At 42.2% G+C, this 144,179-nt stretch overlaps 2 protein-coding genes across 3 annotated transcripts; both read left to right on the top strand.

Moving 5' to 3' along the window:
* The first annotated feature begins 40,549 nt into the window (after positions 1–40,549).
* On the top strand, positions 40,550–55,348 carry LOC110504517 (solute carrier family 25 member 48). Of its 2 annotated transcripts, XM_036970237.2 has the most exons (7): positions 40,550–40,750; positions 44,873–44,916; positions 45,690–45,761; positions 46,477–46,729; positions 48,067–48,357; positions 53,732–53,865; positions 54,621–55,348. In XM_036970237.2, exons 1-7 carry the CDS (start codon positions 40,705–40,707, stop codon positions 54,723–54,725), a joined length of 945 nt encoding a protein of 314 aa, XP_036826132.2. In that variant the 5' UTR covers positions 40,550–40,704; the 3' UTR covers positions 54,726–55,348. The 2 variants fall into 2 exon arrangements, with proteins under 2 accessions (XP_036826132.2, XP_090076168.1); XM_090220042.1 differs by lacking the exon at positions 44,873–44,916 and having other exon boundaries at positions 40,585–40,750.
* A 19,764-nt stretch (positions 55,349–75,112) lies between these two features.
* Positions 75,113–134,369, top strand: LOC110504516 (complexin-2). Its single transcript, XM_021583273.3, has 4 exons — positions 75,113–75,317; positions 115,559–115,709; positions 125,632–125,819; positions 127,845–134,369. Exons 2-4 carry the CDS (start codon positions 115,679–115,681, stop codon positions 128,040–128,042), a joined length of 417 nt encoding a protein of 138 aa, XP_021438948.1. The 5' UTR covers positions 75,113–75,317; positions 115,559–115,678; the 3' UTR covers positions 128,043–134,369.
* Positions 134,370–144,179: the final 9,810 nt, after the last annotated feature.

The following is a 144,179-nucleotide window of genomic DNA, read 5'->3' as shown; positions in this document are numbered from 1 at the left end:
TAATAACATTATTAGGAGGGGAGGGTGGGGGTATATACTATGTAACAGCATTATTAGGAGGGTATATACTATGTAATAACATTATTAGGAGGGTGGGGGGTATATACTATCTAACAACATTATTAGGAGGGGAGGGTCGAGGGTATATACTATGTAACAGCATTATTAGGAGGGTATATACTATGTAATAACATTATTAGGAGGGTGGGGGGTATATACTATGTAACAGCATTATTAGGAGGGTATATACTATATAATAACATTATTAGGAGGGTGGGGGTATATACTATATAATAACATTATTAGGAGGGTATATACTATGTAATAACATTATTTGGAGGGTGGGGGTATATACTATGTAATAACATTATTAGGAGGGTGGGGGGTATATACTATATAATAACATTATTAGGAGGGTATATACTATAAAATAACATTATTAGGAGGGTATATACTATGTAATAACATTATTAGGAGGGTGGGGGTGGGGGTATATACTATATAATAACATTATTAGGAGGGTATATACTATGTAATAACATTATTAGGAGGGTATATACTATGTAATAACATTATTAGGAGAATGGGGTTATTTACTATATAATAACATTATTAGGAGGGTATATACTATGTAATAACATTATTAGGAGGGTATATACTATGTAATAACATTATTAGGAGGGTGGGGGTATATACTATATAATAATATTATTAGGAGGGTATATACTATGTAATAACATTATTAGGAGGGTATATACTATATAATAACATTATTAGGAGGGTATATACTATGTAATAACATTATTAGGAGGGTATATACTATATAATAACATTATTAGGAGGGTATATACTATGTAATAACATTATTGGGAGGGTATATACTATGTAATAACATTATTAGGAGGGTGGGGGGTATATACTATATAATAACATTATTAGGAGGGTATATACTATATAATAACATTATTAGGAGGGTATATACTATGTAATAACATTATTAGGAGGGTATATACTATGTAATAACATTATTGGGAGGGTATATACTATGTAATAACATTATTAGGAGGGTATATACTATGTAATAACATTATTAGGAGGGTGGGGGGTATATACTATGTAATAACATTATTAGGAGGGTATATACTATGTAATAACATTATTAGGAGGGTATAAACTATGTAATAACATTATTAGGAGGGTGGGGGTATATACTATGTAACAACATTATTAGGAGGGTATATACTTTTTAATAACATTATTAGGAGGGTATATACTATATCAAATGTATTTATATAGCCCTTCATACATCAGCTGATATCTCAAAATACTGTACAGAAACCCAGCCTAAAACCCCAAACAGCAAGCAATGCAGGTGTAGAAGCACGGTGGCTAGGAAAAACTCCCTAGAAAGGCCAAAACCTAGGAAGAAACCTAGAGAGGAACCAGGCTATGTGGGGTGGCCAGTCCTCTTCTGGCTGTGCCGGGTGGAGATTATAACAGAACATGGTCAAGATGTTCAAATGTTCATAAATGACCAGCATGGTCGAATAATAATAAGGCAGAACAGTTGAAACTGGAGCAGCAGCACAGTCAGGTGGACTGGGGACAGCAAGGAGTCATCATGTCAGGTATTCCTGGGGCATGGTCCTAGGGCTCAGGTCCTCCGAGAGAGAGAAAGAAAGAGAGAATAAGAGAGAGCATATGTGGGATGGCCAGTCCTCTTCTGGCTGTGCCGGGTGGAGATTATAACAGAACATGGCCAAGATGTTCAAATGTTCATAAATGACCAGCATGGTCGAATAATAATAAGGCAGAACAGTTGAAACTGGAGCAGCAGCACGGCCAGGTGGACTGGGGACAGCAAGGAGTCATCATGTCAGGTAGTCCTGGGGCATGGTCCTAGGGCTCAGGTCCTCCGAGAGAGAGAAAGAGAGAAGGAGAGAATTAGAGAACGCACACTTAGATTCACACAGGACACCGAATAGGACAGGAGAAGTACTCCAGATATAACAAACTGACCCTAGCCCCCCGACACATAAACTACTGCAGCATAAATACTGGAGGCTGAGACAGGGGGGGTCAGGAGACACTGTGGCCCCATCCGAGGACACCCCCGGACAGGGCCAAACAGGAAGGATATAACCCCACCCACTTTGCCAAAGCACAGTAATAATACTATATAACACTATTAGGAGGGTATATACTATGTAATAACATTATTAGGAGGGTGGGGGTATATACTATATAATAACATTATTAGGAGGGTATATACTATGTAATAACATTATTAGGAGGGTATATACTATGTAATAACACTTAGGAGGGTGGTGTTTTTTACTATATAATAACATTATTAGGAGGGTATATACTATGTAATAACATTATTAGGAGGGTATATACTATATAAATACATTATTAGGAGGGTATATACTATGTAATAACATTATTAGGAGGGTATATACTATGTAATAACATTATTAGGAGGGTATATACTATATAAATACATTATTAGGAGGGTATATACTATGTCATAACATTATTAGGAGGGTATATACTATGTAATAACATTATTAGGAGAGTATATACTATATAAATACATTATTGGGAGGGTATATACTATGTAATAACACTATTAGGAGGGTATATACTATGTAATAACATTATTAGGAGGGTATATACTATGTAATAACATTATTAGGAGGGTGGGGGTATATACTATATAATAACATTATTAGGAGGGTATATACTATATAATAACATTATTAGGAGGGTATATACTATGTAATAACATTATTAGGAGGGTATATACTATGTAATAACATTATTAGGAGGGTATATACTATGTAATAACACTTAGGGGGGTGGGGTTATTTACTATATAATAACATTATTAGGAGGGTATATACTATATAATAACATTATTAGGAGGGTATATACTATGTAATTAACATTATTAGGAAGGTGGGGGGATATACTATGTAATAACATTATTAGGAGGGTATATACTATGTAATTAACATTATTAGGATGGTGGGGGGTATATACTATATAATAACATTATTAGGAGGGTGGAGAGTATATACTATGTAATAACATTATTAGGAGGGTATATACTATGTAATTAACATTATTAGGAAGGTGGGGGTATATAATATGTAATAAGATTATTAGGAGGGTATATACTATGTAACAGCATTATTAGGAGGGTATATACTATGTAATAACATTATTAGGAGGGTATATACTATGTAATAACATTATTAGGAGGGTATATACTATGTAATTAACATTATTAGGAAGGTGGGGGTATATACTATGTAATAAGATTATTAGGAGGGTATATACTATGTAATAACATTATTAGGAGGGTGGGGGTATATACTATGTAATAACATTATTAGGAGGGTATAAACTATGTAATAAGATTATTAGGAGGGTGGAGGTATATACTATGTAACAACATTATTAGGAGGGTATATACTATATAATAACATTATTAGGAGGGTAAATACTATGTAATAACATTATTAGGAGGGTTGGGGGTATATACTATATTAACATTAATAGGAAGGTGGGGGGTATATACTATATTAACATTATTAGGAGGGTGGGGGGTATATATTATGTAATAACATTATTAGGAGGGTGGAGGTATATACTATGTAATAACATTATTAGGAGGGTGGGGGATATATACTATGTAATAACATTATTAGGAGGGTGGAGGTATATACTATGTAATAACATTATTAGGAGGGTGGGGGATATATACTATGTAATAACATTATTAGGAGGGTGGGGGTATATACTATGTAACAATATTATTAGGAGGGTATATACTATATAATAACATTATTAGGAGGGTATATACTATGTAATAACATTATTAGGAGGGTGGGGGTATATACTATGTAACAACATTATTAGGAGGGTATATACTATGTAATAACATTATTAGGAGGGTGGGGGGTATATACTATATAATAACATTATTAGGAGGGTGGGGGTGGGGGTATATACTATGTAATAACATTATTAGGAGGGTGGGGGTGTATACTATATAATAACATTATTAGGAGGGTATATACTATGTAATAACATTATTAGGAGGGTGGGGGTATATACTATGTAACAACATTATTAGGAGGGTATATACTATGTAATAACATTATTAGGAGGGTGGGGGGTATATACTATATAATAACATTATTAGGAGGGTGGGGGTGGGGGTATAAACTATGTAATAACATTATTAGGAGGGTGGGGGTGTATACTATATAATAACATTATTAGGAGGGTGGGGTGGGGGTATATACTATGTAATAACATTATTAGGAGGGTATATACTATGTAATAACATTATTAGGAGGGTGGGGGTGTATACTATATAATAACATTATTAGGAGGGTATATACTATGTAATAACATTATTAGGAGGGTATATACTATGTAATAACACTTAGGAGGGTGGTGTTTTTTACTATATAATAACATTATTAGGAGGGTATATACTATGTAATAACATTATTAGGAGGGTGGGGGGTATATACTATATAATAACATTATTAGTAGGGTGGGGGTGGGGGTATAAACTATGTAATAACATTATTAGGTGGGTGGGGGTGTATACTATATAATAACATTATTAGGAGGGTGGGGGTGGGGGTATATACTATGTAATAACATTATTAGGAGGGTATATACTATGTAATAACATTATTAGGAGGGTGGGGGTGTATACTATATAATAACATTATTAGGAGGGTGGGGGTGGGGGTATATACTATGTAATAACATTATTAGGAGGGTGGGGGGTATATACTATGTAATAACATTATTAGGAGGGTATAAACTATGTAATAACATTATTAGGAGGGTGGGGGTGGGGGTATATACTATGTAATAACATTATTAGGAGGGTGGGGGGTATATACTATGTAATAACATTATTAGGAGGGTATATACTATGTAATAACATTATTAGGAGGGGAGGGTCGAGGGTATATACTATATAATAACATTATTAGGAGGGTGGAGGGTATATACTATGTAATAACATTATTAGGAGGGTATAAACTATGTAATAAGATTATTAGGAGGGTGGAGGTATATACTATGTAACAACATTATTAGGAGGGTATATACTATATAATAACATTATTAGGAGGGTAAATACTATGTAATAACATTATTAGGAGGGTTGGGGGTATATACTATATTAACATTAATAGGAAGGTGGGGGGTATATACTATATTAACATTATTAGGAGGGTGGGGGGTATATACTATGTAATAACATTATTAGGAGGGTGGAGGTATATACTATGTAATAACATTATTAGGAGGATGGGGGATATATACTATGTAATAACATTATTAGGAGGGTGGAGGTATATACTATGTAATAACATTATTAGGAGGGTGGGGGATATATACTATGTAATAACATTATTAGGAGGGTGGGGGTATATACTATGTAACAATATTATTAGGAGGGTATATACTATATAATAACATTATTAGGAGGGTATATACTATGTAATAACATTATTAGGAGGGTGGGGGTATATACTATGTAATAACATTATTAGGAGGGTATATACTATGTAATAACATTATTAGGAGGGTGGGGGTGTATACTATATAATAACATTATTAGGAGGGTGGGGGTGGGGGTATATACTATGTAATAACATTATTAGGAGGGTGGGGGGTATATACTATGTAATAACATTATTAGGAGGGTATAAACTATGTAATAACATTATTAGGAGGGTGGGGGTATATACTATGTAATAACATTATTAGGAGGGTGGGGGGTATATACTATGTAATAACATTATTAGGAGGGTATATACTATGTAATAACATTATTAGGAGGGGAGGGTCGAGGGTATATACTATATAATAACATTATTAGGAGGGTGGAGGGTATATACTATGTAATAACATTATTAGGAGGGTATAAACTATGTAATAACATTATTAGGAGGGTGGGGGGTATATACTATGTAATAACATTATTAGGAGGGTATATACTATGTAATAACATTATTAGGAGGGGAGGGTCGAGGGTATATACTATATAATAACATTATTAGGAGGGTGGAGGGTATATACTATGTAATAACATTATTAGGAGGGTATAAACTATGTAATAAGATTATTAGGAGGGTGGAGGTATATACTATGTAACAACATTATTAGGAGGGTATATACTATATAATAACATTATTAGGAGGGTAAATACTATGTAATAACATTATTAGGAGGGTTGGGGGTATATACTATATTAACATTAATAGGAAGGTGGGGGGTATATACTATATTAACATTATTAGGAGGGTGGGGGGTATATACTATGTAATAACATTATTAGGAGGGTGGAGGTATATACTATGTAATAACATTATTAGGAGGATGGGGGATATATACTATGTAATAACATTATTAGGAGGGTGGAGGTATATACTATGTAATAACATTATTAGGAGGGTGGGGGATATATACTATGTAATAACATTATTAGGAGGGTGGGAGTATATACTATGTAACAATATTATTAGGAGGGTATATACTATATAATAACATTATTAGGAGGGTATATACTATGTAATAACATTATTAGGAGGGTGGGGGTATATACTATGTAATAACATTATTAGGAGGGTATATACTATGTAATAACATTATTAGGAGGGTGGGGGTGTATACTATATAATAACATTATTAGGAGGGTGGGGGTGGGGGTATATACTATGTAATAACATTATTAGGAGGGTGGGGGGTATATACTATGTAATAACATTATTAGGAGGGTATAAACTATGTAATAACATTATTAGGAGGGTGGGGGTATATACTATGTAATAACATTATTAGGAGGGTGGGGGGTATATACTATGTAATAACATTATTAGGAGGGTATATACTATGTAATAACATTATTAGGAGGGGAGGGTCGAGGGTATATACTATATAATAACATTATTAGGAGGGTGGAGGGTATATACTATGTAATAACATTATTAGGAGGGTGGGGGTGTATACTATATAATAACATTATTAGGAGGGTGGGGGTGGGGGTATATACTATGTAATAACATTATTAGGAGGGTGGGGGGTATATACTATGTAATAACATTATTAGGAGGGTATAAACTATGTAATAACATTATTAGGAGGGTGGGGGTATATACTATGTAATAACATTATTAGGAGGGTGGGGGGTATATACTATGTAATAACATTATTAGGAGGGTATAAACTATGTAATAACATTATTAGGAGGGTGGGGGTATATACTATGTAATAACATTATTAGGAGGGTATATACTATGTAATAACATTATTAGGAGGGTATAAACTATGTAACAACATTATTAGGAGGGTGGGGGTATATACTATGTAATAACATTATTAGGAGGGTGGGGGTGTATACTATATAATAACATTATTAGGAGGGTATATACTATGTAATAACATTATTAGGAGGGTGGGGGTATATACTATGTAACAACATTATTAGGAGGGTATATACTATGTAATAACATTATTAGGAGGGTGGGGGGTATATACTATATAATAACATTATTAGGAGGGTGGGGGTGGGGGTATAAACTATGTAATAACATTATTAGGAGGGTGGGGGTGTATACTATATAATAACATTATTAGGAGGGTGGGGGTGGGGGTATATACTATGTAATAACATTATTAGGAGGGTATATACTATGTAATAACATTATTAGGAGGGTGGGGGTGTATACTATATAATAACATTATTAGGAGGGTGGGGGTGGGGGTATATACTATGTAATAACATTATTAGGAGGGTGGGGGGTATATACTATGTAATAACATTATTAGGAGGGTATAAACTATGTAATAACATTATTAGGAGGGTGGAGGTATATACTATGTAATAACATTATTAGGAGGGTGGGGGGTATATACTATGTAATAACATTATTAGGAGGGTATATACTATGTAATAACATTATTAGGAGGGGAGGGTCGAGGGTATATACTATATAATAACATTATTAGGAGGGTGGAGGGTATATACTATGTAATAACATTATTAGGAGGGTATAAACTATGTAATAACATTATTAGGAGGGTGGGGGTATATACTATGTAACAATATTATTAGGAGGGTATATACTATATAATAACATTATTAGGAGGGTATATACTATGTAATAACATTATTAGGAGGGTGGGGGTATATACTATGTAACAACATTATTAGGAGGGTATATACTATGTAATAACATTATTAGGAGGGTGGGGGGTATATACTATATAATAACATTATTAGGAGGGTGGGGGTGGGGGTATATACTATGTAATAACATTATTAGGAGGGTGGGGGTGTATACTATATAATAACATTATTAGGAGGGTATATACTATGTAATAACATTATTAGGAGGGTGGGGGTATATACTATGTAACAACATTATTAGGAGGGTATATACTATGTAATAACATTATTAGGAGGGTGGGGGGTATATACTATATAATAACATTATTAGGAGGGTGGGGGTGGGGGTATAAACTATGTAATAACATTATTAGGAGGGTGGGGGTGTATACTATATAATAACATTATTAGGAGGGTGGGGTGGGGGTATATACTATGTAATAACATTATTAGGAGGGTATATACTATGTAATAACATTATTAGGAGGGTGGGGGTGTATACTATATAATAACATTATTAGGAGGGTGGGGGTGGGGGTATATACTATGTAATAACATTATTAGGAGGGTGGGGGGTATATACTATGTAATAACATTATTAGGAGGGTATAAACTATGTAATAACATTATTAGGAGGGTGGGGGTATATACTATGTAATAACATTATTAGGAGGGTGGGGGGTATATACTATGTAATAACATTATTAGGAGGGTATATACTATGTAATAACATTATTAGGAGGGGAGGGTCGAGGGTATATACTATATAATAACATTATTAGGAGGGTGGAGGGTATATACTATGTAATAACATTATTAGGAGGGTATAAACTATGTAATAACATTATTAGGAGGGTGGGGGGTATATACTATGTAATAACATTATTAGGAGGGTATAAACTATGTAATAACATTATTAGGAGGGTGGGGGTATATACTATGTAACAACATTATTAGGAGGGTATATACTATGTAATAACATTATTAGGAGGGTATAAACTATGTAATAACATTATTAGGAGGGTGGGGGTATATACTATGTAATAACATTATTAGGAGGGTGGGGGTGTATACTATATAATAACATTATTAGGAGGGTATATACTATGTAATAACATTATTAGGAGGGTGGGGGTATATACTATGTAACAACATTATTAGGAGGGTGGGGGTGGGGGTATATACTATGTAATAACATTATTAGGAGGGTATATACTATGTAATAACATTATTAGGAGGGTGGGGGGTATATACTATATAATAACATTATTAGGAGGGTGGGGGTGGGGGTATAAACTATGTAATAACATTATTAGGTGGGTGGGGGTGTATACTATATAATAACATTATTAGGAGGGTGGGGGTGGGGGTATATACTATGTAATAACATTATTAGGAGGGTATATACTATGTAATAACATTATTAGGAGGGTGGGGGTGTATACTATATAATAACATTATTAGGAGGGTGGGGGTGGGGGTATATACTATGTAATAACATTATTAGGAGGGTGGGGGGTATATACTATGTAATAACATTATTAGGAGGGTATAAACTATGTAATAACATTATTAGGAGGGTGGGGGTGGGGGTATATACTATGTAATAACATTATTAGGAGGGTGGGGGGTATATACTATGTAATAACATTATTAGGAGGGTATATACTATGTAATAACATTATTAGGAGGGGAGGGTCGAGGGTATATACTATATAATAACATTATTAGGAGGGTGGAGGGTATATACTATGTAATAACATTATTAGGAGGGTATAAACTATGTAATAAGATTATTAGGAGGGTGGAGGTATATACTATGTAACAACATTATTAGGAGGGTATATACTATATAATAACATTATTAGGAGGGTAAATACTATGTAATAACATTATTAGGAGGGTTGGGGGTATATACTATATTAACATTAATAGGAAGGTGGGGGGTATATACTATATTAACATTATTAGGAGGGTGGGGGGTATATACTATGTAATAACATTATTAGGAGGGTGGAGGTATATACTATGTAATAACATTATTAGGAGGATGGGGGATATATACTATGTAATAACATTATTAGGAGGGTGGAGGTATATACTATGTAATAACATTATTAGGAGGGTGGGGGATATATACTATGTAATAACATTATTAGGAGGGTGGGGGTATATACTATGTAACAATATTATTAGGAGGGTATATACTATATAATAACATTATTAGGAGGGTATATACTATGTAATAACATTATTAGGAGGGTGTGGGTATATACTATGTAATAACATTATTAGGAGGGTATATACTATGTAATAACATTATTAGGAGGGTGGGGGTGTATACTATATAATAACATTATTAGGAGGGTGGGGGTGGGGGTATATACTATGTAATAACATTATTAGGAGGGTGGGGGGTATATACTATGTAATAACATTATTAGGAGGGTATAAACTATGTAATAACATTATTAGGAGGGTGGGGGTATATACTATGTAATAACATTATTAGGAGGGTGGGGGGTATATACTATGTAATAACATTATTAGGAGGGTATATACTATGTAATAACATTATTAGGAGGGGAGGGTCGAGGGTATATACTATATAATAACATTATTAGGAGGGTGGAGGGTATATACTATGTAATAACATTATTAGGAGGGTATAAACTATGTAATAACATTATTAGGAGGGTGGGGGGTATATACTATGTAATAACATTATTAGGAGGGTATAAACTATGTAATAACATTATTAGGAGGGTGGGGGTATATACTATGTAATAACATTATTAGGAGGGTATATACTATGTAATAACATTATTAGGAGGGTATAAACTATGTAACAACATTATTAGGAGGGTGGGGGTATATACTATGTAATAACATTATTAGGAGGGTGGGGGTGTATACTATATAATAACATTATTAGGAGGGTATATACTATGTAATAACATTATTAGGAGGGTGGGGGTATATACTATGTAACAACATTATTAGGAGGGTATATACTATGTAATAACATTATTAGGAGGGTGGGGGGTATATACTATATAATAACATTATTAGGAGGGTGGGGGTGGGGGTATAAACTATGTAATAACATTATTAGGAGGGTGGGGGTGTATACTATATAATAACATTATTAGGAGGGTGGGGGTGGGGGTATATACTATGTAATAACATTATTAGGAGGGTATATACTATGTAATAACATTATTAGGAGGGTGGGGGTGTATACTATATAATAACATTATTAGGAGGGTGGGGGTGGGGGTATATACTATGTAATAACATTATTAGGAGGGTGGGGGGTATATACTATGTAATAACATTATTAGGAGGGTATAAACTATGTAATAACATTATTAGGAGGGTGGAGGTATATACTATGTAATAACATTATTAGGAGGGTGGGGGGTATATACTATGTAATAACATTATTAGGAGGGTATATACTATGTAATAACATTATTAGGAGGGGAGGGTCGAGGGTATATACTATATAATAACATTATTAGGAGGGTGGAGGGTATATACTATGTAATAACATTATTAGGAGGGTATAAACTATGTAATAACATTATTAGGAGGGTGGGGGTATATACTATGTAATAACATTATTAGGAGGGTATAAACTATGTAATAACATTATTAGGAGGGTGGGGGGTATATACTATGTAATAACATTATTAGGAGGGTATAAACTATGTAATAACATTATTAGGAGGGTGGGGGTATATATTATGTAATAACATTATTAGGAGGGTATATACTATGTAATAACATTATTAGGAGGGTATAAACTATGTAATAACATTATTAGGAGGGTGGGGGTATATACTATGTAATAACATTATTAGGAGGGTGGAGGGTATATACTATGTAATAACATTATTAGGAGGGTATATACTATGTAATAACATTATTAGGAAGGTATAAACTATGTAATAACATTATTAGGAGGGTGGGGGTATATACTATGTAATAACATTATTAGGAGGGTATAAACTATGTAATAACATTATTAGGAGGGTGGGGGTATATACTATGTAATAACATTATTAGGAGGGTGGAGGGTATATACTATGTAACAGCATTATTAGGAGGGTATATACTATGTAATAACATTATTAGGAGGGTATATACTATGTAATAACATTATTAGGAGGGTATAAACTATGTAATAACATTATTAGGAGGGTGGGGGTATATACTATGTAATAACATTATTAGGAGGGTATATACTATGTAATAACATTATTAGGAGGGTATAAACTATGTAATAACATTATTAGGAGGGTGGGGGTATATACTATGTAATAACATTATTAGGAGGGTGGAGGGTATATACTATGTAATAACATTATTAGGAGGGTATATACTATGTAATAACATTATTAGGAGGGTATAAACTATGTAATAACATTATTAGGAGGGTGGAGGGTATATACTATGTAATAACATTATTAGGAGGGTATATACTATGTAATAACATTATTAGGAGGGTATAAACTATGTAATAACAATATTAGGAGGGTGGGGGTATATACTATGTAATAACATTATTGGGAGGGTATATACTATGTAATAACATTATTAGGAGGGTGGGGGTATATACTATGTAACAACATTATTAGGAGGGTGGGGGGTATATACTATGTAATAACATTATTAGGAGGGTATAAACTATGTAATAACATTATTAGGAGGGTGGGGGTATATACTATGTAATAACATTATTTGGAGGGTATATACTATGTAATAACATTATTAGGAGTGGGTTGAGAATGATAATACAGTAAATGAAAAAAATACCTGTTTTTCTAAGTAAAAAGTGTTGTTTCTTTCCATTGTGGTTTGAGAGACTGTGGGATACACACTATTCAATATCATTACCAAGTTTGAGTGAGACGATGTGAAGAAAAAGCCTATTCTGTTTGTTTGTTGGAGAAATAAGAATTGATATTTAACGGTGTGGATGGACGGTCGGTCTGATTAAGGAGAGAAGCTTATTATCTCACAGGCAAAACAGCCCCGTGACATTATTTGTAAGATATGTCACTACCATCACATCACAACGCTCCCTGACCTTCGTGACAAAGTCCTAACAGACTCTTGACAGACTCCTGACAGACTCCTAACAGACTCCTGACAGACTCCTAACAGACTCCTAACAGACTCCTGACAGACTCCTAACAGACTGTGTGGCTTTTGATAGATTTTATCACATCAATCTTTTACAATCCAGGATGTTAACACATGTTATCACATCAATCTCTTACAATCCAGGATGTTAACACGTTATCACATCAATCTCATACAATACAGCATGGTGAAATGAATGAGCCCTGTGACCTTTACTCCATTACAAAAGCCCTCTCACCAAACCCATCACTGTACTGGCAGTGTGTTTACGTACAAGCCGATTCTGACAGTCAAAACCTATTTCACAGTTTATATACATGGTCAAATATTTGTTGCTGACCGCCACTTGACTTATCAATCACCCGGGTTGTTACATTTCTACTCAGACCACCTGATGGCTAAATCACAAAACAGCAGAACAGACCAGGGGGTTTGATGGCTAATCTGTGAAACAACAGAACAGACCAGGGGGTTTGATGGCTAATCTGTGAAACAACAGAACAGACCAGGGGGTTTGATGGCTAATCTGTGAAACAACAGAACAGACCAGGGGGTTTGATGGCTAATCTGTGAAACAACAGAACAGACCAGGGGGTTTGATGGCTAATCTGTGAAACAACAGAACAGACCAGGGGGTTTGATGGCTAATCTGTGAAACAACAGAACAGACCAGGGGGTTTGATGGCTAATCTGTGAAACAACAGAACAGACCAGGGGGTTTGATGGCTAATCTGTGAAACAACAGAACAGACCAGGGGGTTTGATGGCTAATCTGTGAAACAACAGAACAGACCAGGGGGTTTGATGGCTAATCTGTGAAACAACAGAACAGACCAGGGGGTTTGATGGCTAATCTGTGAAACAACAGAACAGACCAGGGGGTTTGATGGCTAATCTGTGAAACAACAGAACAGACCAGGGGGTTTGATGGCTAATCTGTGAAACAACAGAACAGACCAGGGGGTTTGATGGCTAATCTGTGAAACAACAGAACAGACCAGGGGGTTTGATGGCTAATCTGTGAAACAACAGAACAGACCAGGGGGTTTGATGGCTAATCTGTGAAACAACAGCACAGACCAGGGGGTTTGATGGCTAATCTGTGAAACAACAGCACAGACCAGGGGGTTTGATGGCTAATCTGTGAAACAACAACACAGACCAGGGGGTTTGATGGCTAATCTGTGAAACAACAGCACAGACCAGGGGGTTTGATGGCTAATCTGTGAAACAACAGAACAGACCAGGGGGTTTGATGGCTAATCTGTGAAACAACAGAACAGACCAGGGGGTTTGATGGCTAATCTGTGAAACAACAGAACAGACCAGGGGGTTTGATGGCTAATCTGTGAAACAACAGCACAGACCAGGGGGTTTGATGGCTAATCTGTGAAACAACAGAACAGACCAGGGGGTTTGATGGCTAATCTGTGAAACAACAGAACAGACCAGGGGGTTTGATGGCTAATCTGTGAAACAACAGAACAGACCAGGGGGTTTGATGGCTAATCTGTGAAACAACAGAACAGACCAGGGGGTTTGATGGCTAATCTGTGAAACAACAGAACAGACCAGGGGGTTTGATGGCTAATCTGTGAAACAACAGAACAGACCAGGGGGTTTGATGGCTAATCTGTGAAACAACAGAACAGACCAGGGGGTTTGATGGCTAATCTGTGAAACAACAGCACAGACCAGGGGGTTTGATGGCTAATCTGTGAAACAACAGCACAGACCAGGGGGTTTGATGGCTAATCTGTGAAACAACAGCACAGACCAGGGGGTTTGATGGCTAATCTGTGAAACAACAGCACAGACCAGGGGGTTTGATGGCTAATCTGTGAAACAACAGCACAGACCAGGGGGTTTGATGGCTAATCTGTGAAACAACAGAACAGACCAGGGGGTTTGATGGCTAATCTGTGAAACAACAGCACAGACCAGGGGGTTTGATGGCTAAACTATAAAACAACAGAACAGACCAGGGGGTTTGATGGCTAAACAGAACAGCAATAACACCCATTCCAAGATACTGTATCTGGATTCTTCTCCTGTCCTCCTGTACTCCTGTCCTGATGTCCTCCTGTCCTCCTGTTCTCCTGTCCTCCTGTCCTCCTGTCCTGATGTCCTCCTGTTCTCCTGTCCTCCTGTCCTCCTGTCCATGATGTCCTCCTGTCCTCCAGTCCGCCAGTCCTCCTGTCCTCTTGTCCTCCTGTCCTCCAGTCCTCCTGTCCTCCTGTTCTCCTGTCCTCCTGTCCTCCTGTCCATGATGTCCTCCAGTCCTCCAGTCCGCCAGTCCTCCTGTCCTCCTGTCCTCCTGTCCTGATGTCCTCCTGTCCTCCAGTCCTCCTGTCCACCAGTTCTCCTGTCCTCCTGTCCTCCTGTCCTCCAGTTCTCCTGTCCTCCTGTCCTCCTGTCCTGATGTCCTCCTGTTCTCCTGTCCTTCTGTCCTCCTGTCCATGATGTCCTCCTGTCCTCCAGTCCGCCAGTCCTCCTGTCCTCCTGTCCTCCAGTCCGCCAGTCCTCCTGTCCTCTTGTCCTCCTGTCCTCCAGTCCTCCTGTCCACCAGTTCTCCTGTCCTCCTGTCCTCCTGTCCTCCTGTCCTCCAGTTCTCCTGTCCTCCTGTCCTCCAGTCCTCCTGCCCTCCATTCTCCTGTTCTCCTGTTCTCCTGTCCTCATGTCCTCCAGTCCTCCTGTCCTCCAGTCCTCCTGTCCTCCTGTCCTCCAGTCCTCCTGTCCTCCTGCCCTCCAGTTCTCCTGTCCTCCTGTCCACCAGTTCTCCTGTCCTCCTGTTCTCCTGTCCTCCTGTCCTCCTGTCCTCCTGTCCTCCTGCCCTCCAGTTCGCCTGTCCTCCTGTTCTCCTTTCCCCCTGTCCTCCAGTTCTCCTGTCCTCCTGTCCTCCAGTTCTCCTGTCCTCCTGTCCTCCAGTTCTCCTGTCCTCCTGTCCTCCAGTTCTCCTGTCCTCCAGTTCTCCTGTCCTCCAGTCCTCATGTCCTCATGTTCTCCTGTCCTCCTGTCCTACAGTTCTCCTGTCCTACATTTCTCCTGTCCTCCTGTCCTCCAGTTCTCCTGTCCTCCAGTTCTCCTGTCCTCCTGTCCTCCAGTTCTCCTGTCCTCCAGTTCGCCTGTCCTCCAGTTCTCCTGTCCTCCAGTTCTCCTGTCCTCCAGTTCTCCTGTCCTCCTGTCCTCCAGTTCTCCTGTCCTCCAGTTCTCCTGTCCTCCAGTTCTCCTGTCCTCCTGTCCTACAGTTCTCCTGTCCTCCAGTTCTCCTGTCCTCCAGTTCTCCTGTCCTCCTGTCCTCCAGTTCTCCTGTCCTCCAGTTCTCCTGTCCTCCAGTTCTCCTGTCCTCCAGTTCTCCTGTCCTCCTGTCCTCCAGTTCTCCTGTCCTCCAGTTCTCCTGTCCTCCAGTTCTCCTGTCCTCCTGTCCACCAGTTCTCCTGTCCTCCAGTTCTCCTGTCCTCCAATTCTCCTGTCCTCCAGTTCTCCTGTCCTCCAGTTCTCCTGTCCACCAGTTCTCCTGTCCTCACCATCTGTTCCTGGTAAACCAAGTGGATGTGCCCTTCTGAAATGGAACCCTAATCCTTATAAACTCAGTATATACCCTATGGGCCCCTGGTCGAAAGGACTGCACTATATAGGGAATAGAGTGCCATTTGGGATGCAAGCTGCCGCGAACACGGGCTGCTTTCATTCCTCAAATCTGTGTATAATACCTGCTTTACAGCGGTACAGAGAGGAGAGTGAACCTGTTCTGTTTGAAGGTTATAAAAGAGGTTCAGAAATTCAGCTGATGGAGAGAAATATATACTTTTTTACTTTGCCATCTCCGAGATAACTAATTGGGTTTTAATATTTGCATCATAAATGTCCTTATGAAAGTGATTGAGGACACCATAATAGGATATATGAATATATAGACAAAATGAAGTCGTTAGGAAATGAGACCTTGGGGGACAGGGTAGTGGTAGGAGTGGTACTTGGTATTCAGAGGGATTGTAATGGCATTCCTCCTCCTCTTCTGAGGAGGATCGGAGGACCAATGTGCAGCGTGGTAAGTGTCCATAACGTTTATTTAAAGACATAAACTGAACACTACAAAACAATAAACGTGAAACGAACGAAACCCGAAACAGTACCGTGTGGCAACAAACACTCACACGGAAACAAACACCCACAACTCAAAAGTGAAACCCAGGCTACCTAAGTATGATTCTCAATCAGAGACAACTAAAGACACCTGCCTCTGATTGAGAACCATACTAGGCCGAACTCAAAACCCCAGAATAGAAAAACACACATAGACTGCCCACCCCAACTCACGCCCTGGCCATACTAAATAAAGACAAAGCAAAGGAAATAAAGGTCAGAACGTGACAGGGATACCCGTAGCTAATGCTGACCTTTAAAATCAGAAACACTGAAAACCTTTAATCATGCACTACTCTGTTATTTGTTCAGCACAAAGACATTGATAGATTTCTCTTTGAAGAATGTGTCACGGATTCCCCCGGTACTGCTGCTCATTCAGTGCACCAGTCCCGGAGGTCTACGTCACCGGGCCTCTAGGCGTCACTGAACTGTCTCATTACGCACACCTGGTTCCAATTCCCCCTGGTTAGTAATTCTATATATGTGCTGTCTGTTTCCCATTGTCTTGTGGGTTATTGTTTACATGTCTGTTGGTCTGTGAGTACCTTTCCTTTGTTATTACGGGTCTCGTCCCGTGTAGTGTTGTGTCCTTGTTATTACGGGTCTCGTCCCGTGTAGTGTTGCTCACTTGTTATTACGGGTCTCGTCCCGTTTATTGTTGTGTACTTGTTATTACGGGTCTCGTCCCGTGTATTGTTGTGTACTTGTTATTACGGGTCTCGTCCCGTTTATTGTTGTGTACTTGTTATTACGGGTCTCGTCCCGTGTATTGTTGTGTACTTGTTATTACGGGTCTCGTCCCGTCTATTGTTGTGTACTTGTTATTACGGGTCTCGCCCCGTGTATTGTTGTGTACTTGTTATTACGGGTCTCGTCCCGTGTATTGTATGTGGGTCTCGTATTTAACCTCGCTCTTTTGTTTGGGTTACATCCCTGTGTTTTTGTGTTTGTTTTGGGCTCCGTTCCCGTGTAGTGTATTAGAGGTTTAACCTGTTGTTTGGGTTACATCCCTGTGTTTTTGTACACGTGTTTGTTCTGGGCTCCGTTCCCGTGTAGTGTATTAGAGGTTTAACCTGTTGTTTGGGTTACATCCCTGTGTTTTTGTACACGTGTTTGTTCTGGGCTTCATCCCCGTGTAGTGTATTAGAGGTTTAACCTGTTGTTTGGGTTACATCCCTGTGTTTTTGTACACGTGTTTGTTCTGGGCTTCGTCCCCGTGCCTTTTCATGACATGTTGTATATTTTGGGTGGAGTATTAAACCCCCCCCCCCCCCTATTACGAATTCCTGCGCCTGTCTCCAATCATTTATACAACGTGACAGTATGAGTTGAAATCTAATAGTATCGGACAAAACAATATGTACTGTGGAGGTAAACAAACAATAACAAAGGTTAACATTTTGTATGCACCGTTGCACTATGACGTATTTAATCAAGGTCAGTTATTGTCACGGTCAGTTCTTGTTATTGTCATGGTCAGTTGTGGGTTTTTTTCCCCCCCAGAAATGTCTACTAAGTGCATCCAATGTAAAATGGCTAGCTAGAGTTGGGGCATGAAGAGGGATGGAAGCAACCCTGTTAAATCAAGGTTGGCTTTGCTTACATCCTGACGTAATAAACATTTCAGTGTCCCCGCGTGCACACAGGACACATTTGTATAATGAAGGTTTTTAATATGTTTTCTCGCCTCGAGTCTTTTCCTAATAAACATTGGTGATGTAATAGTCCAACATTGTTTTGAGGCTCAAGCAAATTGTCTCTGAACAGGTCAAGACTAGGGTGCATCCCAAATAGCTCCCTATTACCTATATAGTGCATTACTTTTAACCAGGGCTATATTGGGATCTGATCAAAAGTAATGCACTACATATGTAAACTATGTACGTAATAGGGTGAGGTTTGGGACGCAACCTAGGTAATGGATAGGACATGGAGGATGCTGTGGCTGTATGCCAGGCTGGGGATTCACTCCTGTGTACAGCAACGACAGGACATTATCAAGTCTAGGAGGGGAGGGACTGTAACTTTGTTCATGAGACGGGGAACAACAAGGTGTTTTTATTATGGCTGATTTACAGAGAACAGTGATATGGCCCAAAATATTCAGAACAGACTGTAATTAACCAGTATTGACAGAGTACTAATTATCTGATGGAGCCAGACAGACCAAACACTTAGCAGACTTTACAGTAGCAATTAGGGTTAAGTGCCTGTGCTCAAGGACACATCAACAGACTTTTCACAAATAGTCAGCTCGAGGATTTGAACAAGCAATCTTTCAATTACTGGCCCAACGCTCTTAACCGCTAGGTTACCCTGCCACCCCCTGAAGATATCCACCCCATTAAACTATGGGCCAACTGTCTTAGCGGGACTGTGCCACCAATCTGCCAGAGGCTTTGCTAGCCTGAGATCCAGACCATGAGGTTCAACAGCAGCTTCGATACCCAACGGTAATGGCATTTAACAGGGTTGGGGTCTATTTCAATTCCAGTACATTCAGGGAGTACACTGAAATTGCAAATTCCAACTCTCTTCAATGCTTTTCAATGAGGAAAATGTTTGGAATTGAAAGGTTTGAAATGGAATTGAAAGGTTTGAAATGGAATTGAAAGGTTTACTTTCTGAATTAAAATGGAATTGATCCCAACCCTGATATATATAGAGCGTCTGGTAATGGTCAGGTAGAGGCTTTGAGGCTCATTTAAAAAATGTCACACTGCATGAGAACATGGACAGCTGCAGGGGGAGACATAACACCATAGATATTAGCAAAATTCTCAAGCACATAAATTAGCAGGCAAAGTATTTGATCTCTTTTGACAGACCCTAGTACTAGGGAGGGGAACACTATTTTGCAGTCCAGAGATTATCAAACAGAATGACCCATATTCCAGGTAGCAGATTCTCAGATTCTCATATGAGAAGATGAGGCAGCTGCAACAACAAGCTTAACGTTCGTCTGTTTCAGTATTCAAACTAGCTAGCACACTCTGTACTGTGAAACAACACCCTGGGCATGCGTTCTAACTCGTATGGACATTGGAACACTTCACATCTAATGGAACTCGAGAATGGCACCATTGGAACACTTCACATCGAATGGAACTCGAGAATGGCACCATTGGAACACTTCACATCGAATGGAACTCGAGAATGGCACCATTGGAACACTTCACATCTAATGGAACTCGAGAATGGCACCATTGGAACACTTCACATCTAATGGAACTCGAGAATGGAACCATTGGAACACTTCACATCTAATGGAACTCGAGAATGAAACCATTGGAACACTTCACATCGAATGGAACTCGAGAATGGAACCATTGGAACACTTCACATCGAATGGAACTCGAGAATGGCACCATTGGAACCCTTCACATCTAATGGAACTCGAGAATGGCAACATTGGAACACTTCACATCTAATGGAACTCGAGAATGGCACCATTGGAACACTTCACATCTAATGGAACTTGAGAATGGAACCATTGGAACACTTCACATCTAATGGAACTCGAGAATGGCACCATTGGAACACTTCACATCGAATGGAACTCGAGAATGGCACCATTGGAACACTTCACATCTAATGGAACTCGAGAATGGCACCATTGGAACACTTCACATCGAATGGAACTCGAGAATGGCACCATTGGAACACTTCACATCTAATGGAACTCGAGAATGGCACCATTGGAACACTTCACATCTAATGGAACTCGAGAATGGCACCATTGGAACACTTCACATCGAATGGAACTCGAGAATGGCACCATTGGAACACTTCACATCTAATGGAACTCGAGAATGGAACCATTGGAACACTTCACATCGAATGGAACTCGAGAATGGCACCATTGGAACACTTCACATCTAATGGAACTCGAGAATGGCACCATTGGAACCCCATGTGAACAGCGCAGGCAAACTGTTGTTGGTGGCTGTTTGGATAAGATTCCATGTGGGAAATAAATGCATCCTTAATTTGAAACTGTTTGTATTAAATGATTAATAATCATGTAGGCAAATGAGAGAAATCACTGATGTTTCATCACATTGATTCAGCACAGCAAGCACATCTAGAATGTCCTGCTGCTGTCGTAAGTGTGACTACAGTGGATAAATGAGTAAAATACATGTCATGGGACTACAGTATGTTACTAACAGTCAAGTCAAGTACATCAAAAGATAAACATGGTGGTGGAGTCATCCTCATCCTGCAGAAATATTTAAGATGATTGAGAAGTTCTGACAGCTCAGACACAACCAATGACTGTTCTCTTTCAGGATTCTCAGCAACCACTTGGCAACACTGCGAAGACCTAACCAGTAATGAATTAGCCCTAAAGACTGCCAGACTGGAGAATCACCTCAGAGGAAACAGAGAACAGTCTAGAAGCCCTAAAGACTGACAGACTGGAGAATCACCTCAGAGGAGACAAAGAACAGTCTAGAAGCCCTAAAGACTGCCAGACTGGAGAATCTTCTCAGAGGAAACAGAGAACAGTCTAGAAGCCCTAAAGACTGCCAGACTGGAGAATCACCTCACAGAGGAAACAGAGAACAGTCTAGAAGCCCTAAAGACTACCAGACTGGAGAATCACCTCAGAGGAAACAGAGAACAGTCTAGAAGCCCCAAAGACTGACAGACTGGAGAATCACATCAGAGGAAATAGAGAAAATCTGTTTCGTTCTCCGAAGTTCAATACATCATCTGCTAATGTAAGTATTAATTGTGGTCTATGCCATACTGCTCTGTTCTCCTATTTGGCATTTGATATTTTGATATTTGGTATTTGAACACCGTGGCCTTGTCTATGAAGGCCGGTCTCTGTCTGGAGAGAATAAGGTTTGATTTGAGATGCAGACAGCCTCCCTGGCTGTGGTCTCTGTCTGGAGAGAGCAACTGAGAGTTAAACACACACACACTCCTGCTGCCTGGAGAGAGCAGATGAAATCGCAGGGAGGTAGAACACATGGAAGACAGCTAGTAAAACAACGCACCCCACAGGAGTTGAGATTGTTGATTTATTTCTCCCGGGCGGTTTCTAGGGGTGAGAGAAGAGGAGGGAGAAGAGGAAGAGCCAGGCGGCTTGTTGTCAGGGGAATGTGGAATCTTACCACCACGTAGCAACAGAGAAAAAACTGTTTTATTCAGGGGCCTCATTCTAGAAACTAGTTTATAATATAGAGAAACATTTTAATAAAGACATATGGAATCTTATTAAAACAGAGAAGAATAAATAAACAGTTTCATTCCTTAAGTCCAGAAACTATCCACCGTATGGAATCACAAGAATTCCACACATGCCTCTTTCAATTCATGACTTCTGTCGGGGAAGGAAGCTCTTGAAAAACGTCCTTCTTCCTTCCACTTTCTTGTTTCACATCTTTCAGAAGAAGCCTTAAGTTTTCGAACCTCCGGCCAGGACAGGGCCAGTCAGAGCCAGCTTGGCCGGGCCTCCCTTCTCCTCTCCCCACGCCATGCCACACTCACAACTAGACAAGCAGCCCATTCTGTTTCAGAACTGTCACTCCGCATTACGCTGCCTCACCCTCAACTTGCAGCTGTAGGGTCAAATACAACCTTGCTTTACATAAGCACCTAATTCTTGTTTAGACCTTAGCCAAGCACATCTCCCTCGCCGTGCTCGTAGTGACTCATACGTCTTCTGAAGGCAACGAGTGTGACTCAGTGACAGCATTAACCTTTCACTGAAGAAGAGAAAGGGGAGGAGGGTTTGGCCCTCTGTGACTGTCCTGGTCTTTTTGGTCTGTACAGTACACTGAAGCTCATACCTGGTGTCTGTGGTCTGAACAGTACACTGAAGCTCATACCTGGTGTCTGTGGTCTGAACAGTACAGTGAAGCTCATACCTGGTGTCTGTGGTCTGAACAGTACAGTGAAGCTCATATCTGGTGTCTGTGATCTGTACAGTACGGTGAAGCTCATACCTGGTGTCTGTGGTCTGAACAGTACAGTGAAGCTCATACCTGGTGTCTGTGGTCTGTACAGTACAGTGAAGCTCATACCTGGTGTCTGTGGTCTGTACAGTACGGTGAAGCTCATACCTGGTGTCTGTGGCCTGAACAGTGCAGTGAAGCTCATACCTGGTGTCTGTGGTCTGAACAGTACAGTGAAGCTTACACCTGGTGTCTGTGGTCTGTACAGTACAGTGGAGCTCATACCTGGTGTCTGTGGTCTGTACAGTACAGTGAAGCTCCTTTCCTGGTGTCTGTGGTCTGAACAGTACACTGGAGCTCATACCTGGTGTCTGTGGTCTGTACAGTACAGTGAAGTTCATACATGGTGTCTGTGGTCTGAACAGTACAGTGAAGCTCATACCTGGTGTCTGTGGTCTGAACAGTACAGTGAAGCTCATACCTGGTGTCTGTGGTCTGTACAGTACAGTGGAGCTCATACCTGGTGTCTGTGGTCTGCACAGTACAGTGAAGCTCATACCTGGTGTCTGTGGTCTGAACAGTACAGTGAAGTTCATACCTGGTGTCTGTGGTCTGTACAGTACAGTGAAGCTTATACCTGGTGTCTGTGGTCTGAACAGTACAGTGAAGCTCATACCTGGTGTCTGTGGTCTGTACAGTACAGTGAAGTTCATACATGGTGTCTGTGGTCTGAACAGTACAGTGAAGCTCATACCTGGTGTCTGTGGTCTGAACAGTACAGTGAAGCTCATACCTGGTGTCTGTGGTCTGTACAGTACAGTGGAGCTCATACCTGGTGTCTGTGGTCTGTACAGTACAGTGAAGCTCATACCTGGTGTCTGTGGTCTGAACAGTACAGTGAAGTTCATACCTGGTGTCTGTGGTCTGTACAGTACAGTGAAGCATATACCTGGTGTCTGTGGTCTGAACAGTACAGTGAAGCTCATACCTGGTGTCTGTGGTCTGTAGAGTACAGTGAAGTTCATACCCTGTGTCTGTGGTCTGTACAGTACAGTGAAGCTCATACCTGGTGTCTGTGGTCTGTACAGTACAGTGAAGCTCATACCTGGTGCCTGTGGTCTGTACAGTACGGGGAAGCTCATACCTGGTGTCTGTGGTCTGTACAGTACGGGGAAGCTCATACCTGGTGTCTGTGGTCTGTACAGTACGGGGAAGCTCATACCTGGTGTGTGTGGTCTGTACAGTACAGTGAAGCTCATACCTGGTGTCTGTGGTCTGTACAGTACGGGGAAGCTCATACCTGGTGTCTGTGGTCTGTACAGTACGGGGAAGCTCATACCTGGTGTCTGTGGTCTGTACAGTACGGGGAAGCTCATACCTGGTGTCTGTGGTCTGTACAGTACAGTGAAGCTCATACCTGGTGTCTGTGGTCTGTACAGTACAGGGAAGCTCATACCTGGTGTCTGTGGTCTGTACAGTACAGTGAAGCTCATACCTGGTGTCTGTGGTCTGTACAATACAGTGAAGCTCATACCTGGTGTCTGTGGTCTGTACAGTACAGTGAAGCTCATACCTGGTGTCTGTGGTCTGTACAGTACAGTGGAGCTCCATACCTGGTGTCTGTGATCTGTACAGTACGGTGAAGCTCATACCTGGTGTCTGTGGTCTGTACAGTACGGTGAAGCTCATACCTGGTGTCTGTGGTCTGAACAGTACAGTGAAGCTCATACCTGGTGTCTGTGGTCTGTACAGTACAGTGAAGCTCATACCTGGTGTCTGTGGTCTGTACAGTACAGTGAAGCTCATACCTGGTGTCTGTGGTCTGTACAGTACAGTGAAGTTCATACCTGGTGTCTGTGGTCTGAACAGTACAGTGAAGTTCATACCTGGTGTCTGTGGTCTGTACAGTACAGTGAATTTCATACCTGGTGTCTGTGGTCTGTACAGTACAGTGAAGTTCATACCAGGTGTCTGTGGTCTGTACAGTACAGTGAAGCTCATACCTGGTGTCTGTGGTCTGTACAGTACGGTGAAGCTCATACCTGGTGTCTGTGGTCTGTACAGTACAGTGATGCTCATACCTGGTGTCTGTGGTCTGTACAGTACAGTGAAGCTCATACCTGGTGTCTGTGGTCTGAACAGTACAGTGAAGCTCTTACCTGGTATCTGTTGTCTGTACAGTACAGTGAAGCTCATACCTGGTGTCTCTGGTCTGTACAGTACAGTGAAGCTCATACCTGGTGTCTGTGGTCTGTACAGTGCAGTGAAGCTCATACCTGGTGTCTGTGGTCTGTACAGTACAGTACAGTGAAGCTCATACCTGGTGTCTGTGGTCTGTACAGTACAGTGGAGTTCATACCTGGTGTCTGTGGTCTGTACAGTACAGTACAGTGAAGCTCATACCTGGTGTCTGTGGTCTGAACAGTACAGTGAAGCTCATACCTGGTGTCTGTGGTCTGTACAGTACAGTGAAGTTCATACCTGGTGTCTGTGGTCTGTACAGTACAGTGAAGTTCATACCAGGTGTCTGTGGTCTCTACAGTACAGTGAAGCTCATACCTGGTGTCTGTGGTCTGTACAGTACGGTGAAGCTCATACCTGGTGTCTGTGGTCTGTACAGTACAGTGATGCTCATACCTGGTGTCTGTGGTCTGTACAGTACAGTGAATCTCATACCTGGTGTCTGTGGTCTGAACAGTACAGTGAAGCTCTTACCTGGTATCTGTTGTCTGTACAGTACAGTGAAGCTCATACCTGGTGTCTCTGGGCTGTACAGTACAGTGAAGCTCATACCTGGTGTCTGTGGTCTGTACAGTACAGTGAAGCTCATACCTGGTGTCTGTGGTCTGTACAGTACAGTACAGTGAAGCTCATACCTGGTGTCTGTGGTCTGTACAGTACAGTGGAGTTCATACCTGGTGTCTGTGGTCTGTACAGTACAGTACAGTGAAGCTCATACCTGGTGTCTGTGGTCTGAACAGTACAGTGAAGCTCATACCTGGTGTCTGTGGTCTGTACAGTACAGTACAGTGAAGCTCATACCTGGTGTCTGTGGTCTGTACTGTACACTGGAGCTCATACCTGGTGTCTGTGGTCTGTACAGTACAGTACAGTGAAGCTCATACCTGGTGTCTGTGGTCTGTACAGTACAGTACAGTGAAGCTCATACCTGGTGTCTGTTGTCTGTACAGTACAGTACAGTGAAGCTCATACCTGGTGTCTGTGGTCTGTACAATACACTGGAGCTCATACCTGGTGTCTGTGGTCTGTACAGTACAGTACAGTGAAGCTCATACCTGGTGTCTGTGGTCTGTACAGTACAGTACAGTACAGTGACGCTCATACCTGGTGTCTGTGGTCTGTACAGTACAGTACAGTGAAGCTCATACCTGGTGTCTGTGGTCTGAACAGTACAGTGAAGCTCATACCTGGTGTCTGTGGTCTGTACAGTACAGTACAGTGAAGCTCATACCTGGTGTCTGTGGTCTGTACAGTACACTGGAGCTCATACCTGGTGTCTGTGGTCTGTACAGTACAGTACAGTGAAGCTCATACCTGGTGTCTGTGGTCTGTACAGTACAGTACAGTGAAGCTCATACCTGGTGTCTGTGGTCTGTACAGTACAGTACAGTGAAGCTCATACCTGGTGTCTGTGGTCTGTACAATACACTGGAGCTCATACCTGGTGTCTGTGGTCTGTACAGTACAGTACAGTGAAGCTCATACCTGGTGTCTGTGGTCTGTACAGTACAGTACAGTGACGCTCATACCTGGTGTCTGTGGTCTGTACAGTACAGTACAGTGAAGCTCATACCTGGTGTCTGTGGTCTGTACAGTACAGTGAAGCTCATACCTGGTGTCTGTGGTCTGTACAGTACACTGGAGCTCATACCTATTGAAACCTTTTTCATGTTCAGTGGTTTTGAACATTGTTTTTGAGGAGAAAAAGTACAATCTATTTCTACAGTAAACAGTATCAATGTCTCCACAATCACTGTAGAGGTTGACTTGTCACAGCCTGAACTTTAGTCCTTTACCATACATGTGCAGTACGACCAATCATTGTGACCGTGTTTGATCGTCTTTTACCATTTTTTAAAATATATATATTTTTCACCTTTTATTTAACCAGGTAGGCTAGTTGAGAACAAGTTCTCATTTACAACTGCGACCTGGACCACCATAACAATGTAGGCAGATATTTTCATTATGGTATAGTAGTAGTTGTCTGTTCCATCCCATAATATAATAGGCACAGTGGAGTAATTATCCAGCTACCTTAGGCTACTTCCTATATGTGGTGGCGTATCGCAGTTTTCTCCCGGTTTTATACACTACACTACAAAAGTATGTGGACACCGCTTCAAATTTGTGGATTCAGCTATTTCAATCAGACCCGTTGCTGACAGGTGTATAACATCGAGCACGCAGTCATGCAATCTCCACAGACAAACATTGGCAGCAGAATGGCCATACTAAAGAGCTGCAGTGACTTTCAACGTGGCACAGTCATAGGATACTACCTTTTTCAACAAGTCAGTTCGTCAAATGTCTGCCTTTCTAGAGCTGCCCCGGTCAACTGTAAGTGCTGTTATTGTGAAGTGGAAACATCTAGGAGCAATAACAGCTCAAGCTCACGGAACAGGATAGTTCTGTGAGGTTGCAACACTCACTACCGAGTTCCAAACTGCCTCTGGAAGCAACATCAGTGCAAGAACTGTTTGTCGGGAGCTTCATAAAATGGGTTTCCATTGGTGAGCAGCCGCACACAAGCCTAAGATCACCATGCGCAATGCCAAGCATCGGCTGGAGTGGTGTAAAGCTCGCCGGCAATGGACTCTGGAGCAGTGGAAACGCGTTCTCTGGAGTGATGAATCACGCTTCACCATCTGGTAGTCTGACAGACGAATCTGGGTTTGGCGAATGCTCAGGAGAACGCTACCTGCCCCAATACATAGTGCCAACTGTAAAGCTTGGAGGAGGAATAATGGTCTGGGGCTGTTTTTCATGGTTCGGGCTAGGACCCTTAGTTACAGTGAAGAGAAATCTTACCGCTACATTATACGACGACATTCTAGATGATTCTGTGCTTCCAGCTTTGTGGCAACAGTTTGGGGAAGGCCCTTTCCTGTTTCAGTTTTACAATGCCCCAATGCACAAAGCAAGGTCCATACAGAACTGGTTTGTAGAGATCGGTGTGGAACCCTGACCTGTGCATCAGAACCCTGACCTGACCCTGACCACCTTTGGGATGAATTGGAACGCCGACTGCGAGCCAGGCCTAATCGCCCAACATCAGTGCCTGACCTCACTAATGCCTCACTAATGCTCTTGTGGCTGAATGGAAGCAAGTCCCTGCAGCAATGTTCCAACATCTAGTGGAAAGCCTTCAGAAGAGTGGAGGGTGTTATAGCAGCAATGTTCCAACATCTAGTGGAAAGCCTTCCCAGAAGAGTGGAGGCTGTTATAGCAGCAATGTTCCAACATCTAGTGGAAAGCCTTCCCAGAAGAGTGGAGGCTGTTATAGCAGCAATGTTCCAACATCTAGTGGAAAGCCTTCCCAGAAGAGTGGAGGTTGTTATAGCAGCAATGTTCCAACATCTAGTGGAAAGCCTTCCCAGAACAGTGGAGGCTGTTATAGCAGCAATGTTCCAACATCTAGTGGAAAGCCTTCCCAGAAGAGTTGAGGCTGTTATAGCAGCAATGTTCCAACATCTAGTGGAAAGCCTTCCCAGAAGAGTGGAGGCTGTTATAGCAGCAAAGGGGGGACCAACTCCCTATTAATGTCCATTTTGGAATTAGATTTTCGACGAGCATGTGTCCAGTTTACAATTGGCTCATTCATCCCCCTCCTCTCCCCTGTAACTATTCCCCAGGTCGTTGCTGCAAATGAGAACGTTTTCTCAGTCAACTTACCTGGTAAAATAACGAATAAATAAAATTAAAATAAATAAATAAAAAAACATATTTTTAGTGTAGTGTAGCAATTTTACACATTTTTCCTTGAGTCTGAGAGAACATTTAGCTGTTTTTGAGATACTTTCCTGCTATTCTACACATTTTGTCATGAGGCTGAGGATTTTTTTTAAAGAAACATTTTTTTTTAAGCTTTTTTAAACTGGACCATCTGATATAAAAAATAAAAGGGGACAGTTTGATGCAAAACCTTTTAAATAAAGGTTCAAATCCAGGTCATGTGACATGATGAACCAAAACACAGGGCCCTAGGCTAGTTTATTACCATGTGAGCTCCACAACCTCCTCATAGGTAGTATGATACTGTGGGGGGTATTCCCTGGCTCATGGTGTGTTAATATGCTATCTGGATGACCTGACCTGCAGGGGGATTCCAACCTGTGACATTGAGAAGTCTTTTAACGGAGAACAAAGATTAAATTAATGGCGAAAGGTCCTCTATATCCAGACATTGACCTCTCCTGCCCCCTAGTGGATGGAAGCGAAACCTAAAAGATTTCACGAAGACTTTGCATAGGACAGAGTGAGTTATGAGTCAAGACCTGAGAGAACTTGCAAAAAAATACAACAGGAAAACATATAGTATTTCGTGATGTTCTGCCTATATGTCTACCACTTTGTATAGCCGTTAGCGATGCTAATGATCCTGGAGCGCCAAGTCTAGGTCCAAAATACTTAACAGCTTCTACCCCCAAGCCATAAGAATGCTGAACATCTAATCAAATGGCTACGCGGACGATTTGCTCTTTTTTTACGCTGCTGCTACTCGCTGTTTATTATCTATGCATAATCACTTTACCCCTACCTACATGTACAAATTACTGTATTCGGCACATGTGATAAATTTGATTTGATAGCCTAACCATCTTGGGGTCGATGAATTCAAAGGTAACTACAAAGTTGCAGAATCATGACTATTTACATCAAATCCAGTGGCCATTTATTTTTGAAAACTCCATCACAAGTGCACTACAGAAACACCAAGCCAAACACAACTGTCTGGCTGATGCCAATTGAATTAAGGGTAACTACTTTTTTTTTTTAAATCTACATTTCGCAGACTTCCCCAGACGTGGTTTTTGTTGATGACTTATAACACACACACACACACACACACACACACAAAAACTGGAGTAAATCACAGGCCTGAGCATGCTTTCTTCCTTTCTTTTTTTTTTTGCAGTGGTATCGTTTTAGTATCAAGCATCGTTTTTTTTAAAAATTCCCGCCCTGTAGAGGAATTTGCAGAAAATAACACATGCCACTTAGAAATCTGCAATATATACATTTTGCACTTTTGTTTGCTGTTACACTAAATCTATCCAAATCATTGTGGGAACACTAGGGCATGTCCATTTAAAAGATGGCATTATTAGCCATATTAGCCATCAGTCATTATTAGCCTGGTTCTGTATGGAATGCAGGCTCATTATGGAACACAGGCCTGATCATTATCAATAACAAAAAAAAAAGAAATTGGTGCGACCAAATCATGTGCTGAACAAAGTGGAAAACTTTAGTGTAGAACACTGCCTAACCCCTGTTGATGAGATGGGGAAAGGACCAGCCCTTTCCTGTGCAGTATGGACAGGTCACTAAGGACGGGTCACTAAGGACAGGCCAGTAAGGACAGGTCACTAAGGACAGGTCACTAAGGACAGGCCAGTAAGGACAGGTCACTAAGGACAGGTCAGTAAGGACAGGTCACTAAGGACAGGTCACTAAGGACAGGTCACTAAGGACAGGTCACTAAGGACAGGCCACTAAGGACAGGTCACTAAGGACAGGTCACTAAGGACAGGTCACTAAGGACAGGTCACTAAGGACAGGCCACTAAGGACAGGTCACTAAGGACAGGCCACTAAGGACAGGTCACTAAGGACAGGTCACTAAGGACAGGTCACTAAGGACAGGCCAGTAAGGACAGGTCAGTAAAGGACAGGTCAGTTAGCTCTATCTACAGTATAACACCTAGAACAGGAACACAAGTTAGTGCATGGGGTATGCTGTGGATTCAAATGACACCCTATTCCCTATGGGGTGGCAGGTCGCTTAGTGGTTAGCGTGTTGAGCCAGTAACCAAAAGGTTGCCAGATCGAATCCCTGAGTTGACAAGTTAAAAATCTGTTCTGCCCCTGAACAAGGCAGTTAACCCACTGTTCCTATGATTTTGTTCTTAACTGACTTGCCTTGTTAAATAAAGGTTACATTTAAAATGTATAAATGTGGGATGCATCCACACTGTGGATCTGTTCTTCAATGTGAATGTGCACGATAAACATCTTTGACCAGGGAATTACCCCCCCCCCCCCTTCTTACATTATGATAATGTATAAAGAAATAGCATATTGTAGCCTATTGGCTAAAGTGATTTTCTTTCTAACAATGAAATATTATTTCTTCCCCATAGCATAGGCTATTTGACCTCTGGTCTAATCTATCTAGGAATTCTATTGGAATCACATGGTCCGTGACATAAATCCATAGCTAGCGGGTAAAGGCTGGTCGTAATTTAAGCTGTGACATTGAGAAATCTTTAACCAAGAGCAAAGGGCTGAGTTAATGGCAAGAGGTCCGGCTATATACAAAACATTGATCTCTCCTGCCCCCTAGTGGAAGGAAGTGAACCATAAAAGATTCCCCCGAGACTTTCCATAGAACAGAATGAGTTGTGAATTCCAAAAATTTGAAAAAAATAAAACAGGAAAAGATATAGTCTTTCATAATGTTTATGACATGTATGCTGCTGTCTGAATAAATGAGAGAACTAGTGATGAGAGAGCAACGTTTTGTTTGTCTTTGATTCTTTTATGAGAGATTTGCTTACAGATGTAGGATCTTAATATGAGCCATTTTACTACAGTATGAAAATCATCCTGCAGCAACAGGAAATGCAAATTACTATGTGGGTTATAATTTATGAATCTTTTTTTATAGGGATTGATACATTTTTAATTTGAACAAATCTAGTCTGTGGAAATTGCAAACTTTAGAAGAACCTTTTTAACCTTGAATACACAACAAGTTTGCATTTCCTGTTTGTCCAGGAAAATTCTCAGCAACAAAAGCGTGATCAAATTAAGGTCCTACGTTTGATCCTATGTTTATTTAATGTAAAAAAAAAAAAACACTGCTTTCAACGGTCCTTTGTCTACAATGGCCTTATTTCGTCCAGAAAAGGCAGTCAGACCAACCCTGTTCATAGAAAAGTCCAAATGTTTCAAGGCTGATTACATTTCACTGAGCCTATCTGGTATACGTGGCAATGAAACATTTATTATGTGTCCTTAAACTGCCTTTTAGTCCGTCAGCTAGTTTAGGCTACAGAAGGGGTCCCGTGTACTTACATTAAACTGCCTTTTATTGACAGTCAGCTAGTTTAGGCTACAGAAGGGGTCACGTGTACTTACATTAAACTGCCTTTTAGTCCGTCAGCTAGTTTAGGCTACAGAATGAGTATTATGGATTTAAAACCACATTCATTTATTCAATCATTGTAAGATGTATTGGTAAAATAACCATACACTATCCCTAAGAAAAGCTAGTGATAGATTTACGATTCACTATTTTTAAGTATTTAGATAGACCGGTATTAGAAACATGCCCAAAATACACATGATGCCTGGGCACAACTTGTGCGTTAGCTATGTTATCTTATACCCACAATGTGCTTTTAGCTGAGGTCTGTAAACATCTGTAAAAAGTGACCTCAGCCAACTGAGCACAAACTGGTTAAATCAACATTGTTGCCACATAATTTGTCAATGTATTGTGAAAGTCATCAACTGTTGTTTTGAGGGTCAAATTTAAACCACAGGTTTGTCATCCTGGTAAACAATTTTCTACATAGACAAACCTTATGTAAAATATATTGAATTTATACCTTTAAAACAACATCAGATCTTCAACGTTATATCGACTATCAGTCTGGGCAGCACCTCCTCCGGTCTCCCATCCAGGGTTTTAACCAAGCCCAGCTTTGATATTTTTCTCTGACTATTAGCCAATGTGCTATAATGAAAATGACTGAGAAATCTCCACTTATTGGATTCACTGTTGCTGTCAAAGTCATTCTAAAGTAGTAGGTTCAACAGAGCAAATGAACAGATGTGACCATATTTTATCACTATATCATCAATGATAATATGTAGGTATTTATATAGCATTAGGGAAGCTAGTGTTTCAGTTCAACCCAGGATTCAGTTAAAAAAACAGACAATACATACAGTATTCGAACATATATAATATATATAGTACATATACAGTATATATAGTATACCTATGGTATCAAGCTTCGGTTCATTTCAAATGGAATCTACAAGTTGTATTTAATATGTTAATGTTAGATTCATGTCATTATCTCAACCAAAAATAAAAGTTAAAGAACATGATCAAATTATGTCAAAATGTATTTAAAGTGCATTTTATGTTTTGATTTGATTCAGTCCTATTCTTTAACTTACATTTTTTGGTTGAGATGGAGATGTGAATTCGACACGTCAATTATTAATTTGTAGACAAACAGGAATTAAAGCCAGACTCAGTCGGTGGTACAGATGGAATTATACAAGCAGAAGATAGATCTCCTTTAAATGTGGAAATTTGGTTGCCTTGACAACCAAAACACAATTCAATATCAGTTCTGCAACCGGGTAAATGGCCTCTCAACCCTCTATAGGTTATATACCGTACTGAGTCTGGCTTTAATTCCAGTTTGTTAACAAATGATATGTTGGATTCACGTCTCCTCATTCAAACAGAAGTTAAAGAACAGGATTAAAGCCCGTGTCTAAGACGGAACTACCCAAGCAGTAGACCTACAAGCAGATTAACCAAGCACAATTCAACATTACTTTTCTAAGACAGCATATAGCCTAAAGTTAAGGTTATCCTACAAACTAACGTAACAGTTTTCATGTCAGGTTAAAATGAGTGACACATCCATGGACACATGTTGAAGTTACTGGAGCAACCAATGTTCTCTAATGTAATCATAGAAAGCATTCATGTTGAGTTCAGGGTCTCGGGACTGTTGCTATAAGTGTTGCACTAATAACTTTCACAGAATGTCATTCTTTACATTTGAGTCATTTAGCTGACATTTTTACCCAGAGCAACTTGGGTTAAGTGCCTTGCTCAACATCAACACATATTGTTTTACCTTATCGGCTCGTGATTCAAACCAGCGACCTTTAGGTTTCTGGTCTAACGATCTTCACTGTTAGGCTACCTGCTCTCTCAAATGGCATTGATTTACCTATTCGGCTCGTGATTCAAACCAGCGACCTTTAGGTTTCTGGTCTAACGATCTTCACTGTTAGGCTACCTGCTCCCTCAAATGGCATTGATCACTTATTTATAACCTTGTCAACGTCTTGACTGTATTTCCTATTCATTTTGCAACTCATTTCATGTTTGTTTTCATGGGAAACAAGGACATTTCTAAGTGAGCCCAAACTTTTGAACAGTGGTGTATATATTAATAATACTAATAATAACAAAGAACACAAGAAATAAGACAGGAAGCTATACACAAGGTCAGATTAACATTAGATGAATATTAACATTACACTACGTTCTTGAGAGTTAAAAGGAAAATGAATACCTGCGGCTAAACCTGTTGACAGGTACAGTGCCTTCAGAAAGTATTCACACCCTGTGACTTTTTCCACATTTTGTTGTGTTACAGTCTGATTTTAAAATGGATTACATTGAGATGTTGTGTCACTGGCCTACACACAACACCCCATAATGTCAAAGCGAAATTATGTTTTTAGAAATGTTTCCAAATTAATAAAAAAATGAAAATCTGAAATGTCTTGAGTCAATAAGTATTCAACCCCATTGCTATGGCAAGCCTAAATAAATTCAGGAGTAAAAGTGTGCTTAACAAGTGATATAAGTTGTATGGACTCACTCTGTGTGCAGTAATAGTGATTAACATGATTTTTGACTACCTCACCTCTGTACCCCAAAGGCAAGGTAAGGTCCCTCAGTAGAGCAGTGAATTTCAAACACAGATTCAACCACAAAGACCAGTGAGGTTTTCAATGCCTCACAAAGAAGGGCACCTATTGGTAGATGGGTAAAAAAAAATTAAAAAAAGAATCAGACATTGAATATCCCTTTGAGCATGGTGAAATAAATCATTACAAATGTGGATGGGGTATTATGCCCAGTCACTACAAAGATACAGGCATCCTTCCTAACTTAGTTGCCGGAGAGGAAGGAAACCGCTCAGGAATTTCACCATGAAGCCAATGGTGATTTTAAAACAGTTACATCGTCTAATAGCTGTGATAGGAGAGACTTGAGGATGGGTCAACAACATTTTAATTACTCCACAATACTACCCTAAATGACAGAGGGAAAAAAGGAAGCCTGTACAAAATAAAAAAATATTTAAAAACATACCTCCTGTTTGCAATAAGGCACTAAAATAATACGGCAAAACAACGGGCCAATGCAATTCACTTTTGTCCTGAATACAAAGTTTTATGTTTGGGGCAAATCCAACAACACATCACAGGGTACCACTCTTCTTATTTTCAAGCATAGTGGTGGCTGCATCATGTTATGGGTATGCTTTCCACCAGACACTGGGAGATCAATAGCCTAAAACACATGACCAAATACACTCACCAGCAAGTGTATTAGGTACACCACCCCGTTCACCAAAATCTGATCTCTCCTACAGACAGTGAGTCATGTGGCAGTGGCCTGTTATATAAAGCAGGGGGAAAAGGCTGCTTTACTGAGGCATTCAGTTACTGTTCAATTGAACGTTAGAAGGTGCAAAACGAGTGACCTAAGCTACTTAGAACGTGACATGATCATCGGTGCCAGGTGTGCCAGATCCAGTATCCCAGAAAAGGCTGTCCCCCTGGGTGCCAGGTGTGCCAGATCCAGTATCCCAGAAAAGGCTGTCCCCCTGGGTGCCAGGTGTGCCAGATCCAGTATCCCAGAAAAGGCTGTCCTCCTGGGCTTTTCAAGCACGACAGTGTCTAGGGTTTATCGAGAATGGTGCGACAAACAAAAAACATTCAGTCAGAAGCAGTCCTGTGGGCAAGAATAGCTTGTTGATGAGAGATTTCAAATGATAATGGAAAGAAACCTGCAAGCTAATAGGCGGGCCAAAAACAGACAAATAACAATAGTGGATGCAGGACGGCATCTCTGAAAGCACAACTTGTCCATACTTGTCACGGTTGGGCTATTGCAGCAAACAACAAAACCTGATTTCACGCCTATCAGCTATAAACAAGAAAGGGGGGACACCTAGTCAGTTGTACAACTGAATGCATTCAAATCGGAAAGGTTTGGGGGGCTTCCATAATCGACATCCACATCTCCGGCACCTGGGGAACAATGGGTTAACTGCCTTGCTCAGGGCAGGATGACAGATTTTTTACCTTGTCAGCTCGGGATTTTCTCCAGCACCTTTTCGGTTACCGGCCCAACGCTCTAACCACTAGGTTACCTGCTGCCCCAAGAAGAAGCAGCTCCAGTGGGCACGTAGTCACCATCACTGGACAATTGAGGAGTGGAAAAACATTGCCTGGAACATGACAGCGAGTTCAGTTGACTTTAACGGCCTGTGCAGTCCCAAGACTGCAACCCATCATATCATCTTTGATGAAACAGGCTGTTCACAGCATAAATGTACCGACATCTGCAGAAGCTACGCGATGCCATTGCGTCAGCATAGAACAACATCCTTGTGGAACGTTTCTGACACGAATGCCCCAAATAATTCAGGCTGTTCTGGAGGCAAAGGGGGGTCCGACCTGGTACTAGACGGGCATAACTAATAAACTGACTGGTGAATGTATACACTGAAGTTGCTTTCCAAGATGACATTGAATGTTCCTGAGTTGCCAGGTTACAGTACTGTCTTAAATCTGCTTAGAAATCTATTGCAAGACTTGAAAATGGCTGCCTAGCAATGATCATCAACCAACTTGACAGAGCTTAAAAACTTCTTAGGGATGAGATGGGCTGAAATCCTGTTAACGGGATCGATTTGACAACAGCCAGTGAAAGTGCAGGGCGCCAAATTCAAACAACAGAAATCTCATAATTTAAATTCCTCAAACATACAAGTATTATACACCATTTTAAAGATACACTTGTTGTTAATCCCACCATAGTGTCCGAATTCAAAAAGGCGTTACGACGAAAGAATACCATGCGATTATGTTAGGTCAGCACCTAGTCACAGAAAAACACAGCCATTTTTCCAGCCAAAGAGAGGAGTCACAAAAGGCAGAAATAGAGATAAAATGAATCACTAACCTTTGATGATCTTCATCAGATGACACTCATAGGACTTCATGTTACACAATACATCTATGTTTTGTTCGATAAAGTTCATATTTATATCAAAAAATCTCTGTTTACATTTGCGCGTTATGTTCAGTAATGTTTTGCTTCCAAAACATCCGGTGATTTTGCAGAGAGCCACATCAATTTACAGAAATACTCATAATAAACATTGATAAAAGATACATTGTTATATATGGAATTATAGATAAACTTCTCCTTAATGCAACCGCTGTGTCAGATTTCAAAAAAGCTTTACGGAAAAAGCAAACCAAGCAATAATCTGAGTACAGCGCTCAGGCACCATAACAAGTCATACAGATACCTGCCACGTTGTGGAGTCAACAGAAGTCAGAAATAGCATTATAAATATTCACTTACCTTTGCACTACCAGGAATCCCAGTTCCACAATAAATGTTTGTTTTGTTCGATAAAGTCCATAATTTATGTTCCAATACCTCCTTTTTGTTTGCGCTTTTAGTTCACAAATCCAAATTCATGAGGCGCAGGCACTTACTGCAGACGAAAAGTCAAAAGGTTCCGTTACAGTTCGTAGAAACATGTCAGACGATGTATAGAATCAATCTTTAGGATGTTTTTAACATAAATCTTCAATAATATTCCAACCGGGTAATCCCTTTGTCTTTAGAAATGCAATGGCTCTCACGGGCTCTCACCGGCACGCGCATGACCAGCTCATGGCCTTCTGCCAGACCCCTGACTCAAACAGCTCTCATTCGCTCCCCCTTCACAGTAGAAGCCTGAAACAAGGTTCTAAAGACTGTTGACATCTAGTGGAAGAATTAGGAAGTGCAATCGGACCAAATGTACACTGTATCTTGGATAGGCAAAGAGTTGAAAAACTACAAACCTCAGATTTCCAACTTCCTGGTTGGATTTTTTCTTAGGTTTTTGCCTGCCATATGAGTTCTGTTATATACACAGACATCATTCAAACAGATCAGAGTGTTTTCTATCAAAATCCACTAATAATAATGCATATCTTAGCTTCTGGGCCTGAGTAGCTGGCAGTTTACTCTGGGCACCTTATTCATCCAAGCTACTCAATACTGCCCCCCAGCCATAAGACATTTTTAAAGACTTTTATAAAGAATAATGTGCAGGTATTGTACAACTCAGATGTGCAAAGACTTGATTTAGGGGTGTTAATATTTATGTAAATGTGATATTTTTGCATTTTATTTTCAATAAATTCGCAAAAATGTCTAAAACATGTTTTCACTTTGTCGTTATGGGGTATTGAGTGTAGATAGGTGAAAATAATATAGATTTAATAAATGTTTAATTCAGGTTGCAACACACATTTTTGGGAACAAGTCAAGGGGTATGAATACTTTCACTAAATGCACATGCTAATAAAAGTGTCGGTTTTTATCCTCTACAGGATCGGCGGGTACCCCGCTGGACGGTTGAACTAACGTAGGCTAATGCGATTAGCATGAGGTTGTAAGTAACATGAACATTTCCCAGGACAAAGACATATCTGATATTGGCAGAAAGCTTAAATTCTTTATAATATAACTGCACTGTCTAATTTACAGTAGCTATTACAGTGAAAGAATACCATGCTATTGTTTGAGGAGAGTGCACAGTTATGAACTTGAAAAGTTAGTCATAAACTAATTAGGCACATTTGGGCAGTCTCGATACAAAATTTTGAACAGAAATACAATGGTTCATTGGATCAGTCTAAACCTTTGCACATACATTGCTGCCATCTGGTGGCCAAAATCTAAATTGTGTCTGGTCTGGAATAATACATTATGGCCTTTCTCTTGCGTTTCAAAGATGATGGTAAAAAAAATACAAATACATTTTTTTAAAAGCATCGTTTTTTTCTTTGTATTATCTTTTACCAGATCTATTGTGTTATATTCTCCTGCATTCATTTCACATTTCCACAAACTTCTAAGTGTTTCCTTTTAAATGGTATCAAGAATATGCATATCCTTGTATCAGGTCCTGAGCTACAGGCAGTTCGATTTGGGTATGTTATTTTAGACGAAAATTGAAAAAAGGGGCAGATCCTTAATAGTGATTGGGGTTTTCTGAATGAGTCTTGCGGTCCAGTGGTGCAAGCAAACAGAAAGTATCTCTGTCCCACTTCTGGCACCATATTTTACTTGTAATTTTCCATTCTGCAGTGCAATGGTTTCTTATCTTTGAGTGCTATATGTGTGTTTTTCTAGGCAATATGTCTGGGTGTGTCTTCAACCCTGTTCTGTTATCTCCTCTTTCACAATATATATGGTTAGTTTGCTATATAGCCTATTAATTAGGAAAATAACTTATTAACAACTAAAAATAAGAAAAAAAGCTATGTTTCACAACGTTAATGTAGTTTATTTGTGTTGCCCAAATAATTTCATAAATGTTTTGTGATATGATAAAGCCTAGACCACATTTCTATTATGCATTTGTACTAAAATGCTGTCTTTATGCATCAGTCTCCTCCCATGTGGCTAATTATGTAAGTGACCAATGAAGATTATATTTTGTTTACATCCACATTCCTCTTGGTTTACAGTATTTATGACGTTATTTTATTCCCAACTGCACAAACAATTTTGGACGGTTTGAAGGTCATCAGGGCAAGTTTGTTTAGCATAGCCCGGTGTCCCGTTTTAGGAGATTCCATTCGTTCCACACGTCAAAACTCTACCTACCGGTGCACCGGACCATGCAAAACGAGCATGCCCATTGTTTTGAGACCGCAAACGCTGTACCGTAATCCTAGATGCTGATTGGTTTAGAGACGTCCAATCCCTCCCAACGTTTTTATGTTTACTGACCCTCCTACACCTATCTAGAGGTTTACATAGATGCTTGGAAAGTACATTTGTTTTACTTTGTTTCTACCCGGCGTGTCTGTATCGACTTTCAATTCCAGACCATTAAGATTTCTGCTCACAAGTGACTGACTGGTGACAGTGACAAAAGAAGAGGTATATTAAGAGCATCCAGAAATGAATTGTTTTCATTTAGATGACTTCCTTGCAGGGTGGATTGGAGGTGAGTGTCCGTTATTTTTTAACTAGTCAATTAGCTGTAGAATTAGAGATGAGTTTGGGATAGAGCATGTTTTGGACAATTGTATGTCGATTTGGTTTGTTTATCATCATGTGTGTTTGACAAATAAACGTTTGTTTTTCATTTGAATACATTTGCTATGTTTGTTTAACCCTAACCCTAGGCCTATGTTTCATCTATGTTCTATTATAAGTTTTTTTTTTAAATGAATCATTGGAACAAAGTTTAAACAATGGGAAGCATACACAGAGTTTCCAAATCTAATTGCCCACATAGCGCTTGACATGTTATCATTTTGATCAAACACTTAACGGGAGTTAATGATTAAATAAACAGTTCCAACACGTTTGACTATTTAGTTTGAGAAAAAGTCTTCCTTTTCTATATTCTACTTCTGCAAGGCGCGCTATCTGAACGATCAGTAAAGGGGTACAGTAGTTCCACATTACATAATGCTATCTGTGGAATGCTGTAACTTGTTCTCACTCTTCATCGCCTGTTATTCGCCTATAGGCAGACTACTGTAGTTATGAACATTATCGGCCAACGTTTGTTTGTTTGTTTTTGAAAATGTTGAGTTAGAATGATCCCGAAGCAGATGTAGAGCTGTGGTTGTGTTTTAACATGCTGTTGACACTGTCTGGCGGGACATGATTCTCCCAGTTCTCTCCGTACTTCGCTGAAATCTGTGGTACTATAGTTGTATTGTCTGAGGAGGGTTGGATGTTCTAGGCAGTGTGTCACTAAAACAACATTATGTTGTTATTATCTCTCCCTCTATTTCACTCGCTTTAAATTCAATTTGCCTTATTGGCATGACGTAACAATGGACATCTTGCCAAAGCGTACTTTGGCGATTAAGTGATACATTTGCGATATTAACATAATAATAATAATCAATACGATCAACGGGACAATCAGTAACAACAATATTCAAGGTTTAAAATAACCATACAATGGACAATAACAATGGCATAAAGAACATGTGCAGGTTGGTTGATCTGTCAGACACTGTCCCTCGTTTTATGGCAGGCAGCAATGTAGTGCGCTGCCAACCCACATCTCTCTGCGTCCTCCCCCAAAAGGACGGGTAGCCTATTGTCATCAGAGAGGTCTTTGAAACCTTGAATAAGGGTTTTTACATTTGGGGTAATTACACTCATTGTTATATATTTTTGAAATTTTGTTAGGAAATGCAGTTCTGTCACAGGATCAGCTGTGGTGCATGGCTGTGCTCGCTGAGCCTGTACTTTGTCAAGGTTTTTCTAAGGTTTTGTTCAGTAACCTTGGTCAAATAGTTTGCCACGGTGTACTGTCGATTTAGGGCGATATAGCGCTGCATTTTTATTTGTGCTTGTGTTTCCCAATAGGTAATACAGTTGTGTTTTGACTGTTGTATTTTATTCTGATTGATTCGATGTTCTGGTCCTGAGACTTCAGTGTGTTAGTAGAACAGATTTGTAAACTCAGCCCCAGGACCAGCTGGATGAGGGGACTCTTTTCTCAGTTCTTGGCATTGCAGGGTTTGGTAATGTTATAAGAGGGTGTCACTGTATTTGAGATGTTTCCAAAACGTAATTGCTCTGCATTTTGAGTTTTTCTTATTATCAAATAAAATTGTATCGGTCAAATACACATGGTTAGCAGATGTTATTGGTCAAATACACATGGTAAGCAGATGTTATTGGTCAAATACACATGGTAAGCAGATGTTATTGGTCAAATACACATGGTTAGCAGATGTTATTGGTCAAATACACATGGTAAGCAGATGTTATTGGTCAAATACACATGGTAAGCAGATGTTATTGGTCAAATACACATGGTAAGCAGATGTTATTGCGAGTGTAGCGAAATGCTTGTGCTTCTAGTTCTGACAGTGCAGCAATATCTAACATGTAATCTAACAATTCCACAACAAATACCTAATACACACAAATCTAAGTAAAGGAATGGAATAAAATAAATACATATAAATATATGTATGAGCAACAACCATTAGTGGATATTGGCCTAATTCTGCACTGTATGTATTGTTTGTAGTTGTCCTCTGGACACGTAGGAGAATCTTATAGAACTCTGCATGCAGTGTTTCAATCGGGTGTTTGTCCCATTGGGTGAAATCTTGTTTTGCAAGTGGACCCCACACCTCACTGCCATGAAGTGCAATTGGTTCAATGACACATTTAAATTCGATTTAGGCAATTTTATAATAAGTATTTTGATTTTAATTCGCTTTTTAATTGCGTAGAATGCCCTGCATGCTTTCTTTCAATTCAATTTCAATTTAAGGGCTTTATTGGCATGGGAAACATATGTTAACATTGCCAAAGCAAGTGAAGTAGATAATAAACCATATAAATTAACAGTAAACATTACACTCACAAAAAGTTCCAAAAGTATAAAGACATTTCAAATGTCATATTATATATATATATACAATGTTGTAATGATATGCAAATTGTTAAAGTACAAAAGACATATCCTGTCTGCTATTGAGAGTCAGGTCTGCCTTTCTCAATAGCAAGGCTATGCTCACTGAGTCTGTACATAGTCTAAGCTTTCCTTAAGTTTGGGTCAGTTACAGTGGTCAAGTATTCTGCCACTGTGTACTCTCTGTTTAGGGCCAAACAGCAATCTAATTTGCTCATTTTTTTTTTTTTTTGTTAATTCTTTCAAATGTGTCAAGTAATTATCTTTTTCTTTTCTCATGATTCGGTTGGGTCTAATTGTGTTGCTGTCCTTTGGTGTTTGTGAACAGAGCTCCAGGAACAGCTTGCTTAGGGGACTTTTCCAGGTTAATCTTTCTGTAGGTGATGGCTTTGTTATGGAACGTTTGGGAATTGCTTCCTTTTAGGTGGTAGTAGAATTTAACCGTTTTTTTCTGGATTTGGATCATTATCGGCCTAATTCTGCTCTGCATGCGTTATTTGGTGTTTTTGCCAATTTTAACCACTCACTTGTTGTTTTGTGTACATGGATTTTATAATGTTGTATGTTTTCCCCCCCAACACCACTTTTCATCAATTTGTATAGCAGACCCTCATGCCAAATTGAGTCGAAGGCTTTTTTGAAATCAACAAAGAATGACAAGACTTTGCCTTTGTCTTGGTTTGTTGGTTTGTTAATTAGGGTGTGCAGGGTGAATACGTGGTCTGTCATACAGTAATTTGGTAAAAAGCCAAATTGACATTTGCTTAGTACGTTGTTTTCACTGAGGAAATATACAAGTCTGCTGTTAATGATAATGCAGAGGATTTTCCCAAGGTTGCTGTTGACGCATATCCCACATGAGTTATTCGGGTCAAATTTGTCTCCACTTTTGTGGATTGGGGTGATCAGTTCTTGGTTCCAAATATTGGAGAAGATGCCAGAGATAAGGATGATGCTAAAGAGTTTAAGTATAGTCATTTGGAATTTGTGGTCTGTATATTTTATCATTTCATTGAGGATACCATCAACACCACAGGCTTTTTTGGGTTGGAGGGTTTGTATTTTGTCCTGTAGTTCATTCAATGTAATTAAAGAATCCAGTGGGTTCTGGACATCTTTAATAGTTGATTCTAAGATGTGTATTTGATCATGTAAATGTTTTTGCTGTTTGTTCTTTGTTAAAGGGACAAAAATATTGGAGAAATGGTTTATCCATACATCTCCATTTTGGATAGATAACTCTTCGTGTTGTTGTTCGTTTAGTGTTTTCCAATTTTCCCAGATGTGGTTAGTCTATGGATTCTTCAATTACATTGAGCTGATTTCTGACGTGCTGTTCCATCTTTTTCCATAATATATTTCTGTATTGTTTTAGTGATTCACCATAGTGAAGGCATTTTCTGGGTTGGATAGGTTTCTCAATTTCTTTCTTGGGTTTTTGCGTTCTTCATCAAACCATTTGTCAATGTTAATTTTCTTCGGTTCTGTGTGTGTTTCTCTCTTTCACTCTCTCTCTCTTTCACCCTCACTCTCCCCCCCCCCCCCCCACCCGCTCTCTTTCACTCTCTCTCCCCCCTGCTTTCTTTCACTGTCTCTCCCCCCCTCCCTCTATCACCCCTATCTATCCCTTCTCACTCCCCTAAATGTGGTTTCCATCTGTTTTTCCAATAGGAGCTTCCAGTGTTATTGTGGGTCATCCTCTGGACACAGTCAAGGTACATGAGGACACAGTTCAACACATAAAGGACTGGTTTCCCAGACACTGATCAAGCCTAGCCTTGAACTGAAAGGACATTCTCTGTTTATCTTGAGTTTAAGTTCAGGTTTAGGCTTAATCTGTGTACAGGAAACTGTCCTATGAGGTTTAAACAGTGGAGGCTGCTGAGTTGAGGAAGGCCCATAATAATGGCTGGAACATCACAATTGGAATGGAATCAAACACCTGGAAACCATGGAAACCATGTGTTTGATACCATTCCACTCTAGCCATTACCACCAGCCCATCTTCACCAATTAAGGTGCCACCAACCTACTGTGGGTTTAAATCAGAGATTAACATTAAGGTCTGAAAAGCACACACAAATGCCTTACATTGTCTCTTTCATTTAAACAATGGAGGGGAACCAGGCAGATCAATGCCTGCAGTTTCGTTGCTGCCTGTAAAAAAATATATCTATATATTTTTTTAAGCCCAGTGGGGGTAACCTCCGAGCAGGCTCAATTTGCCTAACTGTTCAGTTCACTTGCTCTAGGCAATAGATCAACCCTTAATGTCAAACCTTGTTTTTTTTTTTTTTACCAAACATGCAATATTACTGTATCTGTACATACACAGTTACCATTTAGAGGGCTATAGGCCTGCAGTAACATTAAAACCCGTTAGCACGCATCACCTAGCCTACATGCTGTAGATTGTGTAGGCCGTTGTTTTATGTAGGAGGAATGTTGAGGTTCTCATCCTTTCCCATTCTATGATTCTACCCAACAGACTCGTTTACAAGCTGGGAAAGGATACAAGAACACCCTTCACTGTGTCCTCCAAATCTACAGAAAGGAAACGGTTAGTGATTAACTAGTTGTTACTTATATTTCTTATTCGTATTTTTTTTGTTTTAACTACATTGTTGGTTAGGGGCTTGTAAGTAAGCGTTTCCCTGTAAAGGTCTACCTACACCTGTTGTATTCAGGCACATGTGACTAATATTATTTGATTTTGTCACTACTCTTGTAGTCTAAATGAAATATAGGCCATTTAGCAGACACTTTTATTCTAATCAATTTACAGTCATGCTCACATGGACATTTTGTATGTGGTCTCAAAGGGAATGGAACCCAGAGAAAGCCATGGGATAATATTTGGCATGATAAACCATTTGTCGTCGTTGTATTAGTATGGTTTCCTTTAGAACTGTAGAGGCCTTGGACATATAAGTGTCAGCCTCGACAACTACTGTAAAAGTCCATTAATAATATCCTATATTCAACTCACACTCTCACCTGTAGATTATACTTTAGGCCTAGCTGTGACAGTTCTGGAATGGAAAAAATTTGACTTTTGAAGCAACTGTGCTTTTGTTTTATAAAAAATGATTGTGCCTTGCTGTGAATACTCCCTCTGTACTGGGGTGGGGGGGGAGAAAAACCTGGAAAGAAGCGGAGGGCGCTCTGGGAGAAAGAGAATGCTTGAAGCTGCCAAAGGCCACGTGGTATACTGGGACCCAGGCCTTCTGCAAAACAAATTGTTCCATAAAAACTCTAATTTTTCTTCCACCTAGATTGCTGGCTTCTTCAAGGGTCTCTCCTTCCCGCTGGCCAGCATCACTGTGTATAACTCAGTGGTGTTTGGATTCTTCAACAACACACAGAGGGTTATAAGCAAGTTCCGCCATGGTGACGAGAGACAGTTGTGTGGTATGCTGGACATGACCCTGGCCAGCATGTTGACAGGGCTGATGTCAGTGGGACTCGGAGCTCCGGTCGACTTAGTTAAGATCAGACTGCAGATGCAGACTCTGCCCTGTCTAGCAGGTAAAGTCAAAGCCCAATACAACATTATATAACATTCTAGCAGGTATTTCCTTTACTTTAACTACCCTTCAGACCATTCTAGAAGGTATTTCATTTAGTACAACTACCCTTCAGACCATTCTAGAAGGTATTTCCTTCAGTACAACTACCCTTCAGACCATTCTAGAAGGTATTTCCTTCAGTACAACTACCCTTCAGACCATTCTAGAAGGTATTTCCTTCAGCACAACTACCCTTCAGACCATTCTAGAAGGTATTTCCTTCAGCACAACTACCCTTCAGACCATTCTAGAAGGTATTTCCTTCAGTACAACTACCCTTCAGACCATTCTAGAAGGTATTTCCTTCAGTACAACTACCCTTCAGACCATTCTAGAAGGTATTTCCTTCAGCACAACTACCCTTCAGACCATTCTAGAAGGTCTTTCCTTCAGTACAACTACCCTTCAGACCATTCTAGAAGGTATTTCCTTCAGTACAACTACCCTTCAGACCATTCTAGAAGGTATTTCCTTCAGCACAACTACCCTTCAGACCATTCTAGAAGGTATTTCCTTCAGCACAACTACCCTTCAGACCATTCTAGCAGGTATTTCCTTAAGTACAACTACCCTTCAGACCATTCTAGCAGGTACAGTGCCTATAGTTCCCATGGGTTTAGACAGCTCATTTTAGTGGGACTTTACTCAGAGGTCTAGATTAGAACAGAACAGAATAAATTGACAATTCAACGAACCAGGGAAAACGATTATTTTGCCTATTCTGATTCAGTTTTAGTTTTCCAACAAGCCATTCATATTTCACAACAAGCAACTCAGGCGAGCTAGCTTGAGATGATACATCTCCTGGATTGTAACCAGCTCACTTAAAAGGTTGATACAACTAAAAGGCGTTATAAACACCTGTCAGTGATGAGTCACCAGTCACCGTTTTGAAGACGGAAACTGCTGCACCTTTTTTTTTTATATATGGCGATGTACCACGCGTCCTTGTGTGTTGCCCCATGGATCTTTATGGTGCCTACAGTATAGGGCATAATACATGGGTTAAATGTTGACCATCACCTGTTGTTCTGGTATATAGTTAAAGCCTCCTTCCCCGTAAGGGGCGGCAGGGTCGCCTAGTGGTTAGAGCATTGGACTTGTAACCGGAAGGTTTCAAGTTCAAACCCCCGAGCTGACAAGGTACAAAAATCTGTCGTTCTGCCCCTGAACAAGGCAACCCACTGTTCCTAGGCCGTCATTGAAAATAAGAATTTGGATTATCTTCTTTCTGCATGAGTGGTCAATAAAGGGAAGTAGAATCTAATCATTGTTTTGAATCCTTGTGTATTTTAGAGAACCTGTCCCTCGCCGGGACGACCGGAAACGTGAACGGTAACATCGCCGTGCGCTCCGTGACTCTCCAGGGCCAGCCGACCTACAGAGGGCCCATCCACTGCATCAGCTCCATACTGCGGACTGAGGGGGTCCGGGGGCTTTACAGAGGAGCCGGGGCCATGGTCCTGAGAGACGTCCCTGGGTACACGCTGTACTTCATCCCCTATGCGTTGTTCCGTCGCTGGCTATCCCCTGAAGGGAGGTCATCACCTCATCCCTGTACTGTATGGGTGTCTGGAGGACTGGCAGGTAACTGGAAGGAGTTTACGGAAGGATGATAATGTTACTGTTGTGATTGGTGGAAGCAAATTTGAAAGTAGCCTTTGGGTCAGATAAAGGAACATTCTGTTGAAACCGTGGCCTCGTTTTGGTTTCCACTAGGCCAGAGAATGTACTTGTGGAGGGTTGTTAGGCCCAGTAATAAATCAAACCCACAATCCTGACATTGCTAGCAGGGCTGTAACCAGGTTTGAGTTTTAGTCTACCGCCTTCCGGACCTCACTGTCTCATCGTTGTCAGGGATCTGGCCTACCACTGTTGTCTTCAGCAAACTTAATGATGGTGTTGGAGTCGTGCATGGCAATGCAGTCATGGGTGAACAGGGAGTACAGGATGGGACTAAGCACTCACCCCTGAGGGGCCCCCGTGTTGAGGATCAGCGTGGCAGATGTGTTGTTGCCTACCCTTACCACCTGGAGGCGGCCAGTCAAGAAGTCCAGGATCCAGTTTCAGAGGGAGGTGTTTAGTCCCCGGGTCCTTAGCTTAGTGATGAGCTTTGTGGGCACTATGGTGTTGAACGCTGAGCTGTAGTCAATGAATAGCAATCTCACATAGGTGTTCCTTTTGTCCAGGTGGGAAAAGGCAGTGTGGAGTGTGATTTGAGATTGCGTCATCTGTGGATCTATTGGGGCGATATGCGAATTGGAGTGGGTCTAGGGCAGGGGTGCCCAACCCTCTTCCTGGAGATCTACTGTCCTGTAGGTTTTCAGTCCAACCCTCTTCCTGGAGATCTACTGTCCTGTAGCTAGTTAAGGTCTTGTTGAGCAGCTAATAAGTAGAATCAGGTGTGTTAAATTACATTTGGACTGAAAACCCACAGGACGGTAGATCTCCAAGAAGAGGGTTGGACTGAAAACCCACAGGACGGTAGATCTCCAGGAAGAGGGTTGGACTGAAAACCTACAAGATGGTAGATCTCCAGGAAGAGGGTTGGGCAGCTCTGGTCTAGGGTTTTTCCGGGATGAACACCTAGCCTATTCGCTATACAGTTTTAATGTTATACCTCTGAAATATGATAAATGATTCACACTGTCACGTAGCATCAACAACTGTTCAGTCAGTTGTAAATGATGAATTGCATAAAATGATCAACTCTTTACATCAATACTGTTCTCTCTCTTGTCAAAATACATAGCATTCACATGTTTGTATTCCTAGGCATTACTAATCAAGCTTCGCACAAACAGACCTCTGTATTATCAGTGATGTAGTGTTTTTTTATTTATTTTTTAAGTTGGGTAATGGGTGAACTATGAACTTCCATCGAGCGAGATGATAAGACGAACAACCACACATAGAGAGGAAAATGTAGGACATTTTTAAGAACTGTTTTTGCGTGTCGATAGAATTTTAATACGGAATTCAAAAGCACAATGCTTGTCTTTCATAATTTGGTCAGATATACTTGGGAGGTGTAGTGTCAGCGTTATGTTGCTGGCATGTCATGCCTACGTTTTCTAATCTTGCCAATGGAAAAAAAATCATTAAAGTAGTTGGCGCTGTCAGTGGGCTTTGTGATGAATGAGCCATCTGATTCAGTGAATGATGGCGCTGAGTTTGCCTTTTTCTCCAAAAATTGTAATTGAAGGTGCTCCACATCTTTTTACCATCGTTCTTTATGTCAGTTATCTTGGTTTCAGAGTGTAGTTATTTATTTTTATTCCGTTTAGTCACATGATTTCTAAATTTGCAGTGCGTTTGCCAATCGGTTGTACAGCCAGACTTATTTGCCATTCCTTTTGCCTCATCCCTCTCAACCATACCATTTAAAAAAAAATTCCTCATCAATCAACAGGGATTTCAGTTTTTTTTGTCATTTTCTTAATGGATGCGTGCTTATTAGTAACTGGGATAAGCAATTTCATAAATGTGTCAAGTGCACCGTCTGGTTGCTCATCATTACACACCACAGACCAGCAAATACTTTTTACATCAACAACATAGGAATCACTACAAGACTTCTTGTATGACCTCTTATACACGATATTAGGCCAAATCTTTGGAACTCTGGTTTTCCTATACATGGCTGCTATATTGTGATCACTACATCCTACGGGTTTGGATACTGCTTTAAAACAAATATCTGCAGCATTAGTAAAGATGTGATCGATACATCAAATCAAATCAAATGTATTTATATAGCTCTTCGTACATCAGCTGATATCTCAAAGTGCTGTACAGAAACCCAGCCTAAAACCCCAAACAGTAAGCAATGCAGGTGTAGAAGCACGGTGGCTAGGAAAAACTCCCTAGAAAGGCCAAAACCTAGGAAGAAACCTAGAGAGGAACCAGGCTATGTGGGGTGGCCAGTCCTCTTCTGGCTGTGCCGGGTGGAGATTATAACAGAACATGGTCAAGATGTTCAAATGTTCATAAATGACCAGCATGGTCGAATAATAATAAGGCAGAATAGTTGAAACTGGAGCAGCAGCACAGTCAGGTGGACTGGGGACAGCAAGGAGTCATCATGTCAGGTATTCCTGGGGCATGGTCCTAGGGCTCAGGTCCTCCGAGAGAGAGAAAGAAAGAGAGAATTAGAGAGAGCATATGTGGGATGGCCAGTCCTCTTCTACATGTTGATGATTTCATTCCTGTGCTGTTTGTACCTACCCTGGTAGGTTGAAGCTTTTTCCTGAGTGGGCAGCTTGATAAGTCAGTCAGTATTTAAAATCACCCAGAAAATATACCTCACTGTTGATATCACATACATTATCAAGCATTTCACACATGTTATCCAGATACTGACTGTTAGCACTTGGTGGTCTATAGCAGCTTCCCACCAGAATGTGCTTAAGAGGTGACAACGATTAATTATGACTACTTCCTTCCATTTGAATGTTCGAGAAATGTGTTGTTGATTTAATTAGACCATATGGTTCAAGCCTAATTAATGAAAAAAGCATCTAATCAACAATGGCATTAATTTCAATGAACTCTGCAACTCTTCCTACTGTTGACTTGTTTCATAACTGCCACCAGTTTGACCCCCAAAACATCGACAACAAACACATAGTGACATAGTAAAATATACATAGTGACATAGTAAAATATACATAGACATAGTAAAATATACATAGTGACATAGTAAAATATACATAGACATTGTAAAATATACATAGTGACATAGTAAAATATACATAGTGACATAGTAAAATATACATAGTGACATAGTAAAATATACATAGTGACATAGTAAAATATATACATAGTGACATAGTAAAATAAATACAAGAGTGTAAAAAAAATATGTCAAGGATATTTCATGCTGAAACTCATATTAAACAAAAATTGTATTTAAAAAAATATATATATATATTATTTACAATGACAGCCTACGCCGACCAAACCTGGGACAATTGTGCACCGCCCTACGGGGATCCCCATCACAGCCGGTTGTGATACTGCCTTGATTCGAACCAAGGTGTCTATTGTGACATCTCTAGCACTGAGACGCAGTGCCTTAGATCACTGCGCCACTCGGGAGCCTTTCACTAAGTAGATGTTTTATATTTAGACGTTTTACAGCTTCGTCATTCTGTTTTCTATTTTAAATCATCTTATTTAATTATAATTTTGATACGGCCACACAGAGGGCAAGACATAATTACAGACATCTGTGATAAGTACTCGGAGGGCCACTAAGATGTCTTGTGATATATTTCAAGGATTTGATGTATTCTAAAATAATTCTGGTAGTTTTTACCCTCCTTTTACAACTGTAGTTCTCAATAAGTGAGGGTCTGATGTTTTTGGTCAAATAAAAAATGTTTGTGTGGAAAGCAACAAGGACAAATGGGATTTGTAATAGACTAGAACAGAAGGGACAAGCTTCCATTCCTACTGAAAGGTGACTTCCTAGCAGTGTGTCTCAGCACAGATTTCAAAAACCTGCCAGTTCGGTGTGTTTTGAAGAAACATCTTGACGTTTTATAAAAAATGTAATTGGCTGTTTTTAAGAATGTAACTGCAATCCATTTATTTTTGTGTGTTTTTTTTAAACATTTATTTAACTAGGCAAGTCAGTTAAGAACAAATTCTTATTTTCAATGACGGCCTAGTGGGTTAACTGCCATGTTCAGGGGCAGAACGACAGATTTGTACTTTGTCAGCTCGGGGAGTTGAACTTGCAACTTTCTGGTTACTAGTTCAACGCTCTAACCCCTAGGCTACCCTGTAAATCATCTGGGTTGATGTAATCTGATTACGTAATCCCTGTTACATGTAATCTGTCAGTACCCAAAACTGGTTGTACCTCTATGGTAGCTACACTCTTAACTGAGTGCTATAGTCTTCTCTACCACCAAATGATTTATTATTATTATTTATATTACATATAAAGCTTTGCCGACTGGAACATGCCCTGATTGAAGCCTGTTACAAGGACTATCTAAAACATTAAATCAAATCAAATTTTATTTGTCACATACACATGGTTAGCAGATGTTAATGCGAGTGTAGCGAAATGCTTGTGCTTCTAGTTCCGACAATGCAGTAATAACCAACAAGTAATCTAACTAACAATTCCAAAACTACTGTCTTGTACACAGTGTAAGGGGATAAAGAATATGTACATAAGGATATATGAATGAGTGATGGTACAGAGCAGCATAGGCAGGATACAGTAGATGGTATCGAGTACAGTATATACATGAGGTGAGTATGTAAACAAAGTGGCATAGTTAAAGTGGCTAGTGATACATGTATTACATAAGGATGCAGTCAATGATATAGAGTACAGTATATACGTATGCATATGAGATGAATAATGTAGGGTAAGTAACATTATATAAGGTAGCATTGTTTAAAGTGGCTAGTGATATATTTACATCATTTCCCATCAATTCCCATTATTACAGATCAACTCTGTTGCTACATGCTAATGTACATCACTGTAGCCAAAGCCTGTTTTACAAGGACCTTCTAAATCATTATAGATCAACTCTGTTGCTACATGCTAATGTACATCACTGTAGCCAAAGCCTGTTTTACAAGGACTTTCACTGTAGCCAAAGCCTGTTACAAGGACTTTTACTGTAGCCAAAGCCTGTTAGCCTATTTCTGTTGCTACATGCTAAAGTACATCTCCTGACCTCTGACATGTTTCTGTCTACAGGTTCTACTCCAGCTGACGTGTTTCTGTCCACAGGTTCTACTCCAGCTGACGTGGTTCTGTCTACAGGTTCTACTCCAGCTGACGTGTTTCTGTCCACAGGTTCTACTCCAGCTGACGTGTTTCTGTCTACAGGTTCTACTCCAGCTGACGTGGTTCTGTCTACAGGTTCTACTCCAGCTGACGTGGTTCTGTCTACAGGTTCTACTCCAGCTGACGTGGTTCTGTCTACAGGTTCTATCTCGTGGGTCACGGCTACTCCAGCTGACGTGGTGAAGAGCAGACTACAGGCTGACGCTCTACACGCTAGGAAATACAGAGGGATTGTCCACTGCGTCGTTCAGAGCTACAAGACCGAGGGGATACATGTAAGCGAACAGACACACAGTACACACTGGGCCCGTTTCCCAGACCCCCATTAAGTCTGTAGACCTGGACAAAGCAGCACTTTATAGGTGAAGATCATTGAACATGCTTCTTTGTCCATGTGTAGGTCTAATCTTTGTACGGGAAACCAGCCCACCGTGTAGTAATTTAACATCGATTCATCACTACATTTTCATTTGTAAAGTAATACAGTAGCCTGCGGTTTTGGTGTAGCTTTGTGGCAACATAGATAATTGCTGACACTACTAGTAGCTGCAGGTTTTATTCCCGTCAGCTTTTAAAGTTTATACTCAGGTGAACCCAACTCAACATGTCCTGTAAAAGTCACAAGGGCGAGACGAGATCTGTTCCAAAGAAAAGTTATTAACTAACTACCAAGGTCGTTCCTAGGTTAAGAGGGAGTTCAAGCAGGTTTTGGTCAATTTGTGATGTAACAAAATAGCCAATAGTATTATGTCACACCCCCCCCCCCAAGTGACCAGACAGATCTTGTTCAAATGTGTTTTGGCAGACAGCGACTGATCATAGACATTTGATCAATACCTGTCAATAATTTAACAAGAGAGGCACTTGGCCTGAATAAGCTTGAATAGGTGTTAACCATGTGGTTTCAGCGATTATGTTTGTTTGGTTGGCTGTTATGAACATTAGGATATTAAGTTTTAATTGAATTCCTTTTTCTTTCTTTTTTTACACGTTATGTAATTATTTTCTCTCTCTCTCTCTCTCTCTCCAGGTCTTCTTCCGCGGAGCCTCCGTGAACGCTATCCGGGGCTTTCCAATGAGCGCCACCATGTTTCTGGGCTACGAACTCTCTCTGCAGTTCTTCAGGGGTCTCTAGTATCTACACAAGGATTATAATGAGACATTATCTTGACAGTTATTCTCTTGTCCTAGGACACTCCAAATGGTTTCCTCAGGAAGATCATTTGAATCCTTGCAGAATGAAAGTAGGGAGTGTCTTGACTTGAGAATTGTTCTAGTTGAGAATTATCTGCGCTACTGCCATAATACAATCTATTTATAAAGTGTAAATACTAATTTCTTATATTAAGAAAATATCTTAAATTAAAGTGGCTTACATTAATTGACAAATGTATACATTTAAATATGTTGTGCTATAATATACAGTAACAGTATGCTTAATATATAGCTGTACTGCATAAATTAACTAGTTTTAGGACCCAACAGTTAACCAGTTCTAACCTCCATAATGATACGCACATGAATCATTATATTTTGTTGGTGCCAGGCTTTTAATTAAATTCTTTAAACTTTGTGATTTGTAAATAAGTATGAGAGAAATTAAATGTCATTCCACAAGGAGGCATAGTTTTGTACATTAATTTTTTCTTAAAAAGTTATTTTAAATGTGGGTTTTTTGGGGGGGGGGAATTCTTGTTACGGACTGTTTCTGTACACTTTTACTTGGAAAATCTAATAAACACATTGTTTCAATTTAAATTGTATTCTTTCTTTGAATCCTCTCCAAAAGTCAGTGCTTTCTAAATGACTGCAGTAACCTTAAAGATACTAGGCTACTGACGTGTAACAGTAATCGAGTAAACACAGTAACAAAAACATCAGGGGCCCACAACGTTGGCAGCTTGTTACTGAGCACATGTACGGGGGGGCAATGAAGAATCATTCTGAAGAACCTTATCTCAGGGCTGTGGGTGACTGATAAAGTCAGGTGGCAGGGTGCTTCTGTACAGCTGTCTTTACGCTATACAGTAATGCAGTGTTTCCCAAACTCTGTCCTGGGCCCCCATACCACACAACCCCCCCCCCCCCCCCCCCCCCCCCCCCCCACGTTTTTAATGAACTGTTGACTACAAACAACCTCCACTAGAAGGCGCTGTTCTCTAAAAAAAAAACTTTACCAGCTGATATCCTAGAGCAGGGGTTTTCAACCTCTGGGACCCCCAGCCAGTCCATATATTTACACTGTTCTAGAGTTAGTACCCCTGATTCAACTGAATAAATACCAAGCCCTTGATTAGGTTAAACAGAGGTAGCACAGGGCTACAACTAAATTGTGAAATGTCTGGTGGTCCTTGAAGAGAGGTTTGAAAACCAATGTCCTAGAGGACAATAATTATATGAAATATTGCTCTCTATATACACTGCATGACCAAAAGTATGTGGACACCTGCTTGTTGAACATCTAATTCCAAAGTCAAGGGGCATTCATATGGAGTTGCGCCCCCCCCCCCCCCCATATGGAGTTGCGTGGCTCACAGTCGGCGATCCAGTTCATCCCAAAGGTGTTCGATGGGGTTGAGGTCAGGGGCTCTGTGAAGGCCAGTCATGCTGAAACAGGAAAGGGACACAGTGTTGGAAGCACAGAATTGTCTAGAATGCCATTGTATGCTGTAGCATTAACATTTAACTTGAACTAAGGGGCCTAGCACGAACCATTATTCTTCCTCCACCAAACTTTACAGTTGGCACTAGGCATTCAGGCAGGTATTGTTCTCCTGGCATCCGCCTAACCCAGATTTGTCCGTTGTACTGCCAGATGGTGAAGTGTGATTCATCACTCCAGAGAACGCGTTTCCACTGCTCCAGAGTCCAATGGCGGTGAGCTTTACACCACTCCAGCCGACGCTTGTTATAGCGCATGGTGATCTTGGGCTTGTGTGCGGTTGCTCTGCCATGGAAACCCATTTCATGAAGCTCCCGAACAACAGTTATTGTGCCGACGTTGCTTCCAGAAGCAGTTTGGAACTCTGTAGTGAGTGTTGCTTCCAGAAGCAGTTTGGAACTCTGTAGTGAGTGTTGCTTCCAGAAGCAGTTTGGAACTCTGTAGTGAGTGTTGCTTCCAGAAGCAGTTTGGAACTCTGTAGTGAGTGTTGCTTCCAGAAGCAGTTTGGAACTCTGTAGTGAGTGTTGCTTCCAGAAGCAGTTTGGAACTCTGTAGTGAGTGTTGCTTCCAGAAGCAGTTTGGAACTCTGTAGTGAGTGTTGCTTCCAGAAGCAGTTTGGAACTCTGTAGTGAGTGTTGCAACCTCGGACAGATGATTTTTACGAGCTACATGCTTGGCGGTCCCGTTCTGTGAGCTTCTGTGGCCTTACCACTTCACAACTTAGCGGTTGTTGCTGTTTAGACGTTTCCACGTCGCAATAACAGCACTTACAGTTGACCGGGGCAGCTCTAGCAGGGCAGAAATTTGATGAATTGACTTGTTGGAAAGGTGGCATCCTATGACGGTCCCACATTGAAAGTCACTAAGCTCTTCAGTAAGGCCATTCTCCTGCCAAGCCAGGTCACCTGGTTGGATGGAAACGTTGCCAATAAAGGTGGTTATTGGGAGCTAATCAGCAGGCCTTTCTGTCCTTTTCAATGTTACTTTATTAGCCCACAGCACCGATGTCTTTCAGGATGTGTTACTGTTTGACCACTAACATTTCTATAATATGACATAACTTAACAACCAAACAAAGCTAAGGTTACGTTGTCCTTTCCTAAGGTTACGTTGTCCTTTCCTAAGGTTACGTTGTCCTTTCCTAAGGTTACGTTGTCCTTTCCTAAGGTTACGTTGTCCTTTCCTAAGGTTACGTTGTCCTTTCCTAAGGTTACGTTGTCCTTTCCTAAGGTTACATTGTCCTTTCCTAAGGTTACGTTGTCCTTTCCTAAGGTTACATTGTCCTTTCCTAAGGCTACGTTGTCCTTTCCTAAGGCTACGTTGTCCTTTCCTAAGGTTACATTGTCCTTTCCAGCACAGTTCCAGCAATTATGATGGATGTGTAACCAGGCAGTACAGAATGGCTCAACTCAGTTTGGCTCAGTAGTGGAAAGCAGGGGCGCAACTTTCACTGTGGACCCCCACACATGGTTATATCATAGGAATGTGATACAAAATGAGGCAACGGTGTGCTTTAGGACCATGCGGACGCCTGCAAGCTGTTTGGAGTGTTTATCCGACTGTAAAAAAAATACATAGACAAAAAAAAACACTGTTCTACCCATCGTTTGGGAAACACCCTATTTGATCTAATGATTTTTAATGTGCAAAGCTACCATGTTGTATTTGTGTTGCTTTAGAAAATAGACAATGAATTGTCTAGATGTACATTGTGATGATAAACATTTCCCTGACAGCCAGGTGTAGGTCCTGAAAGAAGAGGCATCTGATAAAACATCAGAGTAATATAAGATCTCCGTGGTTTCAGTTACTACAACGCCAAACAGCTGTAGTTATGGTTACTACGGTAACGTTGTGAACTGGACAAAGACTCAAGAGAGGACAGTCGTAAAACAAAACGATAGGCAATAAAATGGGAATAAAATGGTGAAAGATTAATTTTGTCATCCGTGTGTCAACAAAATCCATGATGACTGGTCTAGACAGAGAGATGGTGCCAGCCTGGGCCGCCATCCGTCCTCCATTGTGTGTGTGTGTGTGTGTGTGTGTGTGTGTGCGTGCGTGCATGCGTGTGTGTGCCGCCATCCGTCCTCCATTGTGTGTGTTTGTGTGTGTGTGTGTCTGTGTCTGTGTCTGTGTCTGTCTGTGTCTGTGTGTGTGTGTGTATGTGTGTGTCACCGTCCCTCCTCCACTGTCATTAAAATTTGCTGCAGTCCTGCAGGTACTGACCCATCAACCCACTGTATTAAGGCTACCAGAGAAGACCAAGCTTTTAGTCTGTTTCTGAAATGGAACTCGATTTCCTACATAGTGCACTACTTTAGACCAAAAGCACTACATATGGAATAGGGTGCTATTTCAGACTTATCCTTAGTTTCATCAGCTTTCCTGAATACATCAAATATTTAAACATCTATAATAGTTTCTATCTCTGGAGGAAATACAGCTGTAGATGGATGGATCTACTAACGACTGTGACCTGATATAACCCTGTAGATGGATGGATCTATTAACTACTGTGACCTGATATAACCCTCTATCTCTGGAGGACCCACGGTCCTAACTACTGTGACCTGATATAACCCTGTAGATGGATGGATCTACTAACGACTGTGACCTGATATAACCCTGTAGATGGATTTATCTACTAACGACTGTGACCTGATATAACCCTGTAGATGGATTTATCTACTAACTACTGTGACCTGATATAACCCTGTAGATGGATTTATCTACTAACGACTGTGACCTGATATAACCCTGTAGATGGATTTATCTACTAACTACTGTGACCTGATATAACCCTGTAGATGGATGGATCTACTAACGACTGTGACCTGATATAACCCTGTAGATGGATGGATCTACTAACGACTGTGACCTGATATAACCCTGTAGATGGATGGACCTACTAACTACTGTGACCTGATATAACCCTGTAGATGGATGGATCTACTAACTACTGTGACCTGATATAAGCCTGTAGATGGATGGATCTACTAACGACTGTGACCTGATATAACCCTGTAGATGGATTTATCTACTAACTACTGTGACCTGATATAACCCTGTAGATGGATGGATCTACTAACGACTGTGACCTGATATAAGCCTGTAGATGGATTTATCTACTAACTACTGTGACCTGATATAACCCTGTAGATGGATTTATCTACTAACTACTGTGACCTGATATAACCCTGTAGATGGATGGATCTACTAACGACTGTGACCTGATATAACCCTGTAGATGGAGATGGATCTATTAACTACAGTGACCTGATATAACCCTCTATCTCTGGAGGACCCACGGTCCTAACTACTGTGACCTGATATAACCCTGTAGATGGATGGATCTACTAACTACTGTGACCTGATATAAGCCTGTAGATGGATTTATCTACTAACTACTGTGACCTGATATAAGCCTGTATCTCTGCTGCTCCAGTACAGTACATCCATTGTCCTCTATTCTCCACTACACCCACACGGGCCTCACAGTGTGCACATGTAACAAACACACAGCTAGCACAAAGCCGGAGATGTCACAAACACACAGCTAGCACAAAGCAGGAGATGTCACAAACACACAGCTAGCACAAAGCAGGAGATGTCACAAACACACAGCTAGCACAAAGCAGGAGATGTCACAAACACACAGCTAGCACAAAGCAGGATATGTCACAAACACACAGCTAGCAACAAAGCAGGAGATGTCACAAACACACAGCAGGCACAAAGCAGGCGATGTCACAAACACACAGCAGGCACAAAGCAGGCGATGTCACAAACACACAGCTGGCACAAAGCAGGAGAGAACTGACATGCTCTTCTGCCCGTTTATTAGTTGTTGTCGACCTGTCGTGTATTTTTTTTGGAACACATCATGAATTCTGCAACATTGTTACCTCTCTGCGGTACCGGAGGTGACAGAGTGGAAAATCTATCGCTGTGCCCTTGAGCAAGGCACTTACCCCTAATTTGCCCCAGGGGTGCGGTATTACCATAGCTGACCCTGTAAAACAATACATTTCACTGCACCTATCCGGGTTTTGGAACAATAAAACATCAATTGTATTTGTATTTTATTACAAGAGGATCTTTTTGTGGTGGGGCCCACCTGATTGTACACTGTAGTATAATAATAATAATAATAATAATAATAATAATAATAATAATAATAATAATAATAATAATGATAATAATAATAATAATAGTAATAATAATAATAATGATAATAATAATAATGATAATAATGATAATAATAATAATAATAATAATAATAAATCAAGTACTTCATTTTAACCATACTGTATAATGTATCAATAAAGTTATGTCTCAACCATTAGCCTCCCGCCAAGGAATTCCGTCAACACCACATTATGAAAGTCTATTCTAAGCCATGGTCCCCTTACCCGGCAGGGTAGCCTAGTGGTTAGAGCGTTGGACTAGTAACCGGAAGGTTGCAAGTTCAAACCCCCGAGCTGACAAGGTTCAAATCTGTCGTTCTGCCCCTGAACAGGCAGTTAACCCACTGTTCCTAGGCCGTCATTGAAAATAAGAATTTGTTCTTAACTGACTTTTAAATGAAGGTAAAATAAATCAAAATATTCCATCCGCTGTAGCATGTGTAAGACTTCATGGTTATTTTTATTGGGAGGAGAGAGGAGGTTCAGTCAGGGCCAACCAGATGGTGTATTGTATTGAGTAAGGCAGTAAATCTATCACGGGACCAGGGGTTCCCACAGCTAAACAACACAGAATAAAACACTCTTTAATTACACCCTGTGGAAGACTTTCAACAAATACGGTTTAAACTTTTTTTTAATTAATCTTGATAAATGTATTTATGAAGACGCACATAAATGGGATGTGATAATGGTCTCTTCTGGCTCTGGCGGGGACTGCTGCTATTGCATAGTGTTGATGTTCATGATAAAATACGATTGTTGATGGGCGGTTTTTGTTTCGCATTTCAATTACAGCCCAAACTCACAACCGAGTTGTGTATCCACATGATAGAGTTAACAAAAACTGTCGGACCAGTGGACCCCAAACATACTGTAGTTTCAACTGTCAAAACAACAACAACTGTTGGGCCCCAAACATACTGTAGTTTCAACTGTCAAAACAACAACAACTGTTGGGCCCCAAACATACTGTAGTTTCAACTGTCAAAACAACAACTGTTGGGCCAGTGGACCCCAAACATACTGTAGTTTCAACTGTCAAAACAACAACTGTTGGGCCAGTGGACCCCAAACATACTGTAGTTTCAACTGTCAAAACAACAACAACTGTTGGGCCAGTGGACCCCAAACATACTGTAGTTTCAACTGTCAAAACAACTGTTGGGCCAGTGGACCCCAAACATACTGTAGTTTCAACTGTCAAAACAACTGTTGGGCCAGTGGACCCCAAACATACTGTAGTTTCAACTGTCAAAACAACAACAACTGTTGGGCCAGTGGACCCCAAACATACTGTAGTTTCAACTGTCAAAACAACTGTTGGACCCCAAACATATTGTAGTTTCAACTGTCAAAACAACAACTGTTGGGCCAGTGGACCCCAAACATACTGTAGTTTCAACTGTCAAAACAACTGTTGGGCCCCAAACATATTGTAGTTTCAACTGTCAAAACAACAACTGTTGGGCCAGTGGACCCCAAACATACTGTAGTTTCAACTGTCAAAACAACAACTGTTGGGCCAGTGGACCCCAAACATACTGTAGTTTCAACTGTCAAAACAACTGTTGGGCCAGTGGACCCCAAACATACTGTAGTTTCAACTGTCAAAACAACTGTTGGGCCAGTGGGCCCCAAACATACTGTAGTTTCAACTGTCAAAACAACAACAACTGTTGGGCCAGTGGACCCCAAACATACTGTAGTTTCAACTGTCAAAACAACAACTGTTGGGCCAGTGGACCCCAAACATACTGTAGTTTCAACTGTCAAAACAACTGTTGGGCCAGTGGGCCCCAAACATACTGTAGTTTCAACTGTCAAAACAACAACAACTGTTGGGCCAGTGGACCCCAAACATACTGTAGTTTCAACTGTCAAAACAACAACTGTTGGGCCAGTGGGCCCCAAACATACTGTAGTTTCAACTGTCAAAACAACTGTTGGGCCAGTGGACCCCAAACATACTGTAGTTTCAACTGTCAAAACAACTGTTGGGCCAGTGGACCCCAAACATACTGTAGTTTCAACTGTCAAAACAACAACTGTTGGACCAGTGGGCCCCAAACATACTGTAGTTTCAACTGTCAAAACAACTGTTGGGCCCCAAACATACTGTAGTTTCAACTGTCAAAACAACTGTTGGGCCCCAAACATACTGTAGTTTCAACTGTCTAAACAACAACTGTTGGGCCAGTGGACCCCAAACATACTGTAGTTTCAACTGTCAAAACAACTGTTGGGCCCCAAACATACTGTAGTTTCAACTGTCAAAACAACTGTTGGGCCAGTGGACCCCAAACATACTGTAGTTTCAACTGTCAAGACAACAACTGTTGGGCCAGTGGACCCCAAACATACTGTAGTTTCAACTGTCAAAACAACTGTTGGGCCAGTGGACCCCAAACATACTGTAGTTTCAACTGTCAAAACAACAACTGTTGGGCCCCAAACATATTGTAGTTTCAACTGTCAAAACAACTGTTGGGCCCCAAACATACTGTAGTTTCAACTGTCTAAACAACAACTGTTGGACCAGTGGACCCCAAACATACTGTAGTTTCAACTGACAAAACAACTGTTGGGCCAGTGGACCCCAAACATACTGTAGTTTCAACTGTCAAAACAACAACAACTGTTGGGCCAGTGGACCCCAAACATACTGTAGTTTCAACTGTCAAAACAACTGTTGGGCCAGTGGACCCCAAACATACTGTAGTTTCAACTGTCAAAACAACTGTTGGGCCCCAAACATACTGTAGTTTCAACTGTCAAAACAACAACAACTGTTGGGCCAGTGGACCCCAAACATACTGTAGTTTCAACTGTCAAAACAACAACTGTTGGGCCAGTGGACCCCAAACATATTGTAGTTTCAACTGTCAAAACAACAACTGTTGGGCCAGTGGACCCCAAACATACTGTAGTTTCAACTGTCAAAACAACTGTTGGGCCAGTGGACCCCAAACATACTGTAGTTTCAACTGTCAAAACAACAACTGTTGGGCCAGTGGACCCCAAACATACTGTAGTTTCAACTGTCAAAACAACAACTGTTGGACCAGTGGACCCCAAACATACTGTAGTTTCAACTGTCAAAACAACTGTTGGGCCAGTGGACCCCAAACATACTGTAGTTTCAACTGTCAAAACAACAACTGTTGGACCAGTGGACCCCAAACATACTGTAGTTTCAACTGTCAAAACAACTGTTGGGCCAGTGGACCCCAAACATACTGTAGTTTCAACTGTCAAAACAACTGTTGGGCCAGTGGACCCCAAACATACTGTAGTTTCAACTGTCAAAACAACAACAACTGTTGGGCCAGTGGACCCCAAACATACTGTAGTTTCAACTGTCAAAACAACAACTGTTGGGCCAGTGGACCCCAAACATATTGTAGTTTCAACTGTCAAAACAACAACTGTTGGGCCAGTGGACCCCAAACATACTGTAGTTTCAACTGTCAAAACAACAACTGTTGGACCCCAAACATACTGTAGTTTCAACTGTCAAAACAACAACTGTTGGACCCCAAACATACTGTAGTTTCAACTGTCAAAACAACAACTGTTGGGCCAGTGGACCCCAAACATACTGCAATTTCAACTGTCAAAACAACAACTCTTGGGCCAGTGGACCCCAAACATACTGTAGTTTCAACTGTCAAAACAACTGTTGGGCCAGTGGACCCCAAACATACTGTAGTTTCAACTGTCAAAACAACTGTTGGGCCAGTGGACCCCAAACATACTGTAGTTTCAACTGTCAAAACAACTGTTGGGCCAGTGGACCTCAAACATACTGTAGTTTCAACTGTCAAAACAACTGTTGGGCCCCAAACATACTGTAGTTTCAACTGTCAAAACAACTGTTGGACCCCAAACATACTGTAGTTTCAACTGTCAAAACAACTGTTGGACCCCAAACATACTGTAGTTTCAACTGTCAAAACAACAACAACTGTTGGACCAGTGGACCCCAAACATACTGTAGTTTCAACTGTCAAAACAACTGTTGGACCCCAAACATACTGTAGTTTCAACTGTCAAAACAACAACTGTTGGGCCAGTGGACCCCAAACATACTGTAGTTTCAACTGTCAAAACAACTGTTGGGCCAGTGGACCCCAAACATACTGTAGTTTCAACTGTCAAAACAACTGTTGGGCCAGTGGACCCCAAACATACTGTAGTTTCAACTGTCAAAACAACTGTTGGACCAGTGGACCCCAAACATACTGTAGTTTCAACTGTCAAAACAACAACAACTGTTGGGCCCCAAACATACTGTAGTTTCAACTGTCAAAACAACAACAACTGTTGGACCAGTGGACCCCAAACATACTGTAGTTTCAACTGTCAAAACAACAACAACTGTTGGGCCAGTGGACCCCAAACATACTGTAGTTTCAACTGTCAAAACAACTGTTGGACCAGTGGACCCCAAACATACTGTAGTTTCAACTGTCAAAACAACAACTGTTGGGCCAGTGGACCCCAAACATACTGTAGTTTCAACTGTCAAAACAACAACAACTGTTGGGCCCCAAACATATTGTAGTTTCAACTGTCTAAACAACAACTGTTGGACCAGTGGACCCCAAACATACTGTAGTTTCAACTGTCAAAACAACAACTGTTGGGCCAGTGGACCCCAAACATACTGTAGTTTCAACTGTCTAAACAACAACTGTTGGGCCAGTGGACCCCAAACATACTGTAGTTTCAACTGTCAAAACAACTGTTGGGCAGTGGACCCCAAACATACTGTAGTTTCAACTGTCAAAACAACTGTTGGGCCCCAAACATACTGTAGTTTCAACTGTCAAAACAACAACTGTTGGGCCAGTGGACCCCAAACATACTGTAGTTTCAACTGTCAAAACAACAACTGTTGGGCCAGTGGACCCCAAACATACTGTAGTTTCAACTGTCAAAACAACTGTTGGGCCAGTGGACCCCAAACATACTGTAGTTTCAACTGTCAAAACAACAACAACTGTTGGACCAGTGGACCCCAAACATACTGTAGTTTCAACTGTCAAAACAACTGTTGGGCCAGTGGACCCCAAACATACTGTAGTTTCAACTGTCAAAACAACAACAACTGTTGGACCAGTGGGCCCCAAACATACTGTAGTTTCAACTGTCAAAACAACAACAACTGTTGGGCCCCAAACATATTGTAGTTTCAACTGTCTAAACAACAACTGTTGGGCCAGTGGACCCCAAACATACTGTAGTTTCAACTGTCTAAACAACAACTGTTGGGCCAGTGGACCCCAAACATACTGTAGTTTCAACTGTCAAAACAACTGTTGGGCCCCAAACATACTGTAGTTTCAACTGTCTAAACAACTGTTGGGCCCCAAACATACTGTAGTTTCAACTGTCAAAACAACTGTTGGGCCCCAAACATACTGTAGTTTCAACTGTCAAAACAACAACTGTTGGACCAGTGGACCCCATACATACTGTAGTTTCAACTGTCAAAACAACTGTTGGGCCAGTGGACCCCAAACATACTGTAGTTTCAACTGTCAAAACAACTGTTGGGCCTGTGGACCCCAAACATATTGTAGTTTCAACTGTCAAAACAACTGTTGGGCCCCAAACATATTGTAGTTTCAACTGTCTAAACAACAACTGTTGGGCCAGTGGACCCCAAACATACTGTAGTTTCAACTGTCTAAACAACAACTGTTGGGCCAGTGGACCCCAAACATACTGTAGTTTCAACTGTCAAAACAACAACTGTTGGGCCAGTGGACCCCAAACATACTGTAGTTTCAACTGTCAAAACAACTGTTGGGCCAGTGGACCCCAAACATACTGTAGTTTCAACTGTCAAAACAACTGTTGGGCCAGTGGGCCCCAAACATACTGTAGTTTCAACTGTCAAAACAACTGTTGGGCCAGTGGACCCCAAACATACTGTAGTTTCAACTGTCAAAACAACAACAACTGTTGGGCCAGTGGACCCCAAACATACTGTAGTTTCAACTGTCAAAACAACTGTTGGGCCAGTGGACCCCAAACATACTGTAGTTTCAACTGTCAAAACAACTGTTGGGCCAGTGGACCCCAAACATACTGTAGTTTCAACTGTCAAAACAACTGTTGGACCCCAAACATACTGTAGTTTCAACTGTCAAAACAACAACTGTTGGACCAGTGGACCCCAAACATACTGTAGTTTCAACTGTCAAAACAACTGTTGGGCCAGTGGACCCCAAACATACTGTAGTTTCAACTGTCAAAACAACAACTGTTGGGCCAGTGGACCCCAAACATACTGTAGTTTCAACTGTCAAAACAACTGTTGGGCCAGTGGACCCCAAACATACTGTAGTTTCAACTGTCTAAACAACAACTGTTGGGCCAGTGGACCCCAAACATACTGTAGTTTCAACTGTCAAAACAACTGTTGGGCCCCAAACATACTGTAGTTTCAACTGTCAAAACAACTGTTGGGCCAGTGGACCCCAAACATACTGTAGTTTCAACTGTCAAAACAACAACAACTGTTGGACCAGTGGACCCCAAACATACTGTAGTTTCAACTGTCAAAACAACTGTTGGGCCAGTGGACCCCAAACATACTGTAGTTTCAACTGTCAAAACAACAACTGTTGGGCCAGTGGACCCCAAACATATTGTAGTTTCAACTGTCAAAACAACAACTGTTGGGCCAGTGGACCCCAAACATACTGTAGTTTCAACTGTCAAAACAACAACAACTGTTGGGCCCCAAACATATTGTAGTTTCAACTGTCAAAACAACTGTTGGGCCAGTGGACCCCAAACATACTGTAGTTTCAACTGTCAAAACAACAACTGTTGGGCCAGTGGACCCCAAACATACTGTAGTTTCAACTGTCAAAACAACTGTTGGGCCAGTGGGCCCCAAACATACTGTAGTTTCAACTGTCAAAACAACAACAACTGTTGGACCCCAAACATACTGTAGTTTCAACTGTCAAAACAACTGTTGGGCCAGTGGACCCCAAACATACTGTAGTTTCAACTGTCAAAACAACTGTTGGGCCAGTGGACCCCAAACATACTGTAGTTTCAACTGTCAAAACAACTGTTGGGCCAGTGGACCCCAAACATACTGTAGTTTCAACTGTCAAAACAACAACTGTTGGACCAGTGGACCCCAAACATACTGTAGTTTCAACTGTCTAAACAACTGTTGGGCCCCAAACATACTGTAGTTTCAACTGTCAAAACAACTGTTGGGCCCCAAACATACTGTAGTTTCAACTGTCAAAACAACAACTGTTGGACCAGTGGACCCCATACATACTGTAGTTTCAACTGTCAAAACAACTGTTGGGCCAGTGGACCCCAAACATACTGTAGTTTCAACTGTCAAAACAACTGTTGGGCCTGTGGACCCCAAACATATTGTAGTTTCAACTGTCAAAACAACAACTGTTGGGCCCCAAACATATTGTAGTTTCAACTGTCTAAACAACAACTGTTGGGCCAGTGGACCCCAAACATACTGTAGTTTCAACTGTCAAAACAACAACAACTGTTGGGCCCCAAACATATTGTAGTTTCAACTGTCTAAACAACAACTGTTGGGCCAGTGGACCCCAAACATACTGTAGTTTCAACTGTCAAAACAACAACTGTTGGGCCAGTGGACCCCAAACATACTGTAGTTTCAACTGTCAAAACAACTGTTGGGCCAGTGGACCCCAAACATACTGTAGTTTCAACTGTCAAAACAACTGTTGGGCCAGTGGGCCCCAAACATACTGTAGTTTCAACTGTCAAAACAACTGTTGGGCCAGTGGACCCCAAACATACTGTAGTTTCAACTGTCAAAACAACAACAACTGTTGGGCCAGTGGACCCCAAACATACTGTAGTTTCAACTGTCAAAACAACTGTTGGGCCAGTGGACCCCAAACATACTGTAGTTTCAACTGTCAAAACAACTGTTGGGCCAGTGGACCCCAAACATACTGTAGTTTCAACTGTCAAAACAACTGTTGGACCCCAAACATACTGTAGTTTCAACTGTCAAAACAACAACTGTTGGACCAGTGGACCCCAAACATACTGTAGTTTCAACTGTCAAAACAACAACTGTTGGGCCAGTGGACCCCAAACATACTGTAGTTTCAACTGTCAAAACAACTGTTGGGCCAGTGGACCCCAAACATACTGTAGTTTCAACTGTCTAAACAACAACTGTTGGGCCAGTGGACCCCAAACATACTGTAGTTTCAACTGTCAAAACAACTGTTGGGCCCCAAACATACTGTAGTTTCAACTGTCAAAACAACTGTTGGGCCAGTGGACCCCAAACATACTGTAGTTTCAACTGTCAAAACAACAACAACTGTTGGACCAGTGGACCCCAAACATACTGTAGTTTCAACTGTCAAAACAACTGTTGGGCCAGTGGACCCCAAACATACTGTAGTTTCAACTGTCAAAACAACAACTGTTGGGCCAGTGGACCCCAAACATATTGTAGTTTCAACTGTCAAAACAACAACTGTTGGGCCAGTGGACCCCAAACATACTGTAGTTTCAACTGTCAAAACAACAACAACTGTTGGGCCCCAAACATATTGTAGTTTCAACTGTCAAAACAACTGTTGGGCCAGTGGACCCCAAACATACTGTAGTTTCAACTGTCAAAACAACAACTGTTGGGCCAGTGGACCCCAAACATACTGTAGTTTCAACTGTCAAAACAACTGTTGGGCCAGTGGGCCCCAAACATACTGTAGTTTCAACTGTCAAAACAACAACAACTGTTGGACCCCAAACATACTGTAGTTTCAACTGTCAAAACAACTGTTGGGCCAGTGGACCCCAAACATACTGTAGTTTCAACTGTCAAAACAACTGTTGGGCCAGTGGACCCCAAACATACTGTAGTTTCAACTGTCAAAACAACAACTGTTGGACCAGTGGACCCCAAACATACTGTAGTTTCAACTGTCAAAACAACAACTGTTGGGCCAGTGGACCCCAAACATACTGTAGTTTCAACTGTCAAAACAACAACTGTTGGGCCAGTGGACCCCAAACATACTGTAGTTTCAACTGTCAAAACAACTGTTGGGCCAGTGGACCCCAAACATACTGTAGTTTCAACTGTCAAAACAACAACTGTTGGGCCAGTGGACCCCAAACATACTGTAGTTTCAACTGTCAAAACAACAACAACTGTTGGGCCCCAAACATGTTGTAGTTTCAACTGTCAAAACAACAACAACTGTTGGGCCAGTGGACCCCAAACATACTGTAGTTTCAACTGTCAAAACAACTGTTGGGCCAGTGGACCCCAAACATACTGTAGTTTCAACTGTCAAAACAACAACTGTTGGGCCAGTGGACCCCAAACATACTGTAGTTTCAACTGTCAAAACAACAACAACTGTTGGGCCCCAAACATGTTGTAGTTTCAACTGTCAAAACAACAACAACTGTTGGGCCAGTGGACCCCAAACATACTGTAGTTTCAACTGTCAAAACAACTGTTGGGCCAGTGGACCCCAAACATACTGTAGTTTCAACTGTCTAAACAACTGTTGGACCCCAAACATACTGTAGTTTCAACTGTCAAAACAACTGTTGGGCCCCAAACATATTGTAGTTTCAACTGTCAAAACAACAACAACTGTTGGACCAGTGGACCCCAAACATACTGTAGTTTCAACTGTCAAAACAACTGTTGGGCCAGTGGACCCCAAACATATTGTAGTTTCAACTGTCAAAACAACAACAACTGTTGGACCAGTGGACCCCAAACATACTGTAGTTTCAACTGTCAAAACAACTGTTGGGCCAGTGGACCCCAAACATACTGTAGTTTCAACTGTCAAAACAACAACAACTGTTGGACCAGTGGGCCCCAAACATACTGTAGTTTCAACTGTCAAAACAACAACTGTTGGGCCAGTGGACCCCAAACATACTGTAGTTTCAACTGTCAAAACAACAACTGTTGGGCCAGTGGACCCCAAACATACTGTAGTTTCAACTGTCAAAACAACTGTTGGGCCAGTGGACCCCAAACATACTGTAGTTTCAACTGTCAAAACAACTGTTGGGCCCCAAACATACTGTAGTTTCAACTGTCAAAACAACAACTGTTGGGCCAGTGGACCCCAAACATATTGTAGTTTCAACTGTCAAAACAACTGTTGGGCAGTGGACCCCAAACATACTGTAGTTTCAACTGTCAAAACAACAACAACTGTTGGGCCAGTGGACCCCAAACATACTGTAGTTTCAACTGTCAAAACAACTGTTGGACCAGTGGACCCCAAACATACTGTAGTTTCAACTGTCAAAACAACAACAACTCTTTGGCCAGTGGACCCCAAACATACTGTAGTTTCAACTGTCAAAACAACTGTTGGGCCAGTGGACCCCAAACATACTGTAGTTTCAACTGTCAAAACAACAACAACTGTTGGGCCCCAAACATATTGTAGTTTCAACTGTCAAAACAACTGTTGGGCCAGTGGACCCCAAACATACTGTAGTTTCAACTGTCAAAACAACTGTTGGGCCCCAAACATACTGTAGTTTCAACTGTCAAAACAACTGTTGGGCCAGTGGACCCCAAACATACTGTAGTTTCAACTGTCAAAACAACAACTGTTGGACCAGTGGACCCCAAACATACTGTAGTTTCAACTGTCAAAACAACTGTTGGGCCAGTGGACCCCAAACATACTGTAGTTTCAACTGTCAAAACAACAACTGTTGGACCCCAAACATACTGTAGTTTCAACTGTCAAAACAACAACAACTGTTGGACCAGTGGACCCCAAACATACTGTAGTTTCAACTGTCAAAACAACAACAACTGTTGGACCCCAAACATACTGTAGTTTCAACTGTCAAAACAACAACAACTGTTGGACCAGTGGACCCCAAACATACTGTAGTTTCAACTGTCAAAACAACAACAACTGTTGGGCCCCAAACATACTGTAGTTTCAACTGTCAAAACAACAATTGTTGGGCCAGTGGGCCCCAAACATACTGTAGTTTCAACTGTCAAAACAACAACTGTTGGACCCCAAACATACTGTAGTTTCAACTGTCAAAACAACAACAACTGTTGGACCCCAAACATACTGTAGTTTCAACTGTCAAAACAACAATTGTTGGGCCAGTGGGCCCCAAACATACTGTAGTTTCAACTGTCAAAACAACAACTGTTGGGCCCCAAACATATTGCATTTTCAACTGTCAAAACAACAACTGTTGGGCCAGTGGGCCCCAAACATACTGTAGTTTCAACTGTCAAAACAACAACTGTTGGGCCCCAAACATATTGCATTTTCAACTGTCAAAACAACAACTGTTGGGCCAGTGGGCCCCAAACATACTGTAGTTTCAACTGTCAAAACAACAACTGTTGGGCCCCAAACATATTGTAGTTTCAACTGTCAAAACAACAACTGTTGGGCCAGTGGGCCCCAAACATACTGTAGTTTCAACTGTCAAAACAACTGTTGGGCCAGTGGGCCCCAAACATACTGTAGTTTCAACTGTCAAAACAACTGTTGGGCCCCAAACATACTGTAGTTTCAACTGTCAAAACAACTGTTGGGCCAGTGGGCCCCAAACATATTGTAGTTTCAACTACCAAAACAACAACTGTTGGGCCCCAAACATATTTTAGTTTCAACTGTCAAAACAACTGTTGGGCCTCAAACATATTGTAGTTTCAACTACCAAAACAACAAAAAACAAACAAATACACACTCTGTACACTGACGCGTCCAAATCACATATTTATCCTTTTTGGAGCAGGATATTTTTGCTATTTAAAGGCACTGTGATGGACTAATGTAATTACATCAAGATGCTGTTGTGACACGTAACAGAGGGTCTGGGCTGCTTGTAATATTCTCCTCCACATTAGATCTGCTGCAGTCCACTGTACTGTCCCCTCTCCCCTCCTGCGGCGATAGTGTGTACATCCCAAATGGCACCCTATTCCTTATATAGTGCACTAATTTTGACTAGAGCATTATGGGAAAATTTGTCCCATTTGGGATGAGTCCAGTGTCTTCAGTGGGAAGGAAGGAACTTTTCTTCAGGCTCTGGAAATGTCCGCAATTATTTTTACCTCTTCAGGTTCTCTCTCTCTCTCTCTCTGTCTCGCTCGTTCTCTCTCTCTCCGCACTAAAATCCATTAATACTTTGATTTAAATTTGCTCTGTGTGTAATTAATTAAAATATTACTAAATTAGAATATTCTGTCCTGCTGGAATACATCTCAAGAAGATATTATCAGATATTTGGATTGCACTGGATAACTTGGCAAAGATGAGAAAACGTACTCAAGTTACCCTTATATTGCCGTAGCAATTTCTCAGCACATATCAGGTTATAGTTAGAATTACACATTAACACCACTGCATTATTTATTACAATATGTTAATATCATATTGATTAAGATTGATATAGGTTCTTCAACTCATTACAGAAAAAAGGTAACCGAGTGGGAGGTAGTGGTAACTCCAGAGGGATTTTGACAAGTCATTCATTATGAGTTCAATAGTAAATAGCTGAAATCCACTTTCGGTCAACATTGTGTCTTCGTACTTATATGAAATGATGTCCGTAAATTGTAAAAGTATATCCCTTTAATGGAATTCATTTAATTCAAGTACATTTCTAGGTTCAAAGTGAGCAGATATTTACATATTAACCCCCGAATGAGATGTGAAATTACTGGGATGACGTGGGTTCCATAATAAACAAGAGTGTAATCAGGAGAATAGGAGAGAGTTAGAGACCATCCAAAGGGAACTACCATTCCTTGACACTTTGTCTCTGAGCTCTGAATACGGTTGATGGTTGGTTCACTCACTGGTTACGACAACACTGTAGTCAATCTCATTTAACCCCCTCTAAACTAGGTTCATCATTTACATTAGCTACGTTCATGATTTCAACTAGCCTCTACAGGGGCATGATGTCATGAGGTTTCTATCTATTCACTGACCCTTTACTCTATTGGCTCCATTTCATACGGAATACATGTGAAATAGGAGACCTCCCAGACTGAGATACAACACATCATGTGAAATAGGAGACCTCCCAGACTGGGATACAACACATCATGTGAAATAGGAGACCTCCCAGACTGAGATACAACACATCATGTGAAATAGGAGACCTCCCAGACTGAGATACAACACATCATGTGAAATAGGAGACCTCCCAGACTGGGATACAACACATCATGTGAAATAGGAGACCTCCCAGACTGAGATACAACACATCATGTGAAATAGGAGACCTCCCAGACTGAGATACAACACATCATGTGAAATAGGAGACCTCCCAGACTGAGATACAACACATCATGTGATATAGGAGACCTCCCAGACTGAGATACAACACATCATGTGAAATAGGAGACCTCCCAGACTGAGATACAACACATCATGTGAAATAGGAGACCTCCCAGACTGAGATACAACACATCATGTGAAATAGGAGACCTCCCAGACTGGGATACAACACATCATGTGAAATAGGAGACCTCCCAGACTGAGATACAACACATCATGTGAAATAGGAGACCTCCCAGACTGAGATACAACACATCATGTGAAATAGGAGACCTCCCAGACTGAGATACAACACATCATGTGAAATAGGAGACCTCATGGCTATGTGAGTTTGTCGTGTTTAATCTCCCCACTAATGTTCTCTCTTGTTGTATGTGAGTGTTGTATTACCTCAGCAGAACACCTGCTATGGGCTTGATGTAGGAGTTCTGCAATAACAGACAGACAATGGATTCCTTGGTTACACATGCCCTGCAGCCTCACACACCTCGCAGCCTCACAACAGAGGCTTGGTTACACACTGTCACACCCTGATCTGTTTCACCTGTCTTCGTGATTGTCTCCACCCCCCTCCAGGTGTCACTCATCGTCCCCATCACCCCCTGTGTATTTATACCTGTGTTCTCTATCTGTCTGTTGCCAGTCCGTCTTGTTTGTTCAAGTCAACCAGTGGGTTTTTCTATCAGCGCTTGCTTTTCCCCATCGCTCTCTTTTCTCATCCTCCTGGTTTTCCCCATCTCCCTCTTTTCTCATCCTCCTGGTTTTCCCCATCTCTCTCTTTTCTCGTCCTCCTGGTTTTGGTGCAACATCAGTGCTCCCAAATCCCTTGGCTTCAATCTGATCAGTGCTCCTACAGTACCATTGGCTTCAATCTGATCAGTGCTCCTAAAGTACCATTGGCTTCAATCTGATCAGTGCTCCTACCCTTGGCATCTACAATATAAATTTAATGCATGTATCTATGTGTCACCGAAATCAATAATAAATTATATTGAATATCTCTTAATACCTCTTTGTTGTCACCCCGTAGTCTATTGTAGGTCTATAAGTTCTCTACTCAAGTCTGCCTGTTCTGTAGGCCTATAAGTTCTCTACTCAAGTCTGCCAAAAAGCATAATGGGTTCTAAATAACAATATAACAGCACATTGTAGACAATCTTTATCCATTAAAAATATTTTACAATAAGTAATATACATTACCAGAAATAACCATTTGGTGTCCATGAAATCTACTAAATCCGGACTATATAAAGTTGACTTGAACTATTCTAGGGGATACAAAAATGCGAACCGTGTATGTTGTGATATTTTCAGTATCTTTCTTTGGAGAAGCTTGAAGTGGTAGTATGAATAGTGAAGGGGGCGGTAGGGAGAGGAAAATAGACGAGAGAGGGGGTAGACTGAGGGCGTGCGATACTACTGGAGCATTTACCGGTGGAGGATACAGACAGACAGACTGGTTGGTTGGGGACCGAGAGAGCCGCTGCCTGACTTTCTCCAGTCGTTCTAAGGTTTGTAAAACTACCGATCAATTCATTCTGAGGAACAACAATTTACCATAGCTGGAACACGTTTTGACTCTCCACTTGACTGGTACTGAAACCAGCTAGGGCTACTGGTAGTGCGAACTGAAGTCGAAGATGGAGAAAGGGTTGGGCACGCGATGGTTTCAAGGCGTGTTGAGCTGTTAGTTTCAGCACCGTGTTGTTGGAAGAAGACAAGAGTGCTCATGGTTGTTGCCTATTTTGACACCATAATCTCGCCGTAGGTGAGGGGGAATTTGTGTCCACCTCAAAGCTATTGAGCGCGGTTGAGAAAGGAGAGATGCGTGTGTGTAACGCTGATGTTTTTCCCGGAATGGGCAGTTGTTGTGCATGCATTAGATAGTCTATTGAGATGCTCTATTCGATGAGCGAATGGTTTGAACAAAATATTGACATGTCTATTGTGTTGTTTAAGTTGTACATGCATGTTATATGTTGTATGCGTAGACCAGCGTGTTTTTGTTGACGGTGTAGGTAACCAGTCTGTTGAAATGAGCCACATTCAGGTTATGGACACATTAAATATTTGATGTGATGCTAAATTGATTAGCCAATATATGCATGCTATATGCACTCACAACGTGTGTGTGTGTGTGTGTGTGTGAGAGAGAGAGAGAGAGATAATGTAAACATAAGTATACAGACTACAGAAACATCTAGTACACACACTGGTCCACCAATTAGACCATGTTAACCCTTGTTGTTGAGAACTAAAGGATGAGTTCAAAATTTACAGTCAGTGCCAGTGTTTCACCATTAGCCTACCAATGGTAATACTTTTGACAGTTGCTTATAGCTGAAAGCAACATCCTCCAGCCATGTAAGTACAGTAGCCTATCAGAGCTTGGAGGCAGCCAACCCTACAGTTCATTCATGCAACCCTCATTCATGTTAAGTGCGAGAACCTTTTGGACAAAGATGTCATAATATGCAGTGAGGTCATATAGATTGCTTTGTTTGCATCCAATGCTAAAATGTTCAAGTAAAACACCTACAGTGTATGTTGTGACAATTGTATAGCTCTAATATTAGCCTACAGCCTCCAGCAGCTGCTGAGGAGGAAATGCCACACAGGCTTGCCTGTCACCTAGTTGGAAAGAGATGAATTGTCTTGTCAGTAGTGGGCTGACGATGACAGATGTGGAGATGGAGAGTTTGATGATTCCTGTTCGAGTTCTATTCTGTTAGCAGAGGAGATAGAGGGGGAGAGAGTGAGAGAGGGGAGAAGGAGAGAGAGGGGGGGAGAAGGGGGGAGAGAGAGGGGGGAGAGAAAGAAAGAGAGGGGGAGAGAGAGATAGAAAGAGGGAGGGGGAGAGAGAGAAAAGAGAGGGGGAGAGAGAGATAAAAAGAGAGGGGAGAGAGAGATAGGGAGGGGGAGAGAAAAAAGAGAGGGGGAGAGAGAGATAGGGAGGGGGAGAGAGAAAAGAGAGAGGGAGAGAGAGATAGAAAGAGGGAGGGGGAGAGAGAAAAAAGAGAGGGGGAGAGAGAGATAGAAAGAGGGAGGGGGAGAGAGAGAAAAGAGTGGGAGAGAGAGATAGAAAGAGGGAGGGGGAGAGAGAAAAGAGAGGGGGAGAGAGAGATAGAAAGAGGGAGGGGGAGAGAGAGAAAAGAGAGGGAGAGAGAGATAGAAAGAGGGAGGGGGAGAGAGAGAAAAGAGAGGGGGAGAGAGAGATAAAAAGAGAGGGGAGAGAGAGATAGGGAGGGGGAGAGAAAAAAGAGAGGGGGAGAGAGAGATAGGGAGGGGGAGAGAGAAAAGAGAGAGGGAGAGAGAGATAGAAAGAGGGAGGGGGAGAGAGAAAAAAGAGAGGGGGAGAGAGAGATAGAAAGAGGGAGGGGGAGAGAGAGAAAAGAGAGGGAGAGAGAGATAGAAAGAGGGAGGGGGAGAGAGAGAAAAGAGAGGGGGAGAGAGAGATAGAAAGAGGGAGGGTGAGAGAGAGAAAAGAGAGAGGGAGAGAGAGATAGAAAGAGGGAATGGGAGAGAGAGAAAAGAGAGGGGAGAGAGAGCTAGAAAGAGGGTGGGGGAGAGAGAGAGAGAGATGAGGCCAGCTGCAGGCAGGGACTGAGCTGCTGAACCACAGAGGACTCAAACTGATGAATTATTAATACAATCTCCCACAGAAATAAACCTCAATCAAGATGTTGTGAGATGTTTATAATGCAATAATGAAAACAATAAAAAACTACTGTTACAATTACCTGGACAAATTGTCCCTGTGATGAGGATGTTACCATGCTGGTTCAAAGGATTTGCCTCGATCTGTATTTCCGTAGCCAGTAGACATAGTGTTTGCCAAATGGCACCTTATTCCCTATATAGTGCACTACTTTTTACCAGTGTCCCAAATGGCACCTTATTCCCTATATAGTGCACTACTTTTGACCAGAGGAGCTGATTGTAATTGAATAGAGCTTCTAGAACTGAAATGAAACCAGGTAAATGATAATGATTCTAATCTATAGTTGAAATGGTATGCTGATGGTCCCTAAGACCTTCATGGATAGAGCTTCTAATCCATCTGAAATTGTATGCTGATGGTCCCTAAGACCTTCATGGATAGAGATTCTAATCTATCTGAAATGGTATGCTGATGGTCCCCAAGAACTTCATGGATAGAGCTTCTAATCTATCTGAAATGGTATGCTGATGGTCCCCAAGAACTTCATGGATAGAGCTTCTAATCTATCTGAAATGGTATGCTGATGGTCCCCAAGAACTCCATGGATAGAGCTTCTAATCCATCTGAAATGGTATGCTGATGGTCCCCAAGAACTTCATGGATAGAGCTTCTAATCCATCTGAAATTGTATGCTGATGGTCCCCAAGAACTTAATGGATAGAGCTTCTAATCCATCTGAAATGGTATGCTGATGGTCCCCAAGAACTTCATGGATAGAGCTTCTAATCCATCTGAAATGGTATGCTGATGGTCCCTAAAAACTTCATGCCTGCTCAAAGGATGTTATCTGTGGGCTTATCTTTCCTTGCCAGACTTGTGTTGCTGTAAAGTGCCTAGACCCGTGGTACATATATTTGAAAATAAAAATGCACGCACGGAGGTGTACACACACACACACACACACACACAGCACAGTAACACACACAGTAGTGAAATCATATACACGTGCAGACCAGGTGAGATATACAGTTTTGATGATGGGTGGTTCAACGATTGTATCCATAAGTAGTTAGCAGCACCTCGCTACGCCCACAGTAACATCTGCTAAACGCGTGTATACGACCAATGACATCTGCTAAACACGTGTATACGACCAATGACATCTGCTAAACGCGTGTATACGACCAATGACATCTGCTAAACGCGTGTATACGACCAATGACATCTGCTAAACGCGTGTATACGACCAATGACATCTGCTAAACGCGTGTATACGACCAATGACATCTGCTAAACGCGTGTATACGACCAATGACATCTGCTAAACGCGTGTATACGACCAATGACATCTGCTAAACGCGTGTATACGACCAATGACATCTGCTAAACGCGTGTATACGACCAATGACATCTGCTAAACGCGTGTATACGACCAATGACATCTGCTAAACGCGTGTATACGACCAATGACATCTGCTAAACGCGTGTATACGACCAATGACATCTGCTAAACGCGTGTATACGACCAATGACATCTGCTAAACGCGTGTATACGACCAATGACATCTGTTAAACACGTGTATACGACCAGTAAATATTTGATTTGACCTCACTAATATTTGCCCTTTTAGTGTTTACAGTAGCCTAACAGTACAGAACAACACTGCTGTTGTTGTTGTTACACTAGGTTTTGCAGATGAGGACGATGAATCGTTTTGACGGAGGCTAATTAGACCCCACAGTGTAGAGGAGGGGGGGGTTCCCCAGGTGCCTCTCAGCAGGGGGTCAATAAGACAAGACCCCGCAGGAGGGGGGGGGGGTTGTTCAATGAGCTGAAACATTCACATTCTTCACAACCTTGCAGATAGAATTGTATTGAATAGAACAGCTGACATGATGATTCCCCAATTATTATTAGTTTTATCCGTTATTTAAACTAGGCAAGTCAGAACAAAAAAGAACAAATTCTTATTTACAATGACGGCCTAACCCAGCCAAAACCCTAACCCGGACAACGTTGGGCCAATTGTGCGCCGCCCTATGGGACTCCCAATCACGGCCGGTTGTGATACAGCCTGGAATCAATCTAGAAGAAAAAGAAACGCACACCTATTTAGGAGAGGTGCTGGCTAGCGGAGTAGACAACTTGAAAATAAAGGAGAGCCGCACACTCTAGGAGCTCAGATGCAAAAATGTAAAATCCAACGTTTCGACAGGCAAGCTGTCTTCATCAGAGTATAATGAGGCTGGAATCAAACCAGGGTCTGTAGTGACGCCTCTAGCACTGAGATGCAGTGCCTTTAGATTGCTGCTCCACTTGGGAGCCCCTAAATCTGTCTCTTCATTTCTGTCTGATTATTCTTGTCATGTTGCCCCCTCCCCAACAGACCCCGGGAACCTGGTTCTATGGTCACTGATAGGCCACTAACAGACCCCGGGAACCTGGTTCTGTGGTCACTGATAGGCCACTAACAGACCCCAGGAACCTGGTTCTGTGGTCACTGATAGGCCAATAACAGACCCCAGGAACCTGGTTCTGAGGTCACTGAATGACCACTAACAGACCCCAGGAACCTGGTTCTGTGGTCACTGAATGACCACTAACAGACCCCAGGAACCTGGTTCTGTGGTCACTGATAGGCCACTAACAGACCCCAGAAACCTGGTTCTGTGGTCACTGATAGGCCACTAACAGACCCCAGGAACCTGGTTCTGAGGTCACTGATAGGCCACTAACAGACCCCAGGAACCTGGTTCTGTGGTCACTGATAGGCCACTTACCGGCCAGCAGCACTTCGCTTTCTCTCTTCTATTTCACTAGAGGAGGAGGGAACCCCTCGTGGGCTCATTGAACCACTCCCGACAAACAAATTAGCGCCACTGTACAGTACCAGACAGATGACTGAGGGATGTTTTTGAGACCGCTCTAAACATAATTTCTGCTCTTATGCAGAGTAACGCTCTCCTCTAGTCCACAACCATTGTAGAAGCACTGATGTAAAGCAGCTGTTCAACATTTAAAAGTTCACTCTTAAGAAGGAAATAGAAAAACAGTGCCAAGTCAGTACGTGCCTACTAAGAGTCTGCCCAGTCAGATTAATGTAAACCCCTGAGTGAATCATGTGTTTGTATCACAATTTGTGTTGCTGATACTGACAATAGGCCTCGCTAGGATGGGTCTCGCTAGGATGGGCCTCGCTAGGATGGGCCTCGCTAGGATGGGTCTCGCTAGGATGGGCCTCGCTAAGATGGAATTTGCTAGGATGGGCCTCACTCTGATGGGCCTCGCTAGGATGGGTCTCGCTAGGATGGGTTTCACTAGGATGGGCCTTGTGTTAGTGTTCAAATACTGGAGAGTTGAGACCAAATCACGGACGCTGGACAGAGTGGATTTCAGTTGTAACAAAAGACAGTTTTAATGAGTCAGAGATATCTTGTCCCGCAGTTTTACGTGCACGGACCTAGTTCACATAACTCGGCAAGGAGCCAGGTGAAAAAGAGACCTATACAATGGTTACATACATTTTTATACATAGAATAAAGTAGGTGGAGTCTTGTCGTTTCGGTCTTCTTGACTGGTCGGAGGGTTGGAGGCGGGCCTTGCTCTAGCCAGAGCGGGCCCCATTGGTGCACAGCAAAAGTGCTTTGCTCTTGGGACCGGCCAGTTAGAGGGAGATGAGATGTGTGTTTATATAAGGAAGAGGGGGTCAGTCTTATGGCTGGGTGTATGTGTTCTTACGACGGAATGTCTTTGTTTATATGAGCTATGTGTATGAATATTTATATAACAAATCCCCCTCTTCACGTCTATTAGACGTGAAAACTATAGCAGAAAGGTGGCGGTTGCAATCGTGGGTATACATAAGGTGGTGCTCCTAACCTTGTCTGGTTTGCATGGTGGGTCTGTAGGTGTAGTGCTACGTTTGGGACGGGAGTGATTGGAGGGAGTGATATCAGGAAAGGAGTTAGGGACATGTGTAGGGGTTGGTGTATGCGATGTGGCAGGGTGAAATAGTTGTTCAATTAACCATGTGAAAGTCCTAGGGTTACTCCAAATATCAGTAGGAATATCACAAATAAGGGACCAGATATCCCCAGCCTCACCCAGAGAGGGAGAAATTTCCCTCTAACTGGGCGAGGTTCCCTTCTCAGGGGAGGCGGAGTTTGATGCCGCATCACCTGAGGAAGGAGTGTCTTCATTTGGAATCGAATTTAGGCCGCTCAAATCAGCTCTGACTTCAGTCAGTGTTCTAGAAGGAATTGGGGCTGGGGTGCAATGTGTAAGGCGGTGCCAAGGTGTGCCTGATTTACCTTTGACCTGGACTGAGTGTGAAGTAACCTCCTTCACTTCGTACGGTCCAGTCCACCTGGGTTCCAGCCACTTTCTCTTGTGGACTGTAACCCACACCCCGTCACCAACCTTTACCTTCAGTAGTGGCGTGTCCCCCGGCAGCTCCCCCTCCTGGACCTTGTGAACCTGGGTAGAGAGCGCTGCAGAGAGAACCGTCAGTTTTTTCACATAATTAGACATTACAATTTGTTGTACATCAAGGGCGGGCATATGACCTCCCTCCCTTGGTGGACCATGCATGACTCTACCAGTCATTATCCCATGAGGCACATACTTTAGCTATCTTAGCTTTTGCTTTTGGTTTGACGTTCCACCAGATTTTGGGATTGGGGCCTGTACACAGATCCAAATCTGTGGGTTATGCCAAATCTTTCTTCCACCTGTCTCAGGTGTTTGTTAAATGTAAGCCATTTGTCAAAATTGATTTGTCTTGGGATGCCATACCTGGGTATTAGTTTGGTTTGTAGCCACTTAAAGACTGACCTAGCATCCTCCCCTTTTGTTATTATTGCCTCTACCCATTTGGAGAACCTATCTACTATGACTAGGAGATAGAGTTTGCCTTTAGATACATTTTCGGGGCCCATGTCGGTGTAGTCTATACTAATATCCTGAAAACATGCATTAGGTATTACGTATGAGCCCATTGGTGTTTGATATGGTTTCTTTGGGTTGTGTCTGTCACAACCATTGCATTCGTCACAAAATAAATCATCGTCATAAAATAAGTCAGTCATATTTTTTATGTGAGGGTGCCACCAGATGTGCGAGGCCTTTTTGGAGGGTCTTTAGTTTGCCTTTGTGTGTGGGGCCATGTGTTTCTCATAAAAGTTCTGGGTCCATCAGTGTGGCCTGCTTCATGGGCATGGGCTGAGTCTGTATAGATATTCAGTCTTTCCTTTTCCTCTGATGAGGACCTGCGTCAATCCGATGATTTCAGCTAATTTGGCCGATGCTGGTTGAGGGATGATGGCTGATTGAAGGGTGACATCACGAGGTGAGCTGTTTTTTCAATAGCTTTTGCTACTGCAGCAACGTATCTGGAGCATGTTGACTGTCCTACCTCAATGTGGTCAAGTTTGAAGAGTAGTACATCAAGACCCTTCTCTCCCCCTCTTGTTTCTGGAATAGGACGGATGAGGTGAATCCTTCCCTTCCAGAAACATCCAAATGGAACTTGTTCTTGTAGTCAGGTGCCGTCAGAGCTGCTGCCGCTGATAGATCTGTTTTCAGGAGTGCTATGGCTGTTGATGCTTCAGCCGTCCAGGCCAGGGGTGCATGGAGGTTCCTTGATCGTAGGATGACCGGTGCTGCCACCCCCTCTGGGCCACACCCAATGGTACAACACCTGATAGGTGGGGTCAGGTGCATCATGTCTTCGTCCCAGTCTGCAGTGTAGAGGCAGTCATCAGTTTCTGTTGCATTGAGTGTGCAATGGATCTCAGCTTGGGGAGTCTTATATGGGTGCAGAGTGTAGATTTGAGCTTTCAGTTGGTTGAACTTAAACTGGATGTGAGGGGTGGCAGGCCCTGTGGGTAGGCATTTTAGCCAGTACACTTCTTGGGCTTCAGACAGTGTGGTCATCGGCAGGAGTGGCATCCTCATCATTCTTACTGGGTGATCAGGTGTTGAAGTGGGAGGGTTGGTTGTAATCTTGCTGCTCCTGCTGCATGTGTCTAGGAGAGGGTCCTCTTCCTGGTGCCCCTCCACGTCCTCTTCCTCTTTCTCTCCATTGCTGTTGCTGCGGGGAGAGTGGTTTCGTGCAATATCTGGCATAGTGACCGGGAATTCCTCAGTTATACCACTGGTAGTTTCCCCCTCTGTATGGTCCAGTGTAGGGGCCTCGTTGAGCCCGTTGCCGTTGCAGGATATACCGCTGTGGGGGAGGGTAATGGGGTGGTGGGGCTGCCTGCTGTTGGATCATCTGAGAGACAGTCTGTGCCACGATCTGAGTGTTATCTGGCTGCTCCCCTTGGTCTTGAGTTTCTACTGCAATCATTTGTTTGGGCGTGATGGCTGCAGACATTTTATCTAAGTCGTCTGATAATGTGTATAATGCGTTATTTAGGTATATTCAATCCTTACTATGTGGTGTTTATTTCTATCGTTGTATGCTTAGCCTGTCCCTGGTCGAGACAAAGGGGGTTATCAGTATGTGACGCCCGCCACGTGTGTATTTCACCGGTATTTTATTTGAATTTGTTCAGCGATTCGTTTAGGTATTTTCTATAAATGATTCTGCGATTTCCTTTTGGAACAATATATCAGTGAATATATGCGGTTCTATAACAATTTTCAGAGTAATTCTAGCTCTTTAGGAAATATAGATAGAATAGAAAAACCCAAAAATCAGTGTGTAGCTTTTAGCGTCTGTCAAACAAAGTCTGTACTAAGCTCGGCGGCTTATTTAAATACTTTCTAGAAACAATTCAGTAAGTTCCTTTATGAACTTATATCAGTAAATTCCAGCGATTCTATAGCAATTGTCAGAATAATTTTAAACTTTAGGCAATATCAACAGGAATGAAAAAAAACGAAAATCAGTATTCCATTCGATACTAAGGTGGCTTTGTCTACCAGCACGTGTGCATAATAGCCCAGTTACGTATCCCAACCTACTCCGCGACAAACGTTTCTTTCAATTTAATTTCCCCCATCTCCAAATCATGGAATGTCAACTCTGGTTCATCTTATGTTTATTGTTTGATGTGCAATAGCCACATCATTCCCGATCTCTGTCTAGTGGAAGGCCAAACTTACATATCCTATATCTATTCGACTACACCTCTAACATAACCAATTAAACAGTTTACAACTCATTCAATAGGATCTTTTACATGCAGATTCAGTCGATCTATTAATTAACTAAATCTCTAAACACAACCAATTAAACAGTTTAGAACTTATTCAATAGGAACTTTTACGTGCATACTACACTTCTAAACAAAACCAATTAAACAGTAAGCACTTATTTAATAGGAACTTTTACATGCATACTACACTTCTAATAATAGGCCAATTGATAAAAAATAAAAATACAAATAAAAAATAAAAACGAGCAAAACAAGATCTCCCCGATCAATGTCTTAGGTTCTTATGTAAGAAATTTGGGCACCGATTCATACTCACGCCCAGTACTTTCTGATCAAAATTTGGTTTAGGCTATAATACAATATGCAGATTTCGATATAACGGGCTCTGCTCACCTTTATATAGAGCGCTCCGATCAGATTTCCTGAGGCAAGATGAATGGCTGGGGAAGTCACTCTTCCGTCTGATTTTTTAGCCGTGATCAGTCTCGTCCTCTCACACTAACTTATAATAGATCGAATTCAAGAACAACCATCCTCTGCTACCAATTCTGTTAGTGTTCAAATACTGGAGAGTTGAGACCAAATCACGGACGCTGGACAGAGTGGATTTCAGTTGTAACAAAAGACAGTTTTAATGAGTCAGAGATATCTTGTCCCGCAGTTTTACGTGCACGGACCTAGTTCACATAACTCGGCAAGGAGCCAGGTGAAAAAGAGACCTATACAATGGTTACATACATTTTTATACATAGAATAAAGTAGGTGGAGTCTTGTCGTTTCGGTCTTCTTGACTGGTCGGAGGGTTGGAGGCGGGCCTTGCTCTAGCCAGAGCGGGCCCCATTGGTGCACAGCAAAAGTGCTTTGCTCTTGGGACCGGCCAGTTAGAGGGAGATGAGATGTGTGTTTATATAAGGAAGAGGGGGTCAGTCTTATGGCTGGGTGTATGTGTTCTTACGACGGAATGTCTTTGTTTATATGAGCTATGTGTATGAATATTTATATAACACTTGCAAGGATGGGCCTCGCTAGGATGGGCCTCGCTAGGATTGGCCTCGCTAGGATGGGTCTCGCTAGGATGGGTCTCACTAGGATGGGCCTCACTAGGATGGGTTTCGCTAGGATGGGCCTCACTCTGATGGGCCTCGCTAGGATGGGCCTCGCTAGGTCTCGCTAGGATGGTCTCGCTTGGATGGGCCTAGCTAGGATGGGTTTCGCTAGGATGGGTCTCTCTAGGATAGGCCTCGCTAGGATGGGTCTCGCTAGGATGGGCCTCGCTAGGATGGGCCTCACTCTGATGGGTCTCGCTAGGATGGGCCTCACTCTGATGGGACTCGCTAGGATGGGCCTCACTCTGATAGTTTTTGCGAGGATGGGCCTTACTCTGATTTATGGGTCTCGCTAGGATGGGCCTCACTCTGATGGGCCTTGCTAGGATGGGCCTCGCTAGGATGCGTTTCGCTAGGATGGGTCTCGCAAGGATGGGCCTCGCTAGGATGGGTCTCGCTAGGATGGCTCTCGCTTGGATGGGCCTCGCTAGGATGGGCCTCACTCTGATGGGTCTCGCTAGGATGGGCCTCACTCTGATGGGACTCGCTAGGATGGGCCTCACTCTGATAGTTTTTGCGAGGATGGGCCTTACTCTGATTTATGGGTCTCGCTAGGATGGGCCTCGCAAGGATGGGTTTCGCTAGGATGGGACTCGCTAGGATGGGCCTCGCTAGGATGGGTTTCGCTAGGATGGGCCTCACTCTGATGGGCCTCGCTAGGATGGGCCTCACTCTGATGGGTCTCGCTAGGATGGGGCTCGCTACGATAGGCCTCACTCTGATGGGTCTCGCTAGCATGGGTCTCACTCTGATGGGCCTCGCTAGGATGGGCCTCACTCTCTTGGGCCTCGCTAGGATGGGCCTCGCTAGGATGGGTTTCACTCTGATGGGCCTCGCAAGGATGGGCCTCGCTAGGATGAGCCTCGCAAGGATGGGCCTCGCTAGGATGAGCCTCGCTAGGATGGGCCTCGCTAGGATGGGCCTCGCTAGGATGGGTTTCACTCTGATGGGCCTCGCAAGGATGGGCCTCGCTAGGATGGCTCTCGCTAGGATGGGCCTCGCTAGGATGGGCCTCGCTTGGATGGGTTTCGCTAAGATGGGCCTCGCTAGGATGGGTCTCGCTAGGATGGGCCTCGCTAGGATGGAATTTGCTAGGATGGGCCTCACGCTGATGGGCCTCGCTAGGATGGGCCTCGCTAGGATGGGACTCGCTACGATTGGCCTCACTCTGATGGGCCTCGCTACGATGGGCCTTACGTGAGATCTAACAACTGCTGAGTCATATCCTCATCTGGCTGTTTGGACAACCAGGGAGGGAGTTCTCTGATGGCGTGACCAGCTGGTGCTAGGATGGGCCTCGCTAGGATGGGCCTCACTAGGATGGGTCTCGCTAGGATGGGCCTCACTCTGATGGGCCTCGCTAGGATGGGCCTCGCTAGGATGGGTTTCACTCTGATGGGCCTCGCAAGGATGGGCCTCGCTAGGATGGGCCTCGCTAGGATGGGCCTCACTAGGATTAGGTCTCGCTAGGATGGGCCTCACTAGGATGGCTCTCGCTAGGATGGGCCTCGCTAGGATGGGACTCGGTAGGATGGGCCTCGCTTGGATGGGTTTCGCTAGGATGGGCCTCACTCTGATGGGTCTCGCTAGGATGGGACTCGCTACGATGGGCCTCGCTACGATGGGCCTCGCTAGGATGGGCATCACTCGGATAGGCCTCGCTAGGATGGGCCTCGTTAGGATGGGCCTCACTAGGATTAGGTCTCGCTAGGATGGGCCTCACTCTGATGGGTCTCGCTAGGATGGGCCTCGCTAGGATGGGACTCGCTAGGATGGGCCTCGCTACGATGGGACTCGCTACGATTGGCCTCACTCTGATGGGCCTCGCTACGATGGGCCTTACGTGAGATCTAACAACTGCTGAGTCATATCCTCATCTGGCTGTTTGGACAACCAGGGAGGGAGTTCTCTGATGGCGTGACCAGCTGGTGCTAGGATGGGCCTCGCTAGGATGGGCCTCACTAGGATGGGTCTCGCTAGGATGGGCCTCACTCTGATGGGCCTCGCTAGGATGGGCCTCGCTAGGATGGGTTTCACTCTGATGGGCCTCGCAAGGATGGGCCTCGCTAGGATGGGCCTCGCTAGGATGGGCCTCACTAGGATTAGGTCTCGCTAGGATGGGCCTCACTAGGATGGCTCTCGCTAGGATGGGCCTCGCTAGGATGGGACTCGGTAGGATGGGCCTCGCTTGGATGGGTTTCGCTAGGATGGGCCTCGCTAGGATGGGCCTCACTAGGATTAGGTCTCGCTAGGATGGGCCTCACTAGGATGGCTCTCGCTAGGATGGGCCTCACTCTGATGGGTCTCGCTAGGATGGGCCTCGCTAGGATGGGACTCGCTAGGATGGGCCTCGCTACGATGGGACTCGCTACGATTGGCCTCACTCTGATGGGCCTCGCTACGATGGGCCTTACGTGAGATCTAACAACTGCTGAGTCATATCCTCATCTGGCTGTTTGGACAACCAGGGAGGGAGTTCTCTGATGGCGTGACCAGCTGGTGCTAGGATGGGCCTCGCTAGGATGGGCCTCACTAGGATGGGTCTCGCTAGGATGGGCCTCACTCTGATGGGCCTCGCTAGGATGGGCCTCGCTAGGATGGGTTTCACTCTGATGGGCCTCGCAAGGATGGGCCTCGCTAGGATGGGCCTCGCTAGGATGGGCCTCACTAGGATTAGGTCTCGCTAGGATGGGCCTCACTAGGATGGCTCTCGCTAGGATGGGCCTCGCTAGGATGGGACTCGGTAGGATGGGCCTCGCTTGGATGGGTTTCACTAGGATGGGCCTCGCTAGGATGGGCCTCACTAGGATTAGGGTCTCGCTAGGATGGGCCTCACTAGGATGGCTCTCGCTAGGATGGGCCTCACTCTGATGGGTCTCGCTAGGATGGGCCTCGCTAGGATGGGACTCGCTTGGATGGGCCTCGCTACGATGGTTACTCGCTACGATTGGCCTCACTCTGATGGGCCTCGCTACGATGGGCCTTACGTGAGATCTAACAACTGCTGAGTCATATCCTCATCTGGCTGTTTGGACAACCAGGGAGGGAGTTCTCTGATGGCGTGACCAGCTGGTGCTAGGATGGGCCTCGCTAGGATGGGCCTCACTAGGATGGGCTCGCTAGGATGGGCCTCACTCTGATGGGCCTCGCTAGGATGGGCCTCGCTAGGATGGGTTTCACTCTGATGGGCCTCGCAAGGATGGGCCTCGCTAGGATGGGCCTCGCTAGGATGGGCCTCACTAGGATTAGGTCTCGCTAGGATGGGCCTCACTAGGATGGCTCTCGCTAGGATGGGCCTCGCTAGGATGGGACTCACTCTGATGGGCCTCGCTACGATGGGCCTTACGTGAGATCTAACAACTGCTGAGGCATATCCTCATCTGGCTGTTTGGACAACCAGGGAGGGAGTTCTCTGATGGCGTGACCAGCTGGTGCCGATTCGCTCCCTCATCTTCCCGTTGGCCCCTTTCACCCCCCCGATCCATGTTAGCAGACCTGAAGGGCCTGAATATACACTGTATAAGTTCTGACAGGGTGACTGGTAATAGAGATGTACTTCTCCTGTTCCTCCTGCAGCCAGGACACCCACACTCTCACTGCCTCTAGTTGATGTAAGAAGTGGTTGTCCTGGTTACAACCCCTTAGACCTGTTGCTATGAAGCTAAACAGAGTGCTGTAGGAGGGAAGACAGCTAGGAAGACAGTTTGGAGCTCTGCACTGAACACAGTTCCTGGCACAGGTGCTGTATCCATTGTTTCTCCCTAAATATTGTCACTAGAGTCGTCACCCTTTAAAGGAGCATTGCTGAAGACAAGGTGTGGTACAATAAAATTACATCAGCTTCTGTTTGTAAAGAGGGGCAAAGTAACAAGCTCTGAAACACTAAACCATCCAACCTCCTTGTATCATTGTAGTGTTTGCATATTTTTTTTTTTAACCAGGAAAGTCAGTTAAAGAACAAATTCTTATTTACAATGACGGCCTACCCCGGGTCAATTGTGCGCCGGCTTATGGGACTCCCAATCACAGCCTGGATTTGAACCAGGGACTGTAGTGACGCCTCTCTTGCACTGAGATGCAGTGCCTTAGACCACTGCGCCACTCGGGAGCGCAATATATGTCCAAGTTATGGATATTCATGAAGGGAATATTCTCATCCACCAGCTTGCTCTCTCTCTCTCTCTAGCAGTTGGTCCTGGGGACGACGCTAGTAGACAAGAGACAAGGAACCTTTTGCCATACATATTTATTAGACTACGCAACCTAGCCTGGTCCCAGATCTGTTGTACTGTCTTGCCACTTAGCTTGCCAATAGGAGTTTTCCTCTCTACACTGTTTCTTCCATAACCTCGTTTCCTCTCTATCCAGTTTCCCCCTTACCCAAACCTGGGTCAATTGTGCATCGCCCTATGGGACTCCCAATCACGACCGGATGTGACGCAGCCTGGATTTGAACCAGGAGATGCAGTGCCTTAGATCACTGCGCCACTCGGGAGCCTAACGTAAAAAAATAACTACAGACAGGTTGTGTTCAGGACAGAGACAATTCACTTTCTGTCAGTTAGATGTTAATAGTTTTGTTTATTTGACAGGGACATTGACAATGTATTACAGATTGTAGCTACAGCTAATTATCATCTGTATAAACCTACCAAAACCAACAAACTATGAATTCATTCATATGGTTGCTCACAAATCTCACACATTGCACACGTCTGATGGAGTTTGCGTTGTGTTTTGCCTTTGTCACTGAAACATCTGTGGGCCTGGTTCAATGCACGACTGACAGGATATTTTCGATACAGCAATAGTTCAACCATCATTCTGCTATGAATTTTGTTTGAAGCCAATTTAGTCTAATTTGCTGTTTTGTATGCTCTTGTCTAAACATTTATGCACATCCGATTCATCAGGAAATCATAGACTGGAAATAGGTCAGACAATTAATTTCACACACTGCACTTTTATGCAGAATATAAATAAATATGTATTTTTATCTTATTTATGGATAGGCCTTCATATTCTTCAACATGGAGGTGTGCCATGTTGTCACATCATACACCCTATTGTGGCTAAGACCGGGCAGGACAGGACAGGGTTGGACAAGGTAGGACAGGACAGGACAGGACAGGGTTGGAAAGGGAAGGACAGGACAGGACAGGGCAGGACAGAGCAGGACAGGGTTGGACAAGGTAGGACAGGACAGGACAGGGCTGGACAGAGCAGGACAGGGTTGGAAAGGGAAGGACAGGACACGACAGGGCAGGACAGAGCAGGGCAGGGTTGGACAGGACACGACAGGGCAGGACAGAGCAGGACAGGGTAGGACAGGACACGACAGGGCAGGACAGAGCAGGACAGGGTTGGACAGGGTAGGATGGGACATGGCAGGGCAGGACAGGGTCGGACAGGATAGGATAGGACGTGGCAGGGCAGGACAGAGCAGGACAGGGTTGGAAAGGGTAGGACAGGACACAGCAGGGCAGGACAGGGCAGGAAAGAGCAAGACAGGGTAGGACAGGACAGGACAGGGTATGGTAGAACGGGGATATATCCACGTCCAATAGGGAGGGCAGAGCAGGACAGGGTAGAGCAGTGTAGGACAGGACAGGGTAGAACAGGACAGGGTAGGACAAGGTAGGGCAGGGTAGGACCGGACTGGGTAGGACAGGGATATCTCCACACCCGATAGGGAGGGGAGGGCAGGACAGGGTAGGGCAGGGTAGGACAGGGTAGGACTGGACTGGGTAGGACAGGGATATCTCCACATCCGATAGGGAGGGCAGAGCCCTGAGTTTGAATCAATTGTAGATGATGTCAGATCCACTTTGTAAACCAGGGAGGGCTATTTTGAGTGTAACTTAATTACCCCCTTCCATTTCCCCTTACACACACACACACACACACACACACACACACACACACACACACACACACACACACACACACACACACACACACACACACACAGTAAGGCAAGGTCTCCAGACCTTTAACCCAGATGTTGCCAGAGACACAGATTCACTGATGCCACTAATTCACTGATGGCACTTATGATAAAATAAAATAAATAACAATAACAATAATAATAATATGTTTCATTTGCGACATTTAAGATACCCAAGATATTCATGAAGGTACCCAAATACCAGATACCCAAATCAAATAGCAAATATAAACATGACAATACTAAAAGCAAAGTGAATTACACCTTGGTTGATACGCTGTCAATAATGGCAATGGGTTACAGTCCAGTACTGTTACTAATGGGATACAGTCCAGTACTGTTACTAATGGGATACAGTCCAGTACTGTTACTAATGGGATACAGTCCAGTCCAGTACTGTTACTAATGGGATACAGTCCAGTACTGTTACTAATGGGTTACAGTCCAGTACTGTTACTAATGGGATACAGTCCAGTACTGTTACTAATGGGATACAGTCCAGTACTGTTACTAATGGGATACAGTCCAGTACTGTTACTAATGGGATACAGTCCAGTACTGTTACTAATGGGATACAGTCCAGTACTGTTACTAATGGGATACAGTCCAGTCCAGTACTGTTACTAATGGGATACAGTCCAGTACTGTTACTAATGGGTTACAGTCCAGTACTGTTACTAATGGGTTACAGTCCAGTACTGTTACTAATGGGTTACAGTCCAGTACTGTTACTGATGGGATACAGTCCAGTCCAGTACTGTTACTAATGGGTTACAGTCCAGTCCAGTACTGTTACTAATGGGTTACAGTCCAGTACTGTTACTAATGGGATACAGTCCAGTCCAGTACTGTTACTAATGGGATACAGTCCAGTACTGTTACTGATGGGATACAGTCCAGTCCAGTACTGTTACTAATGGGATACAGTCCAGTACTGTTACTAATGGGTTACAGTCCAGTACTGTTACTGATGGGATACAGTCCAGTCCAGTACTGTTACTAATGGGATACAGTCCAGTACTGTTACTAATGGGTTACAGTCCAGTACTGTTACTAATGGGTTACAGTCCAGTACTGTTACTAATGGGTTACAGTCCAGTACTGTTACTAATGGGATACAGTCCAGTCCAGTACTGTTACTAATGGGATACAGTCCAGTCCAGTACTGTTACTAATGGGTTACAGTCCATTCCAGTACTGTTACTAATGGGATACAGTCCAGTACTGTTACTAATGGGTTACAGTCCAGTACTGTTACTAATGGGATACAGTCCAGTACTGTTACTAATGGGATACAGTCCAGTACTGTTACTAATGGGATACAGTCCAGTACTGTTACTAATGGGATACAGTCCAGTCCAGTACTGTTACTAATGGGATACGGTCCAGTCCAGTACTGTTACTAATGGGATACAGTCCAGTACTGTTACTAATGGGTTACAGTCCAGTCCAGTACTGTTACTAATGGGTTACAGCCCAGTACTGTTACTAATGGGTTACAGTCCAGTACTGTTACTGATGGGATACAGTCCAGTCCAGTACTTTTACTAATGGGTTACAGTCCAGTACTGTTACTGATGGGATACAGTCCAGTCCAGTACTGTTACTAATGGGATACAGTCCAGTACTGTTACTGATGGGATACAGTCCAGTCCAGTACTGTTACTCATGGGATACAGTCCAGTACTGTTACTGATGGGATACAGTCCAGTCCAGTACTGTTACTAATGGGATACAGTCCAGTCCAGTACTGTTACTAATAGGATACAGTCCAGTACTGTTACTAATGGGATACAGTCCAGTACTGTTACTAATGGGATACAGTCCAGTCCAGTACTGTTACTAATGGGATACAGTCCAGTACTGTTACTAATGGGATACAGTCCAGTTCAGTACTGTTACTAATGGGATACAGTCCAGTACTGTTACTAATGGGATACAGTCCAGTCCAGTACTGTTACTAATGGGATACAGTCCAGTACTGTTACTAATGGGATACAGTCCAGTCCAGTACTGTTACTAATGGGATACAGTCCAGTACTGTTACTAATGGGATACAGTCCAGTACTGTTACTAATGGGATACAGTCCAGTACTGATACTAATGGGATACAGTCCAGTACTGTTAATAATGGGATACAGTCCAGTACTGTTAATAATGGGATACAGTCCAGTACTGTTACTAATGGGATACAGTCCAGTCCAGTACTGTTACTAATGGGATACAGTCCAGTACTGTTACTAATGGGATACGGTCCAGTACTGTTACTAATGGGATACAGTCCAGTACTGTTACTAATGGCATACAGTCCAGTCCTGTACTGTTACTAATGGGTTACAGTCCAGTCCAGTACTGTTACTAATGGGATACAGTCCAGTACTGTTACTAATGGGTTACAGTCCAGTCCAGTACTGTTACTAATGGGTTACAGTCCAGTACTGTTACTAATGGGTTACAGTCCAGTACTGTTACTAATGGGTTACAGTCCAGTCCAGTACTGTTACTAATGGGTTACAGTCCAGTCCAGTACTGTTACTAATGGGTTACAGTCCAGTACTGTTACTAATGTGATACAGTCCAGTACTGTTACTAATGGGTTACAGTCCAGTACTGTTACTAATGGGTTACACTCCAATCCAGTACTGTTACTAATGGGTTACAGTCCAGTACTGTTACTAATGGGTTACAGTCCAGTACTGTTACTAATGGGTTACAGTCCAGTCCAGTACTGTTACTAATGGGTTACAGTCCAGTCCAGTACTGTTACTAATGGGTTACAGTCCAGTACTGTTACTAATGTGATACAGTCCAGTACTGTTACTAATGGGATACAGTCCAGTACTGATACTAATGGGATACAGTCCAGTACTGTTAATAATGGGATACAGTCCAGTACTGTTAATAATGGGATACAGTCCAGTACTGTTACTAATGGGATACAGTCCAGTCCAGTACTGTTACTAATGGGATACAGTCCAGTACTGTTACTAATGGGATACGGTCCAGTACTGTTACTAATGGGATACAGTCCAGTACTGTTACTAATGGCATACAGTCCAGTCCTGTACTGTTACTAATGGGTTACAGTCCAGTCCAGTACTGTTACTAATGGGATACAGTCCAGTACTGTTACTAATGGGTTACAGTCCAGTCCAGTACTGTTACTAATGGGTTACAGTCCAGTACTGTTACTAATGGGTTACAGTCCAGTACTGTTACTAATGGGTTACAGTCCAGTCCAGTACTGTTACTAATGGGTTACAGTCCAGTCCAGTACTGTTACTAATGGGTTACAGTCCAGTACTGTTACTAATGTGATACAGTCCAGTACTGTTACTAATGGGTTACAGTCCAGTACTGTTACTAATGGGTTACACTCCAATCCAGTACTGTTACTAATGGGTTACAGTCCAGTACTGTTACTAATGGGTTACAGTCCAGTACTGTTACTAATGGGTTACAGTCCAGTCCAGTACTGTTACTAATGGGTTACAGTCCAGTCCAGTACTGTTACTAATGGGTTACAGTCCAGTACTGTTACTAATGTGATACAGTCCAGTACTGTTACTAATGGGATACAGTCCAGTACTGATACTAATGGGATACAGTCCAGTACTGTTAATAATGGGATACAGTCCAGTACTGTTAATAATGGGATACAGTCCAGTACTGTTACTAATGGGATACAGTCCAGTCCAGTACTGTTACTAATGGGATACAGTCCAGTACTGTTACTAATGGGATACGGTCCAGTACTGTTACTAATGGGATACAGTCCAGTACTGTTACTAATGGCATACAGTCCAGTCCTGTACTGTTACTAATGGGTTACAGTCCAGTCCAGTACTGTTACTAATGGGATACAGTCCAGTACTGTTACTAATGGGTTACAGTCCAGTCCAGTACTGTTACTAATGGGTTACAGTCCAGTACTGTTACTAATGGGTTACAGTCCAGTACTGTTACTAATGGGTTACAGTCCAGTCCAGTACTGTTACTAATGGGTTACAGTCCAGTCCAGTACTGTTACTAATGGGATACAGTCCAGTACTGTTACTAATGGGATACAGTCCAGTACTGTTACTAGTGGGATACAGTCCAGTCCAGTACTGTTACTAATGGGTTACAGTCCAGTACTGTTACTAATGGGATACAGTCCAGTACTTTTACTAATAGGATACAGTCCAGTACTGTTACTAATGGGATACAGTCCAGTCCAGTACTGTTACTAATAGGTTACAGTCCAGTACTGTTACTAATGGGTTACAGTCCAGTACTGTTACTAATGGGATACAGTCCAGTCCAGTACTGTTACTAATGGGATACGGTCCAGTCCAGTACTGTTACTAATGGGATACAGTCCAGTACTGTTACTAATGGGATACAGTCCAGTACTGTAACTAATGGGATACAGTCCAGTCCAGTACTGTTACTAATGGGTTACAGTCCAGTACTGTTACTAATGGGATACAGTCCAGTACTGTTACTAATGGGATACAGTCCAGTCCAGTACTGTTACTAATGGGTTACAGTCCAGTACTGTTACTAATGGGATACAGTCCAGTACTGTTACTAATGGGATACAGTCCAGTCCAGTACTGTTACTAATGGGTTACAATCCAGTACTGTTACTAATGGGATACAGTCCAGTACTGTTACTAATGGGATACAGTCCAGTCCAGTACTGTTACTAATGGGTTACAGTCCAGTACTGTTACTAATGGGTTACAGTCCAGTACTGTTACTAATGGGATACAGTCCAGTACTGTTGCTAATGGGTTACAGTCCAGTCCAGTACTGTTACTAATGGGTTACAGTCCAGTCCAGTACTGTTACTAATGGGATACAGTCCAGTACTGTTACTAATGGGATACGGTCCAGTCCTGTACTGTTACTAATGGGTTACAGTCCAGTCCAGTACTGTTACTAATGCGGATACAGTCCAGTACTGTTACTAATGGGTTACAGTCCAGTCCAGTACTGTTACTAATGGGTTACAGTCCAGTACTGTTACTAATGGGTTACAGTCCAGTACTGTTACTAATGGGTTACAGTCCAGTCCAGTACTGTTACTAATGGGTTACAGTCCAGTCCAGTACTGTTACTAATGGGTTACAGTCCAGTACTGTTACTAATGTGATACAGTCCAGTACTGTTACTAATGGGATACAGTCCAGTACTGTTACTAATGGGATACAGTCCAGTACTGTTACTAATGGGATACAGTCCAGTCCAGTACTGTTACTAATGGGATACAGTCCAGTACTGTTACTAATGGGATACGGTCCAGTACTGTTACTAATGGGATACAGTCCAGTCCAGTACTGTTACTAATGGGATACAGTCTTGTACTGTTACTAATGGGATACAGTCCAGTCCAGTACTGTTACTAATGGGATACAGTCCAGTACTGTTACTAATGGGATACAGTCCAGTACTGTTACTAATGGGATACAGTCCAGTCCAGTACTGTTACTAATGGGATACAGTCCAGTACTGTTACTAATGGGATACAGTCCAGTACTGTTACTAATGGGTTACAGTCCAGTCCAGTACTGTTACTAATGGGTTACAGTCCAGTACTGTTACTAATGGGATACAGTCCAGTACTGTTACTAATGGGTTACAGTCCAGTACTGTTACTAATGGGATACAGTCCAGTACTGTTACTAATGGGATACAGTCCAGTCCAGTACTGTTACTAATGGGTTACAGTCCAGTACTGTTACTAATGGGATACAGTCCAGTACTGTTACTAATGGGATACAGTCCAGTACTGTTACTAATGGGATACAGTCCAGTACTGTTACTAATGGGTTACAGTCCAGTACTGTTACTAATGGGTTACAGTCCATTACTGTTACTAATGGGATACAGTCCAGTCCAGTACTGTTACTAATGGGATACAGTCCAGTACTGTTACTAATGGGTTACAGTCCAGTCCAGTACTGTTACTAATGGGTTACAGTCCAGTACTGTTACTAATAGGATACAGTCCAGTACTGTTACTAATGGGTTACAGTCCATTACTGTTACAAATGGGATACATTCCAGCACTGTTACTAATGGGATACAGTCCAGTACTGTTACTAATGGGTTACAGTCCAGTCCAGTACTGTTACTAATGGGATACAGTCCAGTACTGTTACTAAGGGGTTACAGTCCAGTCCAGTACTGTTACTAATGGGTTACAGTCCAGTACTGTTACTAATGGGTTACAGTCCAGTACTGTTACTAATGGGATACAGTCCAGTACTGATGCTAATGGGTTACAGTCCAGTACTGTTACTAATGGGTTACAGTCCAGTACTGTTACTAATGGGTTACAGTCCAGTACTGTTACTAATGGGTTACAGTCCAGTACTGTTACTAATGGGTTACAGTCCAGTACTGTTACTAATGGGTTACAGTCCAGTACTGTTACTAATGGGTTACAGTCCAGTACTGTTACTAATGGGTTACAGTCCAGTCCAGTACTGTTACTAATGGGATACAGTCCAGTACTGTTACTAATGGGTTACAGTCCAGTCCAGTACTGTTACTAATGGGATACAGTCCAGTACTGTTACTAATGGGTTACAGTCCAGTCCAGTACTGTTACTAATGGGATACAGTCCAGTCCAGTACTGTTACTAATGGGTTACAGTCCATTACTGTTACTAATGGGATACAGTCCAGTCCAGTACTGTTACTAATGGGATACAGTCCAGTCCAGTATTGTTACTAATGGGATACAGTCCAGTACTGTTACTAATGGGTTACAGTCCAGTACTGTTACTAATGGGTTACAGTCCAGTCCAGTACTGTTACTAAGGGGTTACAGTCCAGTCCAGTACTGTTACTAATGGGTTACAGTCCAGTACTGTTACTAATGGGATACAGTCCAGTCCAGTACTGTTACTAATGGGTTACAGTCCAATACTGTTACTAATGGGTTACAGTCCAGTCCAGTACTGTTACTAATGGGATACAGTCCAGTACTGTTACTGATGGGATACAGTCCAGTACTGTTACTAATGGGATACAGTCCAGTACTGTTACTAATGGGTTACAGTCCAGTCCGGTACTGTTACTAATGAGATACAATGTGTAGAGGTGCTGACTAATGGTAGTAAACTGTATAGTGTGTAGAGGTGCTGACTAACAGTAGAGTGATGACTAATGGTAGTGAACTGTATAGTGTGTAGAGGTGCTGACTAATGGTATAGAACTGTATAATGTGTGTAGAGGTGCTGACTAACAGTAGAGTGATGACTAATGGTAGTGAACTGTATAGTGTGTAGAGGTGCTGACTAATGGTAGAGTGATGACTAATGGTAGTGAACTGTATAGTGTGTAGAGGTGCTGACTAATGGTAGTGAACTGTATAATGTGTGTAGAGGTGCTGACTAATGGTAGTGAACTGTATAATGTGTGTAGAGGTGCTGACTAATGGTAGTGAACTGTATAATGTGTAGAGTGATGACTAATGGTAGTGAACTGTATAATGTGTAGAGTGTTGACTAATGGTAGTGAACTGTATAATGTGTGTAGAGGTGCTGACTAATGGTAGTGAACTGTATAATGTGTGTAGAGGTGCTGACTAACAGTAGAGTGATGACTAATGGTAGTGAACTGTATAATGTGTGTAGAGGTGCTGACTAATGGTAGTGAACTGTATAATGTGTGTAGAGGTGCTGACTAATGGTAGTGAACTGTATAATGTGTAGAGGTGATGACTAACAGTAGAGTGATGACTAATGGTAGTGAACTGTATAATGTGTAGAGTGATGACTAATGGTAGTGAACTGTATAATGTGTGTAGAGGTGCTGACTAATGATAGTGAACTGTATAATGTGTGTAGAGGTGATGACTAACAGTAGAGTGATGACTAATGGTAGTGAACTGTATAATGTGTGTAGAGGTGTTGACTAATGGTAGTGAACTGTATAATGTGTGTAGAGGTGATGACTAACAGTAGAGTGATGACTAATGGTAGTGAACTGTATAATGTGTAGAGTGATGACTAATGGTAGTGAACTGTATAATGTGTAGAGTGATGACTAATGGTAGTGAACTGTATAATGTGTAGAGTGATGACTAATGGTAGTGAACTGTATAATGTGTGTAGAGGTGCTGACTAATGGTAGTGAACTGTATAATGTGTGTAGAGGTGATGACTAACAGTAGAGTGATGACTAATGGTAGTGAACTGTATAATGTGTGTAGAGGTGATGACTAATGGTAGTGAACTGTATAATGTGTGTAGAGGTGCTGACTAATGGTAGTGAACTGTATAATGTGTAGAGTGATGACTAATGGTAGTGAACTGTATAATGTGTGTAGAGGTGTTGACTAATGGTAGTGAACTGTATAATATGTGTAGAGGTGATGACTAACAGTAGAGTGATGACTAATGGTAGTGAACTGTATAATGTGTGTAGAGGTGCTGACTAATGGTAGTGAACTGTATAATGTGTGTAGAGGTGCTGACTAATGGTAGTGAACTGTATAATGTGTGTAGAGGTGATGACTAACAGTAGAGTGATGACTAATGGTAGTGAACCGTATAATGTGTGTAGAGGTGCTGACTAATGGTAGTGAACTGTATAATGTGTGTAGAGGTGCTGACTAATGGTAGTGAACTGTATAATGTGTGTAGAGGTGATGACTAATGGTAGTGAACTGTATAATGTGTGTAGAGGTGATGACTAATGGTAGTGAACTGTATAATGTGTGTAGAGGTGATGACTAACAGTAGAGTGATGACTAATGGTAGTGAACTGTATAATGTGTAGAGGTGATGACTAATGGTAGTGAACTGTATAATGTGTAGAGTGATGACTAATGGTAGTGAACTGTATAATGTGTGTAGAGGTGCTGACTAATGGTAGTGAACTGTATAATGTGTAGAGTGATGACTAATGGTAGTGAACTGTATAATGTGTGTAGAGGTGATGACTAATGGTAGTGAACTGTATAATGTGTGTAGAGGTGATGACTAATGGTAGTGAACTGTATAATGTGTGTAGAGGTGATGACTAACAGTAGAGTGATGACTAATGGTAGTGAACTGTATAATGTGTAGAGTGATGACTAATGGTAGTGAACTGTATAATGTGTAGAGTGATGACTAATGGTAGTGAACTGTATAATGTGTGTAGAGGTGATGACTAATGGTAGTGAACTGTATAATGTGTGTAGAGGTGATGACTGTACACTGTGTACAAAACATTAGAAACACCCGCTCTTTCCATGACAGACTGACAAGGTGAATCCAGGTGAAATCTATGATCCCTTATTGATGCCACCTGTTAAATCCACTTCAATCAGTGTAGATGAAGGGGAGGAGACGGGTTAAAGAAGGATTTGTAAATCCTTGAGACGATTGGGACATAGATTATATATGTGTGCCATACAGAGGGTGAATGGGATAGACAAAGTATTTAAGTGCCTTTGAACGGGGTATTGTAGTAGGTGCCACGCGCACCGGTTTTGTGTGTGTCAAGAAATGGGTTTTTCAAGCTCAACAGTTTCACGTGTCCATCAAGAATGGTCCACCACCCAATGGACGTCCAGCCATCTTGAAATAAATATGGGAAGCATTGGAGTCAACATGGGCCAGCATCCCTGTGGAACGCTTTCGACACCTTGTAGAGTCCATGCCCCGACCAATTGCGGTTGATCTGAAGGCAAAAGGTGGTGCAACTCAATATTAGGAAGGTGTTCTTAATGTTTTGTACACTCTGTGTATTTCCTCCTGACATTAATGGACGATATAAACGGAGAAAAAACAAGCAGCAGTGAAATGTCAGTGAGCATTTCTACCGTCTCCGTTACAGTGTATTGTATCACGTGCCATTGGCATCCAGGGTGGCACCAAAGACTGTACATTATGAAGATGGGCAGAAACAGCCGCTCCAATAGAAATCCATTGGCATCCAGGGTGGCACCAAAGACGGTACATTATGAAGATGGGCAGAAACAGCCGCTCCAATAGAAATCCATTGGCATCCAGGGTGGCACCAAAGACTGTACATTATGAAGATGGGCAGAAACAGCCGCTCCAATAGAAATCCATTGGCATCCAGGGTGGCACCAAAGACTGTACATTATGAAGATGGGCAGAAACAGCCGCTCCAATAGAAATCCCCGATCATGCTTGAAGACAACGTCATGACGACGTTAGCTAGCTAAGCTCATGTGCAGAAACACTTCATTGGTCGTAATGGTTTGTGTCGCTCCGAACTGCACATGTGCAGACACACTTCATTGGTCATAATGGTTTGTGTCGCTCCGAACTGCACATGTGTAGAAACACTTCATTGGTCGTAATGGTTTGTGTCGCTCCGAACTGCACATGTGCAGAAACACTTCATTGGTCGTAATGGTTCGTGTCGCTCCGAACTGCACATGTGTAGAAACACTTCATTGGTCGTAATGGTTCGTGTCGCTCCGAACTGCACATGTGCAGAAACACTTCATTGGTCGTAATGGTTTGTGTCGCTCCGAACTGCACATGTGCAGAAACACTTCATTGGTCATAATGGTTTGTGTCGCTCCGAACTGCACATGTGCAGAAACACTTCATTGGTCGTAATGGTTCGTGTTGCTCCGAACTGCACATGTGCAGACACACTTCATTGGTCGTAATGGTTCGTGTCGCTCCGAACTGCACATGTTCAGGACGTCAAAACAAAGGCATTTCTTACGATATGAAGTTGTTTTTGAGAAGAAGAAAAAAAATGAATTGTGTCAGATTATCACTTTCACAAGGTTGCAGTAAATGTCAGTTTCAGCTACTTGAGACATTGGCTCGAATCTAGGTTTTTCCTTTAGATTTAGAGAATTTACAACTAAAGGACACATTTTTCACAAATCTCATTGGCTTGCCAAACCCCAGTCTGGTATGCCCAGTGTGCTACGCAAGCGTTCTTGGAAGTCTTGTGATGTTGGGCCTCTGGGTTTAGAAACTCTGCTGTGGAACAAGTCAGCAATCTTTTCCAAGGGCTCTTTGTGTGAAATTTATTGTATTTCATTTTTTTTCAAAAGTAGAAGCAAAGCATGTTTTTCTCCATAATGTCGTTGTTGGCGACCAGATGGTACTTCACAGGAAACGGTAATAGATATGTCTTGTATGTCTGCTGATGCCCTCATCCATTAATTACACAACTCTGTGCAATCTGCTTTTAGTAAATGTCATCTTTCATCCGTCGTCTCAATGCTCCTTGAGCAAGAAGTTCGTCCCGTCCCCTCCCTGCAGCTAGCCATGGTGTTCGTCCCGAATGGCACCCTCTTCCCTATATACTGCACTATTTTTATCCCCTACCTTATAGACCTAGTCAAAAGTAGTGCACTACATAGGGAATAGTGTAGCATTTCAGATTCAGGCGATGTCTTTCAGTCCTGTCTTCAGCTAGACATGTACTTTAGACTGTTGATGGAGGTGGACAGTGTTGTTGTTGTTGTTGAGGATGTTCTTTATCTGTGTGCGTCTCAAAGCACTATGTGCCCTGGTCAAAAGTAGTGCACTACTACCAGAGCAGCCTTGGTCAAAAGTAGTGCACTATAAAGGGAATAGGGTGCCATTTGGGACACTTTCTCTATGATCTGGCTGAGAGATACTGTACTGGTCTGAACGGATTCAGTACAGTAGGACAGCGTGGATACATTTTCTCTTGACAGCTCACAGTCTCCGTAAACCTATAGAGCAGGGATCAAATCTAATGTGTGGTCCTGTCTGATGATACCACCCGAACGGGGTCAACCAGACAGGAAAAAACCCCACCCACTTTGCCAAAGCACAGCCCCCCACACCATTAGAGGGATATCAACAGACGACCAACTTATTACCCTGAGACAAGGATCAGTATAGCCCATGAAAGATCTCCTCAACCAATCAACAGTGGTGTAAAGTACTTAAGTAAAAGTACTTTAAAGTACTACTGAAGTAGTTTTTGGGGGGGTATCTGTACTTTACTTTACTATTTAGATTTGTTTACTACTTTTCCTTTTGCTTCACTACATTCCTCAAGAAAAGCATGTAGTTCATACTCCATACATTTTTCCCTGACACTCAAAAGTATTTGTTACATTTTTAATGGTTAGCAGGACAGAAACATTGTCTAATTCACACACTTATCAAGAGAACATCCCTGGTCATCTCTACTGCCTCTGATCTGGTGGACTCACTAAACACATGAAATTATGTCTGAGTGTTGGAGTGTGCCCTTGGCTATCTGTAAATTAAAAATAAATGTCAAATGGTGCTGCCTGGTTTGCTTAATATAAGGAATTTGAAAATATACTTTAACTTTTGATGCTTAAGTTTATTTTAGCAATTACATTTACTTTTGATACTTAAGTATATTTAAAATCAAATACTTTAACTTTTACTCAAGTAGTATTTTACTGGGTGACTTTCACTTGAGTCATTTTCTATTAAGGTATCTTTACTTTTACTCAAGTCTGACAATTGGTTACTTTTTCCACCACTGACCGCATGACCCCGAGGGGGGCGCAAAGCCGGACAGTAAGATCACATCAGTGACTCAACCCAGTCAATTGATGCACCCCTCTTAGGGACGGCATGGAGGAGCACTAGTAAGCCAGCGACTCAGCCCCCGTAACAGGGTCACTCCAGTGCCTTGCCTTTCAGCTTCGAACACCTGGGCCAGACTACACTCAATCATAGGACCTACTGAAGAGATGAGTCTTCAGTAGGACTTAAGGTTAGGGTTAGGGTTAGGGTTAGGGTTCAACAGGTTAAAGGTTGAGACCGAGTCTGCGTCTCTCACATGGATAGGATATAGGAGAAAGCCCTGCCTCCAGCTTTTTGCTTAGAAATTCTAAGGACAATAAGGAGGCCTGTGTCTTGTGACCGTAGTGTACGTGTAGGTATGTACGGCAGGACCAAATCGGAGAGATAGGTAGAAGCAAGTCCATGCTTTGTAGGTTAACAGTAGCACTGTAGTAATATGATTAAATTGTTTGGTTCTCGTCAAGATTCTAGCAGCCGTGTTTAGCACTAACGGATGTTAAATTAGTGCTTTATCCGGGTAGCCATAGAGTAGAGCATTGCAGTAGTCTAATCTGGAAGTGACAAAAGCATGGATTAGCTTTTCTGCATCATTTTTGGACAAAACGTTTCTGTTACGAATGTTACCAAGATGGAAAAAAGCTGCCCTTGAGATATTCTTGATATGTTCGTCAAATGAGAGATCAGGGTCCAGAGTAACGCCGAGGTCCTTCACCGTTTTATTTGAGACGACTGTACAATCATCAAGATTAATTGTCAGATCAAACAGCAGATCTCTTTGTTTCTTGGGACCTAGAACTAGCATCTCTGTTTTGTCCAAGTTCAAATGTAAAAAATGTGCCGCCATCCACTTCCTTATGTCTGAAACACATGCTTACAAGGAAGGAAATGTTGGGGCTTCACCATGTTTCATCGAAATGTACAGCTGTGTGTAGTCCGCCTTAGCCGTGAATGTTCACATTGTGTTTCCGAATGATATCACAAAGAGGTAGAATATATATTGAAAATAATAGTGGTCCTAAAATGGAACCTTGAGGAACACCAAAACGTGCCATTGATTTGTCAGAGGACAAACCATCCACCGAGACAAACTTTTGATATATTTCTGACAGAAAATATCTAAACCAAGCAATATCTTGTCCGTGTAGACCAGTTAGGGTTTCCAATCTCTCCAAAAAATATGGTGATCGAGGGCGTCAAAAGCGGCACTAAAGTCTAGGAGCACCCGGACAGATGCATAGCCTTGGTCTGACGCCATTAAAAGGTAATTTCCCACCTTCACAATTGCAGTCTCAGTACTATGATGGGGTTTTAAAACCAGACTGGGGTGTTTCGTATACAACTTTGTCTTCAACAGCTTTTTTGAAACAAATTGAGAGGAATGGGAGATCCGATAAGGATGATAGTTTTGGAAATGTTCTGGGTCAAAGTTTGACTTTTTCAAGAGAGGCTTTATTACTACCACTTTTAGTGAGTTTGGTCCACATCTGGAGGATAGGGTGCAGTTTATTATGTTCAACATAGGAGGGCCAAGGAGGGGGTCTAGGAGGGCCAAGGAGGGGGTCTAGGAGGGCCAAGGAGGGGGTCTAGGAGGGCCAAGGAGGGGGTCTAGAAGGGCCAAGGAGGGGGTCTGGGAGGGCCAAGGAGGGAGTCTGGAAGGGCGTCTTGGAATCTTTGGGTTGGTCGGAGAATTTATGGTGTGGCTTTTGATTATCCTTTGTTTGGGTCTGAGCAGATTATTTGTTGCGATTGCAAACATAATTAGATAGTGGTCCGATAGTTCAGGATTATTAGGAAAAACAATTAGATCCACAATATTTATTCCACGGTAACTATATCCAGGTTATGACTGTGGCAATGTGTAACGGTTTTCTTCTGGTGAAATAGAGGCGGACCAAAATGCAGCGTGGTTATTTTTGTACATCTTTAATAAAGATGAAAATACAACAATCTACAAAAACAAGAAACGTGAAAAAACCGAAACAGTCCTATCTAGTGCCACAAACACAAAGACAGGAACAATCACCCACAAAACCCAACACAAAACAGGCTACCTAAATATGGTTCCCAATCAGAGACAATGACTAACACCTGCCTCTGATTGAGAACCATATCAGGCCAAACATAGAAATAGACTAACCAGACACACAACATAGAATGCCCACCCAGCTCACGTCCTGACCAACACTAAAACAAGGAAAACACACAAGAACGATGGTCAGAACGTGACACAATGCGTAAGGCTGGAGACATTTTGGACAAAACCCAATGAGTCGATGATGGCGCCGAAAGCCTTTTGGAGTGGGTCTGTTGGACTTTTCCATGTGAATATTGAAGTCACTAAAAAGTAGAATATTATCTGTCATGACTACGAGGTCCGATAGGAATTCAGGGAACTCAGTGAGAAACTCAGTGAGAAACGCTGTATATGGCCCAGGAGGCCTGTAAACAGCAGCTATAAAAAGTGTTTGAGTAGGCTGCATAGATTTCAAGGCTAGAAGCTCAAAAGACGAAAACACAGTCTTTTTTTCCTCCATCAATTGAAATTCGCTATCGTAAATGTTAGCAACACCTCTGCCTTTGTGGGATGCAGTGGGGCTATGGTCACTAGTGTAACCAGGAGGAGAGGCCTCATTTAAACAGTAAATTCATCAGGCTTGAGCCATGTTTCAGTCAGGCCAATCACATTACGGTTATGATTAGTTAATTGATTATGACTACCTTGGCAGTGAGGGATCTAACATTAAGTAGGTCTATTTTGAGATGTGAGATATTATCACAATCTCTTCAATAATGACAGGAATGGAGGAGGTCTTGATTGAAGTGAGATTGCTAAATCGAACACAGCCATGTTTAGTTTTGCCCGACCTAAATCGAGCCACAGACATGCTCTCAATGGGGATAGCAGAGCTGACTACACTGACTGTGCTAGTGGCAGACTCCACTAAACTGGCAGGCAGTTTTCAACCAGTGATTGAGTTGTGAGACTCTGCTGTAGAGCTCATCACTCCCCCTAACTGGGAGGGGGCCTGAGACAATTACTCGATGCCGACACATCTTTCTAGATGATTTACAGGCAGAAGTTATGTTGCGCTTGGTGACCTCTGACTGTTTCATCCTAACATTGTTGGTGCCGACGTGGATAACAATATCCCTGTTCCATCTACACACCAACTTGGGCAACATTGAATGGGGGTGGAGACCACAAAAAAAAAAACAGAACTCATCATGAGGGGCCGCAGTGGCTTGTGGGTCTGCGTACCATCATCCATTCCCTCCTGGTATACATAAGAGAGCAGAGACCTTTCTTCCTTTCTTCTATTTCTGTCGTTACTTATGTTATGAAAGGGAGCAATATTGACACAGGGAGCAATTTAGTAAAAATACAGTTTACCCGACATGACATTTACGTACACTTACAAACGCTGCATCGATTCCGTGTCCTAAATGTTTTGTTGAAGCCAATTACATTTCATGTTTGGAAAATGGAAATTCTATCTGCATTGAAAGAGCCCAATGCACAATTTTACTTGAATTAAATTGAATATTTGGTGCAGAATTTAATTACTATCAGCTCCTTCTATGGTGAATAGAAACTCATATGAACAGATGCCCTATTCATATCGTAATAGCCCCAGAATGACATAGAACGCAGAATTATAGGATCTCTATGGTAAAAATATGCTTAATTAATTTAGAATGCAGTGCCTATTACTTTACTTGAAATAATTTATTAAATCACATATTTTATTAACATGCTGTACGTTTTCTACATTCTGAGTCGCCCCCAAATGAGACCGTAATATCCCAGGCTGATTATCTCCAAAGAAAAATGTAATGGAACCATGTAATCTTCTCCTACCAGTTAGAGGCTGAGGGCATCATTTATCACCATAGACCCCATATGAATAATTCCTGGGAAAAGTGTCAACGAAAGGGATGGGGATGTTGAGAGCAGAGCTGGACTCCATACTAGCTTTAATTAGGGTTTCACAGCAAAGCTATTGTTCTTCTTAGGCCTAGATTCAATCAGATCACCCGCATAGCTGATGTTTTGGTGGTGTCGGAGGTGTAACTGTGTTGGGAGGTGTCAAATCAGTGAGCAGCTGCTCTTGTGACAAGAACCAAAAAAATGTGATCATATTACTCCAGTGCTAGCCTCCCTACACTGGCTTCCTGTCAAGGCAAGGGCTGATTTCAAGGTTTTACTGCTAACCTACAAAGCATTACATGGACTTGCTCCTACCTATCTTTCTGATTTGGTCCTGCCGTACATACCTACACGTACGCTACGGTCACAAGACTCAGGCCTCTTTATTGTTCCTAGAATTTCTAAGTAAACAGCTGGAAGCAGGGCTTTCTCCTATAGAGCTCAATTTTTATGGAATGGTCTGCCTACCCATGTGAGAGACGCAAACTCGGTCTCAACCTTTAAGTCTTTATTTTAGACTCATCTCTTCAGTGGGTCATATGATTGAGTGTAGTCTGGCCCAGGAGTGTGAAGATGAACGGAAAGGCTCTGGAGCAATGAACCACCCTTGTTGTCTCTGCCTAGCCGGTTCCCCTCTCTCCACTGGGATTCTCTGCTTCTAACCCTATTACAGGGGCTGAGTCACTGGCTTACTGGTGCTCTTTCATGCCGTCCCTAGGAGGGGTGCATCACTTGAGTGGGTTGAGTCTCTGACGTGATCTTCCTGTTCGGGTTGGCACCCCCCTCGGGTTTGTGCCATGGGGAGGTCTTCGTGGGTTATATTTGGCCTTGTCTCAGGGTAGTAAGTTGGTGGTTGAAGATATCCCTCTAGTGGTGTGGGGGCTGTGCTTTGGCAAAGTGGGTGGGGTTATATTCTGCCTGGTTGGCCCTGTCCGGGGATATAGTCAGACGGTGTCTCCTGACCCCTCCCGTCTCAGCCTCCAGTATTTATGCTGCAATAGTTTGTGTCGGGGGGCTAGGGTCAGTCTGTTATATCTGGAGTACTTCTCCTGTCTTATCCGGTATCCTGTGTGAATTTAAGTATGCTCCCTCCAATTCTCTCTCTCTTTCGCTTCTCTCAGAGGACCTAGGACCATGCCTCAGGACTACCTGGCCTGATGACTCCTTGTTGTCCCCAGTCCACCTAGTCGTGCTACTGCACCAGTTTCAACTGTTCTGCCTGCGGCTATGGAACCCTGACCTGTTTACTGGACGTCCTACCTTGTCCCGAGACCTGCTGTTTTCAACTCGCTCTCTACCGCACCTGCTGTCTCTAACTCTGAATGATCGGCTATGAAAAGCCAACTGACATTTACTCCTGAGGTGCTGACTTGTTGCACCCTCTACAACCACTGTGATTATTATTATCTGATCATGTTGGTCATCTATGAACATTTGAACATCTTGGCCATGTTCTGTTATAATCTCCACCCGGCACAGCCAGAAGAGGACTGGCCACTCCTCAGAGCCCGGTTCCTCACTAGGTTTCTTCCTAAGGTTTCCTAGCCACCGTGCTTCTACATCTGCATTGCTTACTGTTTGGGGTTTCAGTCTGGGTTTCTGTACAGCACTTTGAGATATCAGCTGATGTAAAAAGGGCTTCATAAATACATTTGATTGAATTTGATTGATTGTGAACATTGTCACGAAGCCAAACCCATCCCACTAGCACATAGAAACTAGAGGCCAAGAGTAAATTAGTCCCGATAAATGACACCGATTGGCTTATAGGTGACACTGTCATAGGTAGTCTCACAGCCTATAAAGCTTAATATCCTCCACCCCGTTTCACCTAGACATGGTATTTGGTATTTGTACTTTTTCAGTAAGGGACTCCATTCCCATTCCCCCAGAATTACACACAAACCCATCTAATGACACAACCTTTAAATCAGTCAATTTAGATTTTTTTTCATTAACAAATAACTTTCAATTAATTTTCCTATTTTTTTATCAGTAACAGTAACATTTTATTTGTCTAATTATCTCAAAAACTTTTATAGATTGTCCATTTCAATAATCTGTACTCTTACTTTTTTGTTCCTAAATAAAATATATACACTACATGGCCAGAAGTATGTGGATACCATGGGCATTAATATGGTGCTATAACCACTCCACTCTTCTGGGAAGGCTTTTCACTAGAAATTTTACAAATTGCTGAGGGAACTTGCTTCCATTTAGCCACTAGAACATTAGTGAGGTCGGGTACTGATTTTGGGCGATTAGGCCTGGCTCACAGTCGGCGTTCCAATTCATCCCAAAGGTATTCAATGAGGTTTATGCATGGGGCAGGAAATGGCCTTCCCCAAACTGTTGCCACAAAGTTGGAAGCACAGAATCGTCTATAATGTCATCATTATATGCTGTAGCATTAGGATTTCCCATCACTGGAACTAAGGGGCCTAACCCGAACCATGAAAAACATCCCCAGACCATTATTCCTCCACCAAACTTTACACTATGCATTCAGGCAGGTAGCGTCCTCCTGGCATCCCCCAAACCCAGATTCATCCATCAGACTGCCAGAAGGTGAAGCGTGATTCATCACGCAAGAGAACGCATTTCCACTGCTCTCTCCACTACGCTTGGCATTGCGCATGGTGATCTTAGGCTTGTGTGCAGCTGCTCGGCCATGGAAACCCATTTCATGAAGCTCCTGATGAACAGTTATTGTGCTGACGTTACTTCCAGAGGCAGTTTGGAACTTGGTAGTGAGTGTTTCAACCGAGGACAGACCATTTTTACGTGCTGCGCACTTCAGCACTCGGGGGTCCCGTTCTGTGAGCTTGTGTGGCCTACCACTTCGCAGCTGAGCCGTTGTTGCTCCTAGACGTTTCCACTTTACAATAACAACACTTACAGTTGCCCAGGGAAGCTCTAGCAGGGCAGAAATTTGACAAACTGACTTGTTGGAAAGGTGGCACCCTATGATGGTGCCACATTGAAAGTCACTGAGCTCTTCAGTACATGCCATTCTACTTCCAATGATTTTCCAGGGAGATTGCATGATTGTTTGCTCGATTTTATACACCTGTCAACAACGAGTGTTGTTTAAATAGCCAAAACCACTAATTTGAAGGGGTGTCCACATACTTTTGTATATACAGTGTATATACTGTATTTTACAACCCCACTGCAGTTCCTCTTCGACCCCTGACTTTGAACACCACCAATAGACTTAAAACGTTGTATGTAGGTGTCTTTCCTCATGCTGAACAGATTTGCCTCAAGAACCCATACGGTCCATTAGGATAGATTTTCCTCCATCTTGGTTATTTAAAAAAAAATAAAAAATACGTATTTTCATGAACCATAAGTTCAAATTGATACCAACGCTAAGGGATTGGTTTAAGAGATGACTGAGTTATTGATAAATCAACCAATCAAATTTTACGTGTCCATTTAAATCCTTTGTAAATCCACTTCACAAGGGCCTATCAACGTGAAACATTTTAGAGTCATCAAGTTTGGCATTGATATATATTTATATATATATATATATATATATATATATATATATATATATATATATATATATATATATATATATATATATATATATATATATATATATATATATATATATATATATATATATTTTATTTTTTAAAATAAGGAAACTATTAATATGGTCTGGATTAACTTCCTGGGGTTGTACAGTCAACAACCATCTACACTTGCATAGAGTTCTACTCTATATCAACAAGCAAGGAGAACATGAAAAGCCCTCTATTCTAATGTAGTTGGCTGTTGGCACTACATTAATTATAACATTTTTCTGTTGACTGCTCCTTTTAAGGAGATACCTTGTCCAGATGACTAGTAGCAGGGGCTAATGCAGTGAAAGCACTCAGCTCAGTGCTGATGCCCTATAGAATATGGTTACTTCCCAAATGGCATCCTATTCCCTACATAGTGCACTACTTTTGATCAGAGCCCTAACAGTAGTGCACTGTATAGGGAATGAGGTTCCATTTGGGACGCAAGCCTACATCTCTACATCTATTGCCTGGAGCTAATCAAGACAACTGTGTGTTTATGGACATGAGGCTCTTCTCTTTACCCCCTGGGTCTCAAGCATCCTTAACCCCTGGGTCTCAAACACCCTTAACCCCCCTGGGTCTCAAGCACACTTAACCCCCCTGGGTCTCAAGCACACTTATCCCCCCTGGGTCTCAAGCACACTTAACCCCCCTGGGTCTCAAGCACCCTTAACCCCCCTGGGTCTCAAGCACACTTAACCCCCCTGGGTCTCAAGCACACTTATCCCCCCTGGGTCTCAAGCACACTTAACCCCCCTGGGTCTCAAGCACCCTTAACCCCCCTGGGTCTCAAGCACACTTAACCCCCCTGGGTCTCAAGCACACTTAACCCCCCTGGGTCTCAAGCACCCTTAACCCCCCTGGGTCTCAAGCACCCTTAACCCCCCTGGGTCTCAAGCACCCTTAACCCCCCTGGGTCTCAAGCACCCTTAACCCCCCTGGGTCTCAAGCACCCTAACCCCCCTGGGTCTCAAGCACCCTTAACCCCCCTGGGTCTCAAGCACCCTTAACTCCCTGGGTCTCATGCACACTTAACCCCCCTGGGTCTCAAGCACACCTAACCCCCCTGGGTCTCAAGCACCCTTAAACCCCCTGGGTCTCAAGCACCCTTAACCCCCCTGGGTCTCAAGCACACTTAACCCCCCTGGGTCTCAAGCACCCTTACCCCCCTGGGTCTCAAGCACCCTTAACCCCCCTGGGTCTCAAGCACCCTTAACCCCCCTGGGTCTTAAGCACCCTTACCCCCCTGGGTCTCAAGCACCCTTAACCCCTCTGGGTCTCAAGCACCATTAACCCCCCTGGGTCTCAAGGACCCTAAACCCCCTGGGTCTCAAGCACCCTTAACCCCCTGGGTCTCAAGCACCCTTAACCCCCCTGGGTCTCAAGCACACGTAACCCCCCTGGGTCTCAAGCACCCTTAACCCCCTGGGTCTCAAGCACCCTTAACCCCCCTGGGTCTCAAGCACCCTTAACCCCCCTGGGTCTCAAGCACCCTTAACTCCCTGGGTCTCATGCACCCTTAACCCCCCTGGGTCTCAAGCACCCTTAACCCCTCTGGGTCACAAGCACCCTTAACCCCCCTGGGTCTCAAGCACCCTTACCCCCCTGGGTCTCAAGCACCCTTAAGCCCCTGGGTCTCAAACATAGAGTATTCTTTAGTATTTTAACACAGGAGAGTACCTTAGTATTGATCCTGGCTGTTCTGGGGAATGGGATTGTCTTTCAAAGGGGGGACCAGAGGGACATCTAGGAGGTGAAATATCCAGCAGCGCCAATGGTTTACTGTAGCAGGAAATCTACTCTGTTCTAATAGAGCTCAGTGATGAGATACTGTAGCAGGAAATCTACTCTGTTCTAATAGAGCTCAGTGATGAGATACGGTAGCAGGAAATCTACTCTGTTCTAATAGAGCTCAGTGATGAGATACTGTAGCAGGAAATCTACTCTGTTCTAATAGAGCTCAGTGATGAGATACGGTAGCAGGAAATCTACTCTGTTCTAATAGAGCTCAGTGATGAGATACTGTAGCAGGAAATCTATTCTGTTCTAATAGAGCTCAGTGATGAGATACTGTAGCAGGAAATCTACTCTGTTCTAATAGAGCTCAGTGATGAGATACTGTAGCAGGAAATCTACTCTTTTCTAATAGAGCTCAGTGATGAGATACTGTAGCAGGAAATCTACTCTGTTCTAATAGAGCTCAGTGATGAGATACTGTAGCAGGAAATCTACTCTGTTCTAATAGAGCTCAGTGATGAGATACGGTAGCAGGAAATCTACTCTGTTCTAATAGAGCTCAGTGATGAGATACGGTAGCAGGAAATCTACTCTGTTCTAATAGAGCTCAGTGATGAGATACTGTAGCCGGAAATCTACTCTGTTCTAATAGAGCTCAGTGATGAGATACTGTAGCAGGAAATCTATTCTGTTCTAATAGAGCTCAGTGATGAGATACTGTAGCAGGAAATCTACTCTGTTCTAATAGAGCTCAGTGATGAGATACTGTAGCAGGAAATCTACTCTTTTCTAATAGAGCTCAGTGATGAGATACTGTAGCAGGAAATCTACTCTTTTCTAATAGAGCTCAGTGATGAGATACTGTAGCAGGAAATCTACTCTTTTCTAATAGAGCTCAGTGATGAGATACTGTAGCAGGAAATCTACTCTGTTCTAATAGAGCTCAGTGATGAGATACGGTAGCAGGAAATCTACTCTGTTCTAATAGAGCTCAGTGATGAGATACGGTAGCAGGAAATCTACTCTGTTCTAATAGAGCTCAGTGATGAGATACTGTAGCAGGAAATCTACTCTGTTCTAATAGAGCTCAGTGATGAGATACGGTAGCAGGAAATCTACTCTATTCTAATAGAGCTCAGTGATGAGATACTGTAGCAGGAAATCTACTCTGTTCTAATAGAGCTCAGTGATGAGATACGGTAGCAGGAAATCTACTCTGTTCTAATAGAGCTCAGTGATGAGATACTGTAGCAGGAAATCTACTCTGTTCTAATAGAGCTCAGTGATGAGATACTGTAGCAGGAAATCTACTCTGTTCTAATAGAGCTCAGTGATGAGATACGGTAGCAGGAAATCTACTCTGTTCTAATAGAGCTCAGTGATGAGATACGGTAGCAGGAAATCTACTCTGTTCTACATAGATGTAGACTCCACAACATAGAGATTGATACATCTTTATGCTCTACAACCACACACCCGCACACACACACACACACACACACACACACATACACACACCCTACCGCCTCAACCATACATAGCCACTCTCCATATCCTTTGTTAACATTTTCCAGTAAACTGTTTTGTCTTTCATTGTTCCTTTCTCTCCTTTCTCTCCTCTCACTCCTCTCTCTCCTTTATTCTCCTTTCTCTATCCTCTCTCTCCACTCTCTCCTTTCTCTCTCCACTCTCTCCTTTCTCTCTCCTCTCTCTCCTTTCTCTCTCCTCTCTCTCCTTTCTCTCCTTCTCTCTCCTCTCTCCTTCCCTCTCCTCTCTCTCCTTTCTTCTCCTTTCTCTATCCTCTCTCTCCTTTCTCTCTCCTCTCTCTCCTTTCTCTCTCCTCTCTCTCCTTTCTCTCTCCTCTCTCTCCTTTCTCTCTCCTCTCTCTCCTTCTTTGTCCTCTCTCCTTTCCTCTCCTCTCTCCTTTCCTCTCCTCTCTCCTTTCCTCTCCTTCCCTCTCCTCTCTCCTTTCTCTCTCCTTCCCTCTCCTCTCTCCTTTCTCTCTCCTTCCCTCTCCTATCTCCTTTCTCTCTCCTTCCCTCTCCTCTATCCTCTCTCTCCTCTCCTCTCTCTCCTATCTCTCCTCTCTCTCTTCTCTCCACAGCTTAGATCAAGAGGTAAACCCTCACACAGACTGAGGAAGGCAACAGAGAGCTGGTAAAGAAGGGGCGTCTACATGCACAGTTGTGTTTGTCTGTAGAAGACCAGAGTATCAGAAGGAACCATGAATTTTGTGATGAAGCAAGCCTTAGGTGGTAAGTACTGTATACGCTGCTATATGAACGTGTCAATATTATGGACTGAACATCTGTTTGCCATGCGATCTGATGTTTGTACTCAGGGGAGCACGTACCTCTTGACATCTTGATCTTTGTATTAAAGTACAAATGTATTGCTCTAGAAAATACAAACTGAATTTGGATTTGGAAGAACTGCTAAACTATAAACAAATCAAACAAGCTGCCTGGTAAACTTATTGTAGACAATATATTATAATGTAAAGCAAAGATCACTATCAAGGAATTAAACGGTCACAATTTATGACCAGTTTCTGGTTTTAGGTCTCAGAGGGAAGCAATAGTCAACTCAACCTATAGACTCAGATACTCCTCCATCATTTATATTTATAGTCATCTCAACCTCCGATACAGCTCCATCGTTTATATCTATATGCTGTGTAGATTAACTTGTCACTGTGGATGAACTCTGGCTAAAGGTCAATGCATTGTTAAAATCAACATCCTGATTGGGATTAATTGGTGGGATGACTATGGGTAGTCAAATTAAAAGTATACCTCGTCTGTCAATCCTAATCCCCCCTCTCCTCTGACAGGCTTGGAGCAAATTGCCTTTCTGGAAGAGGCTGTGGCCATGCGGTGACCTTTCATTTGGTTGGTCTGGCCTGGGTGCAGAATGTAATTTCATTGGGTTGGGAATGGGGGATTGATGGGGGCCTGAGGTTGCAGCTGGGGTCTGGGGGGGATGGGGGACTGGTGGGCCGGGGGACTGGGTGGCTGGGGTTGTGCTGGAGGTCTGGGAGACTGGGGGGACTGGGAGACTGGTGGGCCAGGGGACTGGGTGGCTGGGGTTGTGCTGGGGGGCTGGAGGTCTGGGGGATTGGGAGACTGGGGGGCCAGGGGACTGAGGGGTATGGGGACTGGGGGGATGGGGGACTGGTGGGCCGGGGGACTGGGTGGCTGGGGTTGTGCTGGGGGGCTGGAGGTCTGGGGGATTGGGAGACTGGGGGGCCAGGGGACTGAGGGGCTTGGGGACTGGGGGGGATGGGGGACTGGTGGGCCGGGGGACTGGGTGGCTGGGGTTGTGCTGGGGGGCTGGAGGTCTGGGGGATTGGGAGACTGAGGGCCAGGGGACTGAGGGGCTTGGGGACTGGGGGGGATGGGGGACTGGTGGGCCGGGGGACTGGATGGCTGGGGTTGTGCTGGGGGTCTGGAGGTCTGGGGGACTGGGGTGCCGGGAGACTGGGGGGCTTTCTTCAGATAAGACTTGAAAATGTTCTAAATGGAGAGTTACAGTGCCTTGCGAAAGTATTCGGCCCCCTTGAACTTTGCGACCTTTTGCCACATTTCAGGCTTCAAACATAAAGATATAAAACTGTATTTTTTTGTGAAGAATCAACAACAAGTGGGACACAATCATGAAGTGGAACGACATTTATTGGATATTTCAAACTTTTTTAACAAATCAAAAACTGAAAAATTGGGCGTGCAAAATTATTCAGCCCCCTTAAGTTAATACTTTGTAGCGCCACCTTTTGCTGCGATTACAGCTGTAAGTCGCTTGGGGTATGTCTCTATCAGTTTTGCACATCGAGAGACTGAATTTTTTTCCCATTCCTCCTTGCAAAACAGCTCGAGCTCAGTGAGGTTGGATGGAGAGCATTTGTGAACAGCAGTTTTCAGTTCTTTCCACAGATTCTCGATTGGATTCAGGTCTGGACTTTGACTTGGCCATTCTAACACCTGGATATGTTTATTTTTGAACCATTCCATTGTAGATTTTGCTTTATGTTTTGGATCATTGCCTTGTTGGAAGACAAATCTCCGTCCCAGTCTCAGGTATTTGCAGACTCCATCAGGTTTTCTTCCAGAATGGTCCTGTATTTGGCTCCATCCATCTTCCCATCAATTTTAACCATCTTCCCTGTCCCTGCTGAAGAAAAGCAGGCCCAAACCATGATGCTGCCACCACCATGTTTGACAGTAGGGATGGTGTGTTCAGCTGTGTTGCTTTTACGCCAAACATAACGTTTTGCATTGTTGCCAAAAAGTTCAATTTTGGTTTCATCTGACCAGAGCACCTTCTTCCACATGTTTGGTGTGTCTCCCAGGTGGCTTGTGGCAAACTTTAAACTACACTTTTTATGGATATCTTTAAGAAATGGCTTTCTTCTTGCCGCTCTTCCATAAAGGCCAGATTTGTGCAATATATGACTGATTGTTGTCCTATGGACAGAGTCTCCCACCTCAGCTGTAGATCTCTGCAGTTCATCCAGAGTGATCATGGGCCTCTTGGCTGCATCTCTGATCAGTATTCTCCTTGTATGAGCTGAAAGTTTAGAGGGACGGCCAGGTCTTGGTAGATTTGCAGTGGTTTGATACTCCTTCCATTTCAATATTATCGCTTGCACAGTGCTCCTTGGGATGTTTAAAGCTTGAGAAATCTTTTTGTATCCAAATCCGGCTTTAAACTTCTTCACAACAGTATCTCGGACCTGCCTGGTGTGTTCCTTGTTCTTCATGATGCTCTCTGCGCTTTTAACGGACCTCTGAGACTAGATCTCAATGTCAAAATAGTACATTCTAAATAGTACATTCTAAATAGTACATTCTAAATAGTACATTCTAAATAGTACATTCTAAATAGTACATTCTAAATAGTACATTCTGAGCAATAACATAAAGTCCTATTTTCCCACTTCTCTATCACATTTAGCTTTGACTGATATCATTGGAAATAAACTGGATGTTATGTGTTGCTTGCATCCACCATCTCACACAGATCTCCGTATGGATGCCTCTGGCATGGGATTGCTTTGCATCGCTGCATAGTTAATTAGATATTGGTTCATCGGGCTCTCTGACTGACCACAATAGATTAGCAGGGAGTGCTATTTGCGTGCCTGTTTCAATCAGTCTCCAGACAGACAGACAGACAGGCGGCCGAGCAGTAACTACAGCAGGTCATAACATGGAGAGAAGACTAAAGCCCTGTTTATACCTGGGTCTAACATGCATCCTTTGTCCTGAACTCATCCACATTCTGATTGTGGACACATTTTCAGACAGGTGTAGATGTTTAAAAGATGCATTATGATCTGATTGTGATCAGATCTTCCTGACCACCTCTGGAGGTGAAAACCTTTAAATCATCATTATCTCGCCTTCTAAAATCATTGGTGGCACCATTGACTTATGGCATCAATATGTGTCTTCCAATAAATAAATAATTCCCGTTTGCTATGAGACTCGAAATTAAGCTCAGGTGAATCCTGTTTCTATTGATCATCCTTGAGATGTTTGTACAACTTGATTAGAGCCCACCTGTGGTAATTCAATTGATTGGACATGATTTGGAAAGGCACACACCTGTATATAAAAAGGTCCCACAGTTGACAGTGCATGTCAGAGCACTGGATAGTGTCGAGGCACAGATCTGGGGAAGGGTACCAAAAACATTCTGCAGCATTGAAGGTCCCCAAAGAACACAGTGGCCATCATTCTTAAATGGAAGAAGTTTGGAACCACCTAGACCAGCTCTTCCTAGAGCTGGTCGTCCGGCCAAACTGAGCAATCAGGGGAGAAGGGCCTTGGTCCAGGAGGTGACCAAGAACCTGATGGTCACTCTGACAGTGCTCCAAAGTTCCTCTGTGGAGATGGGAGAATCTTCCAGAAGGACAACCATCTCTGCTGCACTCCACCAATCAGGCCTTGGAGTTTGCCAAGAGGCACCTAAAGACTCTCAGACAATGAGAAACAAGATTCTCTGGGCTGATGAAACCAAGATTGAACTATTTGGCCTGAATGCCAAGTGTCACGTCTGGATGAAACCTGGCACCATTGCTACGGTGAAGCATGGTGGTGGCAGCATCATGCTGTGGGGATGTTTTTCAGCGGCAGGGACTGAGAGACTAGTCAGGATTGAGGGAAAATATGAATGGAGCAAAGTACAGAGATCCTTGATGAAAACCTGCTCCAGAGCGCTCAGGACCTCCGGACCTCAGACTGGGGCAAATGTTCACCTTCCAACAGGACAACGACCCCAAGCACACAACCAAGACAACGCAGGAGTGGCTTCGGGACAAGTCCATGAATGTCCTTGAGTGGCCCAGCCAGAGCCTTGAACCCGATCTAACATCTCTGGAGAGACTTAAAAATAGCTGTGCAGCGACGCTCCACATCCAACTTGACAGAGTTTGAGAGGATCTACAGAGAGCAATGGAAGAAACTCCCCAAATTCAGGTGTGCCAAGCTTGTTGCGTCATACCCAAGAAGACACAAGGCTGTAAGCGATGCTAAAGTTGCTTCAACAAAGTACTAAGTAAAGGGTCTGAATATCTCTACTTTTGTACATTTGCAACCATTTCTAAACCTGTTTTCGCTTTTTCATTATGGGGCATTGTGATGTCATTATGGGGCATTGTTTGTAGATTGAGCTTTTTTAAATTTTTATTTAATCCATTTTAGAATAAGGCTGTAACGTAACAAACTGTGGAGAAAGTCAAGGGGTCTGAACTCTTTCTGAGGGCCCTGTAGGTGTCCCAGATGGAACCCTATTCCCTATATAGTGCACTACTTTTGACCAGGTCTCATAAGTCTCTGGTCAAAAGAAGTGCACTATGTAAGAAATAGGGTGCCCCTAACTACAGTACATCTTCGTGAGCTCTTCGTGATACTGGTGATCATTTTTTAAAGTTCATCCCAAAGTGTCCAACATTTAAGTTTACTTTTGACATACGAGAGCATGATTTACCAATGAGGGCCATCCATTATTCAAATGAGTTCCATTCCTCATCCCCCCCCCCCCCCCCCCCCCCCCCCCCCCCCAATCCCTAACAAATTATTCAGCAGCGTCAGTGTTCCGACTAGCAGACTGTGGAAGCCGATGGGCCATGTTCCCTGTTTTCTCTCTCTCTCTCTCTCTCTCTCTCTCTCTCTCTCTCTCTCTCTCTCTCTCTCTCTCTCTCTCTCTCTCTCTCTCTCTCTCTCTCTCTCTCTCTCTCTCTCTCTCTCTCTCTCTCTCTCTCTCTCTCTCTCTCTCTCTCTGTGTCTCTCTCTCTCTCTGTCTCTCTCTCTCTCTCTGTGTCTCTCTCTCTCTCTGTGTCTCTCTCTTTCTCTCTGTGTCTCTCTCTCTTTGTGTCTCTCTCTCTCTGTCTCTCTCTGTGTCTCTCTCTCTCTGTTTCTCTCTCTCTCTCTCTCTCTGTGTCTCTCTCTCTGTGTCTCTCTCTCTCTCTGTGTCTCTCTCTCTCTGTGTCTCTGTCTCTCTCTCTCTCTGTCTCTCTCTCTGTCTCTGTGTCTCTCTCTGTGTCTCTCTCTGTGTCTCTCTCTGTGTCTCTCTCTGTGTCTCTCTCTGTGTCTCTCTCTGTGTCTCTCTCTGTCTCTCTCTCTGTGTCTCTCTCTGTCTCTCTCTCTCTGTGTCTCTGTCTCTCTCTCTCTGTGTCTCTGTCTCTCACTAGACTAGACAAAACACGTTGTTGTGCCATGCAGTCTAAGGGTTACTTATGGTGATTCATAAGAGGTGACATCCAGTCTGGGACAAACCATCCTCTGAATGTATCAAACAAGAGCTTTGTGAGATTATATAATAAAGGAATGACCATCAAGAGCAAAGAGTGTATGAAGGGAGGCCACTCTAGCTCCAAAAAATGCATTATTTGTGTGCAAGGAAAATGAGTGACCAATTACTAATGTAATGTTGTAGGACAAGCTGTACACATGGGACGGGGGAGATGACACATGACAGTGATATCCAACGGAGAGAGACTGTCTCTCTTAACAGGCTAATTTAATGATAACATGTTTACATTAGGACTCCCGAGTGGCGCAGCAGTTTAAGGCACTGGATCTCAGTGCTTGAGGCGTCACTACAGACACCATGGTTCGAAATCCAAGCTGTATCACAACCGGCCGTAATTGGGAGTCCCAAGGGAGGCGCACAAGTGGCCCAGCGTCGTCTGGGGTAGGCCGTCGTTGAAAATAAGAATTTGTTCTTAATTGACTTGCCTAGTTAAATAAAGGTTCAAATAAAAGTACATTTGACATACCCATGTAGCACCACAGCTACACCTTTATCTAAAGGCCCAATACAGCCGTTTTAATCTCAATATCAAATTATTTCTGGGTAACAGTGATGAACCTTACTGTGATTATTTTCAAATAAAATGGTCAAAAATAAACAAAAATAGCTTCTTAGCAGAAAGCAATTTCTCAAGCAATTATTTTGCTAGGACTGTCTGGGAGTGGTCTGAGTGAGGAGGGTAAAACTGAAAACTAGCTGTTATTGGCAGAGAAGTTTTGAACTCTCTTTCTGATTGGTCTATTAACTAAATTTACCGACTGGTGATGTCACCCGACAGGCCAAAACTTCATCCCACCAAAAAAGGTGCACTGAAAGGGCATTATCATCCTTTTCACAATTTCACAGTATCATTCCAACCTTATAGTGTGGAATTATACACTGCTCAAAAAAATAAAGGGAACACTTAAACAACACAATGTAACTCCAAGTCAATCACACTTCTGTGACATCAAACTGTCCACTTAGGAAGCAACACTGATTGACAATAACATGCTGTTGTGCAAATGGGATAGACAACAGTTGGAAAGTATAGGCAATTAGTAAGACACCCCCAATAAAGGAGTGGTTCTGCAGGTGATAACCACAGACCACTTTTCAGTTCCTATGCTTCCTGGCTGATGTTTTGGTCACTTTTGAATGCTGGCGGTGCTTTCACTCTAGTGGTAGCATGAGACGGAGTCTATATAGGGGAGGTAATCAGGAAGGGGATGGAGTCCAGGTGAGTGTCATGAGGCACAGGTGCACGTAACGATAGTGACAGGTATGCGTAATAATGAGAGAACTGGTGACAACGAGCACCAGAGAGGGGGAGAGGGAGTAGACGTGACAGTTGTTTACATTTATCATGGGGTAGTAGTGCCATAGTCCATGGGGGCTATAGATTTGAAAGCAGTTGGGCGCTAACAGTGCGCAGAGTGACCTTTAACCATGTTCTCCAGGTGCTCCAGAGTGACCTTTAACCCTGCTCTCCAGGTGCTCCAGAGTGACCTTTAACCCTGCTCTCCAGGTGCTCCAGAGTGACCTTTAACCCTGCTCTCCAGGTGCTCCAGAGTGACCTTTAACCCTGTACTCCAGGGGCTCCAGAGTGATCTTTAACCCGGCTCTCCAGGTGCTCCAGAGTGACCTTTAACCCTGTACTCCAGGGGGTCCAAGAGTGATCTTTAACCCTGCTCCCAGGGGCTCCAGAGTGACCTTTAACCCTGCTCTCCAGGGGGATCTATTGGCTCCTGGTGGCCAGTAACTTCCTGTGTCAGTAGTAACTTGGCCTGCAGCCAGCCTCTTCCTGTTTCAGAGCAGTAACTTGGCCTGCGGCCAGCCTCTTCCTGTGTCAGAGCAGTAACTTGGCCTGCGGCCAGCCTCTTCCTGTGTCAGAGCAGTAACTTGGCCTGCGGCCAGCCTCTTCCTATGTCAGAGCAGTAACTTGGCCTGCGGCCAGCCTCTTCCTGTGTCAGAGCAGTAACTTGGCCTGCGGCCAGCCTCTTCCTGTGTCAGAGCAGTAACTTGGCCTGCGGCCAGCCTCTTCCTGTGTCAGAGCAGTAACTTGGCCTGTGGCCAGCCTCTTCCTATGTCAGAGCAGTAACTTGGCCTGCGGCCAGCCTCTTCCTGTGTCAGAGCAGTAACTTGGCCTGCAGCCAGCCTCTTCCTGTGTCAGAGTAGTAACTTGGCCTGCGGCCAGCCTCTTCCTGTGTCAGAGCAGTAACTTGGCCTGCGGCCAGCCTCTTCCTGTTTCAGAGCAGTAACTTGGCCTGCGGCCAGCCTCTTCCTGTTTTAGAGCAGTAACTTGGCCTGCGGCCAGCCGCTTCCTGTTTCAGAGCAGTAGATCAATTCCAGGATAAAGTTGTAACTCTGCTGTTATACACATCATTCATAGTCACTCAGGTGATGCTCTGTTTATTATTGATCTGACTCTGGTAACAACAACAATATCGATACGCTGGGAGAAATCGTTGTGTTATAGTCACTAGAGAGCTGCCACGTGCTACGAGTCAGGACATTTCAGTCATTACTGATTACAAGATGACATAGACCTTTTAAACTGGACTGGCTGGTCCACACACTAGTTTTACAACTGAAGTCTATGCACCATTATTTTATCCCTAGCAAGTTTATATTATTGTAATTGGGAATCTCTCTATATTTCATCCTTACTCTACTGTACTCTACTGGAACTTTACAGACCCACAGTTGCTGATACGGTATGTCATATAGACCAGTGAGACAGGTTGCTGATACAGTATGTCATATAGACCAGTGAGACAGGTTGCTGATACAGTATGTCATATAGACCAGTGAGACAGGTTGCTGATACAGTATGTCATATAGACCAGTGAGACAGGTTGCTGATACAGTATGTCACATAGATCAGTGAGACAGGTTGCTGATACAGTATGTCATATAGACCAGTGAGACAGGTTGCTGATACAGTATGTCATATAGACCAGTGAGACAGGTTGCTGATACAGTATGTCACATAGACCAGTGAGACAGGTTGCTGATACGGTATGTCAGTTAGACCAGTGAGACAGGTTGGGTTGCTGATACAGTATGTCATATAGACCAGTGAGACAGGTTGCTGATACAGTATGTCATATAGACCAGTGAGACAGGTTGCTGATACGGTATGTCAGTTAGACCAGTGAGACAGGTTGGGTTGCTGATACAGTATGTCATATAGACCAGTGAGACAGGTTGGGTTGCTGATACAGTATGTCATAGATCAGTGAGACAGGTTGCTGAAACAGAATGTCATATAGACCAGTGAGACAGGTTGGGTTGCTGATACAGTATATCATATAGATCAGTGAGACAGGTTGGGCTGCTGATACAGTATATCATATAGATCAGTGAGACAGGTTGCTGATACAGTATATCATATAGATCAGTGAGACAGGTTGGGCTGCTGATACAGTATGTCATATAGATCAGTGAGACAGGTTGCTGATACAGTATATCATATAGATCAGTGAGACAGGTTGGGCTGCTGATACAGTATGTCATATAGATCAGTGAGACAGGTTGCTGATACAGTATGTCACAGATCAGTGAGACAGGTTGCTGATACAGTATGTCATATAGATCAGTGAGACAGGTTGGGTTGCTGATACAGTATGTCATATAGATCAGTGAGACAGGTTGCTGATACAGTATGTCACATAGATCAGTGAGACAGGTTGCTGATACAGTATGTCATATAGATCAGTGAGACAGGTTGGGCTGCTGATACAGTATATCATATAGACCAGTGAGACAGGTTGGGCTGCTGATACAGTATATCATATAGACCAGTGAGACAGGTTGGGCTGCTGATACAGTATATCATATAGACCAGTGAGACAGGTTGGGTTGCTGATACAGTATGTTATATAGACCAGTGAGACAGGTTGGGTTGCTGATACAGCATGTCATATAGATCAGTGAGACAGGTTGCTGATACAGTATGTCACATAGATCAGTGAGACAGGTTGCTGATACAGTATGTTATATAGACCAGTGAGACAGGTTGGGTTGCTGATACAGTATATCATATAGATCAGTGAGACAGGTTGCTGATACAGTATGTCATATAGATCAGTGAGACAGTTTGGGCTGCTGATACAGTATGTCATATAGATCAGTGAGACAGGTTGCTGATACAGTATATCATATAGACCAGTGAGACAGGTTGGGCTGCTGATACAGTATATCATATAGACCAGTGAGACAGGTTGGGCTGCTGATACAGTATATCATATAGACCAGTGAGACAGGTGGCAGGTTGTGGCTGTAGGATTTGGGTTGGTAGCAGATGGACAAATAGAAGTGTATTGTATTGTATTTTAACTGAATGACTTCAGGCTCTGTGTGTGTGCCTGCTTCCTCCAGGGGCCACTAAAGACATGGGGAAAATGTTAGGCGGAGAGGAGGAGAAGGATCCAGAGGCCGCAAAGAAGAAGAAGGAGGAAGAGGAGGAGAGACAGGAGGCACTGAGACAACAGGAGGAGGAGAGGAAGGATAAGCACCGGAAAATGGAGGCAGAAAGAGAAGTCGTACGACAGTCCATCAGGGACAAGGTGAGCACTGCAGCAGTCCACAAATGACTCAGAAACTATTTTACATTCAATGTACCTCGTTATAAAACCATTACATTACTCCAGCCCCAACCTTCAGCTGTATACTACACCTTAAAAAGTACTTTGTATAGTTCTTTGAATCCCAGATTGCCCTTTTAATGTAAACTATAAATAATATACAGTTAGTTCAGAAAGTATTCACAACCCCTTGACTTGTTCCACATTTTGTTGTGTTCCAGCCTGAATTCAAAATAGATTCAATCGATTTTTTTCCCCTCACCCATCTACACATGATACCCCATAATGACACATTTTAAAATGTTAGCAAATTTATTGAAAATTAAATACAAAAATATACCCCTGAGTCAATACTTTGTAGAAGCACTTTTGGCAGTGATTACAGCTGTGAGTCTTTCTGGGTAAGGTTCTAAGAGCTTTCCACACCTGGATTGTACAATATTTGCCCACTTGTTATTTTCAAAATTCTTCAAGCTCTGTCAAATTGGTTGTTGCTAGACAACCATTTTCAGGTCTTGACATAGATTTTCAAGTAGATTTACGTCCAAGCTGTAGCTCCGAACACTCTCCTTGGTAAACAACTCCAGTGTGTATTTGACCTTGTGTTTTAGGTTATTGTCCAGCTGAAAGGTGAATACATTTCCCATTGTCTGGTGGAAAACAGACTGAACCAGGTTTTCCTCTAGGATTTTGCCTGTGCTTAGCTTCATTCCGTTTTATTTTTTTATCCTGAAGAAGTCCCCATTCCTTCTCGATTACAAGCATACCCATAACATGATGCAGCCACCACCTGGCTTTAAAATATGGAGAGTGGTACTCAGTAATGTGTTGTATTGCCCCAAATATAAAACGTTGTATTCAGGACGAAAGGTTAATTACTCTTACACATTTTTTTGCAGTGGTGCCCTGTTGCAAACAGGAGGCATGTTTTGGAATATTTGTATTCTGTACAGGCTTTCTTCTTTTCACTCTGTCAATTTAGTATTGGGAGTAACTACAATGTTGTTGATCCATCATCAGTTTTCTCCTATCACAGCCATTAAACTCTGTAACTGTTTTAAATTGGCCTCATGGTGAAATCCCTGAGCAGTTTCATTGCTCTCCGGCAACTGAATTTAGGAAGGACGCCTGTATCTTTGTAGTGACTTTAAGTTTAATTAACAACTTCACCATTCTCAAAGGGATATTCAATGGCTGCTTTTTAAAATGTTTACCCATCTACCAATAGGTGCCCTTCTTTGCGAGGCATTGGAAAACCTCCCTGGTCTTTGTGGTTGAATCTGTGTTTGAAATTCACTGCTCGACTGAGGGACCTTACAGATGTGTGGGGTACAGAGGTGAGGTAGTCATTCAAAAATCCTGTTAAACACTAATATACAGAGTGAGTCCAGGCAACTTATTGTGACTTTTTAAGCACATTTTTACTCCTGGATTTATTTAGGTTGCCATGGCAAAGGGGTTGAAAACGTATTGACTCAAGACATCATTTTAAATTAATTTGTTTTAAAAAATAATCTAAAAACATAATTCCACTTTGACATTATGGCTATTTTGTGTAGGCCAGTGAGAGAGAAGAAATCTAGATTTTATCCATTTGAAATTCAGGGCTGTCAAATCATATTTTATTTGTCACATGCGCCAAATATTCAACAGGTGTAGATCTTACAGTGAAAATGTTTACTTTACAAGCCAATAATCAACAATGCTTTAAGAAGTAAAATAATTTCTAACAACAACAAAAAAAAATCGAAAATCGAAAATAAAAATAACTAATAATTAAACAGCAGCAGTAAAATAACAATATTTAACAATATTTAATAACAAACGGTAACATAACAAAATGTGGATAAAGCCAAGGGGTGTGAATATTTTGTGAAGGCACTGTAAGTGCAAGAATCAAGCCTTGTGGAACACCATTTGATCTCAAGATGGGAGGTGTGGGGGTGCTACTCCTTATGAAAGTGACATCCTCATATATTGTTATCACTGTGCCCTTTATCCACGCAGTATGGCTTGAAGAAGAAGGAGGAGAAGGAGGCGGAGGAGAAGGCAGCCATGGAGCAGGCCTGTGAGGGGTCTCTGACGCGCGCCAAGAAGGCCATCCCAGCCGGGTGCGGAGACGAGGAAGACGAGGATGAGGAGAGCATTCTGGACACCGTCCTCAAGTTCCTCCCTGGACCTCTAAAGGACATGTTCAAGAAGTAAAGAACACATCGACAACAACAACACATGGTTCGGTCCAGCCAGGGGGAGGGGGAGGAGAGATCTGGGACTGGGGATTTGGGTAGAAGGGGTTCTTGCCAAACGGCCATTCACTGCCTTTACAGAAGTATTTGTTGTTTTCTTACTCTGACTAGACACAATGTGGTTATATATCTACCCACAGCTTCTCGTCGGTCTCTCAACTGCCGACTGAGTTTATGTTTGGTTTTTATCCCCCACTTATCTAACATTCCAACATTGGTATATAGATTCACCGCACCAGGTAGATGCATTTGGATTGGTTGGCCATTGGTATTAACTGGGGTAAGGAGTTTCTGTCCAGCCATGCATTAGAGAGCAGGGTTCAATCCACCGTACCAATGGACACTTCAATGGGCAATTCCTGCTCATGTGGTTGAAAAGCACTCTGCCAACACCTATCTGAAGATGGAGCGCTTTTTATTTTTTTCATTCGCTGGCTTTTTCTATTTTTATAGTAAGTAAGCTACTGTAACTGTATGGGAAGGGGATATTCTATTCGCGGTCTTTTTGAGATCAGCAGTTTAGTTAGTTTTAGACTGTGCCTTGGTAGGACTTCCTCCAACAGGGGAACTGTTAATGAGGGTCTCGTCGAAGTCGTTTGATGATATAATTTAACTTTGTTTGTCTTCAAAGGATGCATTCATGCCACATTATGACGGATGTATTTAATGTTAGTCTGGCTGTACGAATAGAGCTGATCCAATGCCTTCTTAATGCTATGAAACAACTAAGGCAAGTGGAATACTTGATTTCCCTTTAAATTCCTGACTAATAATAAAACAACTCTCATGCTCCCAGATTAAATATAGGAGATTATCAGCCTGACAGACGGCATCTTGTGAGAGAAACCATTTTTGCTCAAACAAAGGTCACCCCGTCAACATTAAACACTCAGATTATCCATAGAATACAACAGATTCACATTCAACATTATACACTCAGATTATCCATAGAATACAACACATTCACATTCAACATTATACACTCAGATTATCCATAGAATACAACACATTCACATTCAACATTATACACTCAGATTATCCATAGAATACAACACATTCACATTCAACATTAAACACTCAGATTATCCATAGAATACAACACATTCACATTCAACATTAAACACTCAGATTATCCATAGAATGCACAAGATTCACATTCAACATTAAACACTCAGATTATCCATAGAATGCACAAGATTCACATTCAGTGTAGAGAAGAAGAAAAACACGCACAGTTCTATGAAAATGATTTAGTCAACATCATATTTAACAGTTGGTGGTTAGTGCAGTCCAAAGACAATCAAACATGAGCACTGCATTACAGTGAAGGAAGCCGATACTGCGTATGTCGTCCTTTCACTACCCACCTCCCACCTCCCACCTCCCACCTCCCACTACCCACCTCCCACTACCCACCTCCCACCTCCCACTACCCACCTCCCACCTCCCACCTCCCACTACCCACCTCCCACTACCCACCTCCCACCTCCCACTACCCACCTCCCACCTCCCACTACCCACCTCCCACCTCCCACTACCCACCTCCCACTACCCACCTCCCACCTCCCACTACCCACCTCCCACTACCCACCTCCCACCTCCCACTACCCACCTCCCACTACCCACCTCCCACTACCCACCTCCCACTACCCACCTCTTACCTCCCACTACCCACCTCCCACCTCCCACCTCCCATACCACATGTCTGTTTTACACAAGGTACTTGTTTAACTCATTCTTTTGGAGGCTATTATGAAACAGTAAGCCATGTTAAATGGAATTTCATTTATTTAATAGTTAATAAATTGACCTAAATAAATTCCTTCATAAATTCCATGTTATCCTGAGAGACAATCGCATTGGTGGTGTTTGAATCATTAATATCCAAAGATACTGAAAAAACACCATCATTTATTTTGTCCCCACTAACTAAGGAAATTGTCCAGAACTAAGAAAGTGGTCCAGTCTTGTTGATATCAGTAGGAATAGGCTGGCAACATATAGTTTTTATGTCGACATTGATGTCATTTTGGGATACACTTTCCAAAGACCAAACCCTGTGAAGCTTTAATTGTCAGAAATTCTCATATTTTTCATATAACGTACATGGCTACATGACATTGAAGATTGATATATTCGAGAAAAAAAAACTAAACTAAAAATTTAAATAATCACATGTTATGAATAAACATTTTCTCTTTTTTTTTTAGGTCTGATAGGGTTTTTTCACTAGGTAAAAAGCATATGGTTTAGACTGTAATAATCACACACACACACAAAAAAAAAACTATAACAATTATAATTCAATGTTGAATTATTTTTTTTCCTGTAAAAAAAAAAGTGTAGTTCCGTTACACTATCTACCTATTTGTCTAAACCCTTCTCACCAACTGTATCCTAATGTGTACAATATACAAGTGTATGCGCAAACAAAAGACGAGGAGAAAACGATGAAGTCATTGTAATGATGTCTATGTACTACCACAGTACATGTACTGTATGTATGTTTGTATGTTTATACAGTATCTGTGTCTTTCTATAGTGACGTGATATATCATGTTTATACAGTCCCTGTTTATAAGTGTCTATGAATCCTGTGTGCACAAACTCTAACCAGGCTCGAATTGGTTGTGCCATATGTCTAAAGAAATACTTAACACATTCCTTTCACATCGCCATAGGAACATAGGGGGGGGGGAATTCACACCAAATACTACAACACAAACAATGGCCTGTTTATGTTGTAGTCTCCCGGCAACAGAATCTGTTTTACTAGATTCAGAAGTTTGGGTTGTTGTAGATTCTCAGCTCTGTGATGGCCTGTGTCGATCACATACAGAATAAGAGTTTGTTGATGACAGACTGAATTGTTATAACACCCCTGGCCCTATAACATCCTACTGCTATAACACCAGGCCCTATAACATCCGCAGATGCTATTCATTCTGACCTGCCCTCTCATGTGATGATGCAATTAATTTCATGACAAAAACAACAGGTGGCTTTAACTCTACCTTTACTGAGACTTTTATAAACAATCAGAATTATATAATTCCTATTCAACAACACTGTATGTTAACCCCAAACTGGGGACACAGCAGTTATGTGTTGACTTATTAACATGCTGCCTCTAACGGTGATTGTCGACAGGTTTCTCCTATATTTTACCTTTATTTAACTAGGCAAGTCAGTTAAGAACAAATTCTTATTTTCAATGGCGGCCTAGGAACAGTGGGTTAACTGCCTTGTTCAGGGGCAGAACGGGGATATGAACTTGCAACTGGTTACGAGTCCAACGCTCTAACCACTAGGCTACCCTGCCGCCCCATATATTTCCTCTCATATCCTGAACTATATAACACACGTCACAGAGATAGTGTGCCACTGCCCGAGTAAAGTCCAGACAGGATGTGTTGCCATACAGATTTGCTCTCCTTATTACAGACCATTTTAACAATGTGTTTCCATTTTGGTCAAAGAAGCTGTTGAGGTTTTTGTTGTTGTCTTCATCCCAATACCCAATATAGTTCAGATACATATATGTTTCCTCGACATATTCTGCTGGGGACGTACTATATGCAGTAAATCAAACATCTGTGTATATTGATGATAGCATGTATTCCAAGCAGCATACAGCTCATACCTCTGCCCCAGTTGTAAACAGACTCTTGTAATTGCGGTGATGTATGTATGAACATGTATGAGTGGTTCCAATTTGGCTTTACAATTATAATGCATATTTCTCTGTCTTGCTGCTGCATATTAGTGATATATGATGGTTGGGTGATTGTCCCTGGCTGGGATAGGGGCATAAATCTGTGTCCAAACTTCAACTGCGATACTCACACTTTCCACCTGTAATTGTTTAGAGTAGGGTTTGTCAAACAGGAAAAATAGCCATATTTCATCTGTCTATTATCCTCTCTCTCTCTCTCTCTTTATCTCTCTATATATCTCTTTCTCTCTCTCTCTATCTCTCTCTATATCTCTTTCTCTCTCTCTATATATCTCTTTCTCTCTCTCTTCCTCTCTCTCTCTTTATCTCTCTATATCTCTTTCTCTCTCTCTCTCTCTCTCTCTCTCGCTCTCTCCCCTCTCTCTCTCTTCCTCCCTCTCTCCCCTCCCTCTCTCCCCTTTCTCTCTCTCTTCCTCTCTCTCTATTCCTCTCCCTCCCTTCCTCTCCCCCTCTCTCCCCTATTTCTTCCTCTCTCTCTCCTCTTTCCCCCCCCTATCTCTCCTCTCTTCCCCCTCTCTCTTTCTCTCTCTCTCTCTCTCTCCTCTCTTCCTCTCTCTCCTCTCTTCCTCTCTCTCTCTCTCTCTCTCTCTCTCCTCTTTCCCCCTCTCTCTCCTCTCTTCCCCCCTCTCTCTCTCTCTTCCTCTCTCACTCTCTCTGACATATTCTCAAGGCACCACAGCATGATGTGAACTGCCTTTTTGCAAAGGGCTATTATCATTTAATTTTCACATAGATGAGTACATTTGTCACAAACAATGCTTGTTCTGGTAATGTTTACTAGGTATTTCATTATTTTGGTTGCATGAAATGGTGTGGAAATAATATTTATTATTGTCCTTCTGACCTATAATATTAGCAAGGCCAGGAACACAAGACTCATTAATGAAGCTCTCAGATGGAGTGATTTAACAATATAGATATGTGTCCTCTGGTATTACACAAGAACATTCCTATTTTTTAAATGGAATTGAGCCCCGCCCTGGTGAAATGTTCGATTGCATTAATTTAACTTGAAAAGGTGGAAAAACAGCAGAATTCTAACTTTTCTCCTGTATATTACTTGCACCTTGACAGTAGTCTTTGGATTAGGGTTCAGGATGACTCCCTCAGAATTGAAGGAAAATACAAACAATATCAGGTCTGAGGTAACAAAGGTCTGATATTGAAAGACTGGATTGTTTAGTCAATTTCAAAATAAATGGGATGCCCACATTCCAAAACATTCCAAAACCTTAACTGTCATGGGCGCACTTTGTCCAAAGACAGAATGAGTGTTTTACTTGACATCATGTTTATGTCAAAACGATGAACATGGGTATGGTGATATTTAAAAAAATAAAGTGATCATTTTTAAAACTAATATAAAATGTATAATTCGTGTCAGAGAGATACATCATTGTTTGAAAGATAGATTTAAAAAATATATATATATATAATAATTTTAAAAAATTGAGAGATGTCCATGCAATCATATGGGGAGATTTCTAGTGTGGTCAGGTTTTAAGATCAGATCACACATCCTGTTTCAGAATAAACCTTTCAAATAGTGCACTCCTATCAACGCTATTGTCTGTCAAACTGTAGCCGTTATTGAGATTGATGTGTGACTTTTTGTTTGAATGACTGGACTGCTGTTACATCTCTCTGATGTTGCTTAACACCTGTCAGCTATTTTGTAACGAGCCACACGGTTGTCCTGCCGAATACGGGTGTGAAACAAAGCACGGAAAGAATCCCACCATGCATGCGGTCCAGTCTTGAGAAAATGGCCCCTGCCTGTTAGTGCTATGGTACCCTATTACTGGTCAAAAGTGGGGCCCTACGCTCTTCGTAAAAAGGGTTCCCAAAAGGGTTCTTCGGCTGTCCACATAAAATAAACCTTTTTGGTTCCAGGTAGAACCCTTTAGGGTTCCAAGTAGAACCCTCTGGTAAAAAAAAAGGGTTCTACATGGAACCCAAACACATTTTTATCTGTAACCAAAAGGGTTCTAACTTGAACTAAAAAGGGTTATTCAAAGGGTTCTCGTATGGGGAGAGGCGTAAAAACCCTTTTAGGTTCTAGATAGCACCAAGCGATTCTAGGGTTCCATTTCAGCCATATTTCCAGTTGTATTTCCGATCTGCCTGACTGAGGATGTACAACTAACGCTAGTGTGAACGGGTGACCGAACGCTAAACCTTAAATACATTCCAATGTTTTGATATTTGCACTAAAATATATCTTCTAACTTTCCCTGTGGAGAGAAACTGTTGTGGGATCGGTCATTGTGTCACCCTGTCTTTAAGAACATTCTCTATGTGGCTCATCGTTGTCGTACTGTTTCAATGTGACTGCCATTGATGTTCTAAATAAGGGAAATAAAAATCATGATCATTTTTGTCCGTTTGAGGATTTTTTTTCCTTCTCAATACTACATTCAGGATGAGAATGTAAAACATTATAATGTCCTTCTCTGCATGTCATATACTCTTTTATGTGGAACCACATCGCTATAGACTCATCATTGGGAAATTAAAATGCATAACAAATAAAAGCATTTCAAAAATAAACTTCTTGGATGATTTTGAAGATTCTTCTCATTACGAGCAAACAGAATTTGTAGATGTGCCAGTCACTCATTTACATTTTATGTGAAACCTTTAATTAACCAGGCAAGTCAGAACTAGGCAAGTTAAGAACAAACTCTTATTTACAACGATGGCCTACTGGGGAACTATCTTGTTTGGGGGCAGAATGACAGATTTTTACCTTGTCAGCTCGGGGATTCGATCCAACAACCTTTCGGTTACTGGCCCAACGTGCTAACCACTAGGCTACCCTGGGTAGAGCGGACCTGTACACTCAGTGTATATTCTACCTATTTACTTGCTACCTATCCCCCCCTGCTTAGAGTCTGATGAAGGAGGACAACAGTACTTTATCAGATGAAGACAGATTTAAAGGAGAGATTCAGAGGGATTTGTTATGTTCTTACAGTCATTTCCACTCCATTCACATATATATATGAGGTTGGAATAATACTGTGAAATTGTGAAAATTAGGATAATGTCCTTTTATTATAAGCTGTGATTGAAAGGACAGCCTTGAAATTCAGCCTATTTTGGTGGGATGGAGTTCTGGCCTGCCTGGTGACATCACCAGGTGGCAAATGAGCTAATAAGACCAATAAGAGAGTTCCAAACGTCTCTGCCAATAACACTTCGTTTTCAGCTTTCCCTTCCTCACTCAGACCTAGCAAACTTCTAGCTTCAGAAATTGCTATTTTAATTGATGACAATCATGGTAAGGTACTTAATTGTTAGACGGAACTGAATTGATATTCAGAAAAGGTTCTGCAATAATGAAATGTTAAATATGGAGATTAATTTAGCCACAAGCCAGTTCATTTTTACTTAATTTCTAGAGAGTGCCAACAGTTACTCATTAATTACATACAATTAAAATACAAAATCCCTGCAATTAATGTGATGGTACAGAAGCTGTTGATTTTAACATCCAGCACCATCCAGCATTAGAAACGTACAGTGCATTCGGAAAGTATTCAGACCCCTTCCCTTTTGCAAAAATGTCTAAAAACCTGTTTTTTGCTTTGTCATTATGGGGTATTGTCATGTCATTATGGGGTATTGTGACGTCATTATGGGGTATTGTCATGTCATTATGGGGTATTGTGACTTCATTATGGGGTATTGTGATGTCATTATGGGGTATTGTGATGTCATTATTGTCACAATCGTGACAGTCCCCAGTCCGGGGTCTCCAGCGACGGTCCCTAGTGACAGTACCCCCCCCAAAGGTGCGGACTCCCGGCCGCAAACCTGAACCTATTGGGGAGGGTCCAGGTGGGCACCTACCCTCGGTGAAGGCTCTGGTTCAGGACGCAGCCCTCCTTACGCTGATTCCTCCGCTTCTGTCGAACCGGACCATGGATCATCGCCGGAGGCCCCGGACTGGGGACCGTCGCTGGAGGTTCCGGACTGTGGACCGTCGTTGGAGGTTCCGGACTGTGGACCATCGTTGGAAGCTCTGGACTGGGAACTGTCGACGGAAGCTCTGGTCTGTGGAGGCGCACTAGAGACCTGATGCGTGGGACAGGTACTGGTGGCACCGGGCTAAAGACATGCACCTCAGGGTGAGTGCGTGGAGAAGGCACAGGACGTACTGGACAGTGGAGGCGCACTGGAGATGTGGAGCGTAAAGCAGGCACAACACGTCCTGGCTGGATGTTTATTTTCGCCCCGCCCCACAGGACGCACTGGGCTCTGCAGACGCACTGGAGACACTGTGCGCAGAGCCGGCACAGGATATCCTGGTCCAGGGAGGCGTACTGGAGGCCAGGAGCCGTCCGTCCTGGCTGGATGCTCATTCTAGCCCAGCCAATGCGGGGAGCTGGAATAGAGCGCACCGAGCTATGAATGCGCACTGGAGACACCGTGCGCATCACTGCGTAACACGGTAAGCATGGGGAGTTGGCTCAGGTCTAACCCCTGACTCTGCCAATCTCCCCTTGTGTCCCCCCCCCCCCTAATTTTTGTTGTTGTTGATATTACCGTTTTTTGGAGCTTATACGTGACCCCTCGTGTCATCGCCGTTCCTCTTTCGCTGCCTCCATCTGCTTCCATGGCAGGGTCTTGTCCCCTGCCATAACTTCCTCCCATGTCCATGATGTCCTCCACTCGCCTTTCACCCGAGCCCAGGATATCCGCTCCTCTTGGACACTCTGCTTGGCCTTTTATGTGGTGGGATCTTCTATCACGATCCGTCGTATGAGTGAGACCAAGGCACAGCGTGGTATACGTACATTCTCTTTATTCAAAGAATGAACAAACCAACAAAAATAACAAGCTATACAATATAGTGCTGACAGGCAACTACACATAGTCAAGATCCCACATCAGAAAGTGGGAAAAATGGATACCTAAATATGATCCTCAATCAGAGACAACGATAAACAGCTGTCTCTGATTGGGAACCATATCAGACCAACAAAGAAATACAAAAGCCCTAGACATACAAAAAACGCTAGACATAAATAAAAATAAATAAAAAACTAGAGTACCCACCCTAGTCACACCCTGACCTAACCAAAATATATAGAAAACAGAGATATCTAAGGTCAGGGCATGACAATTATGGGGTATTGTGATGTCATTATGGGGTATTGTGATGTCATTATGGGGTATTGTGATGTCATTATGGGGTATTGTGTGTAGATTGCTGAGGAATTTTTTTTACTTACCCCATTTTAGAATAAGACTGTAACGTAACAAAATGTTGAAAAATACAAGGGGTCAGAACACTTTCCGAATGATCTGTATACATGGATTAGTGTCTGTATTGTGTTCAGCAACCAACATCCTTCCTTGTTTTACAGCTTTGAATGATGGACAGTTGAAAGTGGCTTAACAAATTAATTTATCATAATAAAACCATACATACAAGGCATTAGCATAGTAATTAATAAGGGCCTTCAGCCAAATAACTAAGAAATCCTTATGCCTATATTTTCTTGCAGGAAAATAGCAATAGCGGTATAAAGTATAGAGAGGTTGCATAAGGGTTTGCTGTAACTACCTCGTCCAGATCGTCGTAACTTCTACTGTTACTGTGAATCTGCTGCTCATGGATGTAACACTCAAGTCCATCATTTTGGGCACATTGATAAAGACGAGAAAAAAATACTGTATAAAAAAATAATTCAAATGCTGATCTATATTGCATGCTCAAAAACATGGGGGAATTATATTATTTTAATACTAATATAATTGCTCAGAGAAATAGATTTAGTTTAACAAGCAAATACATTTTTTTTTTTAAATACTCAAAAAGATAAGTGCCAATGTTTGGCATCCCTGTTTTCAGTATTTCAGCACCCTACCCTTGTGAGGATAACGACACTGAGCCTTTTTCCAAAATATTTTATGAGATTGGAGAACACATTGGGAGGGATCGTAAACCGTTCCTTCACACAGAATCTTTCCAGATCCTTGATATCATTCGTCTGCGTTTATGGACTGGCTCTCTTCAATTCAAACCACAGGTTTTCAATGGGGTTCAAGTCCGGAGAATGAGATGGCCATTGCAGAATGTTGATTTTGTGGTCTATTAACCATTTATCTGTGTGTTTGGGGTTATTGTCTTGTTGAAAGATCCACGTTCTCAGAACATTTACCGGTCAGGAAACGTGTGGCTTTGTTCCCATAACCAATGGGAAACCAAAAAACGTACGTTCCCACAACTTCAAAGGAACCACATGTGCTAGCTGGGAAGATGGAGGAAAACAGTCAGTGCTCAGTAATCATCCAATTCAACTGCTGTTAAAGAAGGTTTTTGGGTTGAAAAATGTACTGTTAAAGAAGGTTTTTTGTGTTGAAAAATGTACTGTTAAAGAAGGTTTTTTGTGTTGAAAAATGTACTGTTAAAGAAGGTTTTTGGGTTGAAAAATGTACTGTTAAAGAAGGTTTTTTGGGTTGAAAAATGTACTGTTAAAGAAGGTTTTTTGTGTTGAAAAATGTACTGTTAAAGAAGGTTTTTGGGGTTGAAAAATGTACTGTTAAAGAAGGTTTTTGGGGTTGAAAAATGTACTGTTAAAGAAGCATAGGGCCGGTTTTCTGAATCCAGATTAGGCCTATTCCCGGACTGAAAAGCATGATGCTCAATGGAGACACACATTTCCAGTAAAACATCAGTTCCAAGTACACAACACCGTCATGCTCTGTCACATCATCTTGAATGCCTGTTACCTGATGTATTGATCGAAGCAGACCACCTGGCTCACACCATACATTTAAATGTATACACACGCGTCTAAACAAAACCAATATCTATCTAACCTCCAGATGCTATTTAGAATGTACAAAGGTCATTCTGTTTTCTTCCAATCATATTACTGGAATCAATCATCGTCCATCTTGAGAGCAGACCAAAGGCTTTATTTGGTAATTGTGTCGTGTCTGGAAGGGTTGAGGAGGCTGGGGGTTGTGAGTTATATTTCGATTTATCATGATTAGTAGCTAGTGAGAGAATGGGGAATCGGGGGTGGGGGTAGTTTAGTCTGACGGAGCTTTTCCTTTCAAATGTTGTTTTGTGAAGAGCATGGTGTCCAAGGCTACGCTGAGGGTATTAGATAACCCTAACTATCAGAAATCAGTGGGTAGTCGTCGTGAGTTGCATGGTTGGGGTCAATTACATTTCAATTCCGGTCAATTCAGATAGTAAACCTAAATCCAAATGTTCCTACAGTGCCTTCAGAGTAGTCACCACTCTTGACCTTTTCCACATGTTGTTGTGTTACAGCCTGAATTTAAAATTTATCAAATGTAGATTTGTTTTGTCATTGGTCTACACACAATACCCCATAATGTCAAAGTGGAATTATTATTATTAATATTTGTTTTAAATGTTTACAATTTAATTTAAAAAAGGAAAAACTGAAATGTCTTGAGCCAATAGGTATTCTCTTGGGGTGGCAGGGTAGCCTAGTGGTTAGAGCATTGGACTAGTAACTGGAAGGTTGCAAGTTCAAATTCCTGAGCTGACATGGTACAAATCTGTTGTTCTGCCCCTGAACAGCACTAGGCTGTCATTGAAAATAAGAATTTGTTCTTAACTGACTTGCCTAGTTAAATAAAGGTAAAATAAACCCCTTTGCAAGCCTAAATAAGTTCATGAGTAAACATTGGCTTAACAAGTCACATAATTAGTTGCATGGACTCTCTGCACAATAATAGTGTTCAACATGATTTTTTAATGACTTATCTCTACTTGTTGTGTGTATGTGTAACTGACACACACACATTCTCCATGACTGGTAGCACCGTCTCACAATAGACTGATCAGCATTCATATCTATGGCCATCATGCTGACATGGAGGTAGCGAGCATTTCCTGCTGACCTTGCTAGTGATGTTTAGACATCTGGACCTGGCCCTGTTCATCAGACATAAGAAAAGACCTTGAGGGAACGATACACAGCTTTGATTTAAACGCTGGCAGCTCCTCTTTAACCAACAGCTTGAGATCACCACATCCATGTATATAAAAGACATGTCTCAAATTTTGTGAAGTTGTTTATCAAAACCGTTATGTGCCCTTTGTACGGGTTTCTAGTTATCTTACAGAAATTCACTTCTAATACTCTCTGCAAAAAACAAAACAAAAATATGAAGTGTACTGTAACTAAATAATGAAAGCAATGCAATGTTGATCAGACGTTATGAATTGAACATGTTTTTTCAAAAGGACATCGGTGTAGCAGATGGTAGATCAATACGTATGCAGATGTCATGCTCTGTGATCTGAGCTCATCAAACAGAGGAACAATGATTTTTTTTTAGTGGCATGGTGATTTACCCAGAGGAACAATTGAAAGACATCAACCCTGTTGTCCTCTAAAGGGGATTTCACATCAAATTGGTTTTTCCCCTTAAGCCCAGCCCACTAAATAACAATAGTAATTTATTAACATATGATTGATGATGGCTGACAATGCAAAACATTTTCTTACAATGGAAGTACAATATGAAAACTGTGCATTTGTTAATGACAGGAAGGAGAGAGAAACATACAGTAGCTAACAATGTTGTGATCTGCAGATTTTTAGATCCTTTGTTGTTTTGGCTGTAAAAAAAAACAGAAACAGGATGCCAGGATATAAATGAAATTAGGGAGTGGTCAGGGGATGCCTGTTCCATCCCTGCTACGAATAGGAAGCTGCAAAATGAGATATCCTGGAGCCCGCTGCTCAGAAGCATCAGAGATGGGAGAGGACAGCTGTCACCAGCCCAGTCAGGAGTTTCCTGATCTGGGCACCGAGACGACTTTCGCTGGGAAGAGGAACGAGGAATGGACACCATGTCTAATCTCTAGTCACACGGGGTGATTCCCGAGAGGGAGTGTGACTGGCCTCACACTCCCTCACTCCCAATCTCAAGACAACTGTTGTTTTCTTTCCAACCCATTGCTCACCTTCTCCTTTGTTATCAGACACGAGGAAACTGTTCCATTCTGGAAGCATCCTGGTGTTCTTAGAACCATATGAAAAAACAGGCTGTGCTTCCATCTAAACAAACTGTGTGCTCTCCCACCTCCTCCTCAGCTATGGCAGCCACGCTACAGAAGCTGTTGTCTTATACAATAATCACTCATCATGATAAGCGCTTAGTTGGAAGATATAAGTTAATCACTTATCATATATTAACCACTTCGTCGTAACTTCACTATGACATGACTGCAAACATACGTGCACATTACATGCATTCATATGAAACCCTTACAGCCATGTACAGTCAGATCCAAAATGATTAGCACTCTTGCTAAAGATGAGGGGAAAAAAGACTGTATAAAATAAATATAAATACTGAGCTATAGCGTGTTCCAAAACACACTATATTCCAAAAAAGTATATTATTTTATACAAATGGAAAGAAAAGAGTTTAAGTAATAAAACTTTAACCTTTTAATACCTTTTAATATCTGTCAATACCTTTTAATATCTGTCAATACCTTTTAATATCTGTCAATACCTTTTAATATCTGTCAATACCATTTAATATCTGTCAATACCTTTTAATATCTGTCAATACCTTTTAATATATTTCAATAGCTTTTCATATCTGTCAATACCTTTTAATATCTTTCAATACCTTTTCATATCTGTCAATACCTTTTAATATCTGTCAATACCTTTTAATATATTTCAATACCTTTTCATATCTGTCAATACCATTTAATATCTGTCAATACCTTTTAATATCTGTCAATACCTTTTAATATATTTCAATAGCTTTTCATATCTGTCAATACCTTTTAATATATTTCAATAGCTTTTCATATCTGTCAATACCTTTTAATATCTTTCAATACCTTTTAATATCTGTCAATACCTTTTCATATCTGTCAATACCTTTTCATATCTGTCAATACCTTTTAATATATTTCAATAGCTTTTCATATCTGTCAATACCTTTTAATATCTTTCAATACCTTTTAATATCTGTCAATACCTTTTAATATCTTTCAATACCTTTTCATATCTGTCAATACCTGTTAATATCTTTCAATACCTTTTCATATCTGTCAATACCTTTTAATATCTGTCAATACCTTTTAATATCTGTCAATACCTTTTAATATCTTTCAATACCTTTTAATATCTGTCAATATCTTTCAATACTTTTCAATACCGACACTGAGCCTTCTTTTGGAAAAAGTTGTATCAGATTGGAGAACATCTTAGAAGGGTTAATAGACTATTCCTCCAAACAGAATCTTCCCAGACTGTTGATATCCTTTATCTGCACTCATGGATTGCCCTATAACTCAAACCGCAGGTTTACAATTGTTTAATTTAATTTAAATGTAACCTTTAACTAGGCAAGTAAGTTAAGAAGAAATTGTTATTTACAATGACGGCCTACCCCGGCCAAACCTGAACGACGCTGGGGCCAATTGTGCACCGCCCTACGGGAGTCCCAATGTGATACAGCCTGGGGTGTCTGGAGATTGAAATGGCCATTACAAAATGTTAGTTTTGTGGTTAATAAACCATTTCTTAATAAACCATTACTACATTCGATTCCTCTTTTCAACACCATATTTTACAGTAAGTGTGGGGTTCTTTACTACATTCGATTCCTCTTTTCAACACCATATTTTACAGTAAGTGTGGGGTTCTTTACTACATTCGATTCCTCTTTTCAACACCATATTTTACAGTAAGTGTGGGGTTCTTCACTACATACGATTCCTCTTTTCAACACCATATTTTACAGTAAGTGTGGGGTTCTTTATTACATTCGATTCCTCTTTTCAACACCATATTTTACAGTAAGTGTGGGGTTCTTTACTACATTCGATTCCTCTTTTCAACACCATATTTTACAGTAAGTGTGGGGTTCTTTACTACATTCGATTCCTCTTTTCAACACCATATTTTACAGTAAGTGTGGGGTTCTTTACTACATTCGATTCCTCTTTTCAACACCATATTTTACAGTAAGTGTGGGGTTCTTTACTACATTCGATTCCTCTTTTCAACACCATATTTTACAGTAAGTGTGGGGTTCTTTACTACATTCGATTCCTCTTTTCAACACCATATTTTACAGTAAGTGTGGGGTTCTTTACTACATACGATTCCTCTTTTCAACACCATATTTTACAGTAAGTGTGGGGTTCTTTATTACATTCGATTCCTCTTTTCAACACCATATTTTACAGTAAGTGTGGGGTTCTTTACTACATTCGATTCCTCTTTTCAACACCATATTTTACAGTAAGTGTGGGGTTCTTTACTACATTCGATTCCTCTTTTCAACACCATATTTTACAGTAAGTGTGGGGTTCTTTACTACATTCGATTCCTCTTTTCAACACCATATTTTACAGTAAGTGTGGGGTTCTTTACTACATTCGATTCCTCTTTTCAACACCATATTTTACAGTAAGTGTGGGGTTCTTTACTACATTCGATTCCTCTTTTCAACACCATATTTTACAGTAAGTGTGGGGTTCTTTACTACATTCGATTCCTCTTTTCAACACCATATTTTACAGTAAGTGTGGGGTTCTTTACTACATTCGATTCCTCTTTTCAACACCATATTTTACAGTAAGTGTGGGGTTCTTTACTACATTCGATTCCTCTTTTCAACACCATATTTTACAGTAAGTGTGGGGTTCTTTACTACATTCGATTCCTCTTTTCAACACCATATTTTACAGTAAGTGTGGGGTTCTTTACTACATTCGATTCCTCTTTTCAACACCATATTTTACAGTAAGTGTGGGGTTCTTTACTACATTCGATTCCTCTTTTCAACACCATATTTTACAGTAAGTGTGGGGTTCTTTACTACATTCGATTCCTCTTTTCAACACCATATTTTACAGTAAGTGTGGGGTTCTTTACTACATTCGATTCCTCTTTTCAACACCAAACCCACCACTGGTGTGCGTGGCCAAGGAGCTCTATTTTCATTTCATCAGATCAGTTCCAATCCAAGTGCAAACGCCTGCCGTTTTCATTTGTTGGATGACATAAAATAAATAGAGCTCTTTGGCCACGCACACAAATACTTGAGCCCCTAATTTATTTATTTGTAAGTATTACTTGTTAAACAAAATATCTTCCTCCTTCTCTGTATTAGTATAAAATAATATAATTTCATTTTTTTTTTTTTTACATGCAATATAGCTCAGTGTTGTATTATTGATTTTACAGTATTTTTTGCTCATCTTTATCAATAGTGTCAATAATGTTGGACCTGACTGGATACTGTACTTAGTTGGCAGGGCGTCATATTCACACACTTAACATAATATGTTCTTGTGGTGGTTGGTGTGTGGGAGCTGTGCTA

The sequence above is a fragment of the Oncorhynchus mykiss genome, chromosome 25 (assembly GCF_057628025.1).
Source record: "Oncorhynchus mykiss isolate SJ-2025 chromosome 25, ASM5762802v1, whole genome shotgun sequence".
Taxonomy (NCBI): Eukaryota; Metazoa; Chordata; class Actinopteri; order Salmoniformes; family Salmonidae; genus Oncorhynchus; species Oncorhynchus mykiss.
The sequence above is the reverse complement of the archived record's forward strand: the minus strand, read 5'-3'. Positions and strand labels throughout refer to the sequence as shown.

Bases quoted from the DNA above. Each gene is read 5' to 3' on its own strand.
- LOC110504517 (XM_036970237.2), top strand. From the start codon at position 40,705: ATGAATTGTTTTCATTTAGATGACTTCCTTGCAGGGTGGATTGGAG. The intron at 46,730-48,066 runs GTAAAGTCAAAG...TGTGTATTTTAG, and splicing joins GACTCTGCCCTGTCTAGCAG to AGAACCTGTCCCTCGCCGGG. The intron at 53,866-54,620 runs GTAAGCGAACAG...CTCTCTCTCCAG, and splicing joins ACAAGACCGAGGGGATACAT to GTCTTCTTCCGCGGAGCCTC.
- LOC110504516 (XM_021583273.3), top strand. From the start codon at position 115,679: ATGAATTTTGTGATGAAGCAAGCCTTAGGTG. The intron at 115,710-125,631 runs GTAAGTACTGTA...TGCTTCCTCCAG, and splicing joins GATGAAGCAAGCCTTAGGTG to GGGCCACTAAAGACATGGGG. The intron at 125,820-127,844 runs GTGAGCACTGCA...TTATCCACGCAG, and splicing joins GACAGTCCATCAGGGACAAG to TATGGCTTGAAGAAGAAGGA.